This window comes from Antechinus flavipes, chromosome 4 (genome assembly GCF_016432865.1).
Source record: "Antechinus flavipes isolate AdamAnt ecotype Samford, QLD, Australia chromosome 4, AdamAnt_v2, whole genome shotgun sequence".
Lineage (NCBI taxonomy): Eukaryota > Metazoa > Chordata > Mammalia > Dasyuromorphia > Dasyuridae > Antechinus > Antechinus flavipes.
The window spans coordinates 478,271,703-478,415,881 of record NC_067401.1 but is presented as its reverse complement, the minus strand read 5'-3'; the positions used below and the strand labels follow the sequence as shown (position 1 = coordinate 478,415,881).

The 144,179-nt window shown below is 39.4% G+C and overlaps 2 protein-coding genes across 2 annotated transcripts; one reads left to right on the top strand and one right to left on the bottom strand.

Moving 5' to 3' along the window:
- Positions 1–31,904: 31,904 nt before the first annotated feature.
- On the top strand, positions 31,905–56,777 carry LOC127563365 (cytochrome P450 4B1-like). The gene is made up of 12 exons (XM_051999777.1): positions 31,905–32,318; positions 39,479–39,620; positions 42,945–42,989; positions 45,757–45,884; positions 46,115–46,239; positions 46,758–46,912; positions 47,478–47,584; positions 47,924–48,114; positions 52,127–52,264; positions 54,317–54,377; positions 55,320–55,402; positions 55,881–56,777. Exons 1-12 carry the CDS (start codon positions 32,130–32,132, stop codon positions 56,047–56,049), a joined length of 1,533 nt encoding a protein of 510 aa, XP_051855737.1. The 5' UTR covers positions 31,905–32,129; the 3' UTR covers positions 56,050–56,777.
- A 12,277-nt stretch (positions 56,778–69,054) lies between these two features.
- LOC127563366 (cytochrome P450 4B1) lies at positions 69,055–103,750 on the bottom strand. The gene is made up of 12 exons (XM_051999779.1): positions 103,549–103,750; positions 88,517–88,658; positions 88,125–88,169; positions 87,668–87,795; positions 85,832–85,956; positions 85,422–85,573; positions 79,929–80,032; positions 79,361–79,551; positions 76,396–76,529; positions 74,709–74,773; positions 73,387–73,469; positions 69,055–71,891 (listed from the first exon to the last, which is right to left on the bottom strand). The coding sequence occupies exons 1-12, from the start codon at positions 103,738–103,740 to the stop codon at positions 71,720–71,722; spliced, it is 1,533 nt and encodes a 510-aa protein (XP_051855739.1). The 5' UTR covers positions 103,741–103,750; the 3' UTR covers positions 69,055–71,719.
- Positions 103,751–144,179: the final 40,429 nt, after the last annotated feature.

Here is a 144,179-nt window from a genome sequence, read left to right as displayed (position 1 = left end):
ATTTCTTTATCCTGAGATACACTGAGTTATTCTTGAACTAAAATGCATCCATTACATTAAAACTATCTTTGATTATACCTCATGAGTTCTCTTCCCTTCTATCTGCTTGGGAGAATTAGAAACTTGAAACATGGGTTTGAATAGGAAGCATTAATTCTGATTTCTAGTTTCTCTTACTTCTGAATTCTAATTCTGGATTTAGAAACTAGAAATCCATAATTAAACAAATACTCAAAAGTGGTATTTTTTAGTTAAACCCCATGATTTAAGTCTCTGACTCTCCCGAGCAGGTAGAGGGGTCCTATAAATCCTGGGGAATAATCGAGGATAGTTTTTTACTAATGGGTCATTTTAGATTAAAACATAAATAATATGTAATGTACTTTGCAGCATACTTTCCCTCATTGACATATAAGTTTCTTGAGAGTAGGGACTATTTTTTGCCTTTCCTTATATCCCAAATATTTAGCATAATATGTGGCACAGAGGAAATTACCAACTAAATGTCATCAATTATTCTTCTTTGTTTCTTGGGAGCAGAGAAGATATAAAATTGTAGTGATGGGAACTCATTGTTTCTATCACAAGAAACAGTTCTGAGCAGGACTGGAAATGAGAAGAAAGTATCTTGAGGGTATGAGGCTCCAGCCTTTTTTTAAAATGTGAAGCTGCTTGAAATCATCTCATGAAAATAGGAAGAAGGCCAAAGATCTTTACTGGTTTTATTATTTTGGACCATTTTACTACTTTTGCTTTCTAGGAAAGAGGAAAACATGGAGAAGTAATTAAGACCTTTCTGTGATAAAGTGATATGTTTGTGGGGGGGAGGTAGAATCCTCCTGGGTGAGTTTCTTAATTTGTCTGGGTTATGTGTGTCACTGGAGACATCTTGAGTGCTGGATTGTACCAAGACTTGGCTGAGGTCTTGGGCAAATGAAATAGTCTGGTTGTCATAAGTCTTGAGCACAAAGTTAATGTCAATTGCATAACTGATAACACTTGTTGATCTTTTCCCCTTAGTCATGGACATACTTGTTCAGGGACAAGAGCCCTGGCAGTCAATCTAAAAATATAACTGGGATTGGCTATGGCAAGTCTTTTTTTATTGATTATTTTAATACACATTATTTTATGAATTATGTTGGGAGAGGAAAATCAGATAAAAGGGAGAAACCTTGGCAGTGAAAAAAAAACAGAAAAAAGTGAACATAGCATATATTGATTTACATTCAGTCTCCTTAGTTCTTTTTCTGGATGCAGATGGCATTTTCTGTACAAAATCTACTGGGATTGCTTTGAATCACTGAACCACTGAGAAGAACCAAGTCTTTCATAGTTGATCATCACTGTGGGAAGTCTTGAATGCTAGAATGGGTGATTGAGATTGAGTGAAAACCTGTGAGGTTTTAGGTCAAGGGAACCTAAAACCTTTTCTCTCTTCATCCCTCTTTCATCTCTCTAGGAACTGCCTTCCACAGAAGTTTGTCATGAATGAAATAAAGGAGGTTCTTGCTCTCACCCTGTTCTTTTTTGAGCTGATGCCAGACACCATGACGCCTCCCCTGCCAATTTCAGAGATGGTTCTCAGGTCCAAAAATGGGATTCATCTGTGGATGAAAAGACTCCACTAACACTATTTCAGGGAGAAGAGGGTGAGGGATCCTCGATTTCTATCAGTCATCTGTCTGTTTACCTGCCCAACTTGGACTTACCCTTGCTTTTGTCTTTCAGTCTCAGCTATAATAAAAGTTATCACAGTCTAGAATCTAGAGTATTGGGGGTTTATCCCTTTTCCTGGAAATATGGAAAATAGGGACTAATAGGAGGGAAGTGTAAAAGAGTAAAAGGAAGAAGAGGAAGAGAGAAGAAGGACATCAAAAGTCACCTGGATGATTGGGTTCTATTTCAGAGTTATCTGAATTTGCATTTCTCTGATCAATAGTGATTTGGAGCACCCTTTCATATGACTAGAAATGGTTTCAATTTCTTAATCTGAAAATTGTCTGTTCATATCCTTTGATCATTTATCAATTGGAGAATGGCTTGAATTCTTATAAAGTTGAATCAATTCTCTATATATTTTAGAAATAAGGCCTTTATCAGAACCCTTAAATGTAATAATATTTCCCTAATTTATTGCTTCCCTTCTAATTTTGTCTGCATTAGTTTTGTTTGTACAAAAACTTTTTAACTTGATATAATCAAAATTATCTATTTGGTGTTCAATAATGAGTTCCAGTTCTTTTTTCATCACAAATTTGTACCTTCTCTACATATCTGAGAGGTAAATTATCCTTCTAATTTGCTTATAATATCACATTTTATATCTAAATCATATCTTGGTATATGATACTAGTTGTGGGTCAGTGCCTAATTTCTGCCATACTAGTTTCCAATTCACAATGTCTTTTGTGGCACATCATGCAAATGAATTAAAGTGAGGGAGAATTGTGCAAAATCTCCAGCCTCATTTTCTCCTCCAGTCATTTGCATCCAATAGTCAGATATAGATCAGAATGACTGGAGATGGCCATTGGGAAGGGATAATAGATCACAGCTGGAAGAACCCTCACTGAGGTCAATTCCACATTCCACAAGAAATGCCAACTCAGGTCTTTTAAATTCCCTGTCATGGTATTTCCACCCTGATGTCATTCTTCTCTTCAAGAATGAAGGACAAATAACCTCTGTGATAGTAATAGGAACTGCCAACTGGGGCCTGGACTTTGGGCAGTTTCTCTGCTTATAAAATGAAGGGAGCAAGGCCTTCTCTTCTCCAGATTAAACACCTTCTGTTCCCTCAATAGAACCTCTTAAGGCACGGACCCAAGGCTATTCCTCTTCCATATAGCTGCTCAATGTCCTTCTAAAGATGTGGTACCCAATTTTTGAACCCAGTCTTTTTTTTTTTATTCTGAAGAGTTCTAAAAGTTTATGCAACATTATTGCTTGAAAATTTGAAGACAATTCTAAACAACCATAATAATGTCAGAATCATTTACCTTTCATCTACTATATAGTACTATGTATACTATATAGTAAACTAATAGTACATTGGGTTTTTTAAGTAGTTGATCATTCCTCAAAATTGGTTCACATGTCAATATTTATATAACATATACAGTAATACTTCATTTAACTTGCATCATCAAAAAACATTATTCTTTATAAATGAAACTATTTGAATATTTTTCAATAAAAAAGCTTTTATGAAATATATGAACCACTCCCCCCACTGGCTCAAATAAAATGAGATAGTTTACAAAATAGTTTTATTACTTTGTAGTCAGTCACATCTCCAATAATGAAGGAGAACTGACCTTTTTGGATAATTTATCAAAAATAATCAATACTTGTACGAATAGAACAATGCTACTGAACTTACCAAGATACATAGCACTCTTAAGTCTAATCTCTATTATTGTTATTTATTCAATTGTTATTCTTTCTATTCTGCTGAGTTCTCTTATGTATGATTAGTTACACAGCTGCTTCTCCATACAATCAAATTCCCACAATTGAGGAGGTTAAAAGACTAATTTAGAGAAGTTTTATTATGCTTTTTTTAGATGTCTGTGGAACCCAATCTAAATCTATATCATTATGCCCATGTGGCATGTATAGATAATATGGGTAAGTCATTATTAGGACTCCTTTTTGGGGAGGAAGTTAGAGCTATGATTTCGTTGTTATAATGAACTCTTGTTACAAAAATTCCCTCCAACACAAATCAATTTACAATCTTAGAGAATTAATAATGCTTTAAAAAATATATTTACTTTCAATCTGTCTTTCACTTGTTCCCTACCTAGCAAACTATTCTTGTTTCCAAAATTTAAAAAGGAAAAGAAAAAAAAAACAGTCTAACAAAACTAACTAAAATGTCAGCCATGTCTGATATTGTATGCATTTTTCCAGTTCCCTTCTAATGACATTTTTTAGATGTCTAGATTATATGGATTGGTAGGTGTTGATATTCTTTTTTTTTAATTTTTATTTAATAATTACTTTATATTGACACTCGTTTCTGTTCCAATTTTTTTTTCCCTCCCTCCCTCCACCCCCTCCCCTAGATGGCAAGCAGTCCTTTATATGTTGGATATGTTGCAGTATATCCTAGATACAATATATGTTTGCAGAACCGAACAGTTCTCTTGTTGCATAGGGAGAATTGGATTCAGAAGGTATAAATAACCCGGGAAGAAAAACAAAAATGCAGATAGTTCACATTCGTTTCCCAGTGTTCTTTCTTTGGGTGTAACTGCTTTTGTCCGTCATTTATCAATTGAAACTCAGGTCTCTTTGTCAAAGAAATCCCCTTCCATCAAAATATGTCCTCATACAATATCGTTGTCGAAGTGTATAATCATCTCCTGGTTCTGCTCATTTCACTTAGCATCAGTTCATGTAAGTCTCGCCAGTCCTCTCTGTATTCATCCTGCTGGTCATTTCTTACAGAACAATAATATTCCATAACATTCATATACCATAATTTACCCAGCCATTCTCCAATTGATGGGCATCCATTCATTTTCCAGTTTCTAGCCACTATAAACAGGGCTGCTACAAACATTTTGGCACATACAGGTCCCTTTCCCTTCTTTAGTATTTCTTTGGGATATAAGCCCAATAGAAACACTGCTGGATCAAAGGGTATGCACAATTTGATAATTTTTTGGGCATAATTCCAGATTGCTCTCCAGAATGGTTGGATTCGTTCACAACTCCACCAACAATGCAATAGTGTCCCAGTTTTCCCGCATCCCCTCCAACATTCATCATTATTTTTTCCTGTCATCTTAGCCAATCTGACAGGTGTGTAGTGGTATCTCAGAGTTGTCTTAATTTGCATTTCTCTGATCAATAATGATTTGGAGCACTCTTTCATGTGAGTGGTAATAGTTTCAATTTCATCCTCTGAAAATTGTCTGTTCATATCCTTTGACCATTTGTCAATTGGAGAATGGCTTGATTTCTTATAAATTTGAGTCAGTTCTCTATATATTTTGGAAATGAGGCCTTTATCAGAACCTTTAACTGTGAAAATGTTTTCCCAGTTTGTTGCTTCCCTTCTAATCTTGTTTGCATTAGTTTTATTTGTACAAAGGCTTTTTAATTTGATGTAATCGAAATTTTCTATTTTGTGATCAGTAATGGTCTCTAGTTCATCTTTGGTCACAAATTTCTTTCTCCTCCACAAGTCTGAGAGATAAACTATTCTATGTTCCTCTAATTTATTTATAATCTCGTTCTTTATGCCTAGGTCATAGACCCATTTTGATCTTATCTTGGTATATGGTGTTAAGTGTGGGTCCATGCCTAATTTCTGCCATACTAATTTCCAATTATCCCAGCAGTTTTTATCAAATAATGAATTCTTTTCCCAGAAGTTAGGGGCTTTGGGTTTGTCAAACACTAGATTGCTATAATTGACTATTCTGTCTTGTGAACCTAGCCTTTTCCACTGATCCACTAATCTATTTCTTAGCCAATACCAAATGGTTTTGGTGACTGCTGCTTTATAATATAATTTTAGATCAGGTACAGCTAGGCCACCTTCATTTGATTTTTTTTTTCATTAATTCCCTTGAGATTCTCGACTTTTTATTGTTCCATATGAATTTTGTTGTTATTTTTTCTAGATCAATAAAATATTTTCTTGGAAGTCTGATTGGTATAGCACTAAATAAATAGATTAGTTTAGGGAGTATTGTCATCTTTATTATGTTCGCTCGGCCGATCCAAGAGCACTTAATATTTTTCCAATTATTTAAGTCTGACTTTATTTGTGTGGAGACTTTTTTATAATTTTGCTCATATAATTCCTGACTTTCCTTTGGTAGATAGATTCCCAAATATTTTATGGTATCAACAGTTATTCTGAATGGAATTTCTCTTTGTATCTCTTGCTGTTGGGTTTTGTTGGTGATGTATAAAAATGCTGAGGATTTATGGGGATTTATTTTGTAGCCAGCTACTTTGCTAAAATTGAACCCAGTCTTCCAAAGGAGGCCTGAACCTGGCAAAAAACTGACCCCAGACCTGCTGGCCCTCTGCCCCACCCTGCCATTCTGTTAGGAGTTGTGACTTTCCCAGACTCGTGGAGCTAGTGCTGCAAAGCACTTTGGAGGCCAGTAAGGGTCATCTTAGAGACAATAAGGTGGAGGTCCAAAGAAGGGAAGCAGCTTGACTAAGATTACAAGGTTGCTAACCTTGTAAGCAAAGACAGAATTTGAACCCATGTCCTGATTATACATATAGCATTCCTCCCACTACTGGACTGTTTCCATGTACTTGCAGTATGATCTCACCCCCCTGTGACCTCTGCCATTCCAAACTTTCTCAGGTTCTGTTTGAGACTCTAAGCTCTTCCTCTCCCATGTCTTCTCCAGCTCTATTCACTTCTTTTCTTCTTCTTCTTTTTTAATAATAGCATTTTATTTTCAAAATACATGCACAGATAGTTTTCAACTTTCACCCTTGCTAACTCCTGTGTTCCATGTTTTTCTCTTTCCCTTCTCTCCACCCCTCTCCTAGACAACAAGTAATGCACCATATGTTAAACATGTGAAGTTCTTTTATACACGTTTCCACTATTATCATGCTGCACAAAAGAATCAGATAAAAAAGAAAATAAATGAGAAAGAAAGAGTAAAAGCAAGCAAACAACAACAAAAAGATGAAAATACTATGTTATGATTCACATTCAATCCCCAAAGTTTTGTTTCTGGATGCTGATGGCTCTCTCCATCACAAGTCCATTGGGATTGGCCTGAATCACAGGAGGTTACTTTTTGAGGGGGATGAGTGAAGAGACTTCTAGATTCTCAAAGCTGGAAGGAAACTCCAAGTTCACTTAGACCCATCTTCTCAAGGTAGGCTCCTCAGGGAGTCACCTCTGATGAACATCTGTAGTGTTGGGGAGTTCTTACTGGGAAGATCCAACCCAGTACAATGATCTTGTCAACCAATATGAAGGTCAGGTTCTGGGGAAAAGAGAATCTGCTTCTGGAGAATCATTGGTTCACCAAGGAGTTGAAATTTGAAAGAGGAGAGTATCATCAGGGATGGAGGGTCTGGGAGAGTACTAAGGGATGGAGGGATTGGAATTCATGGGGAAAAAAGAATGGGTTTAGGGGGAGAAAGGCTTAGAAAGAGAAAGGAGGATAGGAAATTGTTATCAGATTAAGAAGCTTCAATGTTCTCCAACATGGAACTGAAACGTTTGTAGCACCACCAAGATCAAAAGGCTGCCCATCCAAAGTATAGCTAAGGCAGAGTGGAGGAGTATGTCACAAGGGTTCTGTAACTTGGGGAAGTGGGAAGTTAGGATCTTTGAGAGAGTAACAACATATCTGCTGAAATCTTTAGTATAAGGACAGGGTTATGCTGGAGAGGAGACTTGGAGAGCTGCTGTAGAAGTAGGAAGTTTGTGTTTTCTGCGAGTCTGAAATCTGCCTCCAGGTTCTTTCTAGGAAGCTGGACCTCAACTTTGAGAAAGTGACAGTCTCTCACATTCTATGGAAGGATGAAAGAAGCTCTAAGTAAGCTTCTGTGGCCTCTGGGAAGAAGGTTCATATTATAGGACAGTTATGAGAAGCAAATGTGAAAATATAGAGAAGGCTACGAGTGGGAAAGAAAGTGCTGTGGGAGGCTTTTGTCTTTCTATTCCATGATATAAGAAAGAAGAGCTTTTAGCCAGGGACTGAGTATTTGTCTGAGAACTGGCTGTTCTGGTTAAAAGGAAATTTAATTAATAACAGAGCTAAAGGTGGGGGAGGGGAAAAGGGAAAGAATGGCCTAGAATCAGTTGCTAAGCAAGATCCTATAGAGAACAACAGACAGAATAAAAGAAAAATAGATGTGGTATTACCATGCTTAATCTACTTGAAATAGGTTCGTTTTTTTTTTTTTTTTTCACGAAAGGCTGAAACTTTTAGATATATTTCAGCCAAACTTCTTCACCCTTAGAGCTTTCCAGTGAGAAATAGGCTTCTTTGAAAGGGGAGGGCTCCCCCTTCCTGGAAGCTTTCAGGCAGAGGCTGGATGAGGACTTGCTGAGGGTAGTCTAGTGGGGGAATATGGATGGGCTGGACTGGATAGTTGCTGAAATCCTAACCAACTCTCAAATCTTGCAATTCTCTGGCTAAGTTGGAAGCATCCTACAAAGACTGGGGTGGGGCAGATCTCTAGATTTTGAGTGAGATGGTCTTTAGACTGCAGGGAGAAGAAGGGGATGGCTGGTCTTCCAGGAGACACGCTGCAGATTTAATGCTCAGGCCAAGCAAGGCTTTTTCATTTGGTTTAATTTGTGGAGACCCCTAAGTCCCACTTATACCATGAGGAAGCTCAGAAATGTGGGTTGTTGGGGGCCGGGCCAGGTCGCAGGAAACCACAACAGTGACTGCCTCTTCCAGCTTCCCCGAGCCTGACGGGGCTTCGGACGTCTCCGGCCCTCCTCGTGGAGACGGGAGGAGGGAATGACCAGACAGAGAGCCGAGGTTGATAGAACACAGTGATGTTTATTGATGTTACAAGTCAGCCGTGTCTCCCTGAACCGTCCTGTGCCCGCTCTTTTTTATAGCTCTTTTCCTTCCTATTTGCTGTTCACCAATCGGGGTAGAGACTCCTCCCCAATCCCTCCCCGAAGGAGGAGCCCAACCTCTCTGTGCCTCCCCTGTCCCCCGACCAGGCCAGGCTCCACCACGCCAGCAGTGCCAGCGTGGTAGTCCAGGGATCCGGGTTAGGGTGGGCCTGACACAAAGGCGTCTCAACTCACTCCAGGAGGTTCAGGTCCAGAGCCTCTTACAGTGGATGACAGCTATGAATTTATAGGAAAGGGAAGCATCTCAAGCAGGTGAATCTGCATGGTTCTTTTCTTCTGATACCCCAGGCAGGGAACCTACAACTAGTGAGAAGCTTACAGCATGACCATTTCTATCCTTAGAGGTCCCAGGCATAGAAGCTCCTAGAAAAGAGAAGACATGTTTTTACATGAGACATAACACATCCCAAGAAAAGTTAAATCTAGAAAATAGAGAAAGGTTTTTTTTTTTTGAAGGACCACAATCCCCTTTCAACTGGCTGGTTATTGTTAGGATACACAAGGGCTTTCCAGTAGCAAGAAGTCCAACTCAGTAATCTCATAAAGTTACAGAATAAGGAGGAAGGCTCCCAGTCAGGACACACCTTAGTAAACCTCAGCAGATGGCTTTACTACAGCCTCTGACTCACCACTAGGGAGCAGATGAAGCATGTCAAGACTTCCCCTGGCAGAATGGGTGGATGAAAACCATTTGTTCCAACAGCCAGGAAGGGGGCTGAAGGTGGCATTGAGGACTGCTTAGAGCTTGGTTGGGCATCAAGGACACCAAGATCATCCATTGCACCCTGGGCCATTGCCAATCATCATGTTTTATGTCTTGCCACAAGATTCCAATGATTCTGAGAGAGAATGAGATTGGTGACTTTAAGTAATTTGGCTTCACTTAAATCTAATTTATGCTTGAATCAAAAGATATCCCCTATACAATTTTTTAAAAATCATTTTTATGGGGTAGCTAGTTGGTGCAGTGGATCGAGAACTAGCCCTGAAGTCAAGAGAACCTGAGTTCAAATCTGGCCTCTGACACTTAACACTTCCTAGCTGTGTGACCCTAACCCAATGGCCATAGCAAAAAATTATCTTTATCGGCCTCAAATTCTATTGTATTGAGTAAGTAAGAAAGCAACTGGTACAGATACGGTGCAAGTTATAGTAACAATCCTGAACACAGATGACCCAGGCCATAGGACCATCTTCTCATTGGAATGAAGCAACACTGGGACTGAATAGCCCCTAGGATGTCTGAGCAGCTTTTTTTTAAAGAACTGCCCTGTTCACCTCTTGAAAGGAGGAAGGGGCTAAAAAATGCCTTAAAATTAATCAATAGTGATTTTTATAGTTTAAGATTTGCAAAAAGATTTAAAAATATTATCTTACAAAGGATTTACAAATATTTATCCTCACAACAGCCCTGAGAATAGGTGCTATTATTTTCTTCATTTATAGATGAGGAAACTGAGGCTGACAGCTATTTAAGTAACTTGTTCAGTATAACCCTGAATTTGAAATCAATTCTTCCTGACTAAATCTCATACTCTATCCAGCGCACCATCTAAATGCCTCTTAATTTTGCATTAATTCAGAGATTTAAGGCTGTGGGGAATAGAGAGATAAGATGAAGAACTTACAAGAATGTATGAATTCTTTTTCTGTGTTTCCCCTATGACCTGTATAATATGTGCAGGCTCCTATTTACTTGAGCTTTGGCTAGCTAGAAACATATTTACTTAACCTGAGCTGGTGACATTTGTCGGTATTTGACACTTATCGATATTTAGTCTATTACTGGACCACTATTTGCTTGATTAAGCCTGAAGGCCTGATTTTCTGTTTCCTAGAAATCAGGAGATTTCAGGGAAACAGAAATCTTCCATTCCAGTCTCCCCAAATAGCAATAACCAATCAGATGCCTCCCCATCCCCTTCTCAATGCTCTCTTACTTGTGATATAATTTCTTGTATAAAAGCTACTACTTCTTTAGCCCTCCTATCGTGAGCTTTCTCTTTCTTATCTCGCAATGGGATGGCTCATCCTCCGGAGGTTTTCAATAAACAACTTTTCTGCCTTCTATTGCATGATCTCTGAATAATCATTTTGGATAAAGGTCTTCTACATCCCTCACAAGGCCAATATAACAGACTCTATATATTGCTCAGATGGAAAAATTTCTAGGATACACTAAGCAATTGTCCTTTTTCCTCAAATGAGTTGTCCAATGTAATTTGGACTCCTGTTTATCCCTTAAGTTCATTGCAGTAGGTCCCTAGAGCTCAGTTGGAAGAAATCTATTTGTATACACACATACACACACACACACACACACATACACACACACACACCTCACAACCAAGCAGATAAAAGAAGAAGAAGAGGAAGAGGAGAAAGAGGAAGAGGAGGAGAAAAAAGGAGGAAGAGGAGAAAGGAGGAGGAATAAGAGAAAGAAGGAGAAGGTGAAGAAGAAGAAGAAGAAAGTGAAGAAGTAAAAGGAGAAATAGGAGTAGAAAAAGGAGAAGCAGCTGTTGGATAGGAATCAAAAGCAATTCATTTAGTGCTCAGCACAATCTCTGGCACATAGTAGATGTTTCATAACAACAAGGAAGACTAATTTTTATCAGGAGGAAAAGCAAGAACCTTCTCATCTGAGAAGCTGTTCTCCTCAGAAAGAGTTTCAGACTAGGGTTATATCTGTCTATTCTCTTAAATATTATTACTGTAAGTGATATGATCAGCTTCAATTTAACTTCTCATCTTTGTGTTATCAGTAGGAGGAAGGGCAACCCCAAGCTCTTTATCCAATTTTTGGTCCCTTCCCTATCTAATACCAGTTCTACAATGAACACATATAGTAAATAGCAAAAGAGAAACCCAATCTATTTATCCAAATCAGTGCAGGTCAGACAGTATGTATAAGAGGATATATAGCAGATAATACAGAGTGAATATATATCAGATAATGCAGAGTAAAGAGATAATACAGAGTGAAGATAATACAGAGCTTGCTCATTGGAAAAGAGAGAGCTCAGTTCAACTATGACAGAGAATGTCCTAGACCCCATCCATATGAAACTTCTTACAGTGCCTAGAGTAACAAGCCAGAGATATAGACATGAAGAACTGCAGGCTTCATTCATACCTTCTCAGTCTTTTCCTTCAGTGACCTGAGATCTAGCTTTCCTCTCAAAATTGGAAGCCAGATATGCCCAAAGTCATTGGAAACTTGAAGACCTGAAGCCTTAGGTATTTCCAAGAAGACTGAAGAAGGCTTGAACTGTTCCAGTCTATCTACTCCACCCTGGCTTTTGTGAAGGGCAGGATATTCTTCTAAATTTATAAAAGAAAATTCCATACCACTGGGTTTGGGGACATGGGTTACACTAGCATCTTCTGGAAGCCAGACATTGTGCTAAGTGCTTTACAAATACTATTTCACTTGATCCTCACAGCACTCTTGAGAGGTAGATGCTATTATCTTTTTTTACAGTTGAGGAAACTGAGGCAAATAGAGGATAAGTGACTTACTTAGGATCACACAACTTTTATATGTCTGTGGCTAGATTTGAACTGATGACTTCTTGACTCCAGACCTAGTGCTCTATACACTGAATCACAAAATAACTCTAGAAGAAAGGGGCAGGGAAGGAAAAAAATAGCTTTTTGTAATAAATGCAAAATCCCTCAGACCAAAGAAGATTTTTGGACTACCATAGTACTAGGGAAAGGATAATTTTCATCATTGTTATCATTATTAATGAGTATTAGGAGTTGAGGGATGACATGACCCACTCTTCTGTTTCTAATATTGATCTGACCATCAGTAAAATAGCAATAATCCAGGGCTTTGACAAGTTCTTATAAATCCCCTACTATGTGTCAGAAATTAAAAAATATTCTAATGAAGGCCACTTTAAGGAATTGAAGGCTGCCTTTAAGGTATTTATATTTCCATGGAAGTGAATGATGCAGTGGAAAAATCTATAGATGTGGCATTAGGGACCCTGGGTTAAAATCCCAACTCTGTCACATACTCCTAGAACCTGAACAAATAATTTTAATCTCTTAGAGTACCAGTTTCAATCAGTGTCAAATGAGGGGACTGAACCTAAAGACTTCTTAGGTCTCTTATTATTCTAGAAATATGATCCTGGGCTTTTGTAGGAGAAGCTACTGGTGAAGCAGGTTTCTGTCTAGAGTTCTGAAGGTCATATGCCCAAAGGGATGGGGTGGAGAGTAGTAGAGTTTAGTGCTGAGTTAATCCCTAAAGAAAAGGAGGTGCCCACCCTGCCCAACAATGACGTCTGGTTCTTCTTTGGCCCCTCTAGCAATGTACTCTTTCAAAGTGGAAAGTAGGTTGTTTCTGGGTGCAGTGATGCAAGTTCCTCTTTTTCTAAGACCCACAGAATCACAGAATCTCTGAGGGGACCTCAGAAACAAATCTATTCCAACACAGTTCTTTAAGGTTAGCCTAAGGCTACTCCATTGATTCAGATTGGAGGGTTAAGTGAGTGGCCATCCTGGATCATAATATATAACAAAATCATTAATGATATTCTATCTATCAATAAACATTTATCCTATCAATCAATCAACAATTTAAAACACCTCCGTGCCAGTTATTGTGCTAAGTACCAGGGATACAAAAAGAGGCAAAAGAAATCCTGCCTTCAAGAGCTCCCAATCTAATGGAGGAAATATGTACATAATTATGCACAAACAAGATATTAACAGGATAAATTAGAGATATTCCTAAAGGAAAGGCACTAAGATTGAGGAGGACTGAAGGAGGTGAGATTTTAGTTGAAACCTGAAGGAAGCTAGGAAGCAGAAGTTAAGAGGGAAGGAGTTCCAGGTGTAGGGGAGAGCTAGTGAATATGAGCAGAATCAGGGGCTTAGAATACCTTATTTTAGGAACAGCAAGTACCTGGGTCACTGAGTATATGAAGAGGTGTGTGTGTGTGTGTGTGTGTGTGTGTGTGTGTGTGTGTGTGTGTGTGCACTTGTTAGACCCTGGATAATAAGCCATACCACCACTTTCTTGCAATTAGGTTTAAAAGAAAATCCTAAATGAATATAAACTGCTTGCATTTTTGTTTTTCTTCCCGGGTTATTTATACCTTCTGAATTCAATTCTCCCTGTGCAACAAGAAAACTGTTCAGTTCTGCAAACATATATTGTATCTAGGATATACTGCAACCCATTCAACATGTAAAGGACTGCTTGCCATCTGGGGGAAGGGGTGGAGGGAGGGAGGGGAAAAATCGGAACAGAAGTGAATGCAAGGGATAATGTTGTAAAAAATTACCCTGGCATGTGTTCTATCAATAAAAAGTTATTTAAAAAAAAAAAAGAAAATCCTAAATCTTGAGATTCTGGCTCCCCTTCACATACCACTGTGACACAATGAAGGATGACCCAAAAAAATGTTGTCCAGGTGCCCGCCTCCCTGACTCTATCCTTGTCCAAGATTGTCCTGGCCTCCCCTAGGACCTGAGTTATTGCCCCCGCCTCCCCATCTCCTGTCTTTGACAAGGCATCAAGTTATGTTTTCCTATCTTGCCTCCCATCCTGTTAAGGCTAAAATTATTTTTTCATATCTTAACAAGCTTGTCCTTCCCTAGAATCATGGTCCCTATCATACCAGGAGTGACCTTACCCCCTTTGTCTCCTGGTCTGACAGGACTTGAGTTATGGTCCCCATCTTGTTGTGCCAGCTTGACTCCTGTCTCCCTGCTCTTGTCTTTGAAGTATTTTTTAAAGACAACAACTGCAAGATGTTAGATAAGGCTAATTGTGTGTCTGGCTTCTGTATCCTGCTTGCAAACCTTAATAGGCAAAACTTTATATAAGTTCTGTGCTTCAGTTTCTCTGTGCCGTATACTTTGGATCGAATTCCCATATGGCCAGCTGGCTTATTAAAATCTCCACTTAAAATTAAATCAGTTTCTACCCACCCCTGTATTGTGGTACTGCACACTCAGTCACATGTTTGCCCACTCCTCAGTGACAGCTCCCAGCATGTTACTTACCTCCCACCAAAACCTCTTTCTTCAACAGAAGCCACTCAATGACACTGCTCATAAAAGGCCAAGGGGCCTTTAATTAAACATCTCTAATAAGAGGGAACTCACTGTATCCTGAGGAAAATCCCTTCTACTTGTAGCTTTCTCTTGCTGTTAGCTCTTTTTTCCCTCCTGATATTAAACCTAAATCTTATTGCAATTTTCCTTTGCTAGTTTTGCTAGGTACCAATCCCTTTGGGATATAAGACAGAGGCACTCCTAGTTACCCAGCACTTAAAGCAAAGCATGTCCTGATGGAGATTAAAAAAACCTGTTCCAGATGAGACTCTGAGAGGAAAATCTGAGGAAGTTTTTATTTTTTCCTGGAAAGGTATTTCTGTTGACATGATGACTTAGTGTAGTCACTTTACTGAGAGAGAAATGGAAAATTTCAGATCTTTTGCTCAAAAGAGCATGGCAGAGACCACTCTTCTTAATCGGAAGCATCCTCTAATCTAGGACTCCAGTTGGAACCAAAAGCTGGATATAGGGAGATGATGTTCCACGAACAGGATTAGTACAGATTACATGTGTGGCAGGGACCACGTATGCAGCAGGTACTGTGCATCCAGAATAATGTTGCTGATGCAACAGGATCAGAGCTACCTGTATGGCTCTTACCTCACACCTGTGTATGTTTTGACCACACATGCCCCCTACATGTATATACATGCATATATACATTTGTGTTAGCCACCATTTTCACTGTATTTATCCCTCTTCATGCAATTGCACTGATCCCTTACATGTATAGGCTTTCCCCTCTGATAGTGTATATATTTGTGGGAGAATGGACTTCAGGAGTATAGGAGAGAGGTTTTGTTATTCCTTTTTTCATGTTCTATTTCTTTAAATGTCTTTGCTTTGGTCTAATTGTGTCCTTTGGCTGACCGATAAAGGTAAATACAATGGTGTGGTTCATGAAGCACATTTTACAGGAATGTGATTCTACAGAGTACCATGACCCTGGGCACTCACGTATGAAGTGAGAGATGACTTTAGTATTAGCAAGGAATTGTGCAAATCATTGACCAGAATAGCAACAGCATTTCTTGGCTCAGAATTGGGCAGTTATGTAACTATTAGTATTAACTTCGGAATTATCAAATAGCATGTTTTTATATGCAGATGTTTCAAGGGGTAAAATACTATGATGATAGATACGTAGAGAAATAAAGAAAATAAAAAAGTCAGCTAGCATTTATGACTTGCCTACTACTACGTCAGGCACTATTCTAAATTCTGGAGATACAAAGAACAACAAAAAGACAGCCCAGCTCACATTAGAGGGGAACGGCAACATGTAAGTAGCTGTGTTCAAACTAGATATCGAGAGGATAAATTGGAGAGAATGTCAGAAGGAAGACACTAAGGTCAAGGACTGGGAAAGGCTTCTTGCAGGAGATGGGATTTTAACAGGGACTTGTAGGGAGCTGGGAAAGCCAGGAAGGAGAAGATTCCAGGCTTAGATGTGAATCAGTGACAGTGAAAACAAAACAAGCCCAAAATATTTGAGATTTAAAGATAGAAGCAATATTGAAAACAATAAAAAATATTTGGCTGCATTTGATAAAATCCAACATCCATTCCTAATAAAAACACTTGAGAGCATAGGAATAAATGGACTTTTCCTTAAAATAGTCAGGAGCATATATTTAAAACCATCAGTAAGCATCATATGCAATGGGGAAAAACTGGAACCTTTCCCAGTAAGATCTGGAGTGAAGCAAGGTTGCCCACTATCACCATTATTATTTAATATCGTATTAGAAACACTAGCCTCGGCAATAAGAGTCGAGAAAGATATTAAAGGAATTAGAGTAGGCAATGAGGAAACCAAACTATCACTCTTTGCAGATGATATAATGGTATACCTAGAGAACCCCAGAGATTCTACTAAAAAGCTATTGGAAATAATTCATAATTTTAGCAAAGTAGCTGGCTACAAAATAAATCCCCATAAATCCTCAGCATTTTTATACATCACCAACAAAACCCAACAACAAGAGATACAAAGAGAAATTCCATTCAGAATAACTGTTGATACCATAAAATATTTGGGAATCTATCTACCAAAGGAAAGTCAGGAATTATATGAGCAAAATTATAAAAAAGTCTCCACACAAATAAAGTCAGACTTAAATAATTGGAAAAATATTAAGTGCTCTTGGATCGGCCGAGCGAACATAATAAAGATGACAATACTCCCTAAACTAATCTATTTATTTAGTGCTATACCAATCAGACTTCCAAGAAAATATTTTATTGATCTAGAAAAAATAACAACAAAATTCATATGGAACAATAAAAAGTCGAGAATCTCAAGGGAATTAATGAAAAAAAAATCAAATGAAGGTGGCCTAGCTGTACCTGATCTAAAATTATATTATAAAGCAGCAGTCACCAAAACCATTTGGTATTGGCTAAGAAATAAATTAGTGGATCAGTGGAAAAGGCTAGGTTCACAAGACAGAAGAGTCAACTATAGCAATCTAGTGTTTGACAAACCCAAAGCCCCTAACTTCTGGGAAAAGAATTCATTATTTGATAAAAACTGCTGGGATAATTGGAAATTAGTATGGCAGAAATTAGGCATGGACCCACACTTAACACCATATACCAAGATAAGATCAAAATGGGTCTATGACCTAGGCATAAAGAACGAGATTATAAATAAATTAGAGGAACATAGAATAGTTTATCTCTCAGACTTGTGGAGGAGAAAGAAATTTGTGACCAACGATGAACTAGAGACCATTACTGATCACAAAATAGAAAATTTTGATTACATCAAATTAAAAAGTCTTTGTACAAACAAAACTAATGCAAACAAGATTAGAAGGGAAGCAACAAACTGGAAAAACATCTTCACAATTAAAGGTTCTGATAAAGGCCTCATTTCTAAAATATATAGAGAACTGACTCAAATTTATAAGAAATCAAGCCATTCTCCAATTGATAAATGGTCAAAGGATATGAACAGACAATTTTCAGAGGATGAAATTGAAACTATTACCACTCACATGAAAGAGTGTTCCAAATCATTATTGATCAGAGAAATGCAAATTAAGACAACTCTGAGATACCACTACACACCTGTCAGATTGGCTAAGGTGACAGGAAAAAATAATGATGAATGTTGGAGGGGATGCGGGAAAACTGGGACACTAATGCATTGTTGGTGGAGTTGTGAACAAATCCAACCATTCTGGAGAGCAATCTGGAATTATGCCCAAAAAATTATCAAATTGTGCATACCCTTTGATCCAGCAGTGTTTCTATTGGGCTTATATCCCAAAGAAATACTAAAGAAGGGAAAGGGACCTGTATGTGCCAAAATGTTTGTAGCAGCCCTGTTTGTAGTGGCTAGAAACTAGAAAATGAATGGATGCCCATCAATTGGAGAATGGCTGGGTAAATTGTGGTATATGAATGTTATGGAATATTATTGTTCTGTAAGAAATGACCAGCAGGATGAATACAGAGAGGACTGGCGAGACTTACATGAACTGATGCTAAGTGAAATGAGCAGAACCAGGAGATGATTATACACTTCGACAACGATATTGTATGAGGACATATTTTGATGGAAGGGGATTTCTTTGACAAAGAGACCTGAGTTTCAATTGATAAATGACGGACAAAAGCAGCTACACCCAAAGAAAGAACACTGGGAAACGAATGTGAACTATCTGCATTTTTGTTTTTCTTCCCGGGTTATTTATACCTTCTGAATCCAATTCTCCCTGTGCAACAAGAGAACTGTTCAGTTCTGCAAACATATATTGTATCTAGGATATACTGCAACATATCCAACATATAAAGGACTGCTTGCCATCTAGGGGAGGGGGTGGAGGGAGGGAGGGAAAAAAAATCGGAACAGAAACGAGTGTCAATATAAAGTAATTATTAAATAAAAATTAAATATATATATATATATATATAAAATTTAAAAAAATATTTAGCTGCTAATCTCAGTGAGAAAGAAAATTAGGGAGCTTGTAAGAAAACCAGTGTGCTTCAAAATGGATAAATTACATGTTTATAAATAACCATAAAACCTAATATATTGTTTAAATGTCAAAAATTCAATAAACAGCAATTTTTCACCTAAGATCAGAAATTGCCCTATTTTTAATTTTAAACTCAAAGTTATAAAGGAAAAAATACTTTAAACCAATTATAATATCCTCCCTTTCCATTTGGCTGATCTGAGCTTTAGTAACGTGGACTCAAGACTTTTCTGTACCACTGCCTAATAAAACCCAAACTCTCTGTTCCTCTTTGAGGGCACCTCTGGAATCAATGCATTGAGGCATATGGGCAGTGATGTTAACCTGTACTTGGAAGTATGGTCAAGGATACAGTGACATCCTGGGCGGAGTCACATCTCCATGAGTACCAAAAGATGGAAGAAATATGAAAGGAAGCTGTCTAAAGCAGGACTTCTTAAACTTTTTCTCCTGGTGACCCCTTTTCACCCAAGAAATTTTTACACTATTCCAGGTATGTAGCCTTATGAAATAGCTATACAAATCAAACATTTACTAATGATAAATTGATAAAGAAATGTATTTTAAAACAATATATAACTATCATTTATTAAAGATGAAAGCAAATTTGCATAATGAGATAGAGATGAAATTTTTTTTATTTTTGCATAAAGAATTAAACTTTGGCAGAATATTTGATATTTTTTACTGTTGTCAATTTTTTATGATCCCTATATTGTTTTGTGACCCCACAGTATAAGAAACTTTGATCTAAAACTTCAATGAATGTTGAAGTGCTTGTGGCATCAAGTTCTCAGCTGGAAGGGACCTTAGAAGTCATAGAGGCCAACTCTTTCATTTTACAGGAGACGACACTGAAGTGTGGAGATGGGAAGAGATAAAATTTGCTCAGGATAATAAGTAGAGGAATCAGGATTTGAATCCAGGTCTTGTGATTTCAAATCCATTAATCTTTCCATGGCATGATTCCACCTTCAATTTGGGCATTAATAACTTCAAAATCAAGAGCCATTAACTCCCTAAGCTATTAATTTTGAGCCTTTAAAAAAAATAAATAGTAGAATGTATGCTCCTGTCTCCTTCTCTATATCTGTTTACCTGTCTGTCTCTCTTACTTTCTGTTCTCCTCTGCCTCTGCTTCTCTCTTTCTTCACCCTACCAGCAGAGCTGACCTGTATTCTAGGCAAGTGGGAGAGGAAACTCTGTTCAGGCACAGTTTTTTTTCCACCTGAAGAAATTAAGGGCAACTCATGGAATCAGAAGCACATGTTGTGGCCTATGTGAGATTGTAGCCCTGTAATGGTCAGGGGAGGAACCTTGCTACAAGGAAGTAAAAAGGCTTTAATGCCTGAGGCACCCAGATGCGTTTTCTGTGGCTAGCAGGAGCTGCTATGAGTGCAGAAACTCTGGCTGCATTGAGGACACATCAACAGGAGGTGTCTCCTCTTATACATTTATTGTTTTGAGAACTTTTACAACTTTTATGGATCCCTTTGATATACATTTGGGGAAACCAAAGTTTTGATCTGTAGCATGAGTGACAGGGAAATTTTCTCATAGCTACTCTATATTGAGATAGAGTCAAAGATAGTAACTGATGTTTATGGTGGTTATTCTCTAGGACTGGAGAAGGTTCACATGAACCCAAAGTCTTTGAAGGGTCCCAAACTATATTCTGTAGTTTCCTTTCTGGGTAGAAGTTGTTCTACCCTACATCAAATTTTTAACAATGCAAGCCATTCCCCAATTGATAAATGATCAAAGGATATGAACAGACAATTTTCAGATGACAAAATTAAAGCCATTTAAAGTTATATGAAAAAAAAATGCCCCAAATCACTACTGATTTAGAATTCTGAGGTACCACCTCACACTTTTCAGATTGGTTAAGATGACAGGAAAAAATAATGACAAATGTTGGAGTGGATGTGGTAAAATTGGTACACTAATGCATTGTTGGTGGAGTTGGGAAATGATCCAACCATTCTGGAGAACAATCTGGAACTATGCCCAAAGGGCTATAAGACTGTGCATACCCTTTGACTTAGCAGTGCTATTGATCTTAAAGGAGGGGAAAAGACCCATATGTGCAAAAGTGTTTGTAGCAGCTTTTTTATGGTAGCAAAGAATTAGAAAAGGAGTGGATGCCCATCAATCAGGGAATGGTGGAACAAGTTGTGGTACAAGAAGATAATGGAATATTATTGACCTATTAAAAATGATGAACAAGCTGATTTTAGCAAGGTCTGGAAAGATTTACATGAACCGATGCTGAGGGAAACAAGCAGAACCAGGGATACTTTGTGCACAATAACAGCAAGTATGTGTGATAATCAACTTGGAAGGCTTAGTTCTCTGTTTCAGTGATCCAAAGCAATCCCTATAGACTTGGGACAGAAAATACCATCTGCAATTATGGCTCTCTTCAACACTGAGATGATTCAAACCAGTTCCACTTATGCAGTGATGAAGAGAGCCATCTACACCCAGAGAGAGAACCATGGGAACAGAGCATGGAACACAGCGTAGCATTCTCACTCTCTCTGTTGTTACTTGCTTGCATTTTGATTTTTTTCCTCAGTTTTTCTTTTTCTTCTTCTTGATCTGATTTTTCTTGTGCAACAAGATAACTGTATAAATATGTATACACATATTGGATCTAATATGTATTTCAACATATTTAACATGCATTGGACTACATTATATTACATTACAATGGGGGTAGGAGGAAGGAGGGAAAACTTGCAACAAAAGGTTACGTACAAAAGGGTCAATGTTGGAAAAATCACCCATGCATATGCTTTGTAAATAAAAAGCTTTAATAAAAAAATTTTTAAAAAGAAAATGACTGAATGTAAATCAACACATGCCATGTTCACTTCTTTTTTCTGATTTTTTTCTCTCTACCATGGTTTTTCTCTTTTGCTCTGACCTTTCTCTCCCAACATGACTCATAAAGCAATGTGTATTAAAAATAAATAAACTTAACACAAAAAAAGAAGTTGCTCTACCAAAGTATGCTGTAAGGTCCTGGAGGGCAGGGACTGTTTTATATTTGTTCTTAGGTTATAAGAATCTTGTACAGAACCCCAAACATTGAAGGAACTTAATAAATTCCTGTTATATTAAATTATTTTTAATAATTGATTATCATGATTAAGTTTTAATTTTATGGTTTTATGAAGTTGGGACTTCACTCAGGAGGCAACAGGGAACCATTGAAGGGTTTTGAGCAGGGAAGTCATGGTGTATGTTTTAAAAAATGAAAGAAAAAATTAATCAGGGGCTCTCTTAGGGAAAGACATCTCTATGACCAGAAACCCTGTTAAAGCAGAGTTATTTGTCCTTTTCAGACCTTAATGATGGGTCTAAAGCTGTGAAATAGACTGGTCTGAGGATGGCTATTGAAATCCTATCTCTCTTTCCCTGAGTTAATTGGTCTGCCAGTGATAGCCCCTCCTATTGGTTCTGTGCCATCAGCTCTGAGTCAGCATCCTTTTGGTCTCCCAGACACCAACACATTCCAAATGACCTTATTTGAACTGGAAGTATTTGTTTTCAGAACCGTTTGTTCAGTAAACAATATGTGGTGGAGCTGAGCCAAAGATAACAAAGACAAGAAGATTACATTTTTGTATCACCCTTCCTCCTTCCTTTCATTGCTTTTGTCCTATGATCTAGGACCCTTGTGCTTCTGCCCTCTGTTCCAGCATCCCTCAGCCTACCCTTCTCAACAACACAGAGCATAAATATACCTTGCCCTCTACTGTTCAGAATTTCTCTCTTTGTTGCTCAAGGACCATTTGCTGGGAAGTATTCTTTCATTCCCTCCTCCATTTATGAGATCACAATTTTAGAACCATATTTCAATGCACTCTTCATTCCAGTCAAAATGGCCTACAATCATTCCTTGAACTTGGAATTTCATTTCCTGTCTTTGCACTGGAGGCTTCCCATGTCTGAAAGGCAGGATTCTTCACCTTTAACTTGGAATTTGTTCCTCATTTTCAAAGAATGGCTCAAGTGCTACCTTCTACCTGGTATATTTCCAGATTACTACAATTTCTACTGTCTGTCTACAATATTGTAAAAGGCATAGGTGTTGATAGACCAACTCCATGGTTTGTCTATCCAAGTGTCCATCATTGACTAGACAATAGTCATTCTGGCCAAAGTCTTTGGTATACCATCTATAGATGGAGATTTTATTTAAATAGGAGCAAATATGAGCATCTAGAAAACTTTCATCATTGTCTCTGGGAATACTTCTTCCATTACAGTTCCATGGCAGGCAAGAGTGGAGAAAGACTCCATTGATGAGAATACGTCTCCTGCCTTTATTTATTCATAACCAGAAGGTCACTGGACCAAGAGATTTTTCCTGATGAATTATTAAATGTGGCTTGCTTGAATTAAAAACATGTAGGGGGAGATGTAGGATTGGAGGAGAACCTTCCAGGTGGCAGGAGATTGGAATAACTCAAATGCTTTTTTTGCCAACTGAGAATGAGCCCAGTGAGTTCTGGGATTACCAATAGCTCAACATTAGTGGTATGACTATTTTATAGGCTATATTTCTTTTAAGGACCATACATTAAATCCAAATTACTTCAGTTCTCACTGATTACCCAACTGTAGGTCCTAGCCCAAGCCTCACTTGGTCATTGTTTGGACTCTCGTGGCTCAGAGTGTAAATGGACATAGTTTCTGTTTTGGCCAGAAACTTAGAGAAGCTTTTCCTTCCAGACTAAAATTTTTTCACTAATAAAAAGCCATTCTTTGCTCCATTCTGACTTAGCCTTAATCACTAAATGAGTCTTGCTTCAGACAAACTGAGACCTGTTAAAGATGTTAGTTTAAAAAGGTCAGGGTCCCCCACTGCTTCAGGGACTATCTTCATTTTTCCTGACTTATGTCTTGCCACCGGATTCAGATAACTTTGGAGGAGACAATGAGATTAATTTGCAAGCCCTGTCTCACTTAAATCCAATTCACCTGCAGTCAAGAAAGACATCGCCCTCTTGATATCATTGGTCCTCTTTGAGATTGAAGAATGAACAACAGCCAACATAATCAATTAATACTCATCCCCTCTGTCTATATAGTCTCCTTCTAAATCCCCTAAGATTCTTAGGAGTTATATATATCATCTTCCCATATAGAAATGTAAATAGTTTAACTTTATTGAGTCTCTTATGATTACTCTTTCAAGTTTATCTTTTTGTGCTTCTCTTAAGTCTCATGCTTGAATATTAGGTTTTCTATTCAGCTCTGGTATTTTTATCAAGAATATTTAAAAGTTCTCTATTTCATTAAATATTCATTTTCCCTCTGAAGGATTATATTCATTTTTGTTACATAGGTTATTCTTGATTGTAATTTACCTTCTTTGCCTTCTAGAATATCATATTCCAAAACTTTTGCTCCTTTAAAAATGGAAGCTGTGAAATCTTATGTGATTCTGACCATGATTCCAAAGTATTTAAATTGCTTTTTTCTAGATGCATACAATATTTTCTCCTTGACATGGGAGTGCTGGAATTTCTTGGGAGTTTTTATTTTGAGATCTCTTTCAGGAGGATAAGTGGATTCTTTCAATTTCCACTTTATTCTCTGATTCTAAAATATCAGATTCTCCTTGATAATTTTTTCTTGACAATTTCTTGAAATATGATATCTAAATTCTTTTTTTTTTTTATTATGACTTTCAGTAGTTCAGTAATTCTTTTTTTTTCTTTGCTGAGGTAATTGGGGTTAAGTGACTTGCCCAGGGTCACATAGCTAGGAGGTGTTAAGTATCTGAGATCAGATTTGAACTCAGGTCTTGAAGTCTCTTGAAGTCAATAGCTTCCACTTGCCCAATTCTGATTTTTAAGGAATTATTTTCTCCTGTGAATTTTTGTACCTCTTTCATTTGATCTGAAATGCTTTCCCCTTCTTAGGCTTTCCCCCTCCTCAATACTTTTTAAGGAGTTCTTTTCTTTAGTTAATTTTTGTACCTCTTTTATCACTACACCAATTATGTTTTTAAGACAATATTTTCTTCAGTATTTTTTGTATCTTTTATCAAGATGTTACAACTCTTTTCATAATTTTCTCACATTACTTTCATTTCCCCCCAATTTTTTCTTTACCACTTTTATCTCTTTATTTAACTCTTCTAGAAATTTCTAGAAATTTCACTCTTTCTGTTGTTGTTTGCTTACATTTTGTTTTCTTTCTCAGGTTTTTTTTTTCCCTTCTTGATCTGATTTTTCTTGTGCAGCAATATAACTGTATAAATATGGATACATATATTGGATTTAACATATATTTTAACATATTTAACATGTATTGGACTACCTGCCATTTAGGGGAAGAGATAAGGGTAAGGAGGGAATAATTTGGAACAGAAGGTTTTGCAAGGGTTAATGTAGAAAAATTACTCGTGCATATGTTTTGTAAATAAAAAGCTTTAATAAAAAAAAAGAAATTTCTGCTGGCTTTAGTTCCATTTAGCATTTTTCTTTGAGGCTTTATAGCTATTTTCACACCATTGTCTTCTTCTAAGTTCATGTCCTGGTCTTCAGTGTTATCTAAATAGCTTTTAGTGGCCATATTCTTTTATTCTTCTTTATCCATTTTACAGCTTATCTCTTTACTTTGAATTTTATGTTGAAGCTGGACTCATCTTATCTGGATGTGGGGGAGGGGATCCACTATCCCAAGCTTCAGCCTTTTTCAGGCTGCTGTTTTCATAGTTAACTCTGAGGTTTTGCAAATTTTCAGTGTTTCAAGGTGATGTGATTCAGGGAAAAGTGTGGTCACTGTTTTCTTGACTTTGTGCTCTGGTCTTTATGCAGGAGGAGGATCTTTGCTTTTCTGCAGCTGCACGTGCTAGCATTCCTTTGTCCTAAAACGATGACCAGGTTTTCTCTTCTCATGTGACCACAAGCACAAGAACTCCTCTTTGCCCTGGAATTGTGATGAGTACCCTTGCTCCCTTGTGACTAACCACAAGTACTTCTCTCTGCACTGGAATTGTGATTCAGAACTGAAAATGGGCAACAGAGCTGTCAGTCAGGATCAACTGCACCTAATTTCAACAAGGGATGCCCTTTAATGTCTATAACCAATTGTTGGACCCTTTTACTGTATTTGGATTGAATACTCCCGAAGATACTGCTGCCACTACCTACTGTTACAGTTTTCCCCAAGGACCACTGCTGCTGCTATTATACTTTAGGTGGCTCTTAGTCCAGTGTCACATGAAAAAGGAGGTACAAAAATTCACTAAAGAAAAGAATTCCTCTTTTGTTGACCTTCTAAGTCGCCTTAGTTTGAAAAAATGTCTCCCTCTGACCTTTGTTGACTCTGTGGCTCCAACATTTGATTTGAAGTGCTATTTTAAAGTTGTTTAAAGGGGAATGCTGAAAGAATTCAACTGAGTGCTGGCCTGTACTATTCCATCTTGATTCTATCTCACCTCTTTATTACTTCTTACAACACAATAATTTTCCATAAGTCATATTCTACAACTTATTTAGGTATTCCAAAATTGATGGACATTCCCTCAATTTCCAATTCTTTGCCCCACACACAAAAAAAGAGCTACTATAAAAATGTTTAGATAAATGGGTTTTTTAATCCTGATGTCTTTGGGATAGAGATCTAGTAGCAGTATTGTGGGATTAAAGGGTTGTGTAGGGTTTTATGGGATCTTTGGACAGAGTTCCAAATTATTCTCTAAATTGGTTAGACCACCAAGAGTGCATTATTAAAGTTCCTATTTTTCCATACCCCCTCCAGAATTTGTCATTGTTCTTTTCCATCATGTTAATCAATCTAATAGGTATGAAGTAGCTTTTCAGAGTTGTTTTAATTTGCTCTTTTTTATTTATGATTTTGAGTATTTTATAACATAACTATTGGTAGTTTTGATTTCTTCTTTTGAACACTCCTGTTCATATCCTTTAGGCATTTAACATTTGGGGAATAGCTCTAATTTTAATAAAATTGCCTCAGATTTACATATACATACTTGAGAAATGAAGATTACTATAAAATTTTCATCATGATCTCTTCCCTTATCCAAAGATCTGATGGGTAATTTTTTCCATGACCCTGTAATATGCCCATGGTATCATCATTTATCTTAAAATTATATTTTGGTATACAATATGAAATATTAGTCTATGCTTAATTTCTGCATATTACTTTCCAGAAGTTTTTCATTGAATAATGGATTCTTGTCCCAATAGCTTAGATCTTTGGAATTATCAAATATTATTTTACTGTAGTCATTATTGTGTACTAATTATTCCACTAATTGCCCCACTTTATTTCTTATCCAGTACCAGATTGCTTTAATGATCACTGCTTTGTAATATAATTTGAGATCAAATACTATCAGGCCCCCTGCCTTAATTTTTTTTTCATTGATTCCCTTGATATGATTAACCTTTAGTTCTTCTAGATAAATTTTACAATTATTTTTTTCTAGTTTTATCAAATAATTTTTGGTTGACTGATTGATATCTCCTGAATAAGTAGATAAATTTAAGGAATACTCTCATTTTTATTACATTGCTATGATCTGCCCATGAATAATTAATGTTTCTTTAATTGTTTAAGTCACTTTTTATGTGTGTGAGAAGTGTTTTGTAATTTTCATACATTTCCTAGGTATGTCTTGACAGATAGACTCACAGTATTTTATATTATCTGCAGTTATTTTCAATGAAATTTCTCTTTCTATCTCTTCCTGCCAGGTTTTGTGATTAGTATATGGAAATGCTAATGATTTGTGTTGTTTTATTTTTATATCCTGCAACTTTGCTAAAGTTGTTTATTGTTTCACGAGACTTTTAGTTGACTCTGTAGGGTTAAGTATAACATCATATCATCTACAAATAGTGATAGTTTTGTTTCCTCATTATCGATTCTAATATCTTCAATTTATTTTTCTTACATTGCTATAGTTAACATTTTTAGTACAATATTATGTATTAATGATGATAATGGACAGCCTTGCTCCCCTTCTCTCCTCCTCACGTCTATCAATCTTATTAAATAGACATCTAATTTGTCCCTGTTACAAGGTTGCTTTTAGCTATATACAACTTATAATTTTAAGAAACACTCTATTTATTCCTATGCTTTTTAGTGTTTTTAACAGGAGTAGATAGCCCCTCTCTTTGAGGGGAGCAGAATGCCCTTTGTCCCTGACTTTGTTTACTTCCCTAACAAGAATTAAAGCTTTCCTTGGAGAAGATTGGAAAGGCTAAAAATGTTTATTCTGCCCCTCGTTGAACCACACAACAGCCTCTTGCACTGACAAGCCTTGTTATTCTGAATATAGTCCAAAAACATTCTATGACTTTCTTTTTTTTTAAATTAAAGCTTTTTATTTTCAAACAATATGCATGGATAATTTTTCAACATTAACCCTTGTAAAACCTTGTGTTCCAATTTTCCTTCCCCTTTACCCTTTACTTTACTCTCCGCTAGATGGCAAGTAATCCAATATATGTTAAACACTGTAGAAATATATGCTAAATCCAATATATGCGTACATATTTATACAATTATCTTGTTGGACCAAAAAATCAAATCAAATAGAAAAAAATGAGAAAGAAAATAAAATGCAAGCAAATGACAACAAAAATTGAAAATGCTATGTTGTGAACCACCCTCAGTTCCCACAGTCCTCTCTCTGGGTATAGATTACTCTCTTCATCACAAGATTATTGGAACTGGTCTCAATCATCTTATTATTGAAGAGAGCTACTTTCTTATACCACAAATTAGTTTAATCTGTGTTTTTTTTTTCCCCAGATTAAGAGGATATTGGAATAGGACATTGGGTCTGAATGTCTGCTGGTATCTTGAAATCTCTAGTTTTTTCTGCCTTTTCTATCCCCTGGGCACCTGCCTTGATGCTGTGACTAACTTATGTCAAACTCTGGCTATCAAATTGGCCCCTCCTCCCCTCAACTAAGAGGAAGGACTCAAGCCATAGAGAGGAGAGTTTGCAGACTGAGCACACAAGCAGGAGAGAAGCTCAGGGTGTGGAGTAGGGAGCAGCTCTACCAAGCAGTAAGAGAGTATAATCTATGGAGAATAGTTTCCATGGAAGCCAGATGGGGTTAGAGATAAAGTAGATGAATTAGGGTCATGAGATTCAACTAAGAGAGTCTGTTTTTTGCCAAACTCACTCAATGGCTCAGGCCCAAGGCTAGTGATTTCTCATTCCTATCCATCCCTTCCTTCCCCTCCTGAATCCTCAGCACCTGCTTCTCTCTTCTCTATGTGTGTCTATATGTATGTTTCTAAAAATCTATCTCTGTTCCTTTAAAATGTATTTACCTCTTATTTACCTCTCTTTAAAGGCAATTTTTAAGAAATGTGGCTAATAATTATGTCATAGATCTGTGAGTTTCATTACCGAAATGCAGCAGAGAAAGACACTGGGGGTGAACTACAGGGAGAAAAAAGAGAAACATTATTTTTCCCAATTGTGACACATCTTTACCAGGGCAGATTTCTTGCCTGAGGTCTCACAGCTATAAATGGAGAATTCTTGATTTAGTGTTTTTAATACCGTGCCCGACACTTAATAGTAGGCATTTAATTAACACTTGTAGATTGACAGGTTCTTGAATTGGCTAGTAAGCACAATAGATAAGTTAGTCTGATGGCAATCTATATCATGTAATGTGGCAAGAATGGGGGCTTTCTCCTGAGGGAGCCAAAATGAGAAGGAACTCAGGGCAGTTATCTGAGGCTCCTGAAAACATGATTTGCTGGCATGTGGTGCTGATAAAACCTGGTGGAGAGGTGGCCTGAAGCTTGTTCAAGCCCTGCTCGGATGTTTATCAGTGAAAGCATTTACATCTTGGAAACAAGGAAACATAAATTTGTTATTGATCCATTGCTTCATTGATTGTCTAGACATAAGAAAATGATGGGCAAGAAAATAATGCAGCTTAATCTTAAAAGTATGTCATGGTCCCTCTCCCCGATCTCAGAGAGCTGGTTGTTATACATTTACTAATCTACCCCTGTGTGACAGCAGGGTGATTTAATGTTCCTGTTGATGTTTAAGGAATAGATCCATCTGGCTTCTCGTGTTTGATATGCTGCATAAATCTTTGTAAGCAGAATTTTAGAAAGAACATCAAATACTGGTTTTTTATTTGATGATTATGCTTGTGTTGAATATAGGGAGTGAGAGAGGAGTTGAGGGTGACTGGGTTACTGGAAGGATGGTAGGACTTTCAATAATAATAGCAAAGTTTGGGAAGGGGAAGTGTCCTTTTGGGAACTTAATTTTGAAAGTGTTGAGTTTAAAGATATAGAGTGGGACATCCAGTTGAAATTATCCAAAATGTAGGAGATAAGAAATTGAAAATCAGCAGAGGAGTTTATCAGAGAAGATAGATTTGAGAATCATTAGCATTGAGATGGTAGTTAAATCCACAAAAGCTGATGAGATTACCATGAAATAGTATAGTAGAAGAGAAGAGGCCCTAAGACAGGCCTCATTAACAACTCATGATTAGTGGGTGTGATCTGAATGAAGATCCAGGAAGAGAGATAGAAAAACATTTTGACAAGTAGGAAGAGAACCAGGAAAAATCAGTGTCATGAAAACCTAGAGAGAAAAGATTATATAGAAGGAAAAAAACCAGGTGACTCAGTGTCAAAGGCAGCAGAGATGTCAAGAAGGATGAGGCAATGAAGAGATCATTGGTAACTTGGAAGAGAGTAGCTTTAGTGGAATAAGGATGTTGGAAGCCAGATTGCAAAGAGTTAAGAAGAGAATAAAAGAAAAAGAAATGGAGATACTTACTGGAGATGACCTTCTCAAGAAACTTAGCCACAATTACAATATCTCATTTCACTCTTTTTATTGTGGTTTGCTTGAATCTTACTTTCTTTCTATTTTTTTTTTTAATTTTTTGTTCTGATTTTTCTTGTGCAGCAAGATAATTGTATAAAAATGTATGCCTATTTTGGGTTTTTATTTGGATTTTTACCATGTTGAACATATTTTGGATTACATGCCATCTAGGAGAGAGGGTGGGGGAAAAGGGGGAAATTGGAACACAAGATTTTTCAAGATCAATGTTTAAAAAAATTATCCTTGCATATGTTTTGAAAATAAAAAAAAGAGAAACTTAGCCACAAAGGCTAAAAAAAGATAGAAGAAAATATCAGAGATGGATGGATCAAGCAAAGAGGTTCTGAGGATAGGAGAAGCATGAAGATGTTTGTGGACAGAAAAGCAACCAGTAGACAGGGAGAGATTGACAATAAGTAAGAAAGTGAAGATGCTCAGAGAACAGTGCAACTTCTGGAGATTTTTGTCTTTGCCTTTGTGTTTGTTATAATTAATCGTACACTATGCTCAATATGTCCAACCAGGGATAAGTAATCAACACTGCAGTGAGTTCTGGATGCAAATAATCTAGTTGTCCCTCAAATATATTTCACTTTTCTATAACCAGTTTCAGCCTAGGAATTCTGACCAAAACACAAGAATAGGGCAAGGATATCCATTATACCACTATTTTTTGTGTGCCCTCACTCTTCCCTGCCTTCCCTTCCCCCTTTTTTCTCAGGGATTGATCATCAAATATACATCATATGCTTTACTAGGAAGGGTGGAATCTGAGCTTCTTAGCACAATGCCCGAGCAACTCTGCTCTAGTCCTGGTTTCTGTCTAAGTTGCTCTCAGGGGATGACCTTATTCTGTTGTTAAATTATCATGTATAGTAAGTGAGGGTCCTTCCCCTGGAAGCCACATGTGAAGTTATGTAAAACATTTCCATAAAAGTCATGATGTAAAAGAAAATTTAAATCAGAAAAAAATAAAGTTTAAAAAAGAGATAAAGAGGAAGGGAAAGAATCTGAAACTGAAAGTTATAAAAACAAATATAAAAATTGTTTTATATGTAACTGGGGAAAATAAAAAAATTAAAGAAATAAAATTCTAAAAAGAGAGAGGAGAAATGTGTCTAGCCACAAAAGGTTACTAGTTAGATAAAAGATAGGAAGACAAAAAAGAAGAAATGACTGAGTCTCGTAAGAGCTGAAAAGGGGCTGGCATCCATGCGGAAGTGGAGAAATCAATCTTGGAAATTTACCAGCTCTTCCTCAGAAACTGGAGCAAAAGTCGAGAGAACAGATGGTTGTGTTCTCTTGGGGTTTATTGGCTTCTTTCTTTGGGGCATATTTCTTTTGGAGGCAGTTCTGGATTTCTGGGCAGTTCATCAAAAAGAACAAAGTTCCCTCTCAGATTCTTTCCTCCCCACAGTCCGTATTGTGAGCTAGTGCTGGGATCCAGTTGGAGATAATCCTGTTTCCCGGGTGTGGCCAAGGGATAGAGTCCTGGAGCTGGTCAGCTGGGGCATAAGAGAAGAAGGCTGGCAGTGAGAGGGCAGTGCCTGTGTCCAGAACAGAGCTCGTCATGCTTTTGTGGCTCTCCTCATGGCTCCCTGTGAGCCTCCCCACGCTGTGGCTATGGGCAGTTTCCCTGATCCTGACCCTGGGCTTGCTGCAACTGACCCGGCTCCTGACTAGAAGACAGAAGCTCTTCCAAGCCCTGAAGAGCTTTCCTGGGCCACCCACCCACTGGCTCTTTGGGCATGCCATGGAGGTAGGTCCAGGCTCTAGTTCAGGGGCAAAGGCAAGAGGGATGGGTATTAAGAAATGGAAGAAAGGTATACTTAGAGAGAAAAAGGAAAGGAGAGAGGAAAGGAAGAAGAAAGATAAGAGGAGGGGGTGATACATGAAGGCAGAAAATGAGTTACTGTAATCCTTTCCCTGTTAGCCCAGCTCTCACTGTTAGGACATCTCCTAATGTCCAGATGGAATCTACTTCTCTGCAACAATCACTTGTCCCCACTCCCAATTTTTCCCAGTTCTGCCCTTGGGAAGAGAGAAAAGCAAAAGAGTGGGAAGACGTGACCCCACACATTGGCCCTTTGGATAAGCTGGAGCTAAAGCTATAGCTCAGGTTGAAGGGAAAGAAGGGGAGGACAAAGGAAAAGAAAGAGTCTAGCAATAATACAATGAGAGAGAAGAAGAGGGAGTAGCAAGGAAAAAGAAAATAGGGAGAAGACTGCAGAGAAAATAAAATCTAAGAAGGAAAGAAAAAGAGGTGGGGGAGTACAGAAGGGAAAGAGAAAGAAAGAGGAGAAAGTAAGGGGGGAAGAGAGAAGATTGTGGAGATAAGAAGGAAAGGAGATGTGGGGACAGGGAGAGGATGAGGAGAAGGGAGAGGATTATTTGTTTTGTGGCTGAGAAATGGAGTTTAGGATTTTCTGTGTCAGGAATCTGATGGCCTTTTTTCAGTCCTTATCTCCTTGATTCTGACAAGCCCCACCATCATCTGGATATTTGGTCATCTCTTCCACTGTTCTTTTCCTCTCTGTTTTTTCTAAGCCCTCTTTATTGCATCAGTGTTCAAGTCCTGTTTGCTTTCTCATAGAGATCTTCCCAAGTTTCTGTCCTGAGCTTTCTCCTTTGCTCTCTGTACATTTTCTCCCTTGGTGATCCCATTAGCTCCCATGGGTTTAGCTGTCATCTCCATTCTGATGGCTTTGAGATATGCATCTGTCCATCCTGTTCCCACAGTTTTGTGGCCTTTTTGTCAGGCTTTCCTGACCCTTTCTTGAGCTCTCATGATGACCCCCTTAGGCAAGAGAAAGGCCAGCTTTCTGCTGGACTCCTTAGAGAGTTGCAAAATTCTCTTCCTCGAAGTATCTCATTTGTCTGCTCTGGACAAAGCTATTAGCTGTTCCAGCTGTTCCAAATAAGAAGTTCAGATCTTCTAACCTTTTGCTGTTCATAAGATTATTCTCTGGTCAGAAAAGGAAATAGGAGACATGAGCTCTTCTTTTCTTCCCCTTAGAAGTTTGTCAGGATCACTCTCCTCTCCTCCATGCATAAGCCTTGAATGCTAGAATTTGGACCATCTTGCTCCTATATAAACTTAGGATATGGACATGACTTTATGAATCTCTTTAACCAATCCTGATACAGTTCCTATAAAAGAATAATTGCATTTACTCCTACTCAAATTGATGAACTAGTTTCCTTTGCTGAATCAGTATCCCTTTACAGAAACATATACCAAGATTCATCCCAGACTCTTCCTCTTTCTTCTTCTTCTTCTTCTTCTTCTTCTTCTTCTTCTTCTTCTTCTTCTTCTTCTTCTTCTCTTCTTCTTCTTCCTCCTCCTCCTCCTTCTCCTCCTTCCTCTTCCTCCTTCTCTTCTTCCTCCTCCTCCTCCTTCCTCCTCCTCCTTCTCCTCCCTCTTCCTCTTCCTCCTCCTCCTCCTCCTTCCTCTTCCTCTTCCTCTTCCTCCTCCTCCTCCTCCTCCTCCTCTTTCTTCTTCTTCTTCTTTTCCTTCTTCTTCCTTCTTTTTTCTTTTTCTTCTTCATTCTAATTCTTCTTCTTCCTCTAATTCTTCCCCCCTTCTTCTTAGTTGCCTAATAAGATTTTATGGGTTCACCCTTATTTTGATGCCCCTGACAGACTAATTGAAGTTTTCACATGTTTTAATCCATCCCTCACACAACATCTAGAATCAGCTATTTAAGGTACAACTCTAATCATTTTGCTATTTTGCCTCCAAACTGTGAATGCTTCCCATTGACAAAGTAATGACTTAGGTTGGCACTTAAGGGGGCACTAATCCCCAGTTGGCTCCCAATTACCTTCCCAGCCTTATTTCATACTACTCCCTTTTTTGTACTCTTTGTTATTGCCACACTCAACCTCTAGCCATTACCTGATTTAAAACCTTTTCTCCCATTTCCAAGTATTTGCAGAAGCCATCTCTCCTGCTTGGGAAGAACTTCCTCATTTTCCTTTTTCATTTCTTTCTCCCAGTCCCAGCTCAGAAGTTCCCTTCTCAATGAAGCATTTTCTGATTCCTCTGCCTCACATTTGCTAATACTTTCTCTTTCCTTACTCTAAAGGATAGAGTGTATTGATTGATAGTCTTGTTCAGTTGTATCTGACTCTTTGTGATCCATTTTTTTGGAAAAGACATTGAAGCAGTTTGCCATTTCCTTCTTCAACTCACTTTATACACAAAGAAATTGAGACAATCACCCAGCTAACAGGCCTGGCATGCTCTCCACTGTGGTACCTAGTTGCCCTAGACATTCTTTAAGCCTATGATAAACAGGTCTAACTTCCCCCTCTTCCCCAATACCTTTGCAATAAGCAGACATAACTATTGCATAAAGTCAAGACTCAAACATGTTCAAACCACATGCTAAGTGTAACTGAAGGGGATTTGCCTCTAGAGCTTGTGAAGTGGCTGAGATTCGAGTAGAGTCAAAAAAACCCCATGGGTGACGTCCATCTCAATTCATCCTCTGTCATGGCGACAAAGAAGTGCTAAACAAATGGCTAAGTTATGGCCGTTGATAGAAATAGGAGTTTATGGTGGCAATTCTGAAACATATCACTGCTTTAAGAAACTAGTATAAGGAATACATATTTAAATATCAATGTAGATTACACAAGGGAATAGACAGACTAGGTAATGCATCCCTGAGTAGTTAAGAAGAAAAATCCAAAACATATTTAAGCCTAACAAAACATGACCTTGTGGATAGAATTACACATAATATGGTTTACTATTCTGCATTGACATACAAGAGACAAATTCCCACACAGACGTAAAAGTAATCTGAAGAACTCAAACACTAAAGCAAATTGAAACTAATCTATTATCAGACATTTTCTATATAACCTGCAATCTCCTTGATATAATAGTCATTAAAAAAAAAAAACATTAAGAGCAATGTTGTTAATAGGTATTACAATGCCAGGGTAATCAGACCTCACGAAAGGACTTTATCTCTAGTGAGGTCTATGTATGGTTAGGGCTCTCTCCTTTCCTATAGCATGGAGAGTATCATTGTGTGGCTCCAAGGGTTCAGAACAGACATCTTTAATGTCTTTTCCTCCCACTCATTCTTACCAGGAAGGAAAGCAGGCGGTGGGGATGGAGGTTACTCTCTCTCCTCAGAGTAACAGGGTACCTCTAGAAATATATTTATTGTTAGTCTACAGAATATGATCAGATTTAATCCAACTTCTGATCAGTGTCATTATTAATGAGGAAGGAGGACTCCAGGTTCTATATACAAGACCTGATCCTTTCCCCACCAAATGCCAGTTCTACAATGGCCATGTGGCAAACAACAAAGAAACACATTTAACCAAATGGTAGCAAGACAGAAATTAAAACAGTGACTCAATAAGGGATGATTTTACCTCTTCATGTGCCCTTATCAATGACAAAAAATTATTTGTTATTTTTTTCATCAAGCAATAGGCTTTCTATCTGAACCTTGTTGGAAAAAGAAGATAAAACAATAAAAACCACAATGATAATATTGGGATAATAATGCTAAACAGTTTAGTGGTGCAGTGGATAGAGTTCTATACTAAGAATCAAGAAAACCTAAATTCAAATTCTACCTATTAGCTCTGTGATTCTGGGAAAAACTTCTATTTATCCCAGTTTCCTTGGGGATAGGGTTGATAATAATAGTACTTACCTCCCAAGGTTATTATGAGCTTAAAATGAAATAATATTTGGAAAGCACTTCACATACCTTGACAACTAACTATTATTTGGCGAGGCAGCTAGGTGACATGTGGAGAGAGTGCTGTGACTAGAGTCAGGAAGATTATGACAGTGTACTTCTCATGTCTCACAATCAAATTCAATCAATCAATGTACTTCTCATGTCTCACAATCAATATTTAAGTGTGAGTTTCCTTATGTTGCTTTTTCTGATCTCTGTGTGAGCATTTGTCTTGTGCAAATTCTTTGTAAAATAGTTATTTAGATTAATGTATATTTGGCATTCAAATAACATGGCCAGACCACCAATGTTGTGCCTCGTTTATGTAAGAACTTTCCCCCCCATTCTATCTCTCTCCTCTTCTTTCTGTGCATCACTCTTTCTTATGACTACATTCTTTTCTTGAAGATCATCTCAATATAATTGCCTGATCTATGGAGATGCCCTCTAACTCCCATAATAATGATAAAATTCTTAGGAGTTACACATATTATCTTCCCATATAGAAATGTAAACAGTTTAACTCCATGGAGTCTTTTATGATTTTACTTTCATTTTTACCTGTTTATGCTTCCCTTGAATCTTCTGTTCAAATGTTGAATTTTCTATTCAGCTCTGGTCTTTTCATTAGGAATTCTTGGAAGTCTCTTATTTCATGAAATTTACATACCCACCCCCACCCCCACCCCCGCCAAGAATAATACTTAGTTTTTCTGCATAAGTCACTCTTAAATATAATCCTAAATCCTTTACCCTTTGGAATATCATATTCCATAAAGTGGGGGAATTTTAATGTGGAAGCTGTTCTAAATCTTGTGTGATCTTGATACAAGTTTACCTTAATTTTTAAATGTAACTTTAATAAGTTACTTCTACATCTATCTTATTCTCTTTTAATAACTCTTTTTCTTCCTCACTGAAATTGTTTCTTTGTATTGTTAGAATTCTGTCCTTGATTCTTTTCCTTCCTCCTTATATGTTTCTTTCAATCTGTTCCTGTCCATTTCATCCTCTCTTTTGCTTCTCTCATTTATTTTTCCTCTAAAATTCTTCCTCTCTCCATCTTTTCTCCCTTTCCTGATTGTCTCATCTCTTTCTCTCTACCTCATTTTTCCTATAATGCTCCCTGACATTTTTCTGTTTTCATTCTCTGTTTTCTATCTGTTCCCTTTCTTTATTCTCTCATCTCATCCTCCCCACCACTTCTTATACATCTTTTATTTTTTCATCTTTTTTCTTGTAAATTGAATTCAAGTCAAGTTACTGAAGTGAATATTCCAGGTACTGATAAAAAAATTGATGGGTATGATTTCTAAATCACTGTCAGTTAAATCTAAGTGGAGAACATGAGGGGTATTGGGAAAAGGTTAAATGTGCTCATCTTCAAAAAAGGGAAGAGAATGAAAAATTTAAACTGTAGTTTAGTGAGCTTGACTTTGATTTCTAGCAAAATTCTACAACATATCATTATAAAGACGGCATTATAGTGAGGCTGAAAAAAGGAAGTGATGTTCATAGAAAATCAACCTAGTCTTTAGAAAAGATCATGCCAGAATAATTTTATTTCTTTTTTTTGAAGAGATCATTAAACTAATGAACACATTATTAAATTACTGTAGGTCTAATTTCCTAGATTTTAGCATAGGATTTAATTAAGCATTTCATGCTATTGTTTATCTTTATTTTTTTCAGGTTTCTTTTTTATTTTCAAAATATATGCATTGATAGTTTTCAACACCCTTGCAAAACCTTGTGTTCAAAATTTTTTTCTCCCTCCCTTCACCCCATTCTCCCTGAGATGGCAAGCAACAATCCAATATATGTTAAACTTCATACTATTTTTATAAAAAAGAGGGGGGAGATATAAATTGCACAATATGTGGATTCAGAACTGCTTAAATGGACATATTTTAACTAATCATTAATGGAGCTATAGAAACTTTTTGTCGATTTCCAGTGGAGTATCCCATCTCTCTGTGTTCAGGGAGCACAAATGTTAGCTGTCTAACATTTATACGAATGACTTGGATAAAGTATAAATTATATCCTTTTCAAACATATCAATGATACAAAGCTAGAAAGGATTAGATAACATGCTGGATGACAGATTCCAGGCCCTAAAAGACCAAAAACAAAGATTAACATTGGACTAACTGAAGAAATGCAATAAGAATGATGGACAGTCATTTATTGGTACCAAAAATTTAATACCACAAGTATAAGATTATAGGGATTAGGGGTTGACCAGTTATCAGTTTGTCTGAAAAAGATCTGAGAGTTTTAGTGGACTACAAAGCTTGATATAAGACAGCAAGGTGATATGGAAACCAAAAATATAATGTGGTTCTCAGCTACATTAAGAAAGAAAGTGGTCTTAGAAATAAGGGAGATAGTTTCACTGTATCATGTTCTGGTCAGACTAGATTTGGAATACTGTGTTCAATATGCCTTCTAGAAAGGATGTTGATAAGCTGGTAAGTGATCAAAGAAGACCAATTAGATGAGTGAAAGATCTTATATCCCTACCTTGAGAAAAGGAGTAGGGATATTCAGCCTAACTGGAAAGAAAAGGTACAGGAGGATAGCTATCAATAGCTAATGTGTAATTGAAAAGCTGTCATGTGGAAGACTGTGTGTCTGGCCCCACCAGGAAGAACCAGGAGGGATAGGAAGAGGTTTAAAGAGAAAAATTTAGTTTTAACATAAGAAAAAATTCCTCACATTAAAGCTACCCAAATGTAGAAGGGTTACATTATGAGGCAGTGGGCTTACCCTCACTAAAAAACCAAGTGGCCATTTGGCAGTATGTTTTAGGATTTTTTTTTTTTTAGGATATGGACTATATCAGTGGTTGATGACATCATTTGCAACTCAGATTCTGTGATTACTCCTTCCCTCATTTCTTTCTTATTCTTAATCTCTCTTACTTTCTTTTCCATCGTTTCTTATCTCTTTCTTTCCATATCTTTTCACATCTTTCCCTTACAAATCCACTTCTCCCTGAACTTCTTCCTTCATCTAATCTTTCCCTCAGATTTCTTTTTTTGTTGTGACAGATAGCTTGTTCACTGATGGGGACTGAAAGATATGCCATCTGTCATAATATATGTGGAATTCTCTACCTTGTTGGAATTTGTTTTTCTCCTCTCCTGACCCTCAGTAATGTGGTTTCTGTGATTTATATTCCTTTCCTCAACTGCAGATCAAGAAGGAAGGAGAATTGGACAAGGTTCTGTCATGGGCTAACATTTACCCTTGTGCACACCAGCTGTGGATGGGAAGTTTTATTGGTTTTCTGAACATCTATGACCCTGACTACGCCAAGGCTGTGTTCAGTCGAGGAGGTGAGAGAACTTAAGACTTCCCAATGGGATCTATATCTAAGAAGAAACCAGAAGGGTAAATATGGGAAAGAATGAATAGAGAAGGGGAATGGGAGGGTGCAATAGAGAGGAACCCTAAGCATGGGGATGGACAGAGGCCTGAACTAAAAGCCTTGAGTGAGATAGCAAAGATGATGATTGTCATTAAGGCTTATGTTTTCTTTGGCAAAAAAAAAAAAAAAAAGGCTCTGTGGACCAGAAAGAGTCAAGAAAAACAATGGCAAATAAAGAATTGAAGATCAAGATAAGTAGGGAGATACAGTGCTTAGCTGCTTTTATGAAGCTCAAATCATTCATCAAGACAAATTCCTTGACAGGGCACTAAAAAAAACTGGTACATAAGAACATTAAACCACTGGTAATGTTTTTGAGATTGTGGAAAATGGAAGAAGTACAATGGATGAGGAGAAGGGGAAAGATCCCAGTTGTTAAAAGCATAAGTTAGAACCTGCAAGTTATAAGCCAGTGAACTTGACCTCAATACTTGTCAAGATTATAGGATGTACTATCAAAGAGGTGGTAGGTGAACACCTGGAAAAGAAAGCAGTGACCACAAAGAGCCAACATGGTCTTGTCAAGAACAGGTTATGCTAGACTAATCGATTACTTACTGATTACTTGATTACTTTGTGACAGCATCCCTAAATTTGTAGCCCATTCTTCTGAGTCCCACACAGAGATGATCATTTTCTTGATCCAGCCATCACTCAAAAGTGTTTTACCTCTATACAGTCTTAGCACAGTGTTTGGTACATGGGACACATCAAATGACTGCTTGTGTCTGTTGACTAACTCTGAAATTCTTCTTCCTGACCAGATTTCATTCTTCCATCTCTAATTTTGTCTCAGTTCTCCTAACCTGATTGGGACCTCTAGTCGCTCACCTTCTCTTCTCTCACAGTCTACTAAACATGCTCTGTTCTTAACTTCTCTCCCTTTGGATCATTGTTCCTATGCTTAACCAGTTTGACTTCTCATTGTTCTATGTTCTTAAGGTCCTCACCTTCTGCCATTGCCTTTGCTAAATCCTAACTTTGAGCTGCCCTTCCCAGACATCTTCTCCACTTTGACTTGAGTGCTGCTCATGGGCACTGGACTGAATCACACAATCATGGTAGTATAATTTAAGTCTACAGTGGAAAGTAAAGCCTCCAGGACTAAGAAGTGATAGTTTCCTTTTTCTCTGCTCCAAAGACAACTTGTGTTCAATTCTTGGGGATTCCTGTTTGGAAAGGACATTGATAAGATGGAGACTGTTCAAAGGAGAGTGACTAGATTAATGGACTGTGAGTTTATGACATAGGATGACACAGTGGAAAAAGCACTGAATTAAGAGTCAGAGGAACCGACTTCAAGTTTTGCCTCTGGTATTGCCTGTGTAACCTTGCATATGTCATTTCCCTCAAACTATAAAATATGTGTTTGGAACAGTTCCCAAAGTCTCCTAGCTCTAAATCCATGATCCTGTTCAGTGAAGGCAGCAGACAGGTGACACATACTCATCTTCTTGAGTTCAAATCTGGTCTCAGATATTTATTATCTGTGTGAGTCTCCGCAAGTATCTTCACCCTCTTTGCTTCAGTTTCCTAATCTATAAAAATGAGCTGGAGAAAGAAATAGAAAGCCTCTCCAGTATCTTTGTGCAAAAACCCCCCACAAAGAATCAGACAAGACTGAAAAATAACTGAAGAACAATAACATTCATTAGAAATGTTTAGATTGGAGAAGAGAAGACTTAGAGGTGACATTATAATTTTCTTCAAGAATTTGAAAGGCTCTTATTTAGAAGAGGGATCATCCTTAATCTGATTGTTGCCTAAGATAGACATGGGGATAGAGTGGGGGAAGAAATTGCACAAAGGCAGCTTTCATCTTGATGTCAATATGGCAGGTGCATAGGCTGATCTACCTACAATGTAGCTTCTCATGTCTCTCACATAGGCATGGGGCCTATTCTCATTCTCTAAGCAGGTTATTGTACTGCCTATCTTCCTGGATATATTCCATTACTTTGTTGTTACACCAAAATTCTCCCAGATTCCTAGAAGTAATTCTATTAAGGAACAAATTCACTCTTTCTATCTACCATTCAAGCTGTTTAGCTCCTACCAGTACGTTTTGATTTGAACAATCAGTCATTCAAAATAACACTTTCAGATCCTTAACAGAACTATTAGCTTAGTAATAAAGCAAAAAATAGTGGCGATAGTGTTAAAGATACTCATGTAATAAAGCAAATAAATATATCACAATCCACACAAAATCAAATCTGGATCATACACTTTAATAAAAAAAATGATAAATATTTACTGCTAAGAATGGATACACACTTATAGAAATCTGCCAAGGAGAAAACCCATATGCCCCATATGCTCAAGGTAATTCACAATTCTAGAATATAAAATTTAATGTGTTCTTTCTGTCTTAGGAGCTGTTCATAAAAGTTCTTTGATGAATGTAATTTCTGTATTGAAAAATTATTTCAATTTATAAATTCAGTTGAAACTGTACTTGACTAATACCTTACTGGGTAACATTTCAGCCTATAGCTGATAAGGTTCTGAAACCTGTTCATTCTCTCCCCCTACACGCTTTCCCTCTATCATCTTTTTTTTCCTCTGTCCCTGCCTCTTATTATATTTGTGTTCTGGATTAGGCTATAGTCAAATTCATTATATTTGTCCCATAATACTACAACAGCCCTGGCTTTCATATTTTCCCAATTATTAATCTAAAAGTTGTTCCAATCACTGAAATTGATTGTGTTTTTCATTTACACTAAATTTCAAAAACTTGTTACCATCAAAACTCAGCAACAAACGGCTCAGAATTCTATCAGAGAGCAACTACTTCAACAACTGTATCTCTCATTGGCTTCTGAGGAGGCTCAACTCAGCACAAGTCAACAAGCATTTGTTTATCAAATATTTACTGTATCCCAGCCTGGCGCTAAGGGCTGGGGAGGCAAAGAAAGGTAAGAACAGCCTTTGACCTCAAGTGTTTACATCTAATCTTAATCTTTAAGATTAAACTTTAAAGGTACAGTACAATAATAAAGAAAAATCTCCCTAATACCATTTGTTATGGATGCTGGGAAAGGAGCTTCTTAGCTGGTGTTGAATTCAACAGTCCCTGGAAATCCTTCATCCTTGAGATGCTTTGTTTGTATCTCCAGGTTAATGGCAGAATCGGTTCTATTCTCTGCCAGCCTGATCCTGCTTTGGCTTCTCAGAGTTGACATTTGGGAGAAGCTTCTCTAACTACACCTTTTTTCCTCCTCTACAGATCCCAAGGCCTTCGATGTATATGGTTTCTTTTTACCATGGATTGGTGAGTGGGATTCCTCTGCCTCCCTTACTTCTTTCATACAATTTGGCTAAGTTAGAGACAGCAGAAGTAAGTGCAGATCTGGGGTACCTGGACCCGGGGAAAGAAACAGGAGTATTCAATCCCTTCTTTCTCTCTCTTGCCATCAGTCTTTCAGTCCTCATCTCACCCCCAGTCCTAGGCCGGTGCCAAATCCTGGCCGGACCTGGCAAAGACTGGGGCCTTTCATTCCAGAAGCTCTTAGGGTACCTGAGGAAATAAACCTCACATCCATCTTCCTAAGATTGAGCCTTAAATGGGAACTCAGGAAAATTGGGTCCTATTCCTGTTTCTGTCCCCACATTACCATGAGATCTTAGGCAAAACTCTCACCATCTCTGGTCTTTTTTCTCTTTTCTAATAGAGGAATAACAATGTCCTCTGGTCTTTATGGGCTGGCTGCGAAGAGAACACCCTGTCTGACCTCTTGAAGAATAATAACTATGAAATATCAGTATAATCTGTCAAAAGAGCATATCAGGCTGCAGGATATCCTGGGGCCCTCCCCTCCCTTGCTCTGTATGTCATCTCTGTTCCTATCTGTGATACTCTATGTGTCCCTTCCTGGGATCATCCTCTATCTCTCTTCCTTTTCATAGCCACAGTCACTATCTTTACTCATCTGTTAATACCTTGAAATGACTTCTGACCTTTTCACTCCATTGAATTTACTTTTCCTGAGATTATCAATGATCTCTTCTTAAATATTATATCCATGGCCTTTTTCCCCATCCTTCTCCTTCTAGATTTCTCTGTAGCTTTCATATTTATTTTATTATAATATGTATTATAAATTTGTATTTATTCCCAGCTTCTGGATAGTCTTTTTTACCTTTCTATCCATGAAAATTCTCTTTCCTCTTTCTTCTGCTCACTCTTTGACTACTCCCATCTCTTTTGCTGGATTAACATGCAGCAAAGTATCCTATTATTTTCAATTAGCATTCAACCAATACTTGTTGAATTGGATTGAATTTGTGATTGCCTCAGTTGTCCAGTTTTAGTTTCTAAACTATATCTATACATATAGATAGATATATAGATATGGATATAACATTAAACTAGCAATTACTTGTGAAGCATTTACTATAAAGATACAAGGACAAATATGAAGCAGTCTCTGCTATGTGGAGCTTACATTCTTGGGAATGCAGAGAACAACATGAACAAGGTATGTATTAAGTATAATTTCTAGTGGTGTAGGAAGACCCTGTGTGTGTGTGTGTGTGTGTGTGTGTGTGAGAGAGAGAGAGAGAGAGAGAGAGAGAGAGAGAGAGAGAGAAAGAGAGAGAGAGAGAGAGAGAGAAGGAGAAGGAGGAGGAGGAGAGAGAGTGAGAAGGAGAGAGAGAGAGAAGCAGAGGAAGAGAGAGAGGGAGAGAGAGAGAGAGAGAGAGAGACAGAGAGAGAGAGACAGAGAGAGACAGACAGACAGAAGACAGACAGAGACAGACAGACAAAGACAGAGATAGAGACAAAAACAGAGACAGAGAGGAAGCTTTCTAGTCTTCTTTTTATACAAGCATTCTTGCTAAATTTCTTCCAGCATTCCTCTGTACCTGCCATTCTACAGGCAATCTTTAACTTAGCAGGGGGAAGCTTCCTAGAAAATAACACAAAGTAAAAAAAAACATAAATGTTGCTACCTTGACCATGTGGGAATAAGGGGCTAGGTATCTTTGTAAATATCAGCTGTGGTCTTTCACTAGAGTTTGCTGAAAATTTGCTTTCCTGCATTCTGCTCTCTATAATAAAACTTGAATTCTAATAATATGCATTTTTTGGAGCAGATTCACGGACACTTTTATTTTCCTGCTTTTTGCAGATATAACAAATTCTTTAACACCAGATTCAAGGCCCACAGAAGGGCAGACATTATCTAACCTTCATTTGCTCAATGTTCCACTTCATTGACTTTGTCTAGTTGAACTTAGGGCACAATGTTTTGGATTGCGATATAAAACACGAGTTTTAAAGGCAAACAATGAAAATATGAAATGAATGCCTGACGAGCCCTTTGTTCCATGATGACAGGGTAAACAGTGTCCAGGAGGAAACTAACTGCTCCCCCAGCTCGCGTCACACCTCTCATTTTTTCTCTACCGTGCATAGTTGGGGATATGTGTGGTCACCAACACAAAAATGAGAACCAAGTTGCTTGAAGTCATTAAAGTTAACTGTGAATGCTGAAGCCTGACTGTGTCTCTGTGTCTTTGCATCAGCTGGTCCCCTTGCCTGGAAGACTTTTTGTGTTCACCTCCATCTCTTGGAATTCTCAGCCTCCTTGATTAATTGATTGATTGATACTTTTCACCTGTCCCAGGAGAACGTATCCCCTTTGAGTATGGAGACTTGGAGCAGTCTCTGTGGGGAAAATATAAGGATTTTTGTTCTTTTATCCGTATAGTGCTGTGTTCTAAGCTTTAGAATTCTCTTTTTTATATTCTGGTCTCTTCAAATTTGAATATTCTGTGTTCTATGGCTCAAGGTCATCTCCCAACTTGCCATTCTTTCATTCGCTTTGTGTTTTATTAAGTAGGTTAAACTTCTCCAATGAGGTTTTATTCCATGTTTTCAGAAAACCCCTTCGATTTCCATTGTACTGACAACTGACTATGCGCTCCCAAAAAGAGAAAAGGGCTCCTTGTCCCTCTGAGTTGCCATGTGCAGGGAATACTGTGACTTCCCAGTGAGAAAGTGCTGCTCTCTCATGTCTTTTTCTTTCTAATCCCAGGGAAGGGACTATTGGTTTTGGACGGTCCCAAGTGGTTTCAGCACCGGAAACTGCTCACCCCTGCATTTCACTCAGAGGTCCTGAAGCCCTATGTGGACCTGTTTGCTGAGTCCACCAAAGCTATGCTGGTGAGAAGTCACTTGAGACCTGGCTCCGATCCCTGACCCTCCCCCTGGAGATAAAACTAAGGCTGGGCTAGCTTGGAGGGGGAGATTAAGTTGTCCTTTGGAATAGATCAGAGAAGGAAACTGGACAGCTGGAGAAGGGGTTCCAGAAGAGAAGTGAGCCCTGGGAACAAGCCCCGTAAGTCTATGGGGCTTAGGCCTAAAAGGGGTCTCTGATCTCCTGTCTTTCTCAGAACAAATGGGACAAGAAGATTCAGACTGACAAGTGTGTGAACATCTTCCCAGATGTGGGTCACATGACTCTGGACAGTCTTACTAAATGCATCTTTGGAAGGAGCAGCAAGACCCAGACACAGAGGTTAGAGAAAGGGCCCTGAGTATGCTGGGGGAGCTACCTTTGTCTGGCCCAAGGGAGCAAGCCCCTGGTCTGAAGGGAGACACAACCCTATCCTGGAGAATCCCTGGTCTGAGGGGAATCACAGCCCTGCCCTGGGGAATCCCTGATCTGAAGAGAAACAGAGCCCTGCACTGGGGAACTCCTAGTATGAGGGAAGACACAGCCCTGCCCTGGGGAGCCCCTGATTTGAGGAGAGATACAACCCTACCCTGGGCAACCCCTGGTTTAAGAGGAGGACACAACTCAACTCTATCTGGGCAGTCCCTGGTTGGAGGACGAGACACAAATCCCATAGGGAAACATCACTGAAGCCTGGATTGGGACTTTGAGTGACTCCTCAAGACAGGGCTCAGTCTTTTCAAGGTGTCTATGTCTAGGGTGGGGGAGGGGAATGACTACTCAAAATATCAGCACAGACCATCCTTCTTCCCTCCTCCCTCACCCGTTGCTTCAATTCTTCCTCTCCTTGGCCTCTGCAGTGACATCAGATACTTTCAGGCCATCGGGCAGCTCACCTTGTTGATGCAACAGCGATTGGCAACCTTCCACTATCACAATGACTTGTTCTACTATTGGCTCACATTTCATGGCCGAAAGTTCCTTCAGGCCTGCAAGGTGGCTCATGACTACACTGGTATGTCTCCATCCTGGAGCTGCCCTTCTTTTATCCTTCCTTTTCTCTCTCTCTCCCTCCCTTCCTCCTTCTCTTCCTTCTTTTCTTCCTCCCTTCCTTTTTCTCTCCCTTCCTTTCTCCCTCCCTTCCTTCTTCTGTCCCTCCTTCCTTTTTTTCCCTCCTTCTAATTTTCCTCCTCCTTTTAAGTTGACTGATTAATGACAGCCAGAGTGATTTGGGCTGAAGGCATGGCTCTTAAAAAAGAAATCTGGCTGGTAAAAGATACCTTGCAAGGTTTCAGTGATCAAAATTTACATTCCTAGGGCAGAACACCTGCAGGTAGCCTGATGTGCCTAATGTGGACAGAAGAAAGAGAAGGGAAGGGAAAGAAGAAAGAAAGGAAAGAGCCTTGGACAGTGTGAGAGGCTGTCCAGATCTGACTATTCTATCCATTCCATTTGATCCCATGACCTTGTCACAACCACTTCCTCTAGCGTGGATTTCATTTCTCCTTTGCAAGTTGGGTGCTTGAATATATGATTTCTTTCACCTTTTCCAGTATTAATACTCTGATGTCCTTGCACAGACATGGTGATTAAGATCAGAAAAGCTGCTCTGAAGGAGGAAGAGGAGCAGAAAAAGATTCAAAGGAAGAAACGCCTGGATTTCCTGGACATTCTTCTTGGAGTTGGAGTGAGTCTGGGGGTTTCTATGGAATTTGATTCAGGAAAGCCAATGTGGATCTTGAAAGTCTTGTTCCACTGTCCTTGTTCTGATTAGTGTCTGTCTCTCTCCTAATTCTGCTGCTGTTCTTGTGCATTTGCTCTTCATCACATAAAAAGGGAGACCAGTGGGGGAAAGAGACTGCTTACCCAGGACTTCCTGGGGGAGCCAGGGAGGGACAGATAACCTCCCTCTTATTTCCTACTATGTAGAAGTTCTTATTGAGGGGAAGCTTTCTCTAAAGTCTACTTTAAATCCTTCCTGTTGTGTCATCCATCCATTTTTTGTCACTTCCATTCCTTCCTAAAGGATGAGAACAAGACTAAGTTGTCAGATGCAGACTTACGGGCTGAGGTGGACACATTCATGTTTGAGGGTCATGACACAACTAGTTCTGCCATCTCCTGGTTCCTGTACTGCATATCCCTCCACCCAGAGCACCAGCAGCGATGCAGGGAGGAGGTCCAGGAGATCTTAGGAAATCGTGACACCATCCAATGGTGAGCCCCGGGCCTGCGTTGACTCAATACTCACTGAGAAATGTTCCAGGAGCTGCAGGGACTCTATCAAGGGTTGATCTGCTCCCTCATACTCTGCCACTTAGTAATGTTGTGGCCAGATCTAACCTTTTCCCTTTTTTGAGTCTCATTTTCCTCCTCCACAAAATCAGGGGATTGAATTTAGTTGGTCTCTAAGGAATCTTGGAGAACTAAATCTCCAATCCAATGATTCCATTCCTATTGTTGATTCTAAGGGCATAGTAGCCCCTGATCTGAACCATTGGCAGAGTTTGGGGGAGCTCATCATCCTCTATGAGTCTACTCTCATGGGACAAGTCCTTCTCCTAGATCTTCATATAGCTCTCCTGACCATATGAGAAGCTTTGGGCCAATTCCTTATTTGAGCCTGAGGTCTCCTGCAGTGGGACTTCATCTTTCTGGGGAACCATCGCGTCTATTTGGGTTTATCTCAGTTTCTAGATCCAAGGCATCACTGTTTTTCAAATATTCCTAATCTCTGAACCTTTCCTTGACTATGAAATCATGCTCTTCCCAGAATCATAGAATTTAAGATTTGGAAATGATTCCAACAACAATCCCAAATTGTGCATGAAAAGAACCTTTACCTTAACATACCCAACCAAGAGATTGTGTCTCTGCTTGGAGAACTCCAGTTCAGGGGGAACCCAATAGCCCTGGGAACAGCTCACTTTATTTTGGCACAACCTGTTGTTACAGAGTTCTTCCTGATGCCCAGAAGTTTTTGCTACTTTTCTTCCTCCTTCTCATTCTGACTTTTGAAGGACGAGCAGGACAAATCTCATCCCTTCTGCACAGGGTAGCCCTTTGAATACTTGAAAACAGGTTCTTTCTGAATCTTTTCTTCTCCAGTTTGAACAATTTCTCCAGTTCCTTTGACTGCTCCCCATGTGATGGGAGCTCAGAGTCCTTTCTCATTCTAGTTTGCGTCCTATAGACACTCTCCATTTTATCCATGTCCTACTTAAATCACAGCACCTAGAAATTAACATAATATGCTGGAAGCTATGCTAGCATCTCTAGTGCTTTAAAGTTTGCAAAATATTTTGTATATAATATATCATTATGGACTCATAACATCCATGTGAGATCAATTCTATGATTATAACCTGCATTTTGCTTATAAGGAAACTGAGATACAGAGAGGTTAAGTGATGTTTCAGGATCCTACATATAGAAAACATCTGAGGCCGAATTTGAACTTGGATCTTATTGACTCCAAGTCCAGTGACCTAAACACTCCACTTTTTAGTTTTATATTGTCCTCTCTTACTCTAACCCAAGATCACACTAGTTATTTGAGCTCCTGAATCACACTGATGACACACATTGAGCTTGTAGCCCATTAAATCCCCCAGATCTTTTTCACACAATTTGTTAACTCTATCTGCCCCATCTTACATTTACAGATTTTTTAAAACCAAAGTGGGATTTTATTTTTGTCCTCAAATTTCACCTTACTATATTCAGTCCAATGCCCTGGCCTATCAAAATCCCTTTGGATCCTATTATCTCTAGTGTTAGCTCTCCCTTTCAACTGTGTGCCATCTTTAAAGTTGGTGAACACACCATCTGTGCCTTCATCTAAATCATTACTACAGCCAATCCCCTGTACCATTCCAACTGGGAACCTCTTCCCATACTAGACATCTACTTTTTTGAGTCCTGCCATCCAACCATTTCTGAATCAATCTAATTGCATTAGTGTCTAGTCTACCTCTTTCTATTTTCTCCACCAGACTAACAAGAGATAATATTATCAAAAGCTTGGCTGAAAACTAAGTAAATTGTATCCAGAGTGTTCCCTTTAACCACTTAGTTTAGTAATTCTGTCCAAAAAACAAGCGATGTGAGCCTAGTATGACCACCTGTACTGGGATCGCTGCTTCCTTTTCTAGATGTTTGCCAACCACAAACATCTTCCTAAAGATTGATGTAGAGGAGAAGTACATGGCTTAATGTTTATAGAACCTGTCCTCTTTCTCCCTCCACTCCTTAAAAAAAAAGTTCAGACATTTGCCTATCTTTTCAGTACTTCCCCAGTTTTCCCTGACCTTTCAAAGATCACTGACAATGACTTAGGTGGTTGTTGTTGTCAGAGGACTTTAATCCTATTAGCTACTTTCTTATCATTTCTTGCCAGGGCAAAGGCCATTGTTCCTGGCAAAGAAAACAGAGACGAGGAAAGAACTATGACTTCTGACTATTGGGAATCATCATCATCCCATTTATCCAAAGCAACAGCCTGGCCCTTCTCGTTCTTTTTTCTTCCAATAAAACTAAAAGAAAACACCTCCTTTTGTTCTTAGATTCCTTTGCAAAATCCTGGATTATTCTGAAATTTACTGACACTATTTTAAAAAAAAATCCTCCACACGATTTTTACAGGATTGTGCCAGAGAACTGGTTCTACTTTTGTCTTCCTTCCATTTCTTTTGTAAACCTAAGGGCTGGGAACTGCCTGCATATCCTCATCATTCTCTTCAGATATAGCCCTTTTCCTTCCTCTTTAGAAATGTTACCTTTCATAATTTAGTTTCAATGTTTTTCTCCATTTTTATGTCCTGGTGTTTGCACTTCCCAACAACAAAACAGGATGGTGTCTCCTATTTCCTGCTCTCATTCTTGCCTCTTATTTTCTGAGTCTCTGCTTCTAATTCATGTGTAGTAGAGGAGATAAGATTTGTACTCCTAAGCAACACAGTTTTAAGGTCCTAAGATTTCATCTACAATGATGGTCCTTCCCTTATACAAACTACAGCTCTCTATGACTTAGTAATTGGCAGAATAACAGGGCTGCCCTATGGAGAAGGGTAGCTTTTCTACAACTGAAAAAGTCCTTTCTCTGCTGGCCCAGATTCTGGTAAAGAGCATCTTTGAGATGATCTGAACTGGTTCTTGGAAAATAGAACCACGGAAACACCACATTGCCCACCCTTTTTTGCCAAGGTTTTTTGTGTTCTTCTGGCTAGGCCTTGGAAAATTCAGGGTCTCACCTTTACCTCCTCCATCACATTAAAGAAGGCCTAAGAGGAAGACTCCAGTGTGTCCTTATTGACAGGGCACTCTGGGTTACAAGGCTACTGACCAAGATCATAGAATCAGAGAATTTGAGACTCTCAGATCTAGGGTAGAATTCAGGGATATTTTGTCCAAGCTGTAATCAGATTCTGCAACATCCCTGACAAATGGCCATCTAATCACTGGTAGAAGACCTCCAATGAGAGAAAACTTCTTACCCAATTCATTTTTCTCATCTCTAACTGGTACACAGTTAAAAAGGATGAAGTCAGAATTTCTACCCATTCCAAACCAAGTTTTCTTTCCACTCCTATTCCCTGCTAGAAGGCATGGAGCACTTCCCTTCTCTGTACTCTCAGCAACTTAGTGGAGGATTCTGTATATGATAGATAATCAATCAATGTTCAGCTGAATTGATGAAGGCCCTGTTCAATGAATTTTTCTCTTTCTTTCCTGAACTCTTTTAAGGATAACTCTGGAGTGAAGGGAAACATTCAGGAAGCTTTCAGTCTGATGGAAATAAGGAGCAAGTGCCCAGGGGTTATTTATAAGATCACAGGCTGAGCCAAGGAGCACAGGCTCTGAGTGCCGGAAGGGCTCAGATGACACTTGCAGGAGGGCTCAGGGAGGACTCAATCCCAAGTAATGCATGTGCAGGATCATAAAGGGAAAAGAGTAAGAAATAGAGAGGAAAAAGGAGGACCTTGTAGATGGGGTAAACTGAGTGAAAATATGAAGGACCAGCAGATAGATCCAGATTTAGGACTGAACACTTGGATAGGTCCATCACTAGAGGAAATGGGGGGGGGGATTCCATACCTCTCTCCTTGTCTCCTCAAGCTAATTGGAAGGTGGGTCTAATCTGGGGTGTCTGGGGAAGCCAGATGGCAGAACTGGGGGGCTGCTGCACCTGCTCCAAGCTGACTGCAGATGGGACTCTTCTTTCATACAGGGAAGACCTAGGGAAAATGACCTACCTCACTTTGTGCATCAAGGAGAGTTTCCGCCTTTATCCCCCAGTGCCCCAGATATACCGCCAGCTCAACAAGCCTGTTACTTTCATGGATGGGAAGTCGCTGCCTGAAGGTAGGTAAGGGTGGCTGTTGAGCCTGGGCATGGGAGATCTGGGACAAGTCCTGATTACTCTGAATTTCTTGAAAGTTTGGCCAGGTCTTTCCCCAGGTGTCATGCTTAGAGAAATCCCTTCCATTTAAAATCCCAGCCACAAGTCTATGTAACTTAGGCAAACCAATAAGCAGTCGCAGCAGGAACCGCTTCCAGCAATGATGAGTTCTCTGAGTCCTTATTTTGGCCATAGACACAGAGCTCTCCCTGCCAGAGATTATTGACACATCTCTCCAGATCCAAACAGCAATAAGAAAAATGACAGACATTGTGTGCCAGACACAGAGCTAAATGTTTTCTGATTGACTGAATAGCTCTAAAATAAGCCTCACACATCAACTCACACAATCGGACCCGATGGAGAGAGAGCCCAACATTTTGGAGCAAGGATCTGAGGGTATGGGAGCCATCTTGGCTGTGAAAGCTGGTGAGATCTAAGAGGTTATAACTGCCTTCACCTACATTGGGGAGTTTTGAAACATAGGTCTGTGAATTTGTTTTTAATTTTAAAAATTAAATAACTATATTTCAATATAATTAGGTTCCTTTGTAATCTCTTGTATGTTATTTTATGCATTTAAAAACATGCCTCGGTGGGGGCCAGCTAGATGGTGTGGTAGATAGAAAACCAGTTCTAAAGTCAGCAAAATTTGAGTTCAAATCCAGCCTTGGACATTGAAGACTTATTATCTATGTCATCCTAATCGAGTCATTTAACCCCAATTGCCTTGCCAGTTAAAAAGAACCCTTCAAACTCCCCCCCCAAAAAAAAACAAAATTAAAAACCCCATGACTCTGAGGAGTCCATCTGCTTCCCCATTCTGCCCATGGTAGGGGATCCATGACATGCAACCAGGGTAAGAACATTGGATATAAATGGAACTGAGGAGCGGATCCAGAATGTCAGTGGGAGAGAAACTCTGAAGTTGGTTCTCACAATCTTTTTTGGGGAAGAAGAGGATGAGAATAAGGAGTCTCAGCCTCCACTGTCTGACTCTCCTGCATTCCTTTCTTGGTGTTTAAATCACTGCCAGGCTAAAGATGCCCCGGAGGGGTGGGTGGATGCCAGGCAGGTGTATCCTACCCAGCCTGGCTCAGGAGGTGTGACCTGGCTCTCAGCCTGGCACTGTAGACACGGAGTCATTAGCGTTCTAGCACCTCCTCCCTTTCCCCCAGGGCCTCTTACTGATTCCCAGGCTCTAGGGATTCCCATGAGGTCTTAGGTGACTCCCATGCCAGGCCTGGCCTGACTAGTAGCCTTGTGGATGCGACCAACATTGTTTTTTGTTGGCCATGTGTCCTTGTCTCAAGCCCCAGAAAATGGTGCAGTCTCCCTCTTACTATCACGTCCCCCTCCTCTGTCCTTGGTCTGAAGCCAGCCCACTGACTTCTCAAAGTTCATCAGGATTTGTTTGTGCTTCGGTTGTTTGTTTTATTGCCACCAAATCCAGGGACATTGAAATCCTGGCCCTACAGCTTCCTTGTTCCTGAGTCTTATGAAGTCCCAGTCATCTTCTTCATGAAAACTTGATCTGCCATCCCAATATCCTCCTCATTCCTCCCAACTTTCCCAATAATTTGAGGGATTTATTGGGCCTTGAGGAGTCCAAAGAGGTCCAGTTCCCTCCCTCACAGAAGACTCTAGATCATCTTTCTCCATTCTGATCTTTTCAGCCTGACAGAGGAGAACCCTTGCCTGGGAGTCAGGAGACTTTAGTTTGATTCCCCACAGAGCTCAAGACACTGCCAGAATCACTTCCATTCTTGGGTTTTAGTTATCCCATGTAGGGTCTAAAGGAGGTTAGCAGTGTAGCCCATTGGAGGGGGAGCTGTGTTTGGAGTCAGGAAGACCTGGCTTCTGGACCATTACTTACCTTCTCAGGGTCTCTAAGACTTTTGTTAGATGTGAGTGGCCTATCTGCATCAGTGGAGAGGCTGAGCCCACCAGGAATTTCCCAAAGCAATGAAATCACAAGAGTGTTCTCCTGGAATCTCTCTCTCCCTCTCTTGCAGGTAGCCTGATCTCTCTCCACATTTATGCGCTCCACAGGAACCCAGCTGTGTGGGACAAGCCCGAGGTATCTCCAACATCACATCTCAAGGAAGAGCAAGATGGGCCAGAGGAGAGAATCCGCAGGAGGGAGGGGGAGCAAAGTGGGGAAGGCACATGTCTATTGGAAGTAGGGGGAGACCTGCCTTAAACAGGGTCAGGAAGCCAGGCTGAGGGGTTTGGGTGGGGAGAGTTTGGGGGCTCCTTCTGCTAGAAAAGAGCCCATTACCTTTCCCACTAACCCGCTCTCACTTCTACCTTCACTACCTCTGCCTGTATCTCCACATTCACTTCCTCTCTTCATGTTCCTAACCTTGAAGGTATTTTTGAGTCATCCCTTTATCTCCATCCCCATCTAATCATCTACCAGGGATCTGTTCATTCCACCTCTCTGGCAGATGGGTGGATTTCATCATTTGAATCCACCCCCTTTCTCTATTTCCACAGCCTTGGACAGACTACTGTGACCATCTGCCTGGCTTATGACCATTCTAGTCATGTGCTTGGTCTGCCCTCATTTCCCTTTATTTTGGAGGTGGAAGGGAAAGGAAGAACAGTCTTGCTTCTTGATAGATCATTCCCAAACAGGTCACTCCTCTATTGAAAAATCTTTAGGGAGCTCCTACTTTCCCCCCAGTGAGGTTCAGATGCTTCTGCCTGACATCCTCTAATCACCCCCTTCTTATTCCTTGGCACCATATTGGCTCTCCAGGCTTCTGTGAGATCACTCACATGAATACATTCTGGGTTCTAGCCAGCAACCTCTACTACCATTATGCCCCAAGCATTCCCTGCATCCCCCAACTTCTGCGCCAACTTCACCTTGTGTCTGGAATACATTCTGTCTGCAGAATCCCAGGGTCTTAGCCTGTCAAAGTGATATGAGATGTCAGGGGCCTCTCCTTGTCCGGTTCGTCCACCTAGCAAGTGTCAGAGGAGGGTCTGACTTCAGGTCTTCCTCTTGTTGCAGGTGTTTGACCCCCAGCGCTTCTCTCCAGAGAATTCCTCTACTCGTCACCCTTATGCATTCATGCCCTTCTCAGCTGGACCCAGGTAGGTGCAGTCTCCAGCATTTGATTGGGGTGGGGAAAGCCACATCAAGGATTCAACTGGAGCCCCTCAAATATATCCACCTGTGTACTCTACCAGGCCAGACCTGAGGGAAATCTGCCTCATTCTCAGCCCATCCTACTCCTCCAACACATGCTACTTGGGGTGGGTCTCTGAGTAAGGATGGCTTCCTAGGAGCCTTGGAAGAGAGGGAGTTTGAGGGGTGAAAAGATGTTCTGACCTCAGGGTATAGTTGAGGGTGAGGTAAAGAGAATTTTGCTTCTGTTTGAGGGATGCCATAAAGCCTCAGGAAGGTTTGAGTTCAAATTCTGCCTTCAAATTCTGCTTTTGGTGTCTGTTAAGTTTACAGCCTGCTTGTTTTCCTGTCAGGCTCTAGGAGCCTAGGCTTTTTCTGGCTCCAGTGGTGGAGCAATCCTACTAAGGAAGCTCATTTTGTACTTCTCTCCCTCTCTGACTGCAGGAACTGTATCGGGCAGCAGTTTGCCATGATGGAAGTGAAGGCCGTCACAGCCCTCTGCCTCCTTCACTTTGAGTTTTCTCCAGAGCCCTCGAGGCTGCCCATCAAACGGCTTCAGCTCGTCCTGGGTGCTAAGGACGGCATCTACCTTAATTTGAAGAAGCTGATGTAGGAAGGAGCAGAGTCTGGCTGCTTGTGTGTGGCTGGGAATGGGAGTGGACAGCGGCGGTGGTGCTGAATCCCATTTGCCGATGGGACCTGAATGTGGTCTTGGTGCCCCGGGGAACTAGGTCCCAGGATGTTGATTTTTGTCTCTACTTGGGCACACACACACACACACAAAATATATATGTATCTGCAAGAAATATCTTCTAATAATATAAAAATATATCATCTTCAAGATTGCATTAGTTTGCAAGAGCTCTTTAAGGTTTATAATTTAAGATCTTTATTTTACAGGGAAGGAAAGTGAGGTGCTGAGTTCCCTTGCCTTTCTTCAAAGCCTGGTTTATGTGCCACCTCCTACATGAAGCCTGGCCCAATCTCCTTAACTATTAGCACTTATCCTCTCTTATTTATATTGTACGCTATTGTCTCCACTTAGCAGTTACCTAGTGAATTTTGTATTCCCCGAAGAATGGAAGTCTTTGAAGGCAGGGCCTGATTCAGTTTTGTCTTTGTACTCCCAATGCCTTTCACACAAGAGAGAACACCGATAAGTGTTTTTGAAGTAACTTGGAGAGGGAACAGTATGAACAAAGGCAGAGAGGTTGGAGAGCAGTGGGTGTTTGCAAGATGCAGAGTTCAGTTTGGCTGGAGCTTGGAGAACATGATCTGTTTATGTGAGGCTGCTTTTGGGAGAAGGAATAATAGTAATAAAATAGCTAAATTTGTATATCATTTTGACATTTGCAAAATGTTTTATGTACATTATTTTATCTGAGCCTTTTAACAACACTGTGATAAATGTGGTGTTGATAGCTCCATTTTACAGATAAGGAAACTGAGGTTGAACGAAATTCCAGGACCACACAGATAAAAATTGTGAGAGGGAATATTTGAACCCAGGGCTTCCTGTTGGCTTGGAGCAGCTAGTTGGTGCAATAGATAAAGGGCTGGATGTGGAGCCCTGAATTCAAATCTAGCCTCAGATTCTTACTTGTGTCATCCTAACCAAGTCACTTAGTCCTTTTTGCCTTAGTTTCCTCATCTGCAAAATGAATTAGAGAAGGAAATGGCCAACCACTCCAGTATCTTGGCCAAGAAAACTTCAAATGGGGTCACAGAGAATGGGACGTGACTGAAAAAATGACTAAACAACTAGACTCCAAGACTGGAAAGATAGGCTATCAAATGTGGAAGTCCTTAAATATCAGAAAAAGTCTAAATGATCCAAATGGTAACAGGGAACCAATGAAGAATTTTGAGCAGAGGACTCTGCTTTTTCCCAAACCTGTGCATTAGTAAGATGAGATCTGTGAAGAATGGATAGGGAAGGGAGGGACTTGTTAAGAGGCTCTGAATAGTGATGGGGAACATTGTGCTCCTGTGGTGGCCATGGGAATTGAAAGGGAAGAATCAATGTGAATAGTGTAGAGATAGAATCAACGAAACTTGGTAACTTAGTGGATATGAAAGGTGAGGAACAGGAAAATGGAAGAGTCTTTCAGGTTTGACCATAGAAAGGTGGATAACAGGTGAAATGAGGGAGTCAACAAAAACAAGTTTTGGGGAAAAGGGATGAGCTTGGTTGAGAGCATTGGATTCATGGGTATCTGAGTGGAAAAGGAGCAGAAGTAAAGGGGAATCTCCACAATGAGGGGCTGGGGAACAGGAAAGCCAGGATTAGAAACAAAGAAAGAGAGATCAGGTAAGTGGGGTGTCCAGAGATGAATTAAGAAGAAGCAGCCAAGGGCCCTGTAGAGGTGTTGGACATAGAGTCAGGAAGCCTTGGGTTCAAATCCTGCCCCAGATACTTTGCTAGCTGACTCTGAGAAAATCATTTTCCTGTTCTGAATTTGTGTCATTTAGGGATAATAATAATAATAATAACCCTAAGGAGGTTCGAGAGGGTGAGGATCAAATACACAGTGTGAGAATGAGAAGGTGTAGAGGCTGGAGAGGAAGAAACATTTTCCAGGCCTTTTCACAAGGTAGGAGTTTAATATAATGTCTATGGAATAGAATGGAAATCAGGTTGTTTTTCAGGTAATTCCTATTAGCTACCTCCACTCATCGATTCTTCTCCACCCATCTTCTCCCAAACATGCACACAACACACTGCAAGATAAAAGAAGACAATTTTTCAGTTGGAGAGACAAGGTCTGTGGATGTTTTAACCCATTGGTTGCATGTCAAACTCTAAATTCTCTTTTCTATGCTTTAAGGTCCTTTTCCAGAAGCATTGTATAGTGCTTGGAGTCAGGAAACACTTGGACCTTAATCATACCTTAATCAATTACTGAAGGCTCTAAGGTGTCCCCCCCTCTCATTCTGAATTCTAAGCTCCCTCCCAGCTCTCACATTCTGAATTCAAGGATCCCTTTCAGTTTTCATGTCCTAGCTCCCCACCTCCCATTCCATATTCTAAGATCCCTCCCAGCCCTGACATTTTAGGTTCTAAGATCCCTGCCACCTTTCACATTCTGGATTCTAAGATCATTTCCAGTTCTGACATCCTAAGTTCTAATATCCTTCCCATCTTTCACATTCCTGGGTTCTAAGATCCCTTCCATTTTTCATATTCTAGCTCTCTGCTTTGACATTCTAGGTTCTAAGATTCCTCCCAGTTCACACATTCTAGCTCTCTATTCTGACATTCTAGGCTCTAAGATCTGCCCCCCTCCACATCTCCTGCCCCAACTCTCAGATTCTCTATTTTCTTTTCTGATGCTCAGATAAATCAGATGTTTTCTTCTTCCTGCCCAGGCCTCCAGTTTCCCTCTTTTGTGTTGCCTTTCTCCATTAGAACACAAGCTCCTTAAGGGCTCTGTATTTGTATGTTCAGCACTGAGCTTCGTGCCTGGCACAAGAAAAGGCGGGTGCAAATACATGTTTATTGATTTATGTAGCTAGATGTCCTACCCACAAGTGTTACATGTGGAATACTAGACTTAAAAGATTTCTCAGAGGTTATTTAGTTCAGTTCTATCCTTTTACAGATAAGGAAACGGAGGCCCAGGATAGTTAAATAACTTGCCCAAGATCACATAACCAGTAATAATAGCTAGCCTTCACATAGTACTTTAAGGTTTATAAACCAGCTTACATATTCCTCACACTAACCCTGTGTCATCTGTAAAAACCCACTTTACAGATGAAGAAACTGAAACTCACAAAGACTAAGTGCCTGGCTCAGGGATCACACAGTAGGCAGAATCGCGATCTAGCACTCTATGCTACCTAGCTGCTCTGAGCTGGGAGTTGAACTGAAGCTCTTTGATAATAGATTCCTTCCATCAGGGATCAAACTTGCTCCCCTTATTAAGGTTCCTGAAAATTCTTTGTGTGACTGAAATCTCTTTTTATTCCACCTCTCCCTATGACTCACTCCTTCTAGCCCTAAAAAGAACTAGATGAGAATGTTTTCATCCTCATCATTCCTTCCAGTCTTTCTATACTCAATAGTCACCACTGCTTTTGTTCTGGCTTCCTACTGCTCTCTTCCCAATCTTCATATTGTAGTTAGAGTTCAGCCCTGAAGGGGATCTCCAGTTGTCCTGATCTATATCTTACCAATGGGCTCAGATATTTCCAAAGCAGAAAATGAGGCTGGTGACCTTGCAAACTCTCTCTCTTACTCAAATCCAATTCACTTGGATATGATGGCATCAACTCCCTCACTTCAATCCCAAATCACTTGGAGGATAAACAACAGCAGCAAAAGTTCAATCAATGGAATTCTCCATTCTTTTTCATCCCTTGCCCACTTTGTCTGTAACGTATTCATGGTCTAAGCCTTTGTGACTCTCACCACCTGCCCTCTCTGTCCCTATTCTTGAACATAGCAGGACAAAATCATGCAGTCCAGCTGCCACAACAAATTTAATCTTTTTTTGGCTGAAAGTACCTTTATCTACAAGAAGGGATTATGGACAAAATAAAGAGGTAAAATGGACCCAGGAGAAGTAAATATGAAATAGATTGGCAAGAAAATGGATTTATATTACCAAATCTTAAGATGTTTCATGATATAATGGTCATAAAGCAAAGGAGCTATGAAATATACTGATTGTGTTATAGTCCCCTGTGCTCCAAGCAGTCCTCAGACATTGTTCATAACAAAGTGGGTGCTGATCTGTATGGGAAGAGGAGTTATACTTATCCTGAGTTCCCTTTGCCCATCCCTTTGTGAAGTCACAAGACTGGTAGAAAAAATCTGATCTTGGCTTTTATAACTTTTATAGCTTTCTAAATGATTACCCATCTCACTGAGACTATTCCAAGCCTGTCCTTCTCTCCTCAAGGTTTCCACCATCTCATACATTTTCAGAAGAAGACCTGGTCTCATAATTTACTGAGAAACCAGAGACTTGGCTCTTTGTGGTCATGTCAAAATCAGCTTACATTCTGTAGCCACTGATGCCAAATCTTCATTCTCAGCCAGGAGAGCTCCTCAGTCGCCCAAAATGTCATTCATAGTTCTATAATATCTTTGACCTCTGACTTTTTTTTTCTACTTATTCAGCTGCCACACTAATCAATCTTCACCGGGAATATGGCAATAGCCTCTCAATCGGTCTTCTTTCAATTCCCTTCTATCCTCAAATCAGTCCTCCATATAACTCCCAAAAGTGATTTTCCTAAGGCATAGATCGAGCCATATCATCCCATCTCTCAAATTCTAGAGGCTACATATCACATCCAGGATCGAAGTTTTAAAATCTTCTGCTGATATGTAAAATACTTCACACCTTAGCTTCAACCTAACCTTTCCAGATGGATTACAGATTATTCCCCTCCCCTAAAATAGTTGGCAGAGCAGCTCTGGCTCACACATGGCCTTCTGAGGTCCTGTTGAGTTGACTTACATGCTACATCCAAGAAATGGTTTATCCAATTCACCCTAAAAATAAAGCACCAAACTTTTCTTTCCCTCTTGACTCAGTCCTGACAGCCTTTGTTACCAGCATCTCCAGCCTAAGAGAGCTTAATGGGACTGTCTGTGCTGAAGAAGAAGGCTAGCAGCTCCTAAGGCTGGCCATATCTGATTCCTTCTGCCCTGCTCAGCCCTGTCCTGCCCGGGCAAAACCGTGAGTTGAAGAGCGTTTCCTGGATATAGGTTCCAGAGGCACCTAGAAAGGGTGGAATATGTCTGTCATCAATGCCCTAGTTAACTGTCAGCCATCCATTGCTAGTTTTTTTTTTTTTAATGGGAACAAGAACTGGGACAAGAGGTAGCTTTTCATGTCTCTATATATCATTGTTGAATTGTTTTATTCAGTCTACAATTTTTGCATAAAATAATGAGTTTTGCAGTCATCTAATCCTCCTTTGCCAAAGTAATGATTTCCTGGGGACCATTCCCATCATGTGTAAAGTGATTAAATTTTTACAGGCTCTGTACAAAAATTCATATACATATATGTATGTGTGTGTGTATTACACCATCTCCAAAAGTTTTTCAGTATATTGACCTTTCATGTATCTCTGATAAGTTTTTTAATCATATATTCACATTATTTATATATTTTTAATCATATATTATTCAGGAGTTGAATAAAGAGATGTCATTCTTTTAAAATTTACTACAGTAAAATATAAATCATAGAAACATTTAAAAATGTTTCTTCAAACTAATTCATATGTCTTCTCAGTTTTTTCCTGAAACTGTGTCTTTCATAATTTCTTACAGCACAATAGTATTCCATCATATTTATATATATAATTTGTTCAGACATCCTCCAATTAATGAGCACTTCCTCTGTTTCTAATTCTTTGCCGGTACAAAAAGAATTATAAATATTTTTGTACATATAGGTTTGTTTCCACTTTGATCTTTTTGAGGATATAGACCATTATTGATATCAATGGGATGAAGAGTGGGAACAATTTAATGGCTTTTTGGACAAAGTTCCAAACTGCTTTTCATAATGGCAAGACTAATTCATAGTGCTAGCAAAAGTGAATAAATGTGCCTGTTTCCCACACTCCTTTAGAATTTATTTTCCATTTTTGTCACCTTTGAAAATCTAACAGGTATGAAATTGAGCCTCATTTTGGATTTTTTAAATTACTAGTGATCTAGAAAATTTTTCTATGTGGTTAATAGCTTAAATGTTTTCTTCTTGAAATTGCCTGTTTAAACTCTTTTGCCATTTATCAGTTGGAGAATGACTCTTGTTCTTATACATTTGAATCAATTCCCTTTGTATGTTTGACGAGGATATTGATGATGATAGGATTTATTAGAAAAACCGGAATCTAGTCTCATTGGAATCTTTTTTTCTTCTTTGGACCACCTCCACCAGTCTCATCTCAGACTACTCCCAGCTTCTGGTGCAGACTTTTCAGGACATAGAGGAAGAAAAGACAGGAACATGCTACTAAAAGACCCAATAGATAGAGTGAGAAGAGAAGATGGAGATGGAAAAAAGACTGTGGAACCGTGATTCCAAATTTTACAATTGGTGTGGGTTTGAATTATTCTTTCTATCAAAGTGATAGAATATGGAAATGTCTTCAATGTCCTCTCTGGGAATGAACTAGAGGAGAAATATAGACAAAACTTATATAAGAACTTGGATATAGTGTCTAACCAGCAGACTTCCTAATATGCCTGAAATGGTTTCTTTTTCCCTTTCTATTGATTCCTACATGTCATTTATATTCTATGTTAAAATACTCAAGCTGACCTGTGATTTCATCAATTCAGACTCCATTACTCAAATGTATTATACTTCTTAATTAGAAATACCTACATTAAGTTATAGGAAAATACTTTCTCATCATTCTATTTTTCCCAATGTGTCACCCTTCCTAAATCTATTCTTCACCTTCTTTGAAGTCTCTGGTCCCTCCACCTGTCTGTCACCAGTTCTGACTTAACTTTCTTCCCTTCCATTTTCCACCCTATAATTAGTCATTCACCTCTAAACTGCCTTCTTCCCTGCTTATTGCTGCTTATTTCTTGCCAAATCTCAATCCTGGTTACGCCTACCATCTCTTTCTTCAATTCCACCTGTGACTTGAGTGAACTCATATAACTGTGCTGATTGAGTACATTGTAAATCCATGTTGTCTAACTTGCACTGGGCACTGCAGTAAAGCACTTCTTTTATTCCTGTCTGATTGATTCCTTGACTCATTCTCTATAGAAGCTCTTCTAAATATCCATTTTCAAGCCTCCTCCACCTCTTCCTATCCTTTCTCTCAGCTTAGACCTCAGCCTTTTCCTGGTTCTCCTCTTCCTTCTCTGATTTCTTCTTCTCAGCTTCCTTGGCTGGAACAAGGTCATACCTGCTAAACATGATTATTCTCTTGGGCTCTGTCCTGGATCTTCTTCTCTTCTCTTTCTATATTATTTCCTTTGGTGATCTCATCAGTTCTTATGGTTTCAATGATCATTTCTATGCTGATGATACCTAAATCTATTTCTCTAGTTTTAGTCTCTCTATTGACTTCCATCTCCAACTTCTTATTCAGCATCTCAAACTGGATGCCCCAAAGACATCCCAAGCTGAACTTTATTATATTAGTGTCCCGGTTTTCCCACGTCCCCTCCAACATTTATCACTTAGATTTCATTTTTTAAAAATATCTCTTATAGACACCCTTTTCTTTCCCCTCACACAACCACCATCCTTGTCACTTCATGTCTGGCTTATTGCAATAGACTTCTGGGTGCTGTCTCTGCCTTAAGATGACTTTCAGTCCTGAGTACAGGTCTGACCATGGCCCCCTTCACCTCCCCATTCACCAAACTCCAAAGACTCCCCATGACTTCCTGGATCCTAATTTTTAGATTTTAAGAACTTGTGTGATCTGCCTCTCCCCTATTTTTCCAGTTTTTTTACACTTGTCTTTTCCAACATACTCTGTGATCCAATGACATAACTTCCTTGTTCCTTAAATCACATGCTCCTTCTCTTGATTCCTGGCTCTTTCTCTGGTTTTCCTTCATGTGTGAAATGCTCTCCCTCTTCATCTTTACCTGTAGACCTCTCTGGATTCTTTCAAGTCTCAACCAAAATGCTACCTTTTACAAGAAACCTTTGCTGATTGCCCCTTAATTCTAGTGCCATCCCTTTGTACAAGGTATCCCTATCTCTTCCCTTTTTTGTATGTAATTGTTTGTATGTTGTCTCCCCTACTTGACTGTAAAGTTGAAAAAAAAAAGGAATGTCTTTTGCCTTTCTTTATATCCCCAGACTTAGAATAGTGCTTGGCACATAGTAGGCAAGAGCTTTTTGACTTACTGATGGATGGTGCATGATAATCCAAAAGGATTTCAACAGATCCCAGAGCCTTGGGCTAAATTGGGAAATTCAGCAGAGGTAACTGTAACAAACAGTTGGGGGACAAAAAACAAACAAATTCCATAGGAATAAGAAAGCAATCAGAGAGAGGCAACAGTCTGAAAAAGATCTGAGGTCTTTAGAGGACCATAAGCTCCAGAGGCAAGAGCCTCTAAATCCAAGAGAATAGCAAATGATTAAACAGCATCTGATCTAGGAGACTAGTGAGCCATCATGGAGCATGTGTTATGGCAGCATCAGGATATCATCAATAAAAAACATCAAGGTCTTCTCAATATTGGATAAGTTCTTTCTCCCTTCACACCTGGTACACATTAGGTGTTTCAACAAATGGTTATTGAATTTTTGACCTAACTGTGACTGGTCTCCCAAACTTCCCTCCTAGGCCCTCCTCATGTCTATCTAAATACTCTCTCTGTTTCTTTCTCTGTCTTTTTTTCTCTCCCCCTTCCTCTCTTTCTCCCCCCGACTTTCTGTCTCTTTGTCTCTTTCTGTTCTTCTCTGTGTTTGAATGTTTCTGTAACATCTTTAGCTTCCATGAACTTAATTTTCATCTCTATGCACACAAACCATCCATTTATATCCAGCCTGTTTTTCACCTGAACTCCACTCCTAAATCAGCAATTGCTTACTGGATATTTCAAATCAGGTATCCTAGAGATATCGCACTCAACATGTCCCAAACTGAACACATCTTTTAAGATAAGAATTGAGGTTGTGTCTCACAGCTCCTCTGGCATTTAGACATGATGATAGAACATAGAAAAGGGCCAGGGATGTGTCCAAGCATCGAAGACATGAAGACTTTGTTCACCACATATGAATATGTAAGGTAAATGAGGAGTCCAAGGTAACACTGGAGTTGTTGGTCAGGAAGATTAGGAGGACAAGGCATCCTCAAAAGGGAGCAGCAAGTTGCTAGGGAGAACAATGGATATAGCATAAGATCTGGAGTCAGGAAAATCATTAAATCCACCATTCAAGGTCTGGATGACCCTGGCTAGATCACTTCTCTCCCAAAGTCAGTCTCTTCATCAGAAAAATTGGGATAATAATAACCTTTACTTCTCAGGGATATTTGGGGATCAGAGATATTTGTTAACTGCCTTCAAGCCTTAAAAGTACCATACAAATTCTAGTTATTATCAATATTACCATTATTATTGTACAAATATTCAGGATCAGTTGAATGTTTGGATTCAAAGAGGAGGTATTTAAGTTTCAATGTCAATTTAGAAGATGGTATCTGGAGAAAGGTCTAGGGTTCTGCAGATCGCTATGTATAGTTCGATATTTTTTTCACTGACTTAGCTTGAAACTGTCAACTGGATGAAGCCCATCCCTCAAAATGCAGAGGAGTCAAAGCTGAGTTAAAAGCAGAAAAGTTTAATTAGGAAAATCAGATATTATTTCTGAGGCCCCCAGGGAGCCCACAACCCAGAAGAGGTAGGGGCCGTTTTTCTGGAAAACTACAAAGGGAAGGTTCAGAGAGAGGTTGGGAAAAATAATAGACAGTCTTTCCCAGAAACAGGTGGGACCCAGCAGCAGGATGTTTTGCAGGAACAGTTGACCCCAAGGCTGGTTTGGGCCAATGTGGGGGCGGTGCACAGCTCAGCAAAGTCAGCCAATGAACACCAGCAAAGGCATCTGGGAATGAGCAATATTTTGGCTCATTGTAGGCTCCTGATTGGCTCCTTTCTTACGCTTACATCACATTCTATGTCCAATGTACCTCATAGAAAAGAGACATGTTTGAGGGTTCTCTTATAAGGCTTAGACAGAATCATGAATATGAGGTGATGAATATGTCATCACCAAATGACAGAGTCAGGATTCAAAAAGAAATAACAGTTTAAAACATTGAGCTGACAATTCCAATGGTCTTGTGATGAATACTGCCATCTGTACCCAGAGAGAAGACTGTGAGTATTGAGTGTGGATCACAATATAGCATTTTCACTTTTTATTGTTGTTTGTTTGTATTTTATTTTCTTTCTCATTTTAAAAAAATTGATCTGATTTTTTAATGTAGTGTGATAATTGTGGGAATATGTATAGAAGAATTGCACATCTTTAACATATATTGGATTATTTGCTTCTAGGGGAGGGGTGGAGGAAAGGGAAGGAAAAAATTTGGAACACAAGATTTTGCAAGGGTGAATGCTGAAAATTATCTATGCATATGTTTTGAAAATAAAAAGCTTTAATAAAAAAGAAAAACACACATAACAACCAAAAAAAAAAAAACATTGGACTGCATCTAATAAGACAAAATTCAATAGTAATAACTGTAAAGCATTACATGTGAGTTCAAAAATTGTCTCCCCAGTTACCTGATGAAAACAATGGTGTCAGAAAGTAGTCTATGTGTGTGGCACCCAGGGACTCTTCTCACTTTGAGGGTGAGTCCCCCATGTGTCACAGTATTCTTTCTGGCCATATCCCCTAAAACATAGCCCACAAACCCCCACCCATTTGTTTACTTGTAATATTCATCCAGGGACAAAAATGCTTAATGAACTGACAACTTAAGAAAAATAGGAATCATTCCACCTTCCCCGTCCAGAAACTCAAAGCAAATTCTATCCACCGATAGAAAGAGTGTTCTAAAAGCTATTAAAATTTAAACCTGCCATGGGCAAAGTAGACAAACACATGCAACACACACAAAAGGAAATACATTAGGAATTGATATCATCAGGGTACATGCAGGGAGAGATGCTTAATGGAGGGATCCACATGAATAGGTCATAGACTTGAAGGGGCAAATCACGTGGCCTATATTTTCTAGTCATGTCATCCTGTGGCTGCCACATGGATCCCCTAGGCTCCTAGAATTGATGCTGCTCAGTCAGATGTTGTCCCCCTGGATGTGACTCTCTGGCCATTGCTCCGAGGATGTCCTTGGGATTCAACTCCTAGCTCAGCTGTTGCTCTTTATCATCTCTTCCTCAAGGGAAGAAGGTAGGCGCTAGTGTACTTCTTCCTCTTCAGCTCAAGCATTTACATTTTCCCTCAACATCATTATGCTATTTCTTGAAGAAGGCCATCGGGAGGTGATGCCATGGTGTGCAAGTGAGTTGGATTTAAGTGAGGGGGGTCTGTGCAAAGTCACCTGCCTCACTTTCCCCTTCAGAGCCATCTGGGTCCAGTGGTCACATATAGATCAGGATAACTAGAGATTGTCCTAGATGCAGTGGGAGACCTTGACCTTTTTAAACCAAGGTCTTTAACAGGTCTCAGTTTGACTGAAGCAAAGCCCAATCGATGATTCAAACATGCTATCGGAATCTATCCAAGCACCAAGCATATTTAAATTAAAGCAGCTTTAATTCTGTCAAATGCTGTGATTATGCCCCATTTATTTTATGGAGCATTTTTTGAGGTACATTTTGAAAGGTTATCTTGTTTGAAAAGTAAATGGCATCTGGAATGTTGGTTGGTTCAAGTTCATCACTGTCTAAGGCGTCTATACCGAAGCTTTGCCTTGCTCTTTTAGAAAGGGCACAAAGCCTTGACTGGAACCATCAAAAACCCTTCCCATTGGTTCTCTAGTTCCCTTAAGAGCCTTGGCTAGAAGTCTCTTAGCAGGTGCTGAGTCACCCTTCCCCTGAAGTTTAAAAAAACTGGCAGAAAAGATGGAGGGAAGACATGAGAGTCATGTGTGAGTATTTGAAGGGCCAGGTCAAATACAAAAAGGATTAGATTTACTCTGCTTAGCCCCAGAGTGCAGAGCCAGGTCACTGGGGGATGGGGGGAGAGAAGGAAGGTATAGAGGAGATTCTTTTACATTTATATAAAGAAATCATCCCATTGTGTCCAAGCTACTCCAGAATAGAATGCATGAAATAGTCATCAGTCTTTCCCTAGAAATTTGCCAAGAAAAGGGGGATGTCCTGTCATTAGGAATTTCCAGGAACTGTGGAATGATCTCTGTGTCCCCTCATGACCCTGGGATTCTCTGGCTCTGTGAAAAGCTCCATATAAGGCCCCACAGACCTGGGACAAGCAGTCAGGACAATTGATTCCTCCTCTGTGCTTCCCCTTCCCATCTCCTCAGCCTGCTTAAATACTTCTTCATAATTAAAATGGAGCCACTAACATGAGCCCTGCCCCACTGCCAAGGTTTCTGGGAGGATTTAAAGAAAAAATGGATGGAGAGAGATGTGTGAGCCACCGGACTCTAAAGATAGGAGACCATGGCCTAGTGGATAGAGAGGGGATGGTCCTTAGAGTCAGGAACATTCAGAGAAAAAGACCCTGTCTCTGATACTACTGGGTGTGTGATTCCAGGCTAGTCCCTGACTTTTGAGGGCCCTAAGCACTTTTTTTAAGGCTGTATGTAAAAGTGGTCAATGTGCTTTGGGGGAGGGAGTTTGTCCAATGGGAAGTTCTGATCTCCCTTATAGCAATCTTCCTGAGTTCAAATCTGACTTCAGACACTTCCTAAATGTGTGATCCTGGGCAAGTCATTTAATCCTATTTGCCTTAGGTTTCTCATTTGTAAAATGAATTGGAGATAGAAATGGAAAACCATTGCAGCGTCTTTGCCAAGAAAATTCCCAGTTATATGTATTTGGAAAAATAAAATACTATTGAAAATTTAAAAAAAAGAAAAATTTAGCAACAGTAAAAGATATCAAATATTCCCATAGGATCTAATTTTTATGTAAAAATAAACAAGCATCTCCATCCCTGTATGCAAATTTGCTTTTTCCTTTAATAAATGGTAAAATTTTAAAACAAAAATTCCTGTTTTCCAAACTATTACATGCAGTGAGAAGGACAGTCCCCTGAGTAAGCTCATCAGTCCATTTATAGCACATAGATTTACATTGAGAGGGGCTTGGGCTTAAAGGAGAGAGAGAGTACAGGCTAGATTGCATTTGGGGAATTAACAATTCCTCAACACAAAGCTGACCCCTGATAGCTCTCATTTTTCCACCCTTCAAACACTCACACATGGCACTCATGTCTTCTCTCCATCTTTTCTGCCAGTTTTTTTTAATTCACCAAAATCATATCCACAGGAGACCCAAAAAGATGCATGGCAGAAATGAGAGGGGTGACACATATTACAGTCATATGATGCAAAAGACAAAAAGAAGGGCATTCATGTCTGAAAAAAGTATCAAGCCAGTCCTGTTGGAAGATCAAAGGATGGCAGATGACTAGACAGCATGGTACACGGACATTCATAATGTCTCCTAAGATGCGCCAAGTTAGAGAAACCACCCAAAATGTTCATGGGGACTATTTGTGTCTGACTTGTAGCAGAACACTCCGAGCTCGTGTTAGTCTGATCAGCAGCAACAGTCGAGGATGCTCAATTACAGTTATTTTGGTCCTCTTCCAGAACAATGGACAACAGCCAACTGATTCTGAGGACCAGAGATGGGTGGATCTACTTGTGGATAACAAGAGATGTATAGTATGGTTTTAGCTGTGATCTACATCAATGAAAGGAGTGTTTGCAGCAATAAGGTCACAGATCAGAGTGACAGAGCAGTTGTGCAGTCATAATGTAATGCATTTGGAAATATTTCATGAAAGTGGATCCATGAAGTGCCATTGTGAGTGTGCTCTAGTGTGTGTGGCAACTATAACATAAAGAGGTTAGCTCTTCTTCGAAGACCCCTCTCCTTGACACTCAACTGAAAATGGTCCTTTTTTCCTCCATTGTTCCAAGAGCACTTTTTCTCATGTCCCTATCCCTCTTCCTTGTATTTTGCTCATCTCTCTTTATACCAATTTCACTAATGTCTTCTGCCGATATCTCTTCCTGCTACCGAAGAGAAGATCACGAGCTTTGATGGATTCTCCCAAACTAGATAGGCTTCAAATAGGGCTTTAAAAATGGATATCGTGTCTACTCTCCAAGGTCTACCCCAATGCTGTTCATGTGAGTCAGCCCCATGGGGATCACAATGGAATGAATTTTTGTCATATCTACTGAGTGATGGGGGATAGGAGTAAGGGTAGGAAGGGTTAAGATCTCTGTGAAGGGAGAAAGCAGCTCCAGAAATAAAGTTGCAATTCCTAGAAGTATTTAAATATTGGAAAAATAAAGGCAGGGGAAATGTGATACATACTCTTGACAGTGGTGGATAAAATCAGATACTACAGGCAAGCTAACTTCATATCCCTTCTCTAGAAAATCTTCTCTGAGCTCCCAACTGAAAGTGAGATATTTTGTTCCTAGAGCCTTTGACCTGATTTTCTCCCAAATGTCTTTCAAATGTCATTTCTCTCCAGTAGAATACAAATCCCTTAGGGGCATGATTGTTGGCTTCCCAATGCAGAGTCAAGGGCCCTACACACACGTGATTAAAAAAGGATGGAAAGTGAATCGAATGACAGATAACATATGGATATTATATATTGATATATATTCACATGTATATTAATATATATGTATATGTGCCCAAAAGGCCATGAGACTCTACATACCCTTTGATCCAGCAATACTACTGCTAGAGCCATATCCTAAAGGCATTGTTAAGAAAAGGGAAAAAGACCTACATGTATAAAAATATTTATAGCAGGTTTTTTTGTGGTATCTAAAAACGGGAAATCAAAGGGCATGCCCATCAATAGGAATATATGGTTGTAAGGGGATATTATTGTGCTCTAAGAAATGACAAGCAGGAGGATTTCAGAAAAACCTGAAAAGACCTCCATCAACTGATGCATAGTGAGGTGAACAGAACCAGGAGAATGTCATACACAGTAACAGCAATATTGTTTGATGAAGAACCGTGAATGATTTAGCTCTTTTCAGCAACACAATGACCCAAGACACCCCCGAAGGACTAATGATGATGCATACTATCCACTTCCAGAAAAAGAACTGACATTGTTCAAATGTAGACTGAAGCGAGTCATTTTTCACTCTTTCATTTTTTCTTTTGTGTCTTCTTGTACAAAATGACTAACATGGAAATGCTTTACATAATTAAACATCTATAACCTATATTTAAGTGTCTACTATCTCAGAGAGGAGAAAGAGGAGGGAGGAAAAATTAAAATCTAGAACTCAAAACCTTAAATAAAAAGTTTAAAAATTGAAAAATTGTATGATATGTATATAGATCTAACTAGCATACCTCCTTATATACTCCAAAGCTCCCCATTATTTCCCTATTTCCTTCCCTAAGAAACCTTGTGCTCTGAATTATCTATAACCCTTTCATTAATGCATACATACACCTACCATATATTCCCTTAAATGCCTATGTGTGCCTTGTTTCTGCTCTGGGGAGCTTCTATCTATGTAGGGATGAGTGGGCAGGAACCTGTCTGTGCTTCTCCAGCCAACTGCCCCAAATTTCCCCTTGAAGGTCCAGGAAGGAGCTCTGTTCTCCATCACTGGGTCAGCCTCTTCAGGTTGAGGTGAATGCCGTTCTTAGAACGCAGAATCAGCTGTAGTTGCTTGATAGGTGGCTGAGTGAGGTCTGGGGAGAATTCAAAATTCAGCAGGCAGAGGGCTGTTACCACCTTCATCTCTATCATGGCAAAGTGCTGCCCAATACAGTTCCTGTAGCCAGAGTTAAGAGAAAAACGACCTCAGCCCCCAGGTCCAGAGACGCAGGAACAAGTTCAGTCATGCTTGACTTCATGGGAGATACTGATCAAAACTGGCAAAACACCACACACACACACACACACACACACACACACACACACACACACACATTGGAATTGCACAGCAATGTCACGATTTACACTCTAGGAATTATTATACCCAGTTTATAGATAAAGAAACCAAGGCTCCATGATCTTGGCGCAGTTTGAACTGACTCTACATCTCATCCTTTATCCATTAAACTATAATCAAAACTGAAGAAGACTGAATGAAAACTGAATGAAGAGCTTCGTGAAAACCAAGTAGTAAGTATAGCAGTAAAAGGAAAACTATATTTTGCTTTGGATGGAAACCAAGCAGTGGATGCAATCAGTCAGCCCCTGTCAATAAGTATTAGGTGCCTACTATGTGTCAAGCACTATACCAAGTGCTGAAAATACAAAGAGACATAAGAGATGATTCTTGTCCTTGAGGAGTTCCCAATCTAATGAGGGAGACAACATACCAACATAAACAAGAAATATGCTGTGATTGTCATAGAAATCTGATTAGGGACAGGGGATCTAGGCAGCAGTGGTTCTCCTGCTCCCAAATTAGTAGCAATAAGAGCTGTCATGGGGCACTTTTACATTTACAAAAGTCTTCATAAATAGTATCTCATTAGAAATTACCAACAATCCTGTGAAGTGGATACCATTAAAATCCCCATTTTTGCAGGTGAAGAAACTGAGAGAGATCAAAAGACTTGCTCAAGATCACAAGTATGTAAGCATGTGTGTGAGTACATGAATAAGCAGGTGAATCTGGATTTGAACTCAGGGCTTCTTGATTTTACTGTACCTACCTAAGTTGGAATACACTGCCTACGTTGTCAAGTCAAGTAGTATTTATTAAAAACCTATGAGATGTCATGTACTTGTCTAGTGCTTAGTCTGAGCACACGCTTATTAAGTAAGGGTTTAACAAATGCTGATTGACTTGCCTTGCTTTGCGACCTGACCCAGCACATTAAACCTCAATCCTTTAAATGTTCCTACAATCCCGCCTGACTCTCCTTCTCTGAGATGTCTCCACCTGCACATGAGGTGGGAAGCAGCTGATCGCAAACTGGTTTCTCCCCATTCTACACTTCTGAGGGAATGAAAAAGGAGCTCTGATGGGGAACTTCAGTGGGGAAATCCAGCTAGCTGAATGGAACATGGAATTTATAGTGATCTTGCACAAGTCACTTAACCTCTTTCTGCCTCAGTTTCCTCAATTGTAAAGTGAGGATGATAATACCATCTATCTTGTACGGTTATTATGAGGACCAAATAAGATAATATTTGCAAAAGTGCTTAGCAAAGCACATAGTAGGTGCCTAATAAATGATTGTTTTATTCTTCCTTCCTAATGCTGGGATTCCCTGCAGTTTCCCACTTCCAGCACATTGAAGGTCATCACTGACCTGGGTCCAGCAGAGAAGGGCATAAAGGCAAAGGGATGACGTCCTGAAGCATTCTCAGGAGTGAAACGTTGGGGGTCAAATACCTGCAAAACGAGAGAGATTGGCTTAGACAGATCCTTAGCACCCCAGTCCAAAGAACAGCATTTGAGAGACTGTAACCCAGATCTGACTGAAGAATGGCTGTCTGGTGGGTTTCAACATCTACTTATTAAACACTTACTGTATGCAAAGTCTTTCTTTGAGGAGATAGACAATTGAAAGAAGAAGCAGAATTGCTGGCTTAATTCTTCACTACAAGCATCTGACAGATCTTGAGGGGGAGATATGTTACACCCATCAAGGGAAGGCAAAAAGCACATCCATTTTCAGAAAAAGAAAAAGTGAAGAAGCCCCACACTGCAGTTTGTAGCGAGTTTGGCTTCTGTACCTGGTTATTTTTAGATTCTACTATCAAAGGGATGTTTTTTAAATGTCTAGAAAAAGAAGTAATGATCACAAAAAGCAACTTGACTTAAGCAAGATCTGCCTCTTTCTTTTTCCCTTCCTTCTTTCCTTCTCTCCTCCCCCCCACCTCTGTCCTTTTCTGTCTTTATCTCTCTCCCCCCTTCCACTCTCTCTTTCTTTTTCTCTGTCTCTGTTTTCCTCCCTCTCTCCTCTCTGTTTGTCTCTCTTTACTCCTCCCCTTCTCTCTCTCTCCTCTGTCTCTTCTGTCTGTTTCTCTCTTACCCTCCCTTTCTCTTTGTCTCTCTCTGTCTCTCTCTGTCTCTTCCCTGTCTCTCTTTTCCCCTCCCTCTCTCTGTCTCTCCCTAATGATGATGATTGCTGTCCCACAACAAAAGGAACAGGCTCAGGCCGGTTCCATTGGAACCTTCCTTCTGGAGGTAGACCTTCACACAACATCTGTGAGAGCTTGTCAGAGAGGGTGCAGAAGGGATTTTCCTTCAGATTGCTGTTGTAGCTGAAGACTCCTCTGCCATTTGGAGGTTCTGTGATTCTGATCATTGGATGGACTTGAGGAGCAATATTTGGGAAAGAGGTAACCCACACAGAATATTGGGTAAATGGTGATGCTCCAGACAGAGATTAGGAAGTGAGCAGGAGTTCATATTCAGGAGCAAAGAAGGGGCTACTTTCCTTACCCTGGTCTCAATATCTTGAAGTCTCTGCCCCCTTCCCTACATCCCTCAGAAAATGGCATCTTCCTCCTGTCTCCTTCTCCCTATCTCCCACTCTCTTCCTTGCCTTGTCCAGAACCTCTTCCTTGGGAACAGCCACCTCCAATATATTGGAGCCTCCCCTTAGGGGCACAGTTAACAACGTACCTCAGGGTCAGGCCATACAGAGGGGTTCCTGTGGAGAGCATAAATGTGCAAAGAAACCAGACCTCCTGTAGAACAGGGAGAGAAGCAGAAGATCAAGGCCAATCATCCTGGTACCAGCCCTCACATGTGCCTGCCATTTAGCAGACCTCTCCCCACCCTCCTCCACATACTGCGGCCCCACCGTCCAGCTTCCCGAGATATTTATGCTCCTTTTTATGGAGGGAGCCATCATTCATCTTCCCATCCCCCAGGCTTGAAGTATCAGCACCGTCAATAAATCCTATTGTTTCTACTTCTGCTATCCATCCCCTTTGCTACTCAATTGTCTCTCTTCTAGACGGCCTCCTCTCTGTCTTCTCACCTCTACTTCTCCCCCTTCCCACCCATCTACCTCACTGCTGATAACACAAGGTAGACCATGCTATTTCTCAGCTCAAAACCTTTCAACGGCTCCTAGTCATAAAGTCCTTGGCCCAGCATTTAAGGCTTTCTACAATCTGCCTTCCACCTCTCCTAGATCTGGGTCATTCTGCTCTTTCATGTGTTCTTGTTATAGCTGAACTGGAGTACTCACTATTCTGCCTCCCCGGTTACTTGCTTAAGCTCTCCCCTTGTACAAGAGGGATGCAGGCCTTCTTCAGGAGAAACCTCCTGGGGTTCCTGTATTCTTTCCAAACTCAGCTCTGGATCTCCCTCTTCTGTGACCACCCATCCCCACCTCCAGGTGTGAGTGCTGCAATATCCCTCCGAATTCTCTCCAATGTATTTATTTCTTTGCATATCATTTTCCTCAGTAAAATGTAAGCCACTTGCAGATAGGGACTGACTTCCATCTTGTCTTTGTACTCCTAGACCATAGTCCAGTCACTGGCCTGACATATCCAAAGCTCTTTGGGTTGTGGGCTATTGTTAAAGCCCATTCCACAGAGCTGTGAGGGAGGCAGGCCATGAGTGATCAGGCCCCTTTTAATGCTGAGGAAACAGAAGCCCAGAGAAGATGTGAATTATCAAATGTTCAGGGAATGAGCCAGAGGGAATCAGAATAGGAAATCCCAGCTTCCATAGTCTTTCCCACAGACACTATTTTCAGTCATTCTTATTAAGCACTTAATATGTGACAGGCACTGTGCTAAGCCCTGGAGATACACATACAAACAACCAAAAAAAAAAAAGCTTGTTATTATTATCTTTAAGACATTATGGAATCTTGGAGTGGGAATTATTCCATAGGCAACTGTGAAAGGATTGAGGAAAATTATTCAGCAAAGACTGTAAACCACTAGCTGAAGAGTAGACAGAGGAAAAGGATTAAGAAAACTTTGTTAATACATGGTATAAAGAAACATAATGACAATTTTTGAGAAGAGATTTTTCGTAGCAATAGGATTTGGGTTTGGGAACTGAGAAGTCTTGCTTTTTCTTATAAATGATACAATGTAAAAATCATTTGTATTTGTTTTATAGTTATAGTATTAACATAAAGTAATAATAACTAGCATTTATAACACTTTAAGGTTGCCAAAGTGCTTTATCCATATTACCTCATTTTATTCTCACAGCAACCTTGAGAAGAATATCCACCCCCATTTTAGAGATGAAGAAACATAGAAGTCAGGTTATTTGCTCACGGTCACACACATACACACTCACACACACACACACACACACACACACACACACAGCCTACCTTCAGGCAGTGACCTCCCATCTGCAAAGGTAACAGGCTTGCTGAGCTGGCGGTACACCTGGGGCACGGCGGGATACAGGCGGAAGCTCTCTTTAATGCACAGGGTGAGGTAGGTCATTTTTGCCAGGTCTTCCCTGTAAAGCACAAATTCCTCTTGGAAGAGTGCAGAAAGGAGAATCTTCCATCACCACCCTCTAAAGCCCCTTCTTGTTCACTGTTGTCCCATGTCCTCTCTTCCTTGGGAGTCAAGGCAGGGATGGAAAGTGAGGAAATATTTCCAGTTGTTCAGCCCAAACTCTATCTCTGCTGTTCTTCCCATCCCTCTACCTCAGTCCTGAAGATCTCCCAGCTCTCAAAGTCTGACCCCTGTGGATGGATCCATAATCCATCCAGAATGCTTCCATCTTCTGCTGGCCTCCATAAGTCCTGCCTCTTCTCCAAGACTTAGATTGAAGCCTCTTGCTGGATGCCTTCTCTGACCATCCCAGCTTCCAATCTATGGGTTCCTGAGCCTTCTAGGTCGGCCCCATGTTTACTCTCCCTACCCCTAATAGATAAGTGTGGTGTTCTCTTCTTTTTTATAATATGATGGTTCTCTCTGGGAACAGGTTTCTTGGGGAGGTTTTCTGGAGGTAGCCTTAGTATCAGTTCAGATCAATAATCACCCCAAATGCAGCCAGGTGTTAAAAGTTCAGATTTTTTATTGCTTCCTCCAAAATAGCCTGGTTAGTTTTCTTGGAGGCCTATCTCTCTGCTTGGTTCCAAGAGCTCCCTCCGAATGTCCTTCAGCCTCCAGCCAGCGCAAAGGTGGCAAATGGAATGAATCTGCCATTACCTCCCAGAGTGGGCTTGTTCTGAACTGACCCTGACTGGCTCACTGAAGCTCTATTTATTCTGGGTGTAAAAGGTTGACTCCTCCTCCCAGGAGGGATTAAGGGAGGTGTGAATTCACAAAGTTACAAAGTTAACTTTGTGAATCTCCCATACTTGTGAACTCCAATGAGTACTTAAATACATTAGGGAGTTAGAGAATTTGCTAAGTACCATGCTAAATTAGATAATTATTGTCTCTATCAACTCTAATGAGTTAAGGCTTTGTAAGGATTCCAACAGATAAGCCTTGTCATACCAATCTGACTAAGGGCTACCTAAGCACAGGTGATATCTTCTCTACACCTGCCTCCCCCATAGGGCTGGAATTCAGGAAAGACGAAGAGAGCCTGACTAATTGATACAGTGGGATGACTGGGCTGTCTTATTTCAAATTCAACAAACATTTATTAAACACCTATCATATACAGGGCTCCACCTGCAAACACAAAATTGACAGAGTATAGTTCCTGATTTCCAGTGTAATTATACTGGATTTAAAATTCAAGGCATAAAATTGGAAAAAATAATGTTCCTTGCATTTACTGCCGGTGTAACTTTGACCAAATTTCTAGTTTTCTCTATGCCTCAGTTTCCCCATTTATAAAGTGAAGGAGTAGATGATCTCTAGGGTTATTGTTACAGCTTAAAAACTGGTGAACTTAAGGAAACGACAATCTAATTCAGTTGAGGAGGGAGGAAGATGGAAGATACCTAAGAGAACGGGTATGGGAGTCCAGGAGGGGAGAAGGGGACGGAACTGGGAGGTTCAAAAACAAAGTTTTAGGCACTTCTCAGCACCTTTAATCAGCCACTGGAAAAGCAATCTCTAATCTATTCTTGGAGTCTTTTCCAAGTTCTCCAGCAGTGTAGAGAAAGGAGAAATGAATTTGGATTCATAGGAATCGGGATTCAGAGGCTGTCCATGGTTGACTATCTATACATGCATGATCTTGAGTAAGTCACTTCTCTCTGGGTCTCAACTTTCTCATCTGTAAAATGGTGGTTCTAGCCACTCTTTAAGGTTCTATCCAACTCTTTATCTGTGAACCTCGTGCCTAAGCCCTTTTCCAAGCTACACTGGGAGGAGGGTGAAGGGAAATGGAACCAAGAGGAAGAGGAGACAGGTCTCTTCAGTCTCAGAATGTCAGAGCTGAGGGAAAAGATCCTTAGTCAAATATCCTTGTTTACAGAGGGGAAAATGGAGGCCCAAAGGTCATGTGATAGACATTACAGTTGCTACAGTAACTTGACCCCTGAACCCAGGCCAGAACTATGTCCAGGTTTCCTGGGCAATCTTTCCCCAGGGCAGCATTCTCATTATTTGCTCTTAATTTCCTTGAACCTGAGAACTCCATGCCTAATGCAGATTACTGCTGGCTTTCTAGAGGAAGGTGTATCTCCTTCTTCCTGTTGAAGTTGAAGCCCATCTTCTGTTGACCACTGGGTAGAGTCAGGCCAAGTTTGATGGATATGGGTTGGGAGTCTGATGGTTAGGTGTCTAGTGGGACTGATTCAAGAGGGTACCAGTCTAGCCATCATTCTGCAATCTGCTGGACATGTTGTCTATTTGGAATCTCCATATTTTACCCATCAGCCTTATTTAACTCATATCTGCATGATGTCTAGAGGTAATTCCAACCAAGCTGCAATGCCATCGCTTCCCTGACCCCCAAGGAATTCTCCACATCCACACACTTCTAGCCCTGTGTCTAGAATGGGCCGTTCTTCTTCTTGATTATTAAAATCTTTCTCTTCCTCCAAATGAGTTTAGTAGAATATTGATTAATTTCCTACTAGGTACAAAGCTCTTATTTTACACAGAAGTGAAAATCTCTTGCCCTCAAGGTACTTCCATCTGAGGCTCTCCTTCATAGCGCACCTCCTCCAAGAAGCCCTTACTGATCCCCCACCACTGGAGATCCTATAGAATTTCCTTTATGGCATACCTCCTCCCAGAAGCCCTTACTGATCCCCCCACTGCCCTACCACCACCATCCAGGGTCCCTAGAGAGAATGGAGCAGGAGCAAGCTGATTTCTTTAACCTAACCCACTCCAGGCCAGAAGTGGGGAGTGGGGGGAGGTTGTTCTTACCACTGGACAGTGTCACGACCCTGTAGGATTTCCTGGATCTCTTTCCGGCAGCGGTCCTGGTGCTCTGGGTAAAGGGCCATACAGTACAGGAACCAGGAGATACTGCTGGTGGTGGTATCGTGGCCTTCAAACATGAATGTATCCACTTCAGCCCGTAGGTCCATGTCTGACAAGTTGGTCTTGTTCTCATCCTGCAGGAACAAGGAAAGAAGGGATACAAGAGGAGCACAGACATAGCTCAGTTTTCCAGTTCATGGACTATTTGTACCTAGAACATTTTCTCTAAGATAAGCTTCCTTTTGGACCCCTCCTCAGGCTCTGGGATCCTTCCTCCCTTCCTTCTCAGATCTCATCCCTACACCCTTCCTCAACAATATCTTCTGAGACCCTCCTACAGACTTCCCATATTCAGGCCCTCAGTGAACTCGACCTCAAGTGTTCTATGTCTGGCACTTCCCTCTGCCTCCCTTCTCATTGCCGGATCAGGTCTCAAGTCCTGCTGAAAAACCCTAGGGTGAATATTGAATGTTTCCTCTAGGCAGCCTTTCCCTGCTGCTCCCTGACTCACCTTGACTCCAAGGAGAATGTCCAGGAAATCCAAATGTCTCTTCTTCAGGGTCTTGTCTAGCTTCTCCCCATTCAGGGCAGCTTTTCTTTCTCTGATCACTTTGTCTGTGCCAGGGAATTATAAAAATCACAAAATGTTCATCCCAGAACAAACCTTAAAGATTACACAGTCTAACTCTCCATTTCTAATTTCATAAAGGAGACACTGAGGCCTAGAAAGGGAAAATGACTGACTCACATACACAGCACATCAGGGACAAAGAAAAGTTAGGCTGAGAGCCTTTTTGAAAGTGCCCATCCAGCAAGGACCCACACTTAACACCACATACCAAGATAAGATCAAAATGGGTCCATGACCTAGGCATAAAGAACGAGATTATAAATAAATTAGAGGAACATAGGATAGTTTATCTCTCAGACTTGTGGAGGAGAAAGAAATTTGTGACCAAAGATGAACTAGAGACCATTACCGATCACAAAATAGAAAATTTTGATTATATCAAATTAAAAAGCCTTTGTACAAACAGAACGAATGCAAACAAGATTAGTAGGGAAGTAACAAACTGGGAAAACATCTTTACAATTAAAGGTTCTGATAAAGGCCTCATTTCCAAAATATATAGAGAACTGACTCAAATTTATAAAAAATCAAGCCATTCTCCAATTGATAAATGGTCAAAGGATATGAACAGACAATTTTCAGAGGATGAAATTGAAACTATTACCACTCACATGAAGGAGTGTTCCAAATCACTATTGATCAGAGAAATGCAAATTAAGACAACTCTGAGATATCACTACACACCTGTCAGATTGGCTAAGATGACAGGAAAAAATAATGATGAATGTTGGAGGGGATGCGGGAAAACGGGGACACTGATGCATTGTTGGTGGAGTTGTGAACGAATCCAGCCATTCTGGAGAGCGATCTGGAATTATGCCCAAAAAGTTATCAAACTGTGCATACCCTTTGATCCAGCAGTGTTTCTATTGGGCTTATACCCCAAAGAGATACTAAAAAAGGGAAGGGGACCTGTATGTGCCAAAATGTTTGTGGCAGCCCTGTTTGTAGTGGCTAGAAACTGGAAAATGAATGGATGCCCATCAATTGGAGAATGGCTGGGTAAATTGTGGTATATGAATGTTATGGAATATTATTGTTCTGTAAGAAATGACCAGCAGGATGAATACAGAGAGGACTGGCGAGACTTACATGAACTGATGCTAAGTGAAATGAGCAGAACTAGGAGATCATTATACACTTCAACAACGATATTGTATGAGGACATATTTTGATGGAAGTGGATTTCTTTGACAAAGAGACCTGAGTTTCAATTGATAAATGACGGACAGAAACAGCTACACCCAAAGAAGGAACACTGGGAAATGAATGTGAACTATTTGCATTTTTGATTTTCTTCCTGAGTTATTTTTACCTTCTGAATCCAATTCTCCCTGTGCAGCGGGAGAACTGTTCGGTTCTGCAAATATGTATTGTATCTAGGATATACTGCAACATATTTAACATATATAGGACTGCTTGCCATCTTGGGGGGGGGAGGAGGGAGGGAGGGGAAAAAACGAAACATAAATGATTGCAAGGGATAATGTCGTGTAAAAATTATCCTGGCATGGATTCTGTCAATACAAAGTTATTATTAAATAAAATAAAATTAAAAAAAAAAAGTGCCCATCCAGGACACTTTCCACCATACCGACGTATCTTTCCAGATTTAGCATTATCAACGCCCAATCTCAATCAGTTTTCTATGAGTTGCCATATGGCCAACCTTGGTCCAATATCCCCAATGTCTTCCTAGAATCCAATCTCTGGAATTACTGATTAGGAGAAAAAGAGTTTCTAGATATAGAAGGGCTATGAGGTTTAGAGAGTGCTGGGAGAGCTGGAAGGGGATTCTTTTCTGAGAAACTAGTTTTTAGAGGAGTTCTTTCATAATGACTATGAATAGGAATGATTGTGCCCAGCTCTTATTTAGCATCACAAAACAGTAAACACTTATTGGGGGAGGGAAGTGTTGGAGGGGGAAAAAAGAAGGAGCAAGAATGAAAGCTTCATAGGAGAAATCTTACAGAAAGTCTGAGATTAAGTAACTGAGTAGGCCATAAAAGATGCCTCAGTGTAATGAATAAATGCTGTAGAGAAAGAAAGCCAGGAGAACTCTCTGCCAGGAAATAAGATAATGACGACCAGCCCCCTTAGACAGAGAGAAACCTGCAGAAAGTTGTTTGAGAAGTGAAAGACACATGGGAAGATCTGGCACGGAGGAAATAAATGGGATGGGAAACTGTAGAAAATGGGAATAAGATCTTTGAAAGGAGAATGCAAGAAAGTGAACAGGAGAAACAACAGTGTAGAAATTGGTGGTAAATTGTGTCAAAGTAGTGGCCTCCCTGAGGAGTTTATTGTTTGTCCTTCATTCTTGAAGGGAACCAATGACCAATAAGTGTGATGTCTTGACTTGGATTTAAGTGACAAAAGGATATTAAAAATTATCATCCTCACTTTTTTCTCCTCTGGAGCCATCTGGGTGCAATGGCAAGATATGAATCAGGATGATTGGAAATAGCTCAGGATTTAGCAGACGACCATGATCTTTTTAAGCCAAGGACTTTCCAAAATCTCAGTTTGATTGAGGCAACACCTAATCAGTGATTTAAGGCTAGGTAACTAATGAAGCAAAAGATGACTTACTTTTCCTATAAAATATCTATATCTGTCTATCGATCTAGATTTTTGTGGAGACATATGTAGTCATATAGATATAGATATAGTCAGACAGTTTCATTTGAATCCCAATGGACTTTATCAAGATTTAGTTTTTCAGTGCTCTATTTCAAGAAATCATAAATGAAACCACATGGGACAAAAGTATTAATTGATCCAGTATTTTTTAATTATAGAATAAAAGGGGCAGCTATGTAGTGAGAGGCTAGAGCACCAATTCTGAAGTCAGGAGGACCTAAGTTCAAATCTGGCCTCAGCTACTTACTACTTCCTAGCTGTGTGACCCTGGGCAAGTCATTTAACCCCAATTGCCTCAGCAAAAAAAAAAATAGATAGATAGATAGATAGATAGATAGATAGATAGAATAAATGTCAAGAAGAGAAAAAAAATCTAGCCCATAAACTCCAAGATATCTTGTGAGGTTTTAGTATTCAAAATTTATATTCCTTTAGGCAAAGCACTCATATGTAAGCATATGATTCCCCAAGTGGACAAAAGGAGGGACAGGGGAGGAAGAAAAGAAGAAAGGAAAAAAAGGAAGGAAGGAAGAAAGTAAGGAGAGGGAAAAAGAAGGAAGGAGGGGAAAAAAGAGAAGAAGAGAGGGGGGAGGGAATAAAGAAACCCCTGAGGAGTAGGATGGTGCTGGAAGAACAGAAAAAATACAAGGATGGAAGCTCTATTAATAGCAATATCAATAAAAAATGCACATGTTGTTGTATAAGACTGCCTGCCATCTAGTGGTGGAGGGAGGGAAGGGAAAAATCGGAACAAAAGTGAGTGCAGGAGATAATGTTGTAAAAAAAAAAAAAAAAAAACCAGACATATGTTCTGTCAATAAATAGTTATAATAAAAAAAATAATTAAAAAATGCACATGTTGGAGGGGAGAGACATGAGATCTCTCCAAACTAGAGCAACAGAGTTCAAGAGCTCATGCATGCAGCCTGAGAATTACTGATATCAGAAAATATTAATAAACATCCTGATTATATATTATAATAAATAATACAAGAAATTGCTCTAGAATATTAGAAATGAGAGAGAGTCAAATTGTTAAAAATCTACAAGGTGTTAAAAGGTGAGGTGAAAAAAGAAAAAAATTGGTCTGTGAGCCAAAGAACTGAATTCAAATCTCATCTCAAATACTTAATAGCTGCAAGAGCCTTCCTCACAGATTGCCTGTAAGAGAGGAAGAGAGAAAGAGAAGGGGAAATGGAGTGGGAGAGAAGGAAGGGAGAGGAAGAGAGAGAAGAAAAGAAAGGGGGAGATAGGAAGAATGAAGAAAGGGAGAGAGAAAGATAGACAAAGAGAGACAGACAGACAGCGAGAGAGAGAGGTGATGATGAAGATGATGATAATGATGATGATGATGGAGGGACAGAGAGATGATGGAGGGAGAAAGAAGGACAGAAGTAGAGAGACAGAGAGACAGAGACAAGGATTCAGAGAGAGAGCAAAGTAAATATACCCCAAACCCCCCAAACAAGCCTCTCCTTAGAAAGATCTTTAAAAAGACGTGCATGAAAAAATGGCACAAGGTCAGATAATGGATAATTAATCCAGAAAAGAATCACAGATGTCTAAGAATAGTGTGAAGAATCCAAGACTCCGAATTAATAAATACCAAGAATTTTGAAAAGGCATTTTGAGAGGAAAACAGCCACTGAATGGCTGAGAGAATATTAACAAAGAGATGCTAGAAACACTTCTCTCACTGAGAGGTGGGGATAGAGTTCATGGAGCACAGTGAGCACTTCTGCCACCAGGCCAGGAAAACTCCATCCGTGAGTACTAAAAGACCCAAAGAATGTAATTGTTGAGTCCTGGCCAATGATCACTCAAAGACCCTGGAGAATTTAAGAGATGCTATAGATCTAGAAAAGGGCAAAAACCATTTTGTCATGGGGAAAAGATAGTCTGCAAAATGCAAGCTGACGAGAGCTTGGCTTGATTCCATACAAAGTTGTAGGGTACGTTATTAAAGAGTCGGCTTGTGAACATTTAGAAAGGGAAGTTGTGACCATCCAGAATCAGTCAGGTTTCAAGAGATCTTAATTTCCTTTTTTTCCTGGTCCCTTGACTGGCCAATCAGAAGAACGCTGCAAATTTTGTTCGCTTAGATTTTCAGCAAAGTATTTTTCAAAATCTCATCTGCTCTCCTTTTGGATAAGGTGAAGAGCTCTGGAAGACAGTGATATTTACTGGATGGAATGATTGGAACAAATATCCAGTCAGGAATTCATCCCATCTGAAAGGAGGTCTCCAAAGTGCTCCCTTGAACTGAGCCTGGTCATCTGCTCTTTAATAGTGTTATCAATGACTTAGATGAAGGCATAGATGGAGAATTGTCAAATTCACATGAATATTTATATTACATTTAATACTATGCATTACATAATCTAAGAAGATCTTGGCAGGTGATAAAAGGTGGAGAGATCTAAGGTTGTAAATAATAATAGAGGCAAATGCAAAATCCCACCCCTGAATCCCAAATGCCAATTGTAAAAGTGGAAACTAGGTATACACTGAGAATCTGGAGAAGAAACCAAGAATATCTGAGGGGAGGACAGACAAGAGACACAGTCAGGATTTGTTTTATGGTTTTTCTGCATGTTGGAGAGAAAAACTGCAGCCTGTGTCCCTGAACCCCTGGCTAATGATCCGCTTCCGTGGCAATGATTCTGTGAAAGTGGGGTGGAAAATGGAAGGGGGAAGAGAAAGAAAGGAATATTCTAGGCTGGGGCTTACCTGTGTGGTCATGGGCAATCTTGCAGGCCCTCAGAAAGTTCCGCCCATGGGGTGTGAGCCAGTAGAGGAAATCATTATGGTACTGGAAGGTGAAGATTCGTTCTTGCATCAGCAGGGTGAGATCAGCAATAGCCAGGTAGTAGTCCGTGTCACTGCAGGTTCCAGGGAGAAGTGGGGACAGAGAGTTTGGGGAACCTGATAATGGCCCCTCCCCTTTGGGACCAGCTCCCCACAAGGGCCCAGGACGATACTGAAGACCCCGCTCAGAGTCCCACCTCTCCCGGAACCTCTCCCCAGACCACTCCAGGGCTCACTGATGGATCCCTGCAGGAGGTTTGTGTCTGTCTGAGTTTTTGCATGTAATGTACTACGGACCAGCTTCCCCAGGATATCCCGGCCCCATCCCTGACCTCTGCGTTTGGCCTTTGCTTGTCTTCCCAAAGATGCATTTCATCAGGGTGTCCAGAGCCATGAAGCCCACGTCACTGAAGATCTCCACACACTTATTCCCAGAAACCTTCTCCTTCCACTTGTCCTGGCAGAGATGGGAGAGGAGGGTTCTTTCTTTAGCGCTGGACTCACAGGCCCACAATGAGCTGGCAACCCCCTTCCTTGGCCCTTTCCAAGTCACTAATGCCTTTCCCCCAGGCCCGTTTTCTCCAAGAATATGATTCAGTCACTGACCTATGCTGAGCCCCATAATCAGGATCTCTGTGCTAAATGTAAAGGACTTTGTGGGAGGCTAATCCGGGGGGTTCAAGGGCTGAGAGCACCAGAGGTCCTCCTCGAAGCCCTAGGACAAGAGGGGTAAGGGAGAGGGTCTGGCCTGTGGTTTATGAGAATAGGGATAGGGAACGCGACTGTGTTTCCTTCAGTATGGGGAACCAATGGATGCAGAAGCTCCCTCTCCCAAAGCAAGGTGGTAGCTTTTCTGCAGCTTACAGTGTTAGAGAGCAGGCTGGGGCACTGAATGAAGTATCACAGCCACCATGTCTCATATACGTGACCTGGATCCAAGTCTCACTGGCTTTGATGCCAGCTCTCCATCAGAGCCATCTGCCCCACACTCGCTCCCCTAGCCCAGCGGTGCATTTTAGGCACTGAGGTAGCAGTGGGAATTCCAAGTCCTAAAGGACTGGACAAGACCATCTGGTCCATATACTTTATTCTCCAGATACAGAAACTGAGGCTCAGCAAGAAAGCTGCACAAACAGATACTGGGCAGCAGGTCAGACTCACTTGCTGCTCTTTGCATAGTGGTGAGTTATTTGGGAGAAGGCAGTGAAGCAATGTGGCCCAGTGGGCAGGGGTTCAGAGTCAGGAAGAGCTGGGTCCCAGTCCTGCTTCTGACACCCCCTGGCTGTGTGACCTTGGGCCAGCATTTAATAGCTTTCAAGAGAATGGAGCCCCAGCCCTGAAGTCAGGAGGACCTGAGCTCAAATCTGACCTCAGACATTTAACGTTTCCTGGCTGTGTGACCCTGGGCAACTCACTTAACCCCAAATGCCTTAGCAAAAAAATAAATAAATAAAAGACTATAGCTTTCAGAGACGTGCTGATCTGTATTGGCAGAGAAATTTTCCTTCTGGGGGGGCTCTCTATATCAATCAAACCCCAGGTGCCTTTTCCTTCCTCCCTGTTGCCAGTGAGCTTCCCCTTGGCCACAGGAATGAGAGGGCAGCCACCAGGACAGAATCCATTCCCTCCCCTCCCCAAGGGAAGCTACCCAAGAGCATCCCTGGAGTTCGGGGGTCCTTCCTACAGTGAGAGTGTGGGATCTCCAAGAAGAGAGATGCAAGGAGAAAGTGTAGGCAAGGGGTGAGAGGCCCACAATGGAGCAGCAGCAGCAGCAGTTTCCTTCCTCAAACCCAAGGCTCCAATGGGGAGCTAGGGGAGGGGGAAGTTAAGAGAACCAGTGACCAGAGCTTCCCAGCTTGGGCCATTAAATGGGCTCCACTGCAGGCAGAGCCTAAAGCAGATGCTCCCTCTTGTGGCTAGTGCGGTTAGTTCTGCTGGCGAGCAGGGATAATGTCCCCACGTTCCCAGCAGTTTTCTGTTGAGCCCAAGCTCAGGGCGGGGACTCCCCCCCTTCTCCCCTGCACCTGCCTGGGGGCAGAGTCCCGACCTGGCTGGCAGGAGGAAGGAGGCCATTTCTCCCTAACGGTCTCATTAGGATTTGAGCACAGCCCATTCTGGGGGGATGAGGGTGCAGTAACAGTGTGGGGACAGTGGACAGGATCTCCTACCAGCATGGCGTGGGTGGATTCCGCAAACAGGCCCACGTAGGGCTTCAGCACCTCGTTGTGGAAAGCAGGCGTGAGCAGTTTTCGGTGTTGGAACCACTTGGGTCCGTCCAGGACCAACAGCCCATTCCCTGTCAGAGGAGGGTGTGGGTAGGTATCCAATTTGGTAGAGTAAAAGCTCTTCTTAGTCCCCTTTCCCATAGACCCCCCCACCCACCCTTGGCAGCCCTGGGCCAAGACTCCCAGGACCTGGCTCCCCAGCACTCTGAGAGCACATGGAGACCCCTCAGCTGTTCCCAAGGAATCTAATCAAGGAGGGGTGCTAAAAAGGTGGGGGGGGTGACACTGAAGAAGGTATTAGAAGGAGACTGTGAGCCTGGCTCTGTGATGAGCAGGGAGGGGCCCCTCTATCAGCCCACGGAGGATGTGTGGGTATGGGTGGATGCATGTCTCCACTTACCAATCCATGGTAAGAAGAAACCATACACATCCCAGGCCTTCGGGTCTGCAAGGAAAAGGAAGATGGGAGATTAGGCAGGTCTTCCTATCTCCAGAGTTGCCAGAGCTTTGCCAACAAGGAGGAGCATCTTCCCATTCCCTCCAAAATCCAGCAGTTTAGAGCCCCAAGGAGTCTAACCTCAAAAGAGAGGACAAGGTCCTGCCTTACCCATAGACCTCCTCCTCCTTTCCTCCACTCCCCCAACTCTCAGATTGCCAGTTTCACTCTCCAGTTATTACATAAGCGTTCCTATTGACCTTTAAGAAACAATTCTTTTCTCTACCCCCACCCCCACTCCCATCCCCACCTGATCCCCCACACAGATAGGAGGCTGAGATCAGTAGCTCGCTCACCTCCTCGGCTATACACAGCCTTGGCGTAGTCAGGGTCATAGATGTTCAGAAATCCAATGAATTTCCCAAACCACAGAGGGTGGGCGGAGGGGTAAGTGTTGGCCCATGCCATGATCTTGTCCAGACCTCCTCCATCTTTTATCTGATTGAGGGGGAGAAGAATGGGAGAAAAGTCAATAGTGACTGTCATGGTGGGGCTTTGGAGAAGGAAGGAAGGAAGGGATTCCATTGATTTGGGGAACTTCCCCATCCCTCTGATGTCAGACCATCAGTCCTTTCAGCTCCACCTAATATTAAGTAATCATGATGATAAATAAAGGAGGAAAGATGGAAAAGTGATGAGAAAGGGGAAAGAGGTGAATATGAAACAATAGGAAAAAAGGAGGGAGGGAAATATGAGGGAGAGAAGTTGGGAGGTAAAAAAAAAAGGCAAGAGAAGAATAAAAGGAGAAAGGATGGGGAAGGAGACAGAAGAAAGATGATGGAAGAGTGAGGGGAAAGAATATTAAGCAGAGAACAGGCAAGCTAAGAATCAAAAGAGCAAATGTAAGTAGGAAAATCTGAGAAAGAAAGGAAAGGAGAGAAGAGGGAAGAGACAAGGAAGAGAGAACAGAAATGAGGTGGGGGAGTATTTTCTTGTCCTCGTCTTATTGCAGAGAAATAAAACTTTCTTAGATATTGTTCTGGGCCTGATATTCCTTGAATTTTAGGGCTGAATGGGGGAAGCAGGACTGGCTTGCTTTTGAGAGAAGACAAAAAGAGTGAAATAGGGTGGATTCAGAACCATAGAATCTTAGAGCAAGCTAGATTCAAGGCCTAGTTCAAAGACAGAGATGTGACAAGATCAGTTTTTTTGTTTTTTGTTTTTTGCTGAGACAATTGGGATTAAGTGACTTGCCCAGAGCCCCTCAGCTAGGAAGTGTTAAGTGTCTGAGATCATATTTGAATTCAGGTCCTCCTGACTTCAGGGCTGGTGCTTGATCCACTGTGCCACCCACCTGGCTGCCCCCCCTTTTTTGAGGGGTGTAGATCAGGCTGAAGTATGCTCAGAGTTTGGAAGTTAGGAGTAGAGTATGTTGATAACTGGGCTAGAAGTTGAAGTCAAGAAAGAAGGGGTGAGATAGGATCTAGAAACAATATCTCCAAAATGTCTTTTTTATATCTGGAGCTGGTGGTAGTTGACTACTAGGATAACAATTTTTTTAATAATAGTTTTTTATTCTCAAAAGATATGCAAAGATAGTTTGCAGCATTCGCCCCTGCAAAACCTTGTGTTCCAAATTTTCCTCCCTCTCTTCCCTCAACTCTCTCCAATAGACAGCAAGCAATCCAATATAGATTAAAGAATGTGCAATTCTTCTACACATATTTCCACATTTATCATACTGCACAAGAAAAATCAGATCCAAAAAGGAAAAAATGAGAAAACAAAAAGCAAGCAAATAACAACACTCAGTTCCCACAGTCTCTGGGTGCAAAAGGCTCTCACTATCACAAGTCTATTGAAACCAGCCTGAATCATCTCATTGTTGAAAAGAAACACATTCAGCAGAATAGATCATTGCATAATTTTTTCCAGAAAATTTATTTATTTTTAATGCACATTGTTTTATTAATCATGTTGAGAGAGCAAAATCAAAGCAAAAATTAAAAAACATGGGAAAGATTTTTAAAAACAGAAAAAAGAAATGAACATAACGTGTTGATTTACATTCAGTCTCTATAGTTCTTTTTCTGTATGCAGATGGCATTTTCTATTGGGATTGCCTTGGATCATGGGAGAAGAAGTATTTTATAGTTGATCACTACACAATCTTTGATGTTACTCTACTTGTTTCACTGAGCATCCATTCATGTAAATCTTTCCAGGCCCTTCTAAAATCAGCTTGGTCATCATTTTTTATAGAACAATAATATTCCATTACCTTCATATGCCACAACTTGTTCAGACATTCCCCAATTGATGGGCATCTACTCGTTTTCCAATTCTTTGCTATTACAAAAAAAAGCTGCTACAAGATCATTGCATGATCTTGTTGTTGTTGTGTACAATATTCTCTTGATTCTACTCACTTCACTCAGCATCAGTTCATGTCAGTCTCTCCAGACCTCTCTAAAATCATCCTGTTGATCATTTCTTATAAAACAATAATATTCTATAAAATTCATATATAGGGTGAGAATCTTAACCCAGCTCCTCCTGACATCATTTCCGGTGCATTCTCCACTAGAACAAGGTTTCTTAAACTTTTTCTACCCACAACCCCTTTTAGCCTGAAAAATTTTTACATGATCTTGGGTATATAGATTTATAAAATAGGTATATAAAATATAGGTATGCAAATCAAAATTTAATGATAATAAAATATCATTTTTGCAACTGCCACATTTAGTTACAAGACCCCAATTTTAAGACATGACCCAAAGTTTAACAAGCTGAGCACTAGACCATACTGGAGGAGAGGGGTTTTGATTTTAAAAGAGATGAACAAGACAAAGAAGGGTCTCCCAGGTAAGAGGAACCAAGAAAATATGTGGCAGGAGCAGGAATGGACTGGCCATGGAAAGAGGCAGAAAGAAATCTGGTTTGGTGGGAGCAAAGAGGGCAAGGATACAGCAGTGATCTAGAATGGATCTAGAACAGAAGGATGTGAAGGCTCTTAGACGAAGAATTTCCTACTTTCCATACCCCTGGAGTGAGAAGGAATGATGGGAAAGCAGATATGACAATCAGTGGCTAAGTAGAGCTTTGAAAGTTAGTCCAAGGAAGCCATTTGTAGCTGAGATACCAGGATTAGGGACTGCTAGAGGGGAGTTCTAAGAGGGAGTCAGAGCTGGTACATTCAGTGATAAGAGCAGATTCAAAGGAGGCCAGAATTCTCCATTCCATCCTCTCCAGGCTAGACAGTTTTGCTCTATTTCACAGTCCATAGCTTGAGCCTGGAATCCGGTCCCACATTGAACCCTGATTCTGGTCTTATCCTGAGCTACTCACATGACTAAAAGAAGCTCTATCTCCCCATTTGTGAAATATGGATCCTGGAAGTATGTAATGGTGCAAGACTTTTGTGAGGATAAAATGAGATTATTCAAGTCAAGTGCTCCAGGACCGGAGAGTACCTATTGGATGCAAGGTTTCATTGCTGCTGCTGCTGTTCTTGTCATTTTAGAACCTCCCCTCAATAGCACCTCTTGTTCCATGAAGCCCTGAGCTTTCTCACTCAAAGGCTGGGAGTTTTTTAGAGGCCCTTGGCATGGGCAGTGGCCAGACCCAAACGCCTTCTGTCTCTTAGACTCTCTTGTTCTGTGGCCCAGAGGAACAACGTGGGTCCCAGGAGCCACCAGGAGCAAGGGCATCCTCAGATGGTCAGAGGAAGAAGAGCTGACCAGGACAGTGAGGACTCCCCTGAGGATGCGAGGGGGTTTACTTGTCACTCTCACCCCACCGTATGAAAGGTCTGCTTTCCTCCCAGTTCTCAGGGCATCAAAGGCATAATGAACCACATCCAGGGCTTTCAAATCTTAAAATCGTGAGTCATTTACTGATGATTATTCACACAAGTACAAGTAATCCTATCATAAAAAACATTCTAAGGAGTATGAATAAATAACTGGAGCATCAAACTCCAGACCCCAGGGGAATGGGTGGGGTTTTTATTGCTATTGTTAAAGAGAAGCAAATTGGAAGTGAGAACCAGCATAAAAAAGTGCAACGTAGGGACAGTATGTGGATTTTTGAACCAGGGACTCGACTCTTTAGACATGGAAGAAGTGTGACTAACACGGACAAAGAAAAGATTTGCTCGGATTTGGTAATGTGATCCAAACTAAAGAGGGAAGGACAAAAGGCACCCCTAATTATATGTCAAACGATACCGTAGAGAGCAAGAAAGAAGACTAAAAGAAGGAAGATTGAGGCGGTCAGAGCATACTCTCCCAAGAAAAAAAGCCGCCACCCAAACCCATGATCTTCCACGGCTCTGTAGAAATGCACAAAAAGTATAATCCCACTGAGTGAAGTAGCAATGCAAAAGGTTCGTGTGACTTCTCATTTATCACTGAGATGTGTAGGATGGGGCGATACCATTGGAATATGGCCGTCACGTATTGTTGTTTGTTGCTATTCCACCATTTTAGTCATGTCTGACTCTTTCCAACCCAATTAGGGATCTTGTTGGCAAAGATATTGGAGGGGTTTGCCATTTCCTTCTCCAGCTCATTTTACAAATGAGGAAACTGAGGCAAAGAGTTAAGTGATTTACTCAACTATTAAGTGTCTGAAACCAGATTTGAAAACAGGAAAAGGCGTCTATGTCATTTACCTACTCTGTGCATATATTAACTTTCTTCAAAAGAAAGCAGAAGAGATATTTTAAAAAAGAAAGAGTGGGTGATAATTTGGATTTTATTCATGTGAGTAAATTCAGGAATGCAAGGGGAGAAATGTGGTAAAGAACATTCGGGCAAGGATTAAAGGAGAAGTAAACAGAAAAAAAAAAGTGTTGTTAAGGATTATACTTTAGAATCTAGCTTCTTAAACTGGGTCGTGCCCTCATATGAAGTCTCATAACTGAATGTGGAGTGTTATGAAATTATGATTTATTATCAGTAAAGCTTGATTTATATACTTATAAATCCAGACTCACATAAAAGTTTCTTGGGCAAAAAGGGAGTGGAAAAAAGTGTAAGAAACCCTGATTTAGACCACATGGGCTAAAGGTGGGGAAGAAAAACAAACAATTCGGGAGCCAAATTTCATTCCATGCGTGGCACAGTGGAGTATCGATGGAGAATGCCAAGCCTCTGAGTATATTTTCTGGCACTCTCCCTTTTTCTGCCAGAAGCAGAGAAGGTGCTCATTTGGGGACCAGGCCCGCAACAAACAAGGTAAGGAGTTTGCAGAACAGGATTTTGTACAGAATATACTCTTTCCTCACCTGACCCTATGGGGACCTAAACTTCAAATTTCAGTTCAGGGGCCACCTCTGTGGAGCCCTCTCTGATCTCTGACCCAACTAAAAAAATATGCCTTTAGTGATTTCCTAAGAACTTTAGCACTTGAAATAGCAGGCACATTTTTTATTTCATCTCAGCTGGTTCCTCACAGCTGCATGTCATTCTCTCCATTCTTCCCATCAAGCAATCAATTAACATTTATTAAGCACCTACTGTGCTGAACACTGAGCATAAATATGAAAAGTCTTATTTTTACCAACATGCTCACAGAGGCTGGTCCAAACCTCTATTTAAGGCACCCACAAGGCTGGGTTTCTTTCCTCCTGGGGAGGGTTTTACTTTCAGAGAGGTCAACTGTCCTTAGCTGCCTCTGCTCCCTAGTTCTTTACTCACAAATGCATTATCAGCACTCTAGATACCTTTGCTCAGGTTTCCATGCAAAGTAACCCACTGACCCAAGTAAAAAAAGTCAATCCTTTAATTTGACAGAAATTGTCAATTTGACCATCAAAGCAGTAGAAGCACAGGGTAGGACAGGCCCTATAACCAGTTCTCTCCAGAGAACAGACAGATCACAAATACATACGTGTCACTGGCCTGGTTTTGGGGTCTATGAGAGCAGCCTCAAGGATGCTCTTGTTCTGGTCTCGGCCACCTGAAGAGGTATTAAGCCTATAGCAATCATGAGTCCTAAATGCCCTAAAAGGCTGATTTAATACAAAGCTATTTCTAAAATTTGCTAAACTACTACCATGGATACCGAGGGAGTGGTCACTCTAGGCAAGTTATTTACCCCTTTTTGCCTCAGTTTCCTCATCTGTCAAATGAGCTGGAGAAGAAAATGGCAATCTATTCCAATATCTTTGCCAAGAAAACACCGAATGGGGTCGCAAAGAGTCGAGAACAGTTTAACAGACAGAGCTTTCTGTGGTCTAATGCTCCGTGGAATAAGGAAAAGAGCAAGAAGTCAAAGTGTGGGTGAGGTATCATTGAGGGTCTCCAGAAGAGGTGAAGGGATCACTGAGAAGGATTTTATTCACGTGAGGAAAGTCAGGAATCCAAGGGGAGCAACGTGATGGAGAACCTCTGGGCAGCCCATGAAGCAGGGAGCAGTTTCTTTCTGGCAGGCCCTGCCAAAGAGATTGAGCAACGACTGCACATACCCTTAAGTCAGATAATACTATTCTAACCCTAACTGGAGATGTAGCACATGCCAGGGGCTCTCGGCTCAGGCTGGGGCTAGAATCTAGGCTCAGACAAGGGCTGGGGGCAGGACTCAGCCTATTACTGGGATTAGGTCTCATTCATGGTCCAGGATTAAGCCTCTCAAATGTAGGCGTGTTAGGACTTTGTCTGACCTTCATTAAGAAAAAAAAAAAAAACCTTACCTTCAGTTTCTCTTATGGTTAAGGGATTCCAGAGACTTTACCAATAAAAATCCTCAAGAATAATACAAAGATTATTTTCCCTATTTTTAGGTGAAGAAACTGAGGACGGAGAGAATAAATGGCTGTCCCATTGTCGTGGTGCTGTTCATTGGAGCTAGAAATGGGAGTATGGGATGGTAATAATCTCTGAGATTCGGAGACCTTTTGACCATGAGCTTTTTCTGGCATTCCCTCCTGCCAAGTTGCAGGTTGTCAATCCAAGTTTGGGAAGGAGAAGAAGAAAGGACAATTATTATGACAACCTGTTGTTAGCCAGAGCAGGAAGAAGGAGGAAGTGTTGGAGCTGACCTTTTCCCAGGCTATCAGCGCGGGCTGAGGGGAGGGATGATCTAGCTTTAGAATAAGATGTTTTAAGAAAGCTGAGAGGAGAAATAAGACATGGAGGGTGGGAAATTCTGTTTCCCTGTTACCTAAGCTCAGAAGAGTAAGGATTTTTTTTTGTCTTAGGTTTTGTGTTTGCTGAAATATTCCTTTAAGCCCTTCTGTGGCTTTCATGTGTTTGATCAAAGCAAGCACAAGGTGGAGGAGAGTCTCCCAGGGCCTCAAAGAAGCCGGTGCCAGCTTTGGTATAAGGTTGCCATGGTCTCTGGGCTGAGAGGGCTCAGGCCTCAAGGTTTTGGGGAGAAAGGTCGGGGTTGGATGTGGGCAGTTTGTGTGGGAGTGAGGGACCCTTGGAGAACCAAGGATTCACAAGCCCGTCTACGAATCAATGTGGAATCAGAGGCAGGAATAGTCAGGAAGCCAGAGGGAACCTCAGTGTCTGGCAAAGATCACAGTGTTGGGCGTGAGCACAGTTTCGGTCTCCCCTGAAATATATAAATATTATCTATTTATAAAGAAATTGGCACTTCTGGCATTCAGGGCAGGGAATATGTGTAGGGAAGCAGAATAGCTACTGTTAAGTATGATACACCCATCAAGTGGTTGTCCAGCCTCTGCTTGGAGACCCCAAGGAGGGAGACTCTAACATCTCTTGGTCAGCCTCTCCAACTTTCAGATAACTCAATTTGCTAAGAAGATTTTCCTGACATCAAACTTAAACCAGATGATGAGAAAGGGAGGATGATGGAATAGCATTTATGCAGCACCTTCTGTGTGCCAGATACAATGCAAAATACTTTATAATTATTACCTCTTTTAAAGCTCTGGGAGGTGGGTGTTGTTATAATTCTGATTTTCCAGTTCAGGAAACTGAGGCAGACAGAAAGTAAGTAACAGAGGCTAAGTGGTTAAGTGACTTGGTTTGTAAGTGTTTCAAGATTATATCCTCACTGCTAGGTCCAGTACTCTGCTCAGTGTCATCACTTAGCTGCCTCTGGAACATTCCCCTTTGTTCCTAATTCTGCCCCTGGTAACAAACAGTTTAAGATCTCCATCCATCTATTGATGATAGAAACCTGGAGATGAAGAGCCAGGTTAAGATTACATAAGCTGGGAGAGGAGAAGAGGTCCCGGGACAGAAACTTAGGGGACAACCTTGATTTGGAGTGGAACTTGCACAAAAGAACCAGCCAAGGAGAGCCAGAAGGACTGGAGGGACAAGTTTGGAGGAGAATCGAATGAGAGCAGTGCCAGGAAAACCTGGGGAGAAGCTCCACGAGCTTTCAAGTGTCCCCATCAGCGGCTCAGAAATCCCTGTTTTTCAGGACCCAGGATGGAAACAACACCAACAAATGCAAAAAACTCTTAGGTTTTTGATCAAGGCAGGTACAAGATGGGCCAGTGAGAAAGCAGTGGGTTAAGCTTTTGTGTTGAGTTGCCAAGATTGCTGGCACAAAGTAGCTCAGGCCTCCCGAAGATAAACTGGAGGATTCTGGCTGGGATGTCACTGCTTGGGTGAGAAGGGAGGGATGAGGAGAAAGTCTCTTCAGATGCAATCAGGGTCAGGGTTTGTCTTTTGGGAGTCAGAGCCTGGGCTCAGTCTGGGATCTGGACAGTGCTTCAGCTTGACCTGGTTGAGAATTCATAGAATCACAAATCTGAAGAGATCTGGAAGAAATCTGGCATGTCCTTTCCACTGGACATTCCCAGATTTTTTCCTTCTTCCCTGATCAAGTCTTGTGATGATACAGGATTATCCAGATAGGATAGAGAGCTATGGGAGAGCTATTTTCCTTCTTCACAGAACAGAATTTGTTAGATTGGATGTAAGTCTCCTTGAGAGAGGAGAAGAGCACTATCAGGTCCTGTCCTCTGAGATTTCCCCAGAAGCAGAGAAAACCTAGATCTTTCAGAGATCTTGAAGTTACGAGGACAGGGAAGATCAGGTCACAGGAAAACCTAGACCAGAGAGGGTCTCAGGAATCAGATGAATATGCTTTTTTCAGAGGGAGCCTTAGAAGAATTCAGAGAAAATCAGCCCGTGGAGGTTGGAGTAACATAGGGATAAAGGGGGCTCTTCCTAGAGGCAGTACAAAGGAAGCTACTCCTTGATTAGGGAAAGATAATGATGGAGGAAAGGGGGGAGGTTTAATCATTTTGAAAAAGGTCCCAGAAAGCTTCAAATGTGTATCAAGAGAGGGGAGGAGGAAAGGTGATGTATTCACATATCCCTCTCAGTTCTAGGGGAATCCGCTTTCCTGTGTGGCTAGAAACCTGTATTTCTAGTTTGGAGAGGTTTTACTGTGTCTCCCCCACTTCCCTTTAGAAGATCTTGGGAAAAGGGAGGGAATCCTTCATTCAAACTCTTCCCCACCCCAGGATTTTTCCAGTATTAAGTGAGGGATTAGAGTAGCTAATTGGTGAGTTACAAAATCAAGGATGCAGGTTGACTCCTAACTCAGAATAGAGATTGAGCCCCAACTCTGGTGCTCAGCTGAACCCTAATTCTGGACAAAGATTGTTCCCCAAGCTTAATCCCAAGCCAAGGCCTAACTTTGGACAAAGGTTGATCCCTGAGCCTGGTACCAAGGAGCCCACACTCTGGACACCGTCTGATCCCGTGAGGGAGATGCTATAGGGATTATTTCCATTTTCAAAGTAAGAAAATCCAGGCCAAACCAGGTGAACTCACTTCCCCAGGGCCCCATGGTAGGTGTGGAACTTGAAGCTCCATCTTCCTGACTTGAGGTCCAGCCCAAGCCAAAGGCTGGGGGATGCAGCTGCTGACTTTCCAGCTTTTGAGGCTGGTAGGGCTGGAGTGAAGTGGGCTCTGGAGGCTGAGGAGTCATCCCTTGAGTCTTACGTCTGGCCCCCACTCCAGCCAAGGGATCCTTGAGACCAACGCTGGTTACCTCTCATTACTTCTTGCCAGTCACCCCATGGGAAGCTGATAAGCCATGAAGTCAGACCTTCTCTCAGTCATTGACTTCATTGAGCCATCAAGAAATTCTAACTCTGGTTTGGGCTCCACAGGAAAGGAGAAAGAAGGAAGAGACCTTGAAGTCTCCCCTCAATCTGAGCAAGACTCAGAGTGACAGAGGATCAGAGATGAATGGGACATAAAAGGCTAGTCACTCAACTCCCTCATTCTACAGGAACTTCAAGAGGCATCTAGATTAATCTAAACCTGACCAATAGTCTTCTTTATAACATATGGAAAGATGGCTACCCGGCCTCTGCTCTAAAGCCCCCAATGAAGGGAAAGTCACCACCTCCTGATGTAGCCCATTCTGTCCCAGGCTTTTCCTGACATTGAGTCTCAAGTTGGACACCTACACCTTCTCCCTATTCCTCTGATCCCATCTTCTGGAGCATGAACCAAGTAGTTCATGGCCCATTCCAAAGAGCTGAGGCAATCCATAAGAATGGTTCCAAATGTAGAAAAACAAACTAGAAAATATTAATGTTATGTCTGTAGGCCCCCATTTGGGGCCTACAGTCTTCCATATCTAGTTCATTTTAACACACTGTACTCTCATTCTTCTCCTTTCACCCATTCCCAATACACTTTCCCTCTCTATTTCTGGAAATATTAAGACAACATTGTAATTTCTAGAAAGGATGTTTCCATCAATTAACTTATTAATTAATTAATTAAAGTCATAATCTCTGTGACTTTCCTGACAAAAATTCTCTTCCCTGGCAACCACTCTGAAAAAAATTAATTTTAATGTCATCCCATTTGATTACTAACAATAATTTGCAATATTCCTTTCTCTGTCAAAAAGACTAGCTTAGGGAGTTGCAGGGGTTTTTTTTAGGCATTCTGCTTAAGACATCTGGGCAGGACGCTACCCAACTGGGAAGCCCAATTTCTGTCTAAGGCATAAATGGGATCCAGTTTGGGTGAGGTCTCTCCCTGGGGAAAGAGCTCCTATTTTTTCTCCCTTTCATTAGAGTATAGGATGACCCGATTTATGGGGTTTTTTAAATAACAGCAAAAATGGTTTTCAACATTCACCCTTGCAAAATCTTTTGTTCCAAATTTTTTCACTCCTTTCCCCCACCTTCTTCCTTAGACAGCAAGCAATCCAATATAGGTTAAACATGTACAATTCTTCTATACATATTTTCACATTTATCACACTGCACAAGAAAAATCAAAGCAAAAAGGGGAAGAAAACAAAAACAAGCAAACCACAACAAAAAAAGTGAAAATACTGTGTTGTGACCCACACTCAGTCCTCAGTCTCTCTCTGGGTGCAGATGGCTCTCTCCATCACAAGTCTATTGGAACTGGCCTGAATCACCAGAGCCACGTCCACCAGAACTGATTATCATACAATCTTGCTGTTGCCGAATGATCTCCTGGTCCTGCTCACTTCCCTCAGCATCAGTTCCTGTCAGTCTCTCCAGGCCTTTCTGAAATCATCCTACTGGTTGTTTCTTACCAAACAATAATATTCCATAACATTCATATACCACAATTTATTCAGCCATTCTCCAATTGATGGGCATCCACTCAGTCTCCAGTTTCTTGCCACTACAAAAAGGGCTGCCACAAATGTTTTTGCACATATGGGTCCCTTTCCCTCCTTTGAGATTTCTTTGGGACATAAGCCCAGTAGAGACACTGATGGATCAAAGGATGTGCATGATTTGATAACCTTTTGGGCAGAGTTCTAGATTGCTCTCCAGAATAGATGGATTGGCTCACAACTCCACCACAATGTATTAGAGGCAATCCAACCTATGAAGGGGAAACTAAACCAGAGAGAACTTGCTGGGAGTGCCCAGATTGTGGAAGCTGCTGAGTCAGCCTCGGTGGATTTAATTCAAGGCTAAATACACAGTACACTTGAATTCTACTACTACCACCATTCCTCCTGCTCCTCCTCCCTCTTCTTCTCCTCCTTCTCTCCTGCTCCTCTTTCTTCTCCTCCTCTTTCTGCTCTTCCTCCTTCTATGATGATGATGATGACTTCTGCTGCTGCTGCTGCTGCTGATAATTCATATCCCTTTAGCATGCTAAAGCTTTCCTCCCTGTAGATGAGTAAGGAGGATAATGACCCCATCACTAAGCCTGATTTTCTAAGAAATAGCATGACATGGTAGAAGATGAACTGGGCCCAGAGTCAGGAAGATACTGACTGACTGTGTCAACATGGACACGACACAACATTTCTGAGTCTCATTTTCCTCCAATGTAAAATCAGATTAATACTCCTGCTAGCCTCTGTCTCCCAGGGCTGTTGTGAGAGTCCAACAAAATGTGATTTAGAAGGTGTTTCATAAATCTTAATTATATTATTATTAATATGCTAATATTAATATAACAATTACTATTGTTATAATATATTAATTATAATTAATTATAAGGGTTGCCAAGTTCTTTACAACTATTCCTTTACATGAGAACAAATTCAGAAGAATAAAGCTATTTCCTCAGGGTTACATGACTAGTGAGTGTCATAGCCCAGATTTAACCAGATGAGGAAGTTAGATGTGGTGTGGATAATCTCTAGATCTGGAGTCAGACTCAAGTTTTAAATCCCGCCTCAAATACTCACTAGCTGTGTGACTCTTGGCAAGTCACTTAATCTCTATTTCCTTCAATATCTTCACATCTCCCTCTCCCCCTGTCCCCCTCACTTCTTCTCCCCATCTCCCTCTTTCTCCCTCTCTCTTTTTTGTTGAGGCAATTGGGGTTAAGTGACTTCCCAGGGTCACACAGCCAGGAATTGTTAAGTGTTTGAGACCAGATTTGAACTCAGGTCCTCCTGAATTCAGGGCTGGTGCTCTATCCACTGCACCACCTAGCCGCCCCTTTTCTCTTATTTTTAAGTCTTATTCATTCCCATAATTTTATTCATTCCCATAATTTCAATTGTCATTTCAAGACAGAATCTACATTTGAGCTCCCTGATGTCTTAAATCCCTAGCTGTCTATTAGACTTCTCCACATAGATGGCCACTGACAACTCAATCTCAGTATATTCCCTTCAACTCCCTCCCATCTTTTTCAGTTCCACTTTTCTCCTTCTCTTCCTCACTCTTCCTCCTTACTTCTGGCTTTTCAGAATGATACCAGCACAAGGACTTGTATGACATAGGGAAATTGAGTGATATAAGGAGAAAAGGTATCCTAGAAGCCAGGAGACTTATTAGATGCCTGGATAAGAAGCTGCAAAAAAGGGATGGATGTTTCAAACCCAAGCAGGTAACAACAGACAAACAGCTCATGATCTCATCACCAGTAGTTTTCTGGGTGATTTTCTTAGATTCCATAGGTACAATTATCATCTCACTCAGATGATTTCCAACTGCATAGACATTTTCATAACCCAGAACTTAGCAAAATGTAGGGCACATAGTAGGTACTAAATAAACACGCATTAATGGATACTCTCTTCTCTGAAGGGCCAGAGTCTCATGCTTCCAACTGACCATTGGACATTGCAGTCAGAATGTCCTGTAGACCGTTCAAACTCAACATATACAAACTAGAATTTGTTCATTATCCCTGCCCTCCCAACCCATCTTCCTAACTTTCTTATTTCTGATAAAAGTGTCACCATTCTTCTGGCCACCCAGTTATAACCCACAGAATCATCTCTTTTTTTTTTTTCTCTTCCTCACAAAGTTTCAGAACTCAAATTTAAATCCAGCTCTTTCACTCCAAATTCAATCTTCACTTTATTACATCAAACAAAAGCCAGAAAGAGAGACTAATTCCTCATCATGTTTGGTCCTCTGCAGAGAACAAGGGGTAAAGACAAGACTGTTAGGTACCTCAGTACAACTGGGAGGAGAGCGAGTATAGGGTTTACACAGGAGATTCATCCAATGATTTCTTTTCATTTTCCCTTTCCAAGAAAAATTTCTACCATAATATCATGACCTTGCAAATTGCAAATTTCTGGGTTTTTGAGGTAGGGCTCCAGTTTATGGAGGAAGAATCGGGCTCAGATAATTCATAGTCTGTGTTCCACAGAGACAGAGAAGACTAGTCCCTAACATTAAGCAGCAAACACATAAAAATTAATCAAGTGTAAATTGAATCCAGCTAAGTGATATAGAATATAGAAGGCTGGGCCTAGAATCAGGAAAATCTGAGTTCAAATCCAGTCTATTATTTACTAGCTGTGTCACTCTAGGCAAGTCTCTTAATCCTGTTTGCCTGTTTGTAAAATGAGCTGGAGAAGGAAATGGCAACACACTCCACTGTCTCTGCCAAGAAAACCCCATGAAGAATTGGACACAGCTGAAATCACTAAAAAGCATCTGCAAATGGAATGCCCTGGCTGAGTAATAACAAATAAAGGATTTCGATTTTTCTTGTGCAACAAGAGAACTGTACAAATATGGACACATATATTGTATTTAAGATATACTTCAACATATTTAACATGTATGAGACTGCCTGCCATCTAAGAGAGGAGGTGGAGGGAAGGAAGGGAAAAGTTGGAATAGAAGTGTTTGCAAGAATCAATGTTGAAAAATTACCCATGCATATGTTCTGTCAATAAAAAAGCTATAATTAAAAAAAAAAAACAAATAAAGGATTTATCGGAGTTGGAAGGAAAAATCTGTTAGGTGTCATAGAAAAGAAATGGGATTTGGGATCAAAGGACCAGGTTTTCTAATCCCAGCTCTGCTACTTACCACCCATGTACCTTTGGACACATCACTTACTTTTTGAACTTCCTAGTCTGTACAAGGAGGATGTTGACCTAGTAGCCAGCCAACGTCCCCTCACTCCCTTAAATCTCTTACGAAGGAAGATTTTCTAGGGAAGGTAGATCTTGACTTCTGCTTTATAGATTGTGGGAGGAAGGCAAAAAGAAAGACAGAGAGAAGAAATGGAATGAAGTTGTTCTCAGGGAAGGGAAGATTGGGTTAAAATACACTCTTACCTCCTTTGCCTCCCTCTCTCCTTTATTTCTTCTCCTTTCTCTCTCTTTTCCCCCCCTCTTCTTTTTTCTAGATCTTGCTCAGGATTATTCTTTCCCCTCCCATACCCTCTGTTTCCTTGACATAAACTAAGATCCAGTGAGTAAGGAACCTGCAATATTCTTTCCCTCCCTCTTCCTCTGCCTCTTCTTTCCCCCTCTCATCTCTCTCCCTCTCTCTCCCCCTTTTCCTCTTATTTTTTCTCCCTCTCATTTCCTCTCTCTGCCTGAGTTAGAACAAAGAACAATGTGTGAGTAGAAGTAGAAAACCACCAATTTTTTGGTCCTTTTTCTTCTTCATGCTCAAACTCTCTTTTTCTTCCCCTCCCTCTCCCTCTAAGAATCCCAGCCCTACCTCGTTGGCATGCCCCAGGAGCCAGTGAGTGGGTGGCCCCGGGAAGCTGTCCAGGGCTCGGAGCAGTTTCTGCCTCCTGGCCAGCAGCCGGGTCAGCTGGAGAATGCCCAGGGCCAGGACCAGAGCAGCTGACCATAACCAGAGCCTGGAGAGGCTTACGGGGAGCCCTGAGGCTAGCCACGAGAGTACCATGGGTGGTGTGGGAAGCTCTGCTCTGACCACTGTATTGCTGCCTGAGCAGCCTCTCCCCCTTATACTCCAGGTTTGGGCACTGGGCCAATCTCCTCCCGAGCCACACTCCAGGGAGACAGGTATAACACAAGCTAGAAGGGAGGAGCATCCAAGGAAGGGAGGAGCACCTGTGGGGTAGAGAAAGGCTATAGTCAATATAATTTTATTCTGTTGCCTCTGAGACCTTTCTTAGAACTCTAGCAACAGAAGGGAGAGCAAATGGTATTTCAAAGACACCATTCCATTGCAAAACATATACTTCAAAATATGGACAGGTATATATATATGTATATATTATAATACATATAGAGATGCATGTGCACAAATACAATGCTGTGCATACATATGTGTGTATATTTCTCCCCATTTCTCCCATAAAATTTACCCCATAAATAAGAACTTTGCAAATCTTAAGGCACTACCTAAGTGCTAGCTATCACTATTGTTAACTTGTACTTTGGAGGCCCTTGCTTAAAGAGTGAAGTCTCTGGAGAATGAATCACTTATGGGGTTTTGACAATGGGGGCACTTATTGGAGCAATGATGGATCCCAACCAGAGATAGCAAGGGCAACACAAAGGGAAAAAGAGTGGGGAAAGAGTGAAAATTTGGGGAAGACTAATGTCTGTGACTAAGCACCTGGGGATGGTTTATGTGAATGTTTCTGGTGGAAGAATCGGGCTCAGCACTCAGGGAATTCATCCTTCTGGCCACCCAGCCCGAGTTCTTGAGTTGGCTAAGTGTGAAGAACAATATTAGCCCTTGATAAGAAGCTCTTGAACTGAGCCACAGTGCAAGCAAATAAAAAAGCTATTATTGCAGAACTTATCCACACAAATAGCCATCTTTGTCTCATTTTAATCCCTCATCCTCCATAGCCAGTAAGTTGATAAGTAGTCTCACAGAACCAACCCTTTCTCTTTTTTTTTAATATTTTATTTTATTTTATAATAACTTTATTTTTTTACAACATTATCCCTTGCACTTGTTTCTGTTCCGATTTTTCCCCTCCCTCCCTCCACCCCCTCCCCTAGATGGCAAGCAGTCCTATATATGAACCAACCCTTTCTCTGCACTCACAAGTAACCAGTGTTCTATGTCCTTAGGACCCATCCCTTAGACTTCTTCAATAGCCTCCCAAACCATGGCTGCTAAAGAGATATTCTTAAGCTTTATACAAGTTGCCTTCTTGTTCAAGAAGCTTTGTTGGCTTTCTCCTACCACTAGGAAAGAATACCAAATCTGAAAACTGGCATTTAAGTTCTTCCCAAGACTGGATCCCATCTACTATCCTTGCTCTGTGAAGGCAAAGGAAATACATTGTCCTGTGACTTTGATACTGCCAGTTGTGAGGGATTATGGAAAATGATGTCAAAATTTGGTTGCCCAAAAAGTTCATTAGTATTATATGCTAATTTCATGACAGCATGTCTACCTGGGCTCTAGATAATGGACAATGCTCTCCTGCTTTCCCAGTCATCAGTGGAGTGAAACAAGGCTGTGTTCTTGTCCCATGATTTTTAACATGATTTCTTTTTTTCCATTTGTAATGAGTTTATTGTTATTTTAAAAATATTTTATTTTTCCCAATTACATGTAAAAACAATTTTTAACATTCATTTTTTAATTACAGCTTCTTATTTACAAAGCATATGCATGGGCAATTTTTCCAACATTGACCCTTGCAAAATCTTTTGTTCCAAATTTTCCCCTCCTTTCCGCCACCTCCTCCCCTAGCTGGCAGGTAGTCCAATACATGTTAAATATGTTGAAATACATGTTAAATCCAATATACGTATATATATTTATATGTTATCTTATTTTTAGCATGATTTCAACTGTTTTGTCAAATGCCTTCGATGAAGATGAACATGGCAATAAGGTCATCTACTGCACTGATGATGAATTCTTCTATTTGAAAAGGCTACCAACCAAACCTAAGTGAAGGGAGTGTTGGTGCACGATTTTGTTCGTTTACAAATGATTCTGTACTCAGTGCAGCCTCTGAAGCTGAGATGCACCAAAGTATGGAGTGATTCTCTGATACTTGTTCTAATTTTGACCTAAAGATCAACACAAAGAAAACACAGGTACTCAATCAGCCAGCACCACAATGTCCACATATGGAACTATCAGTTACAGAAAATGGGGAAGTTTTGAATGTTGTGGATAAGGTCACGTACCTTGGCGATATATATTTTCCAGGGGTACACATTAATAACGAGTTTGATACATTTATTGCAAGAGACAATTCAGTGTTTTGGAGGCTCCAAAGGAAAGTGTGGAAGAGAAGATCTACAGAACTGTTGTGTTCACCTTATTTTTGTATACCTGTGAAACCTGGATGTATACCAATGTCATGCTGGTAGGCAGGAAACTGAATCACTTCTATTTGAATTGTCTTAGGAAGTTTCTGAAGATCACCTGGCAGATTCCTCAATTGATAAATGGTCAAAGGATATGAGCAGGTGCTTTTTAAATAATAGTTTTTTTTATTTTTAAAATACATGGAAAGAAAGTTTTCAACATTCATCCATGCAAAACCTTGTGTTCCAAATTGTCTCCTTTCCATTCCCCTACTCCCTTGCCTAGATAGAAAATAATCCAATACATCTTAAACATTTGCAATTCTTCTACACATATTTCTACATTTATCATAATGCACAAAAAAAAATTTAGATCAAAAAGGAAAAATGAGAAAGAAAAAAAGCAAGCAAATAACAACAAAAATGATGAAAATACTATGTTGTGACCCACCTTTAGTTCCCACAATCCTCTTTCTGGATGCAGATGGCTCTCTTCATCACAAGTCAATTGGAATTAACCTGAATCACCTCGTTGTTAAAAAGATCCATGTCCATCAGAATTGAGCATCATGTAATCTTGTTATTGCTATGTATAGTGTTCTCTTGGCTCTATTCACTTCACTTAGCATCAATTCATGAAAGAGAGAGAAAAAATTTGGAAACAAGGTTTTCCAAAGGTGAATGTTGAAAACTATCTTTGCATGTATGTGGAAAAATAAAATATTATTAATTTTTTTTAAAGTACACTGAAGTCCTTTCTCACACTAAATTGCCAAGCATTCAAAATCTACTTCAGAGAACACAACTCTGTTGGGCTAAGTTTCTTTAGGCCTTACAGACAATTTTCAAATGAAGAAATTAAAGCCATTTCTAGTCACATAAAAATGCTCTACATCATTATTGATTAGAGAAATGCAAATTAAGACAACTGTGAGGTCCCACTTCAAACCTCTCAGATTGACTAAGATGAGAGGAAAAGATAATGATGAATATTGGAGAGCATGTGTGAAAACTGGGACATTAATGTAGTGTTGGTGGAATTGTGAACTGATTCAAATATTCTGGAGAGCAATTTTGGAACTATGCTCAAAAAGCAACCAAATGTGCTGTTCCCTTTGATTCAGCAGTGCCATTACTGGATCTGAATTCCAAAGAGATCATAAAAAAGGGAAAAGGACCCACATGTGCAAACATGTTTGTGGCAGCCCTTTTTGTAGTGGCAAGAAACTGGAAACTGAGTGGATGCCCATCAGTTGGGGAATGGCTGAATAAGTTATGGTATATTAATACAATTTTATATTATTGGTTCATAAGAAATGATGAATAGGCTGATTTCATAAAAGCCTGAAAAGACTTGTGTGAATTGATGCTAAATGAAGTGAGCAAAACCAAGAGAACATTATACACAATAACAAGATTATGTGATGATCAACTGTGATGGACTTGGTTCTTCTCAATAATGAGGTGATTCAAGGCAATTCTAATAGACTTGTGATGGAAATGCCATCCACATCCAGAGAGCAATTTGGAGACAGAATGTTGATCAAAGCATAGTATTGCCATCTTTTTTAGTTGTTGTTGGTAGTTTGATTGTTTTCCTCACTCCCTTTTATCATGTTTTTGTCCTTTTTGATCTGATTTTTTTTTTGCACAGCATGATAAATATGGAAATATGTTTAGAAGATTGTACATGCTTAACTTATACAAGATTGCTTGCTATCTTGGGGAGGGAAAAGAGGGGAAAGAGAGAGAGAAAAATTTGGAACAGGTTTTCCAAAGGTGAATGTTAAAAACTATCTTTGCATGTATCTGGAAAAATAAAATATTAATTTTTTAAAAATGACATTGAGGTCCTTTCTCAAACTAAATTGCCAAGTATTCAAAATCTACTTCAGAAAGCACAACTCTGTTGGACTAACCACATTGTTCAAATGCCAAATGTATACTTGCCAAAAAAGACTATTTTATGGAGAATTCAAACAGGGCAAGCACTCATGTAGTGGTCAGAAAAAGTGATACAAGGACACTCTCAAGGTCTCTAAAGAACTTTAAAATTGATTGCATGACATGGGAGGCACTGATGCATCACACTCAGCTTGGTGTGTCTCCATTAGAAAAGGGGCTGTGCTCTATAAGCAAAGCAGAATTGAAGTAGCTCAAAAGAAAGGCAAGATGCACAAAGTTAGAGTGTATCTAACCTATTCCACTGATCCACTATTTTATTTCCTAGCCAGTACCAAATAGTTTTGATGACCACACCTTTATAATACAGTTTTAGATCTGGTATAGCTAGGCCACTTTCCTTTGCATTTCTTTGAAATTCTTGACCATCTGGTCTTCCAGATGAATTTTGTTATTCTTTTTTTCTAGCTCTACAAAGTAATTTCTTGACAATTTGAGCGATATAGCACTGAATAAGTAGCTTAATTTAGGTAGAATTATCATTTTTATTATATTAGCTCAACCTACCCATGAACACTTGATATTCTTCCAATTGTTTAGAGCTAATTTTATTAATGTGGAAAGTGTTTTGTAATTGTGGTCATATAGTTCCTGGCTTTGTCTTAGAGGATTATCTACAGTTATTTTAAATGGGATTTCTCTTTCTATCTTTTACTGCTGTGATTTATTGGTTGCATATAAGAATGAATCAATGATTTTTTGTGCATTTATTTTACATGCTGCACCTTTGCAAAAGTCGTTATTTCCAGTAGTTTTTTTATTTGATTCTTTAGCATTCTCTATACTATCATATCATCTGCAAAGAGTGATGATTTTGTTTTCTCATTACCCACTCTAATTCCTTCAATTTCTTTTTTTTCTCTTATTGATAAAGCTAAGATTTCTAGTACAATATTGAATAATAGTAGTAATAATGGGCAACCTTGTTTTACCCTTGCTCTTATTGAGAATGCTTTGAGATTATTCAGCTTACCTATAAGCTATATTAATGCAATTTTATATTATTGGTTCATAAGAAATGATGAATAGACTGATTTCATAAAAGCCTGGAAAGACTTATGTGAATTGATGCTAAATGAAGTGAGCAAAATCAAGAGAACATTATACACAATAACAAGATTATGTGATGATCAACTGTGATAGACTTGGCTCTTCTCAACAATGAGATGATTCAAGGCAATTCTAATAGACTTGCTAATGGTTTTAGATAGATGCCATTTATCGTTTTCAGGAAAATTCTATTTAATCCTATGTTCTTCACTGGTTTTTTTTTTTTTAATGAATGGGTGTTATAGCTTATCAACTTTTTCTGTATCTATGGAGAAAATTATTATGATTTCTGTTAGCTTAGTTACTGAGATGGTCAATTATACTGACAATTTTCCTGATATTGAAACAGCTTTGCATTTTTGACATAAATCCCATTTGATAATAATGTATTATCCTGGTAATAAGTTGCTGTAATTTCATTGCTAATATTTCATTTAAGATTTTTGCATCAACATTTATTTGGGGAATTCATCTATAATTTTCTTTCTCTGTTTTGGCCCTTCCTGATTTAGGTATCAGCACTATATCTGTATCACAAAAGGAATTTGGTAAGACTCCCTTTTCCCATATTTTTCCAAATAGTTTAGATAGTATTGGAATTAATTGTTCTTTAAATGTTTGTAGAATTCACTTGTAAATCCATCTGGCTTTGGAGATTGTTTTCTTAGGAAGTTCATTAAAAGCTTATTCAATTTCTTTTTCTAAAATGGGATTAGTTAAGTATTTTGTTTTCTCATCTGTTAATCTGAGTAATCTACATTTTTTGTAAGTATTTATCCATTTCACTCAGATTGTCAGATTTATTAACATACAATTGGGCAATTTAGTTCCTAATTATTGCTTTAATTTCTTTGGCATTGGTGTAAAGTTTATCCTTTTCATTTTTGATACTGGTAATTTGGTTTGCTTCTTTCTTTTTTCTAATCAAATTAACCAAAGATTTATCTATTTTGTTTTTTTTTCATAACACCAACAGTTTTATTTATTAATTCAAAAGTTTTCTTGCTTTCAATTGTATTAATCTCTCCTTTACTTCTCAGAATTTCTAATTTGGTATTTAATTAGGGATTACTTTGTTCTTTTTCTAGCTTTTTTAGTTGCCTTTCCAATTCATTGATCTTCTGTTTTTCTATTTTATTTAAGTAAGCATCTAAAGATATAAAATTTTCCCTAAGAATTGCTTGCTTTGGCTGCATCCCATGAGTCTCATGGGATGGTGTCTCATTACTGTGATTCTCTTGGATGAAAATTTTTATTGTTTCTATGATTTGATATTTGACCCACTCATTCTTTATGATCAGATTGTTTAATTTCCAATTAATTTTTGGTCTAGCTTTCTATGGTCCTTTGTTACATGTAATTTTTATTGCATCATGATCTGAAAAGAATGCATTTATGATTTTTGCCTTTCTGCATTTAATAGTGAGGTTTTTATGCTCTAAAATATTAGTATAGTTTTGCTGTCTATTTCTTCTTGCAACTCAATTAACTTCTCTAAGAATTTGGATGCTATACCACTTGGTGCAAATATATTTAGTATTGATATTACTTCATTATTTACAGTACCTTTTAGCAAGATGCTAAATAAATTCTTTCTTATCTTTTTAAATTAGATCTATTTTTGCTTTAGCTTGGTCTGAGATTAGGATCGCTACCCTGCTTTTTTTTTTTTTATTTCAGCTGAAGTATAATAGATTCTGCTCCAGTCTTTTACCTTTACTCTATATATAGTTCTCTGCTTCAAATGTGATTTTTGTAAACATCAAATTGTTGGATTCTGGCTTTTAAACCGCTCCTTCAAGTGCTTCTGCTCTGTTGGAGAGTTCATCCCATTCACATTCACAGTTAAGATTGCTAACTATATTTCCCATCATCTTATTTTTCCCAGGTAATACTTTTCTCTCTCCTTTCACCCTTCTCATTAGTATTTTGCTTCTGACCACACCTCCCTCAATTTGCTCTCCTGTTTTTTTTTAGTCCCCTTTTCTTATCCCTTTCTCCTTCTACTTCTGCCCTCCCTTCTATTAGCCTGTTTATTTCCTTTTCTCTTTTTCCTCCTGTTTTCTTATGGAGTGAAACAAATTTCTATATCAAATTAAATATGAATAGTATTCCCTCTCTGGGTCAAATCCAATGAAATTAAATTTCAAACACTGTTCATCCTTTTCCCTTTCTTCCTTCAGCTATAATAGGTTTTTTGTGCCTCTTCATGTGGTGCAATTTACTCCATTTTACCTACCCTTTCTTCCTTTCCCAGTACAATCCTTTTCCCATTTTTAATTTTTTATATATCATCACATTAAAGTCAACTTATACCTACACCCTCTTTATAAGTGCCCTCACAAAGATATAGTTCTTAAAAATTACAACTATCCCATATAAAAATTTAAATCTTTTAAAAAACATAGTTTTGAATACCTTTTCATGCTTCTCTTGAGTCTTGTATTTGAAGATCAAATTTTATGTTCAGCTCTGCTCTTTTCATCAGAAATGATTGAAAATCCCCTGTTTCATCTTTTCCCTTGAAAGATAATGCTTAGTTTTGCTGGGTAGCCGATTCTTGTTTGTAGTCCAAATTCCTTTGCCTTCCAGAAAAATCTCATTCCAGGTCCTTTGATCCTTTTATGTGGCAGTTTCTAGGTCCTGGGCAATTTTGATTGTGGATCCTTGATATTTGAATTATTTCTTTCTGGTTTCTTGCAGTATTTTTCTCCTTCATCTGACAATTATGAAATTTAGCTATAACATTTCTTGGAGTTTTCATTTTAGGGTCTCTTTCAAGAGGTGATCAATAGATTCTTTCAAGAGATGATCAGTGGAGTTTTTCTATGACTATTTTATCCTTTGGTTCTAGGATATCAGGGCAGTTTTCTTTGATGATTTCTCAAAAGATGTTGTCCAGGATCTTTTTTTCATCATGCTTTCAGGTAGTCCAATAATTCTTAGATTGTCTCTTCTGGGTCTATTTTCCAGGTCAGTTGTTTTTCCAATGAGGTATTTTACAGTTTCTTCTATTTTTTCATTTTCAGAATTTTGTTTGACTGATTCTTGATGTCTCACTGAGTCATTCACTTCCATTTGTCTAATTCTAATTTTTAGTAAATTATTTTATTCAGTTCACTTTTTTAAACCTTCTTTTGAATTTGGTCAATTGTACTTTTAAGAGTTGTTTTGTTCAGTGGATTTTTTTTTAAATTTCACCAATTCTATTTTAAGGAGTTATTTTCTTTTCCCATTTCACAAAATTTATTTTTTAAGAAATTGTTTTCTTCAGTATATCTTACCCATTTTGCCAAATTTATTTTTAAGGAGTTATTTTAAGGACTTTGGTCAATTTCTGTGCTTACTTTTCTAAGCTGATGGCTTTTTTCTCAAACTTTCATAATTCTCCTGCATAGGTCTCATTTCTTTCTTCCATTTTTCTTCTATCTCTCTTCTAAGATCCTTTTTGAATTCTTCCTAGAGAACCCTTTAAGCTGGAGACCAGTTCATATCTTCCTTTGAGGCTTCACTAATAGGTATTTTACCTTTGCTCTCCTCTTCTGGGTTTGTGTTCTGATCTCTGACTCCATAGTAGCTTTCTATGGTCAGGGCTCGTTTTGCTTTTTTACTTATTTTTAAAAGTTGAACTCTGCTCCTAGGGCACAGGGGAAATTATCCTAAGCTTCTTTTGTAAGGAGATGGGGGGCTCTCACTATTTGGAACCAGTGGTACTGCAGTAATTCTGAGGAAAACTGGGGAGAGCTCAGGCAGTGTCTTGTCTACTCTTCACTATCTTAACTCCAATCTCTATAAGTGTGAAGCTCACCAGGTCCTCTGGACAAGGAATCAGATAGGGAAAGAGAAGATCAAGGACAAGGCCCCAGTGCTTTCCTTCCTGACAATGGGGTCCTCAAGATATTTATCTGGAATACTCCCCATTAATTGCTTTCTGAAATCTCTGACTCTCAGTGCTTTTTCCTCAACTTCATAGAAGATGCTCAGGGCTTGACTAAATTTCCTCAATCAAGCCAGACACTTCCTTTCAAGTCAGTCCAATTCATTCAAAGACTTTTTTTCATTTAATCGAAAGCAAAAATTCTTGACCATTTTGTATGACAAACCCTTTAGTAGACTGGGAAAACTTAGAGATCCTTTCTCAGAACAATATCTTTAAATTATTGAAATGGATATAAGGGAATCTGTTATCAAATATGGTAACAAAATTTGTAAACATATAAGAAACAAATTTATAGAACCTAGGTTAAGAATTTGTGATCAAAAGACTTTGATTTATTGAAATTTGTTCTCACTTCCTTAAGGTATCTTATCCAAGTTTCTTAGAGGGGAGTAGGAGTAAGCCAATTGATTTCTTCAATCCACATATCCCTTTCCCTATATTGTATTTCAAAGCCTCTCCCAATTCTGAAATATTATGTTTTGTGTTCTAAGGCATTTTTTAGAGTTTAAGTTCTCTGTTTTGTGTTTTACTTTCCAATTCTTTCTTACCCCATGGACTAGGACCTCATCCTCCATCATCTCACAAAGTAGATGTTTATTGTTTTCATGGTAATATCCATCTCATCCTTTATCATTCCCTTTTCCTTTTGCATTCAATCTTTCCCACTGGCTTTTCCAGTGAGGTCTGTCTTCTCACTATGTGTCAAACATAGTGAAAAGCTTCAATATTTTACCTTCCAATGAAGAGCCTGAATTAATTTCTTTGAGTATTGACTGATTTCATCTTCTTGCTGTCCAAAGGACCAAGGACATCACAAATGAAAAGCATTGATCCTCGTGTTCAGTTTCCTTATAGTCCAACTCTTACAACATACATTGCTGCTGGAAAAACCATAGTTTTGATAAGGAAAAAAACTATATCTTATTAGTAAGATGATGTCTCTGCTTTTCAGTAAGTTGTTCAGCTTTGCAATAACTTTTTTTTCCAAGAAGAAAGCATCTTTTAATTTCATGAGTGCAGTCTTTTTCTGCAGTTACATACTCATCAATCTGGTTAAATTTGGAGAAATTCATCTTTGAGTTGGCAAGTCTCAAAGATAATTGGCTAAATTATGGAGGGGTCAAGTTCTGCTCTTATAAAAGAAGAGTACTATAAGTGATGGCTATAATGCTGGGAATCTATTCAATCAATTCCCCCACTCCATTCCACTTAAAGTAGAATATTGCAGTTGTAAACACTTTCATCAAGCAACTGTTTAAAGTGAAAACGCTTCCATAATTTTCATGGTGCATAATTTTCATTGTAACCTGGACAAAATTTCTAGGTGTCCATTTTTATAGATCTTCTTTAGGAGTCAATGTACCAAAAGTAATCCCCTTGAAGATCAAGGTATATATCCTCTGGATATGTTTATCAAATAATGCCAACTGTTTTTCCTAATAAATCCTAGCTCCTTCAGGAGCAATCTAAATAGAATTCCATACTTATCAGTAGTAGAACAAGTATTCTCAGCTGAATAAAAAAATAGAGGATCAGGTACTCTAAGCAAGTTCAAGGTTCTCAAGAAAAGGAATTATAAATTGGAATTGTATAATTGGTCATTCTAGGCCAATAAGTAATGGACCTTAAATCCTTAAGGATTCAGATAAGATCTCTGATATCATGTCAAAAATAAAGCAAATAGCCAAGAGGAGAAAATAGGAACCACAATTATTTTGTAATACCTTGAAAAACTAACTTCTCAGTCATTTAAGAGCCTGATAATAGAACGTCTTTAACCTTTACTGAAGCACATAAAATATAACAAACTATATAAACAGAGAGTAGAACAGTCTACTGTTGTAGACTTTCTAATTTTCAAAAGACGTATTTAATTCATTAATCTTCTCTTTTTCTATTATGCTGATGTATGTATGTGATTATCATTTCATTATCATTTTCTTTTACATGGTTATTCGTTTCTATGACTTGTTCTTTTATTAACTCATTATTTAAGATTTCATTATTAAGCTTCTATCTAGATCTCTATCTTTTGTTTCTGATCCCTGGACCACATTCATATTGTTATTGCATTATAATCCTTAAAGGATGTATTGTGATTTCTGACTTTTTAGATTTGTTTGTAATATTTCTGTGTCCTAGCAGATGTTAATTTTTCTAAAAGTTCCATGTGGTGTAAAGAAATATATATATTCTTTTGCTGCCCCCATTTAAAAGGTGTCATACATTTTTTTGTTTTGTTTTTGCTGAAACAATTGGGGTTAAGTGACTTGCTCAGATTCACACAGCTAGGAAGTATTGTGTCTGAGATCAGATTTGAACTCAGGTCTTCCTGACTTCAGGGCTGGTGCTCTATCCACTGTACCACCTAACTGCCCTAGTTTTTAAAGAAATTTTTTCATTTCTCTATTTTCCTCTTTGTTTATCTTTCTGTTAGACTTAGTATAAAACAGACAGGAACTATTGTGTTATGATCTATCTTCATATAACTCAAATAACAATTCTTTTATAAAATTAGATGCTAAGGCATTTGGATCATATAAGTTAGCAGGTGGTCTATGTTTATTTTCAGAATATTATTATTTCCTTGTTCACCTCTTTTTTATTTTTTGAATGTTTGTTTTTAGTTCATCAGATAGCATGACTACAACCTCTGCTTTTCTGGATTCACTTGAAGCTTAGTTTTAAAAAATCCCATTCCCTCAGTTTTGTTTTCTGTATGTCTTTGTTTTTAAAATATATTTTTTGTAGGCAACAGATTGTAGGATTTTGCTTTCTTATCTATTCTGTCATCCTTTTTAATTTTATTGAATTGCTTATTCCATTCACATTTAAAGTTATGCAATTTAGGCTTATATTTTCTTCTATAATATTTTTAGTTATGGTTTTTCCCTTTTCTACTGTAAACACAGTACTATATTTCTACTTCCTTTTAAGGTGGCATTTACCACTGACACTTTTTTCCATAGCTCTCATTTGTTATTCTTTTCCCTTTGGGATTTTGCTTATACATCTCCCAATTTTATCTAGTTGAAATTCTTTCCCCCTTTTTATTCTCTCATTTGGTCAAATAGATTCCCCTTTCCTCTATTCCCCTTCAATTTTTAAAATTTTTTATTTGGTTATTTTTAAAAAGATTTCATTTTGACATCCCTTTCCAAAAAGGACTTCTTTTACTCTATTGAGTATCCATTCTATCTTTCTGTCCTAGCTTCTTCTTCTCTGATTCATGACTGCTTTAATTATCTGGTCTCTCTCTTTTCTATGTATTTCCCATGTAATCAAGGCTCTCGAGGTGTCCGTTTTAGGCCCTCTCTTTTAGGTGATTCTTGCACTTGATTTCCCTGTAGGCAGACTATTACCAGTTTCTGTTTTTCCAGGTTACCTTCACCAAATTTCCATCTTACCTCTGGTTACTTGTGCTTATTAAAAAAAAGAAAGTTTCTTACTGCTCTACTCTAATGTTGTTGCTGCTGACAGTGGCTGCTGCATTTGTTCACTCCAATGAGCAAGGGATAATTCAAAAATGCTATCAGAGAGAAAGAAGGATTTCTAGGCAGCATGAAGGAAATCATTAGTAAAGGAATGCAGAAAGAAAATAGACTAAGTAGAAAGACGTGAAATAGTGACAAGGGGCAGCAACGGGGCAGAACATGAAGAGAAAAGAAAATGGGCAAGCACTGAACCATTGGAATCAAAGAATTACAGACCATCAAATGCATAAGGGGCCGCAGAGGACGTGCAACATGTGGAGTGTTCAGGGAGGATTAGTGCCTCTGGTGTGATGGCTTGATCACTTTTCAGGGCTTGTCAACCACCTTTAGGCTCTACCTGGCACTTAACTCTCACCTGAGCTTCCAAGCCTCCACAGCATGCTCCGCGGTCACACCCTGGTAAAATCATCTTGGCAGACAGGCTAACCCAGGTGGAGAGTAAACAATGGGCTTCAGACCCATTAGGGATTTAGGATGGTGTCTACCCCAAGCACATGAAGACTTCCTCTTGGCAAAAAGAGGGACAAGAACAATTTGTTCTGATGGCCATTATGAAACAGCCACTGGGGAGAGCGTAGAGCCGCTGCTTCCCAAGCCATTGCTAGTCATCTTCACTTTTGGCATGCTACTGGACTTTGATGATCCTGGAAAAAAGAATGAGTCTGACAACTTTGTGTAACTGTCTCACTTAAGTCCAATTCACTCACGAGTCAAGACATTATTCTGTGACGCCATTGATCCTCTTCAAAAACAGACAACAGCAACCTGTACAAGAATCCCCTTGATATTATCATCAACAAGGGAACATTCTGCTTCTTCTAAAAGACTTCCATTGACAGGGACTTTACTATCTCTTTTGCTCTTAAATAACTCTAATTATCAGGAAGAGTTATTTTTTTTTCCTGACATCAAAACTAAATTTCTTGAATATAAACTGCTTGCATTTTTGTTTTTTTCCCCAGGTTATTTATACCTTCTGAATCCAATTCTTCCTGTGCAACAAGAAAACTGTTCAGTTCTGCAAACATATATTGTATTTAGGATATACTGTAAGCTATTCAACATGTAAAGGACTGCTTACCATCTGGGGGAGGGAGTGGAGGAAGGGAGGGGGAAAATTTGGAACAGAAGTGAGTGCAAGGGATAATGCTGTAAAAAATTACCCTGGTATGGGTTCTATCAATAAAAAGTTATTTTAAAAAATTAAATAAAATAAATAAATAAATAAATGGGGGAAAAAAAACTAAATTTCTCCTTGTCCTCCCTTGAGGCAAAACAGAACAAGTTTGATCTCTCTTCTGTACAACAGTCTCTCAGATCCAAATGCAGCTACAGGTTCCTCTGGAGCTTTTCCTCCTCTGGGTTAAACTGGATTGTACTATGTTTCTTCAATTGATCTTCATATTTTATCAGTTAAATGTTTTTTGCCATTCTGATTGGCCTTTTCTGATAATTCTCCAGTTTGTCAGTGTCTTTCTTAAACCATGGCACCCAGAGTTTAAAACAACATTCCAATATGGCCTAATCAGGGCAGAATGGAATGGGCCCATCACCTTATTTCAACATTTTCTGCTCCTTTTTAAAGAAAACTTTCTTTGCTCTCTTTGATTTCTCCATAATTCTGCATTTGACTAGGTTTATCTTTCCCTTTCTCCTTTCCTTTTCCCTTTCCTTCTTTCTTCAGCTATTTGTAAAGGCTAATCAGACAGCCATTTTGCTTTCTTGCTCTTATTCTTTAGAATTTTTTTTTTGTGTGGCTGTCACCTGTACAATATTGTGAACCTCTGTTTATAGTTATTCAGGCACTCTACTAATCTAATTCCTCAAACCTATTCATCACTTAATTTTCATATTCTTAAAGTACATTTTAAGTCATCCTTATATAGTCTGATGATTTTGCCTACTTTATTCAGTGGAAGTCTGAATTTTGTAATTAAAAAGCTCAGGATTTGAGCCACAGTCAGCTCCAGGTCTTGTTCTAACTGACTTTTTAGAGTTATTCCATATTTGGCAGCATAGTACATTAACAATGTGATTTCTATAGTGACCATCTGGTGATGTCCAGAGGTAGAGTCACTTTTTGGGGTGTTGAAAAAGAGTGCTTGCTATGACTAGTTAGTTATCTTGACAAAACTGTTGGTTTCTAGCCTGATTTATTTTGTACACCAAGGCTAAACTTGCCCGGTATTCTAATTATCTTTTGATTTCCAACTTGAGCATTCTAAGCCCCTATGATCAATGTGGCATCTTTTGGGGGGTGTTATTTCTAGATATTGTAGGTCTTCATAGGACTGATCAACTTTGGTTTTCTCAGCATCAATGATTGGAGCATAGACTTGTATTACCTTGATGGTGAATGACTTGTTTTGGTTTTGACCAGATATCATTCTGTCAGTTTTTAGATTATACCCCAGTATTGCTTCTCACTCTTTTATTGACTCTGAAAGTGATTCCATTTATTCTAAGGGATTCTTGCCTACAGTTGTATATGTAAGGGACAACAGAAGATGAAATGGATGATGTTATGGACACAATAGACATAAACTTGGACAGGCTTTGAGAGATAGTAGAGGCTAGAAAGGCCTGGCTTGTTATGGTCAATGGGGTTATGAAGAGCCAGACATGACTGAATGATAGAACAGCTGCAATTCAAGTCTGCATTACGATTACTGACTGACATATCACATTTCTTACTAATAATGAATTTATAATCCACCAAAATCCCCAGATGTTTTTCTTCTAAATTAAAAACTGGTCCAAAGATGCCTCTTTCATCTTGCACTTGTGAAACTGACTTTTTGGAGCAGTATAAGATTCTACATTTATCCTGATGAATTTTCATTTTAATAAGTACATTGGGACTGATACTTTAGTCTATCAAGATGCTTTTTGCACACTGCTTCTATTGTCCAGGGTGTCATCTATCCCTCTGAACTTTGTTTCATTTACAAATGTGATGAGCCACCATCTGATTCCAGTCACTGGTAAAGAGATTACAGAACAATGATTAAGGGTAGATCCCTTAGGCGCTACATTGGACACTTCCTTCTAAGTACTGATACTTGAGGGAAACATCTCTTCTCCTGTTGGTGCTCCAGGCTCACCTCTGGCTTGCTCACTCTTCACACAAGTGCAGACCAGCAAGGCAAGACTTACAAAGGAATATCACTGTCCCCAGGACATAAAAGATATCATTGTCCTCTTTTTCTTCAGTGTCCAGGATACTTGTCCAGAAGGAAGTATGAAGATTCTCAATATGGGGGAAGGGAACCCATTCCTTTGGTGATGTAGGCTCTTTCCAGATAAACCAGATCAATTCAATTCAGTCCCAATCAGCCAATCTTTACTAAGCATCAACTATGAGCACAGAAGGGCGTCTAGGGGGAGCAGCGGCCCTGAAGTCAGGAGGACCTGAGTTCAAATCTGGCTTTAGACACTTAACATTGTCTAACTGTGTGACCTTGGGCAAGTCACTTAACCCCGATTGCTTCAGCAAAAAAAAAAAAACAAAAAAACTGTGAACACAGCTCTGGGCTGATCTCTGGGGCCAGTGAAATAAAAAGGAGAATCAACACTCAGTTGGAGAGTTCCAACTTGATAGGCATCTATAGATAAGTACAGTATAGTTTGAGAAGGAGAGGACATGGACAATTCCTGCATGATGGAAGACTTCACTTAATGATCCCTGCACTGAACAATGAGGGAAAGATAAAAGTCCTGGAAGATGGAGACAAGGAAGGAATGCAAAAGGAAGAAAGGCAGAAAGTATGAATGATTAAAAAAAAACAAAAAAACACCAGATACTTATTGAGTGCCAAACACTTTGCAACGCTCCGAGGATAGAAAAAACAAAAGCAAAGGATCCCTCAAGGAGCTTACATTCTGTTGGGAAAGTCAACACACATAATGGGAGAGCAGAGGAGGACACAGGAAGGTCAATGTAGCTATAGAGAATTACACTGATAAGCTTTTTCCAGCTCCCACCCCCACCTGTCCAAGAACAATGGCAGAGTTGATTTGCTAACTGATTTCTAATTCTAGAACTGGAATTGGCACGTTACAATTAAGGCACCAAAGTGATTGGGAAGCTTGGAGGAGGTGGCCAGAGAGGAAGAAGTAACATGATGACATGGATTGTCTTAAAATAGTGATCCATAAAGATGGCCATTTATTTTCAGAATGAAAGCACAGCACAGAAATTCCTCTATGGCAAGTGGTTCTTCATCTGGAACCTTGGGAACTTTGATTTTTTATTTGTTTTTTGGAAGTAAATCAGGTTAAGTGATTTGCTCAGGGTCACACAGCTGGTACGTGTCTGAGACTGGATTTGATCTACTGGATTTTGATAACCTAAGTCTTACTGACTTCAAGGCTGGTGCTCTATCCACTGTACCACCTAGCTGCCCCACTAAAAAAATATTTTGGTAATTATATTTTAGGATAATTTTACTTATTAATCCTTTATGCATTTAAAAATAATTCTGAGAAGAAGTCTAGAGGTTTCACTGGGGGCAGGAGAAGAGGGGGCTCATAAATCATATGAGTTTGAAACTGATGTTCAGATTAATAAACATTTGGCTTTTGATAGAATCTGAATAATGAATCCAGATGTGAGAATGTGTTGTGGTGTGTGTGTGTGTGTGTGTGTGTGTGTGTGTGTATAAGAACAAAAGCTGGTATTGATGTGATACTTAAATCCAAAATCTTACTGGAATCCCACTAGAACCCTATCCGGCAGGTAGTACAGGAACTTCCAGATAAGATAACTTCCATTTACATCACAAGATGTCCAATAACTTGCCCAGAGTCACAAGGGTCCAGCTGTCCATCTACTCTGCCAGAGGAAAAGATGAAAATTGGTGCCTTTGCTAGGTCTTTATTAGGAGAAAGGAAATGCATCTTTTCTTCAGGTGGCCTCTGGTATGAGGAAATCGTAGTAGGGGAAGGGAGGACAGAAGATCAGGTTACTTTTAAATGAAAGTACAAAGCCTAAGGTATCCCAGGGTTCAGTCAGAGGTAGCACTGGGGCCAAATAGGGAAGTCAGGAGAGGAGTGTTTGGTCAAGTAAGTGGCTAGGGCTCTCAGTATGCAAAGTACGATTGTGACACTCTGTGTGTTACAACTTCCAGGCTGCTGTGGCTATAGCCTAAGGTAGGTGTCCAGTTGCTTAGAACAGCACTCTCTAATGTAGGGGCTAAGGTATAATTTCAAAGAATTTGTTATCCTCCAATATACAGACATTACAGATATCCTCCAACATTACAGATACAGATAAAAGACCATCCCCAGGATAGTCAACCCAGAATTTGTCTCCAGCATAAGTACCCTGCCTTGCTCACCCATTATCCCAGACTTCCCCATTACACTACTTCCTATCTTTGGCCTCCTGCTGTTACCCTTGGCCTTAGCCTCTGAGGGAAACTTGAACCTGACCTTGACCCAGCCATCCTAAGTAGCTTCAGAGGCAAATTCTATCTCCTCCCCCAAAATCCCCCTGCCCTAACTCCCAGGTAGCTTCAAAGTGGTGATGGAACAGGCTCTACAGTCTGGCCCCAACATTTTTTCCCGTGAGAAAGAGCTAAATGCAGGAGGATTAGCAGAGGTGGATGAGTTGTAATCTGAAACACAATTCTCCTTACATTATATTCCTCTCAAAAGCTCCCTTCTTCCAAACTTTTCTACTCCCATTCAGTGTACCACCATTTTCTCAGTCACCCAAATTCTTAAACTTTTCCTCATCCTTGATTCTTCAATTCCTCACTTAACTGAAATGACTCTCTTCAAGTCATTTGATCAAATCAAAAAATGATTTGTTTTAAATTAAGGTTTTTTAATCAACAAAATTGCCTTCCCTCCCTTCTCACTTCTGTATAGTCAAGCAAACAAATTGTTTTATTAACCTGATCCCCCCAAAAAACGTTTTAATCTTCACTCTGAGTCTAGCACTATGGGAACCCCTTGAGGAACTAAATATATCTCTTTACACTCTCTTTTTTTTTTTTTCTACACACTCTCACTTTCAGAGAAAGTCGCTTCCAGAACTACTCCAGGAAATGACATTTCTTATCATCTTCTGACATGTTACAATTCAGCTTATATTACAAACTAGTCTCTGGTCATTGTTCTCCATTAACGAGTGAATTACTAAAGGTTTTCTTTTTTATTGGGACTATTGATTTACAACAGTCAAAATTCTCTATAAATGTACCTGTTCTTTGTATTCAAATTCAAATGCCATGTAGGGCACTGGTGCCATTTCCTGACTCACCTTGGGGTGCTTTTTGGAACTATTATCCCATTTGATCCTCATGATAACCCTGGCAGGTAGGGGCTGTTATGATTCTCATTCTGCTGCTGAGGAAACTAAGAGAGACAGAAGCTAATTAGAGGGAAAAGATCTGCTACTATTTCCTGGGTACTTACAGCCCCTATGGATTTCAGGTTTTCCATCCAGTGATTCAAAGGAGAGAAGATCTCTGGGGCACAAGAGAGGGATCTTTAAGCATTTTAAGGACTATCTCCAGGAAGGGGAATTCAACATAATCTGATTCCCATCCCAGGTGGCAAAATGAGAATCAATGGATAAACATTGCAAATTAAGGTTTAATATAATGAAAAATGTCCTATTTTTGCTGTACAAAAGTCAAATGTGCTACCCCTGAGAAGTGGTGAGCACCCCATCATTGGATTTCTTCAAGCAAAGATTTGAAGCACATGTACTGGGGAAAGGAGTGTAGAGGAATTTGTCGTTAACTAATCCTGAAGCTCATAAATCTCACAATATAAACGCGGAAAGTAATAGGTAGAAAACAAGCTATTAAATTGCCTGTGATCATTTGGCCACGTCCATGAGGAACCAATTTGTCCTTCATTTAATAAGGAAGAGATCCTGTCTGGGCCAGGGTTAGGGTTAGGGTTAGGGTTTGGATTAGGGTTTTGGCCATCATCCTTAAAAGACAGTTAAAGGAATAGTGCAGGAGATGGAGGATCGGAAGGAGTTTTGTGAAGTGTGACCCCCCAGCCTTGACCATAGGGAAGGAGGTGGGAAGAGGAGGATTCCTGGCTTCCTCCCTTTCCCATCAGTTTTTCAGTTGACCTACTCTTCCCTTAGTAGGAGACATCCCAATCTCATCAGTTCAAGAAGGTCAGTTGGAGACACAGTTGAAGCTAATATGGGAGAGAATAGAGACACGTTCTCCAGCTGGACAAGGAAAGAGAGAGATGTGAAAAGAATCCAAATTGCCCCAAATTGTCCTCAGGGTAAAGATATCAATTCTCCATCATTGTGATAACATTAAAATGAGAAGGTTTTTGAGTTAAAGAAAATCAGGGGCCATCAGTCTAGGAAGGAGAGGTAGAGCCTACATGGGGCAGATGGGATATGGCCCTAAGACACTAACATTCAGGACAGACTTCTTAACTGGTGACTTTTGTTCTTTCTTCCCTTCCAGTCCTTCCTGATATTATATAGTACAACTGCCCTCAGACTAGAACTTCATACTGACCTTAGAGGTGAGGAGAAAGGGAACTCTTGGACATGCAATGGCCAAAGACAAAGCCCAAGCAGGTGATGTTGGACTAGAGGTTACTTTGAGTTGAAAGGTGGAAGGGAAAAGAAACTCTCTGGTATCCTTTGTGCTGGCAATTCCCTAGCCATGGTGGACACTGGCTTTATCATTGCCAAAGCCAGAAATAGTTCTCTCATAACTCATGCTAGCTCTGGGGGCTGTAGGACAACCTGATGACCAGCAGATTTCCATCTTGTAGAACCTGGGAGCTTAAGAAGGGAGTCCGGAACCAAAGAAAATCGGGGTTCCTGCCACACTTAGAAATGTCCATGTCTACCTTTGGGGTAATGGAAAAACCCCAACCAATGACTCTTACTCAGACAGCTCAGGAGAAAGCTTAGTTGAAAACAAAACTTGCACTTGGCTTTCTTTCTTGGGCTGTGAGTTGAGAGAAAAAAATTGGATTTGGGCCTAGAGAGAGTTTGGGCCTTTGTAAAGGGCTGGGTCCAGGGAGTAAAAAATAATGTGTAGCCCATGTTTATGTTAGATTCAAGGAAAGCTTCAGTTTTTTTATACCTTTTATTTAATAGAATTAAATGATTATATATTAATGCTTTGGAAAGAATTCAATCAATGAATCATAGAGCATAGATAGTAGAATGATAACCCGGAGTTTAAATAAGGTACAGACTGAACTGTGATTGGAATGAAGCACACACCTTTCCCCACTCTGGGGAGGGGAATCAATAGCACAGTGCATAATGGTGGAATCAAAGGGTAAGTGGCACCTTGCTGCTTCAGTACGTAGTTAAGTCATGGGGAGCTTGGCAATCACCACAATTATCCCAATACCTTTTCAAGGTTTCTGAGCCTTTCATTCCCAGCACATGTTCTGGTCCTGACTCCCCAAACCTGATCAGATTCTGGCCACAGTGAGTCCCCATGGGTTGTAAGATACCACTTTCCCATGGTGCCCTAGGTCATTAATGTCCTTCCCTTTTGAGAAGAAGCAAACAACAAAAGGAAAAATATCTGTCACTATTACTCCAATTGCCACCTTACCCACTACATGACAAAGCAGCTGCCACATTTACACTCTCGTATTTTTGGGTAGGCAAACTAGCCTTATTTCTTACCTAGCCTCAAATTACTTAATATATATTGCCTCAAACTGAGACTTGGAAAAGACCTTAGCTTAAAAAAATCTAAGGTTCCCTCCTGCATCCAGGGTCATCTCCAGGCATTCTGATTTATGTCTTTCCACTGGGCTCAGATGACTCTGGAGAAGAGAGGGAGAGTGATAGCTTTGCCCACTTCTGTCTCACTTAAATCCAATTCACAATCAAGTCAAGACATCACCTCCCAATGTCATTGGCCCTCTTCCAGGACGAAGGACAAACAACAACAACTGTCTTGTATAATTGTTTTCTGAGTAGTATCCAATGGCGTTGTGGAAGGGAGTGTCTGCCGCAATTCAGCTCAGGAGTTTGGGTCTTTCTTTGTACCCCCAATTTTAAGCATGGGGCCTGGCACATAGTAAGTACTAAGCAAGTCTCAGTGTATTGTATACCTGATTGACATGAATGAATGAAAACCGAGAAGATGGGCTAGTCACAAAGGGAAAGCAAGAAAAGTTGATGGACAGCCCAGGTGCACTAGGAGAACAATTTGTTCAGTGTTAACAATAAGCAAAGCCTTGGAGAGACTTTGGGAACTCTGATCAGTACAATGACTAAACACAACTCCAGAGAACCAATGACACGTTCTCCTCATAGAGAAACGAGAGATTCAAGGGCAGATTGAGTCATATTTTTGGACATAGTCAATGTGAGAATTTATTCTGCTTGACTGGCATATTGGTTACGGATTATTTTTTTCCCAGTGGGATTAGAAGAAGAGAAAATAAATGACTGTTAATTGAAAATAATTATCTTAATTTTAAAAAAATAAGCAGTATCAGGCCTGAGGACAATCCTATGGCAGGGTCCCTGTACATCTAACCTCAGGAAGAATAACTTGAGGACCCCAAGTTCCTTGGTAGGACCACCAAGGATAAATAAGGGCAGGGCGTTGGGGAGAAATATTTTGTCCTTTTCTCTTTGGCTCGGTTTCGTGCTATATTGTTTACTAGGGCTGAACAATGCCAAACATTCCTCTGCAGAAAGCATTCTGTGTGTGGAGCAAATCAGTTTGGAGGCGTGAAAGAATATTGAGGAGGAGGAGAAAGAGGAGGTCATCTTTGAGATCTAGCACAAAGTCCATAGAAGGGAAGGCCACCAAACTGCCCACTTGTACAGAGAGGGTTTCAGCAGCTACTTATGGAGACTCCACTTCCCCATCTCAGGAAGTGTCCAAAGCTGAGGGGGAGCTAGACTCCTGTCCTTACAAATTTCCCCATGGACATCCCAGGGAATACCTTCCATATGTAATATCTGTAAACCTTTACATGCATTTTCTAAGAGGAACAGCTAGATAGTGTGATGGTTAGAGCACCTGAAGTCAGGAAGACACATCTCCCTAAATTCAAATCTGTTCTTAGATATTAGCTATGTGACTTTGAGCAAATCACTTACCCCTATTTGCCTCAGTTTCTTTATTTTTAATATGAGCTGAAGAAGGAAATGAAGAAACATTTCAGTATTTCTGTCAGAAAAATAGGATCACAAAAGCAACATATAAATGCTTATTGCCTGAAGTGTGTGTAGGGGACAATAGCCACTGCTTTAGGACCTCAGGGAATTCAAGGACTACCTTCTTTCAGAGATTAAAATGGCCCTTTTTCTGGGGGTGTTCCCAGTCTTGGGAGGAGAGTCATACAATCATTGCCCTGGGGTATCACCAATCTGAGGTGGATATGTGTCTTTCCCATCTTTAAATTAATTCTGTCAGGTTAATCATTCTAAAAATACAGTAAAGGGCAACACGACATAATTTCAGAGCTAGAAGGGCTCCCTGCCCCACCACTGCTCCATATCGGCTTGATATTTGCCCAGGGGCTTTCAGTGTGGGTGGGATCCAACTTCCTGAGGCACAGGACCTGGAGCGAAACTCTGGATGTGGGGAAGGATTATCTAGAGCCATCCATCAGCCTTAAGATTTGGGACAACTCAGGAAACTGCTCATCCTGAGTTTCTTTCTTTACTGATTAGGGATGATATTGGTATGAGTGACATCACTATTTTTATAATGATGTTGTTGTGAGAACTTTCACGCATCTATCAATTTGAGTTATTACTTGGACAGAAAGAACGGCCATCGATCAGCACCTCTCAGCCAGAAAGTATTACCTTTCAGTATTCACCATTGGCTATCCTGCTTCTAAGTTTACTACCACCATTTGCTTTATGAAATTCTATAGGCTCAACTGATCCTATCTCCCTCCTCAACTATGGCCCCCTTTTCTTCCACTACACTATCATCCATGAACATATGCTGGACTATAAAAAACCCCTGGGGATAAGAAACAGGAGTACCTTTGATATTACTATGGTTTGGGATTTTGTTGCACAAGTTGGCACCCATGCCCTCATGCTCATTATTATATTATATTATATTATATTATATTATATTATATTATATTATATTATATTATATTATATTATATATCGTAATATATATTATATTATACACCCCAAGTTTGACCATAGGAGCTTTTATCTCCTTGTATTCTTAATGCTTTAATAGCTTAATTGCTCAACCCCCATCAAGATCAGTCTTGAAGTAGTTATTGAAAGGCCAATATTTCCTAGATGCTCACCTGCTTTTCTTCATCTGGGGTCCACCTTTTCTCCCTCTCCTTGCTGCTACTTTTGCCTCCTTCCTAAATGCCCTTGATCTCTACCCAGACCTCTGAGAGGTCAGCTTCAGGCTTTTGGTTGTTCCTTTCCACCCGGTGGCCAAAATAATGACGTCTGCTCCTACACAACTTCTGATGGCTTAATTTACCTAGGCTGACTTCTGGGGTTTTTTCTAAGAATGTTTTCTTATTGCTGAATCCTTCCTCCCAGATAGTCAGTGGCTCAAGAGAGAGATCCAGTTCCTTCAGTACCTGCTCTGTGGATTGATTCTCAGTTCATACATGTGAGAAGGAGAGGATGGGAGCTACCATACTTGGAAGCAGGCATAGCATTAGGAGCTCAAGGAATATGGCTGTGGAATATGGATGGTATGACTGCTGCTGGTTGAGGTGGAAGGGGGATGGAAAGACACACTAGAAAGCTCTTGATTTAAGAGAAACATAGCCCTCAGATTCAGACTCAGGCAATTCCTAACTTTAGAGGGGGATAAAGCCCCATCCATCCTAGCACCAGTCTGAGACAAGCAGCCCTAAGTTTTACTGGCTCTTTTCCAACTTGCTCTGTGATATTGGCTATATGATCCTCAATCTCCTTCTTGGTGACATAATAATTGTATCCCCTGTCATCCTCCCCTCAGTGAGCTCTTTTGGACACCTATTGTGTGAGGACTACAGTGCTGAGGGATGGGAGAGGCAATAATCCAGACCCCTTTCACACATGATAAAAGAGGGATAAGAAGATCTTGGTGGGTGGGGGTGCAAGGAGAAGGTCTGTTGATAGGATCTAGAGATGACTTCTTGAGAGACATGACATTCATGCTGGCCTTAGTGATCAGAGTGTATTTCAGCTGATAAACTCACGACCACATTCCTAAGAAAGAATAGGAGGGTCTCTGAGCCACCTGTGTGAATGGCTGCTTAAGAGCTTATCTGAGAGCCAGATGCATGTTGACTAAGAGATTGGTATGTTTGATTTGGAATTAAAACATTTCTCAAGAGAGTGTTGGAGGCGAGGTGGTCTTAACATTGGCTGCACCCTCTGCTGAGGGCTTTTTGAGAGGAGAAAATATGGCAGGTAGACATGGGAAAAGAATTGAACAAAGAGACAACATAAATAATGCTTATCCTTGTGGTCTGCATTCTTCCATACTTCATTCCATTCCAGGGTAGGTCCTTGATTTATTTTTTCAACCTGATTCTTCCCTTAATCTGCAATATGGATGCCTTTTGACATTAAGGGCATTTAAAAATGCTTCTACAAGAACTTTTCCTGATCTATTGTTGTCTCTTATGTTAGTTACCATCGATACTTTGTGTCTTCAGAAAATTTGATGAGCAGGCCATCAGTAGCTCTGTCCAACTCATTATCCAATCCAAGCTGATTTAGGCATCCCTAAATAGTACAAGACCAAACACAGATCACTGGGGCACTCCACTAGAGACCTGACACATGTACATTGATTTATTAATGGCTATTATCTACTTTGGATTTCCCTCAGTCCCAGTAGTGCAAAGGAATACATTAGGTATAAAATAATTTTAAAATATTTACTGAAGGAAAGAATATTTAGAGACATTTCATTGCTCCTAGAGCAAATAATCTTATCTTCCCCCAAGACCACTACCCTCTTCTGACTGGATGAATTAATAAGAACTTTTGAGTGCCTGCTATGTTTTCAGTCTAGGAAGTTCCTCTTACACTAAAGCTGGTGATCAAGTCATGACTGAGCTGAGAGAGATTTTAGAACATGGAATGGAAAATATGAGAACTGAGAGGGTCTTTAGAAGAGAGGACACAGACCATTGACTGGGAGGTGGGGCCTTAGAACAAAGAATATCATAGCTAGGACAGACTTTAGACAAGAAAACATTAGAGCTGGAAGGGAGCTTAGCATAGAGAATGTTAGAACTGGGAGGGAGCTTAGAACAGAGAATGTTGGAGCTGGGAGGGAGGCTCGAAGAGAGAATATTAGAGCTAGGAGGGAGTTTAAAACAGAGAATTTCAGAGTTAAAAGGAACCTTAGAACACAGGGCAGTGGCAGACAAAAAACAGATCAATACTATTAGAAGGAACTTTCACCCCTCGGATCCCAGTCTTGGAGGGAGTAGAACATAGCAGTGAGAGTCTTACCTTCTATCCACATCCAGAAAAAAGAACTATGGAGTATGAATGTAGATCAAAGCATACTATTTTCATTTTTGACTGTTTTTTCTTTTCTCATAATTTCCCCCTTTTGTCTTGTTTCTTTTTTCATCACATAACTAATGTGGAAATACATTTAATATGATTGTGTGGTAATAACCTGTTGTATCAGATTGATTGCCATCTTGGGGAAGGAGAAAATAAAGGAGGGAAGGAGGAAAAAATGCAAATTGAAAACTATCTTTACATGTAATTGGGGGGGGAGGAATACTATTAAGTGCAACAAAAAAAAACATCCTGCAAAGACTTACATGAATTCATGCAAAGTGAAATGAGCAGAACCAGGAAGACAGTGTACATAACTGTGATCAACTCTGAATAACTCTTTAATACTCTAAAAATATTGACCATTTTCTGAAGTTTCTACAGGAATCTCAAGACCAAAAGATTCAGAATGAAGTAGCTACTAGTTATATCCAATTCTTCAAAGACTGACAATAATTATGTGGAAAAGCTTGCAGTTCCCTCTGGTATTTGCCAATCAATTGTCACTATAATATTTTCTACTCATTCTTTGCCCCAAAGTATCTGGCGATCTGGATGTTTGCCTCAGCCATAAAGAAGCCAAAAGGTAATTAGGAATAAACATAAATAAATTTTTATGGCAGAAACTCAGACCTCTGCCTAGACATATTTAATATCCATTGGTATGTTTGATTTGCAGTCACTAATTGTAATTTTGCTTTAGATGGAAAGCAGAATGTTGTTGTCATAAGATATCACTACTAATCCACTGGGAAATCACAAACACTGATTCAGGACTTCCAACTACTTATCTAAGTGGTGAAACTGATTTTCTTTCCCTCTGCTATTCTTTGTGGCTTTTAAGACTATTCATATAATTTAAATATGTAAATATTAGAATTATAGTCAGATTATATGCAAAGTCCATAAGAAGCTATGGGCAGATAATGATTCATGAGGTTCAAGTCCATTTAAAATACTTATCCTCCTTTTTTCCCTTCTTAGAAAACTATGAAGTAGGTCTTTTTGGAAGCACTAGGTTGAGAACCCACTTAAGAAAAGCATTCCTCATTCTTTTATCTTCCCAGAAGTGAGGAGATGGAGCCATTTATTGTGCTTTGATATCCTGGAATAGGATTTTATTCTAATAATTAAGTCAAAAATGAGAAATCACATACATAAAAATACACATTCTATTCCACAAGACACTTGCCCACTGTATGTACGCTCCACTAGGCAAGAATCTGGCAAATTCTTGAGCCATTAGAATGAGAATATTAGGGGTGATTTGACTGAAGAATTATTTAAGCAAATTTCAGATAAAGAATACTTTGACTAGCACAAGATACTGATTTTAAAGCGGAATTTTGTATTCCACAGGACTAAAAGAGATAAGTTCAATGCTAAAACATAAATAGAATCAAAGATGACCAGAATATGACTGAAGAGTCAGTAGGAACAACTTGACTTAATCTCCATGATAATTGATGCACAAGAAAAAAGAAAAGTTATTATCTTGAGTCTGAAATTCACAGAAAATTTTCCACTTCTTTTTCTTGCACTCAACCAACCTTTGGTAATAAAATTGGGAATTTTACATCTCCCTATCTGGCCTGGCTTGTTCGTTTAAGTGCCATCATCTTAGAAGTTGAACTAACAACAACAATAACAATAAACTGTCCCCAGTCTATGGGATGATAGCTTAAGTTTCCTTCCAAATGATCAGATCCCCTAATTTTAACTTTTATATGATGATATATAGAGTTACTATTAGAAAATCCATTATCTTTGTCACCCCAAATGCAATCTTTACTTGCCCCAAAAGTTTGTAACCTCCAGAATGAAAGTCAGAAATTTTAGCTAACTCTCATAGAAGATATTCTTGGTTGTTTGACTTGGGAATCTGTGCATGCTGGCAACACCTCAAGATATATTATGCATATTTGTGTGTGTGTGTGTTTGTATGTGTATGATTCTGCACTTACTAGATCAAAGGGTATGTAGAGTTTGGTTGCCCTTTGGGTATAGTTCCAAATTTTTGATAAATGTTTGAGAGAATGTGAGAAAATTGTAATATTAGTGAAATGAAAAATTCTACCAATTATTTATTAATATTCCAATTTTCCAACATCCTCTTAAACAGTTATCATTTTCCTTTTCTGTCATATTAAGCCAATCTGATAGGTATGAAATGGTACCTCAGAATTGTTTTAATTTGCATTTCTCTAATCAATAGATTTAGAGTATTTTTCATATTTATTATATTTTTCATATATATTATAGATGACTTTGATCCTTTCATCTGAAATTTGTTTCTTCATATCCTTTGACCATTTGCCAATTGAGAACGACTTTTATTCTTATCAGGTTGATACAATTCTCTATATATGTGAGAGAAGAAGTCTTTACCAGAGACACTTGATATATTTTTTTTCTGTTTTCCTTCTAATCTTTGTTGCGTTTGTTTTATTTGGGGAAAGACTTAGGTTTAATATGACCAAAATTACCTATTTTTTTATCTTGTAATGCTCTTTATCTCTTGTTTGATTAAAAAATTTTCCCTTATCCATAGATCTAACAGATAGACTATTTCTTGTTTTTCTGAACTACTTATGGTGTCAATTTTTATGCCTAAATCATGTACTCATTTTGATGTGCTCATTATCTTTAATGAAGTCATCCATTATTTCTATGATTTATTTTTTGATTCACCAGTTCTTTAGATTGAACTATTTAGTCTTCACTTCTATTTTAATTTTTTATTTAGTGGCTCTTTATTGAACATGATCTATTGCGGTGTTCTCTTCTTTTTTATAATATAATGGTTCTCTCTGAGAGCAGGTTTCTTGGGGAAGTTTTCTGGAGGCAGCCTTAGTTTCAGTTAAAAGTAATAATTATTCCAAATACAGCCAGGTGTTAAAAGTTCAGATCTTTTATTGCTTCCTCCAAAATAGCTCGGTTAGTTTTCTTGGAGGCCTATCTCTTGGCTTGCTTCCAAAAGCTCCTTCCCAATGTCTCCAAATCCAAAGGTTTGTCCTTCAGCCTCGAGCCAGCACAAAGGTGGAAAATGGAATGAATCTGACTCCACTTCCGAGAGTGAGCTTCTGGGCTTCCTCCCAGAATGCTCCTCTCCAACTCCTGGCAATGTTCCAAACTGACACTCCTCTACTCTGAATCTTCAGTGGAGAAGCAAAGGAGGAGAGCCTGCCACCACGGTGATGTGAGATGGGATGAATGAATCTGGCTGCGCCTCAGAGAGTGGGCTTCTTCTGAACTGACTGACTGGCTCACTGAAGCTCTTTTTATGCTCAGTGTAAAAGGTTGACTCCTCCTCCGATGGAGGGATTAGGGGAGGTGTGAATTCACAAAGTTACAAAGTTAATTTTGTGAATCTCCCATACTTGTGAACTCCAATGAGTACTTAAATACATTAGTGAGTTAGAGAATTTGCTAAGTACCATGCTAAATTAAATAATTATTATCTCTATCAACTCTAATGAATTAACACTTTGTAAGGATTCCAACAAGCTATATTGAATTATGGTCCATAAAATATGTGTTTAATAGTTCAGCTGCAAGCCATTCTCCAATTGATAAATGGTCAAAGGATATGAACAGACAATTCTCAGACAAAGAAATTGAAACTATTTCTAGCCATATGAAAAGATGCTCCAAGTCATTATCAATCAGAGAAATGCAAATTAAGACAACTCTGAGATACCACTCCACACCTACCAGACTGGCTAGAATGACAGGGAAAGATAATGATGAATGTTGGAGGGGATGTGGGAAAACAGGGACACTGATACATTGTTGGTGGAGTTGTGAACACATCCAGCCATTCTGGAGAGCGATTTGGAACTATGCTCAAAAAGTTATCAAACTGTGCATCTCCTTTGATCCAGCAGTGTTTCTACTGGGCTTATACCCCAAAGAGACACTAAAGAAGGGAAAGGGACCTTTATGGGCCAAAATGTTTGTGGCAGCCCTGTTTGTAGTGGCTAGAAGCTGGAAAATGAATGGATGCCCATCAATTGGAGAACGGTTGAGTAAATTGTGGTATATGAACGTTATGGAATATTATTGTTCTGTAAGAAATGATCAGGATGATTTCAGAGAGACCGGGAGAGACTTACAGGAACTGATGCTAAATGAAATGAGCAGAACCAGGAGATCATTATATACCTCAACAACGATACTGTTTGAGGATGTATTCTGATGGAAGTGGATCTCTTCGATAAAGAGAGCTAATTCATTTTCAATTGATCAAGGAGGGACAGAAGCAGCTACACCCAAAGAAAGAACACTGGGAAATGAATATAAACTGCTTGCATTTCTGTTTTTCTTCCCGGGTTATTTTTACCTTCTGAATCCCATTCTTCCTGTGCAACAAGAGAACTGTTTGGTTCTGCACACATATATTGTATCTAGGATATACTGAGACATATTTAACTTGTATAGGACTGCTTGCCATCTGGGGGAGGGGGTGGAGGGATGGGGGGGGGGGGGAGTAGGAACAGAAGTGAGTGCAAGGGATAATGTTGTAAAAAAATTACCCAAGCATGGACTTTGTCAATAAAAAGTTATAAAAAAAAAATAGTTCAGCTGGTCTTCATTTGTTTGTGAAGCTTTTATGCCCTAATTCATGGGTAGTTTTTGTAAAATCACCACGCATGCTTGAGAAAAATGAATATTCCTTTCTATTCTCATTCAATAGAAGTCTGTTTCATGTACCTTTTTTCTAAAATTCTTTATAGGATATTAACATCTTTCTTATCAATTGTTTTCATTAGATCTGAAAAAGGTACATTAACATCCTCCACTATTATAGTTTTACATTCTATTTCTTCCTATAATTCACTTAGTTTTTCTTTTAAGTATTTAAATTTTATATCATACAGTATGTGTTAAGTATTAATGTTAATTCATTGTCTATGGTGCCTTTCAGCATAATGTAGTTTCCTTGTTTATCTTTTAAAATCAAGTTTATTTTTCCAATACCTTGTCTATGATTATGATTGATAGCCACCTGCATCTTTTATTTCAACAGAAGAATAACAGATTTTTATCTAGCTCATCTATTTTATCTCTATTTTGTATATTTATTTTAACTCTATCTTCATGTTTCAAGTGTGTTTCTTGTAAATAATGTAGTATTGTGCTTTATCAGCTAATCTAATTTGCTCTTCTCTTCATTTTATTAGTGAATTCATACCATTCAATTCACAGTTGTGATTATTAATTGTATGTTTCCCTCTATCATTTTGTATTATACTTTTTTCTCCATTTGCTTCCTACTACCTCTTTGCAAAGAGGATGATGAACAAGGAGTGTTTTCAGTCCCGATACTTAATGTTTGCTACAATCTGCTTCTGCTTCTGCTCCCTCTAATTTCTTCTTTTTTCCTGGCTAGATCCCAACCACAAATTCTGACCCTTTATTTATTTCCTTTTGAATACATTTTCCAGATCCATCCTCTGTTGTTATAATTGGTTTTGTTTATGACTAGTCTTTCCCAGAATCTAATCTTCTTTATATTCCATCCTATTACCTTGTTGAATGAAATATATTTCTGCACCCAATTCTGTGTATGTGCATTTTGCCTAACTTGTTCAGTTTAGGTAAAAGTTAAGTTTAAGCATGTCCCACTTCATTCCTTGTTTGAACAATCTTTTACTCATGCACTTCAATTAAGTGAGACTATTATTCCTAAGTTTGTCTGCTCCCTTGTCCCATTGTGTATTCCTTATTCCCTCCCTTTCCTTCTTCTTTTAAGATCATCAAAGCATAACAAAAAAATTCACAGGCCCTCTGTCTTAAATCACTGTGACTGCTGATGGAATTATGTTTCTGAGGGGATCCTCTTATCTCCTCATTTTAAGAGTGAAAAAGTTCATCCTTGGTAGGTTACTTCAAATTATTCACTTTTATTTACTTTAAAATTTTTGTTCTTCTTAATTTCTGTGTTTGTATTCAAAGTTTCTACTGAACTCTTTCAACAAAGATGCTTGGAAGTTCTCTATTTTTTAGAGGTTTATTTACACACACACACACACACACACACACACACACACACACACACACACACATCCCCTAGAATTATACTCAATTTTGCAACATAAGTTATTCTTAGTTGAAGATCTATTTCTGCTTTTTGAAATATAGTATTCCAAGGTCTTCATTTATTTTTGTGGCTACTAAATATTTATTGGCTTCTCAGTACTTGAATTATTTCTGGGAGTCTGATGTGTGTTTTCTTGAACCTGGGAGCAACTGATTTTTGTCACGATGTTTCTGGAAATCTTCATTTTGGAATTTCTTTCAAATAAATTGGTAAATGCTCCTAAAAGATAAATTTACTGGTAAATGCTTCTATTTTTACTTTGCCCTCTGATTCTAAGAGATCTAGGCAACTTCCTTTTGTGATATTTTGAAATATAACATTTGGTTTCTTTAAGTTAGCCATAGTTTTCAGTCCAGTGGTTCTCAAATTATCTCTCCTTGATCTGTTTTTTCAAACAATTTTTTTAAAATTTGAAATAACTCAGACTTTTGTCATATATATGCATATATTAATGTTTATATACATATACACAACTATAAATATATACACATACATACACATAAATATAAATATATACACATACATACACACAAATATAAATATATACATATACATACATATATTATATATATATACATACATATATTATATATATATATACATATATTATATATACATACATATATTTTATATATATATACATATATGTGTATGTATATATATATATATGTGTGTGTATATATATATATATATATATATATATATATATATATATTAGTTGTTGTTGTCTCTTGGAATTCTTTGGTCCATTCTAATTTTTAAGTAGTCTTTTGCATATATAAGGTTTATATTTCTTGTGGCAAGCTTTTTGTTTAGGATCCTTCTAAGATTTTCATCCTTATTTCTTTTCCATTTTTTCTCTAGTACTCTAATTTCTTCAAAAAATAATTCAAAATTCTTTTTTTTTTAATTGCTTTATTTCTTTTGGCACTTTTAGTTGAATTTTTGTTCAAGTCGTATTTTCCTTTTAGGCTCTGCTTGAAGATATTTTGAATCATTCTCTTCTAATTCTGTGTCTTGCATGCCAAATCACCATACTAGCTCTTTCTTTGTTTATTCATTCTTCTAGCCTTCCTTCTCAGATTGGAACTTTGTATTGGGACCATGAAATTCCAAAAGGGGCATCTGAATATTGCTTGGTTCTTTTTGGTAATCTTCTGTCTTAATACTCTGCATATTGAATACTTTGTTCTTCAATGATCTCAGACTAGGTACCTATAAACTTTCAATGAGTCAAAAGCTTTCTGATCCAGGGTAAAGTTTTAATTCTGTCCTCCTGCTCTGAACTTTACAAGCTTCTTACCCTAATTTGAGTCTGAGATGTAAGCAGAACCAGGAGGAAAATAATCTTCAGTCTCTTTCATTTTTGTAAAGTATTGTAAAGACTAATAACTATGAAAGACTTAGGAACTTGTCAACTTGTGGTTTGTAGAATGTTTTCCTTTTCATGCTTTTTCAATGAGGGGGGAGGGGATGGAGGAGCAAGTAAAAGGGAAGAAATTTGTTTCTCAAAATAAAATAAAACAAAAAAAAATTTTAAGTGATCACTGGTAACTTTAGAGAGAGCAGTTTTAGTTGGATGATAAGATCACTAACCAGAGATTACTAACCAGATTGCAGCAGTTTAAGAAGTAAGGTAAAGGCAAGGAAATGGAAATACTTTTTTTTTCAAGGTGTTTGGATGAAAGAGTAAAGAGGATTAAAGGATGATAATGAAAATTTTTTTTAAATGGTATTTAGGGGCAGCTAGGTGGCGCAGTAAATAGAGCATCAGCCCTCAAGTCAGGAGGACCCGAGTTCAAATGTGATCTCAGACACTTAACACTTCCTAGCTGTGTGATCCTGGGCAAGTTACTTAACCCCAATTGCCAAAGAAAAGAAAAGAAAAAAGAAAAGGAAAGGAAAAGGAAAAGAAAAGAAAAAGAAATTGTGGAATTTAGTGATGGATTTTTAAGGATGAACAAAAAGGCATGTTTGTAAGTAATCATAAATTAGCTGGTAGGTAGAGACTGAAGATTAGAAGAAGAAAGGGGAAGATAATGAGGGCATTCTGCTCACATTAAGTCATTTAATAAGGACCATTGTAGTTCTGAACAATTGACCAATTAACACTTATTAAATATCAGTTGGGATTTTGACACTATGCTTGGCAATTAATAGGAAAAAGTAAAACACTCTTTAAGTTTGCAATCTAGCAGGAGAAGACAAGAAGGGAAATAAATCATGGCATATAAAATGATTATAACAATTGTCTCAGAAGGTACTGAAAGCTGGAAGTTTGGGGAAAACCTTAATAGAGAAGATCATCTTTCAGCCAACTCTTGAAAGAAACTGGGGATCCTCAGAGTAGATGAGGAAGAAGAATATTCCACTTATGGCAGACAAAGAAAAAACACCGATTGAAGATGAAGTTTTGTTTACATAAGGTGAGTTGAGCTTGACTGTAGGGTTTATGGGGTGGGGCATCTGAATAAGGCTTTAAAAATAGGCTGTAGCTGTGTTTTTAAAGTTTTCTAATTGTCCAATGAGAGAATTTATATTTAATCTTTGCACAAATTGTTATTGGAATTTATAGAATGGTAAATGACATGATCAAACCTGCACATTAGGAAAAAAAAAACTTTGTCAGCTACATGGAAAATGAATTTGAATAAGAAGAGATTGGATTTAGAGAAACTTGTTAGGACACTTTTGAAACAGTCAAAATGAGAAATGAGAAGAAACTGGATTTGAGTGGAGATTGGGAGAGTTTAAAAATATCATTTTATTTCTGTTATTTTTCAAAACTTATATTTGCTTTGACTTGTAATGAAAATATTACTGTCTATAATATGTAAATGCAAGGTGGAGCTTGCCGAAGAAAACAAAATAGGAATTAGAACCATAAGAGAAGAGCTTAAACTATTGAAGCAATCTATCAGAATTATAACCATTCGAACAAGTTGGCAGAATCTCTTGAAATTGTGAATTTAGTCTTTTTCATTCTTTCAGATCTGATTCAAATTATAGTTGTCAGAGTATTACAAGGCAAATGGAGCCATGTGCCTCCAAGGGATGGACATATTGGGTAAGCCATTGTAACCTAGAACCAAAATACATGCTAAATGTAGTTCACATGGTCCAGGTCAGCCTAGAATATCTCTATCCATCTGCCTTACTGTAAGGAAGATTAAAGGACTTGATAAAATGGAGAGGAAATTGACTGAGCTCTCTCCAACTTCCCTCAGAATCAACACTAGATTAAGCCTTTGAACAGATTTTGGAGTGACAGAACCCACAATTATTCAAGTGCATTAATTTTCCAGCTTAAGATATCTTGAAAGGACTTTAGGAAAGGTCAGTTTCAATTGGGCAAGGGGGAACATGACCCAGCAAGGCACAGAGTGGGGAAGCCCAGAAAGGGGAGGCTTTTAGTCAAAATTCGGCAGTGTGGGCTGCTCTGTCCTGGTTCAGAAGGCCAGTGGATCAGCAAACCAACTGTGAGATTTTCAATACAACTACAGAAGACAAATTGTAACCCCCAAACTCCAGCATAACAGGAGAGACTTTGCCAGGCTTACCCAGTGCAGTGGGGAAGCCTGCAGTGCTACATGCCTGAGCAAGAGTCAGTGAGAAATTCCTATGGCCTACAGAGGAAGCTCAAGACAGTCTCCCCGTGCTCTAGGAGCAGAGTTCAACTTTTTAAAATGAGCAAAAACACAAAGAGTTCTGACCATAGAAAGCTACTACGGAGACAGGGAAGATCAGAACACAAACCCAGAAGAGAAAAGCAAAGACTTTCAGATAAAGCCTCAAAGGGGTAAAGGAACTGGTCTCCAGCTCCAAAGGCTCTCTTGGAAGAGCTGGAAAAGGATTTTAAAAGAGAGAGATAGAAGAAAAATGGGGAAAAGAAATGAGAGCTATACTGAAAAATTATGAAAGTTTAAAGAAAAAAGCCAGCAGCTTGACTGAAGAAAACAAGTCCTTAAAAATATATTTAGCAAAATGGGAAAAAAAAAATCCACAGAACAAACAACTCCTTTGAAAGTACAATTGGTCAAATGCAAAAGGAACTAAAACAGTTAACTGAAGAAAATTATTAGAAGAAAATAGAATTGGACAAATGGAAATGAATGACTCAATAAAACATCAAAAATCAATCAAATGAGATTTTTTAAAAATGAACAAATAGAAGAAAACTTAAAATTGGAAAAACAACTGATTTGGAAAACGGACCCTGGAGAGACATTCTAAGAATTGCTGGAAAGCCATGATGAAAAAAAAACCAGTTCTCCATTCATTATATTCCAATCTCCCTCACCTCCACTCTGTGACTCTTTCCTAGTGTCTAGAACACTCCTCTACTTCTTGGAATGCCTCACTACCCTCAAAACTCAATGAAGGTGCTGTTTTCCCTTAGAGATATTTCCTAATTTTTCAAGTACTATCCCAACCCTACATCACTATTTGTTTATTTTGTACATATGCTGTGTATATTTATATATTAAAATATCAAATTCCTTTCCTTCCCAATAAAAGACAAGCTTCTTGAGGGGAAGAATACTTTAATTTTTCTCTCTGTATTTTCAGTCTCTAATACAGCACCAAGAACATAATAATTGGTATTTAATAAGTGTTTGTTGATTGATTGTTGAAAATCTTTATAAATTTTTATTCTTTAAATATACTTTCACTTCATCTAGAAAAAGTGATAATTTTGTTTTATTTTTGCTAATTTCTATTCCCTTTTTTTCTTGTCTTATTGAGAAAGCTAGCATTTCTAACATTATGTTAAGTAATAAGGGTGATAATGTGCATCATTTTTTACCCTGAATCTTATTGGAAAGGTAGCTAATTTCTCTCCATTACACATAATGTCTATTTTTAGATTTACATCAATGGAATCTACTCTATCAAGAAAAATTAATAATTTTGCAATAAAGTTTGGGATTTTGTCAAAACATTTTTAAAAGCATATATTGATAAAAATCATATAGTTTTCATTATTTATTATATAACCATGGTTTTCTATTTTTGTAGTCTTCCTTATGTTGATTCAACCCTGCACTCCTGATATAAATCCTATATGATCATAGTACATAGGTTCTTTAAAATAATTTTAATATCTAAAATTTTTACATCAACGTTCATTAGGGCTATTGGCCAAGAAATTAATTTCTTTGTTTTGTTTTTTTAGGTATCAAGTACATTTGTATCACAGAAAAAGATGGAAAGGTACCATTAAAATTACAAACAATTTATGTAGTTAGAATGGATTATTCTTTGAATATTTGGTTTTTTTAAAATTACTGGAGAATGGGGACTTCCGGCCAAGATGGCGGAGAGGAAATACACTTCTGTGTAATCTCCGTGTTTTTCTCTCACTATTCATTTCATTTCATGCCTCTGAATTAATGCTCGACTGAAAAAAAAAACCATACAATTACTTACCAAGAGAAACCATCCTTGAGACTCGTCAAGAAAGGTCTGTTTTTGCGCGAGGGCGGGGACGGTATTTGGAAGCAGTCTGCGGGTAGCAGCAGCTGCAACCAGAGCACAGATAGCAGCTCAGAACCGGTGGAGCGGAGAGGGGGTAGGACCGCAGCCGTCTCTGCGGTGAGAGCTTTGCTATAGGAGCAAGTCAGCAGCCCAGCAGAGAAGCTAAAAACACCGGGGGTGAAGAATACAATCCCAAACAGCTGGAGTTTCTAGGGACCTGGCCACCCCTCCCCCACAGTGTCTTAGCCCGCTCGGATCTCAGAGCGCTCGGATCTCAGCGCGCAGGCGCCATAGCACAGTAGGACCTGTGCCTCACGAATACCCTGCCCCTCCCCCAAAGAAAGCAGCCTCCATTCAAGGGGTTTTTTTTCCTTCTGTTTCTTTGATAGTTTGTCTTTGATAAATAGACAGAATGAGCAAGAAACTGAAAAAGAATTTAACCCTGGACAGCTTTTATACAGATAAAGAGCAGACTCCAAACCCTGAGGAGACTAAAAACAAACAGTCCCCAGGTGAATCCCCGAAGGAGGAGACCTTATATCCCTCAGCACAGATGAATCTCATGGAGGAAATTAAAAAGGCTCTCACAAGGGAGCTAGAAGAAAAATGGGAAAAGGAGAGGGAGGCTCTGCAAAAGGAGAGGGAGGCTTGGCAAAAGAGCCTGGAGAAGTCAGTTAAAGAGAGAGTGGATAAAGAAACCAAATCCTTGAAAAATAGGATTAGTGAACTGGAAACAGAAAACAGCTCTCTAAAAAACAAAATTGGCGAAATGGAAAAAAATTCCACAGAACAAAAGAACTCAATTGGACAATTAGAAAAAGATCTTAAAAAAGTGAGTGAAGAAAATACCTCACTGAAAATCAGGGTCGAACAATTGGAATTGAATGACTCGAGGAGACAAGAAGAATCAGTCAAGCAAATCCAAAAAAATCAAACAATGGAAAAGGATGTGAAATACCTTCTGGGGAAGACAACAGACCTGGAAAACAGATCCAGGAGAGACAACCTGAGAATCATCGGACTTCCAGAAAAGTATGATGAAAAAAAAAGCCTGAACACTATCTTCCAGGAAATTATCAAAGAGAACTGCCCAGAAGTCATAGAAACAGAAGGTAAAATAGACATTGAAAGAATTCATCGATCCCCTACTGAAAGGGATCCTAAAATCAAAACACCAAGGAATATAGTGGCCAAATGCCAGAACCCTCAGGCAAAGGAAAAAATACTGCAAGCGGCTAGAAAAACCCAATTCAAGTATCAAGGAGCCACAATAAGGATCACCCAGGATCTGGCAGCATCCACATTAAAGGATCGAAGGGCCTGGAATATGATATTCCGAAAGGCTAAGGAACTTGGTATGCAACCAAAAATAACTTACCCAGCGAGATTGAGCATCTTTTTCCAGGGAAGAAGATGGTCATTCAACGAAATAAGCGAATTTCATCTATTTCTGATGAAAAAGCCAGAACTTAACAAAAAATTTGATCTACAAGCACAGAACTCAAGAGAAATCTAAAAAGGTAAAGATTAATCTTGGGAACTATATTTCGGCTGTAAAGATGTATAAAAAATACATGTATACCTTGTTCTAGAAACTAGTTGAGGAAAGGACATTGTACTAGAAAAAAGGGAAAGTGGGGGTACTACATTTCATGAAGAGGCAAAGAAAACCTAGTATATCTGAGAGAAAGAATGGAGAGGAATGAAAATAGTGAGTATTTTACTGCTTTCAGAATTGGCAGTAAGAGAAGAATTTTAGACATATTCAATCTATGGTGAAACTTCTCCCACCTCACTGAAAAGTGAGAAGGGAAAAGTGAAAAAGGAAGGAATAAGCTAAGTGGAAGGGAATACGGGAACTGGGAGGGAAAGGGGTAAGTTGGGGGGGGGGAACTCTAAGGGAGGGGAGGGATACTGAAAAAGGGAGGGCTGTGAGAAGCAAGGGAGCTCACAAGCTTAATACTGGGAAGGGGGGTAAGGGAGGGGGTAAGGGAGTAAGAAGGGAGAAAAGCATAAACTGGGGTCAACAAGATGGCAAGTAATACAGAATTGGTCATTTTAACCATAAATGTGAACGGGGTAAACTCCTCTATAAAGAGGAAGCGGTTAGCAGAATGGATTAAAAGCCAGAATCCTACAATATGTTGTATACAGGAAACACACCTGAAGCGGGGTGATACATGCAGGTTAAAGGTAAAAGGTTGGAACAAAATCTACTATGCTTCAGGTGAAGCCAAAAAAGCAGGGGTAGCCATCCTGATCTCAGATCAAGCTAAAGCAAAAATTGATCTAATCAAAAGAGATAAGGAAGGGCACTATATCTTGCTAAAGGGTAGAATGAATAATGAAGAAGTATCTATATTAAATATATATGCACCAAGTAGTGTAGCATCTAAATTCCTAAAAGAGAAATTAAGAGAGCTGCAAGAAGAAATAGACAGTAAAACTATAATAGTGGGAGATCTCAACCTTGCACTCTCAGAATTAGATAAATCAAACCACAAAATAAATAAGAAAGAAGTCAAAGAGATAAATAGAATACTAGAAAAATTAGATATGATAGATCTCTGGAGAA

What these genes read in the sequence shown, in the direction of transcription:
- LOC127563366 (XM_051999779.1), bottom strand. Translation starts at nt 103,740, where the DNA reads ATGGTACTCTCGTGGCTAGCCTCAGGGCTCCCCGTAAGCCTCTCCAGG. An exon ending in GGTCGTGACACTGTCCAGTG is followed by an intron (nt 76,530 to 79,360) that starts GTAAGAACAACC and finishes TGTGCTTTACAG; the next exon opens with GGAAGACCTGGCAAAAATGA. An exon ending in CCCTTCTCTGCTGGACCCAG is followed by an intron (nt 71,892 to 73,386) that starts GTCAGTGATGAC and finishes CTCTGGCTACAG; the next exon opens with GAACTGTATTGGGCAGCACT.
- LOC127563365 (XM_051999777.1), top strand. Translation starts at nt 32,130, where the DNA reads ATGCTTTTGTGGCTCTCCTCATGGCTCCCTGTGAGCCTCCCCACGCTG. An exon ending in GGCTGTGTTCAGTCGAGGAG is followed by an intron (nt 39,621 to 42,944) that starts GTGAGAGAACTT and finishes CCTCCTCTACAG; the next exon opens with ATCCCAAGGCCTTCGATGTA. An exon ending in AATCGTGACACCATCCAATG is followed by an intron (nt 48,115 to 52,126) that starts GTGAGCCCCGGG and finishes TCTTTCATACAG; the next exon opens with GGAAGACCTAGGGAAAATGA.